This window comes from Leptinotarsa decemlineata, unplaced genomic scaffold (assembly GCF_025532065.1).
Source record: "Leptinotarsa decemlineata unplaced genomic scaffold, Ldec_3_MD MMD2_tig00002974_RagTag_RagTag, whole genome shotgun sequence".
In the NCBI taxonomy this organism is placed as follows: Eukaryota; Metazoa; Arthropoda; class Insecta; order Coleoptera; family Chrysomelidae; genus Leptinotarsa; species Leptinotarsa decemlineata.
The window spans coordinates 11,695,102-11,839,280 of NW_027412578.1; the positions used below are offsets into that span (position 1 = coordinate 11,695,102).

The 144,179-nt window shown below is 36.0% G+C and overlaps 2 protein-coding genes and 1 long non-coding RNA gene across 3 annotated transcripts in view; 2 read left to right on the forward strand and 1 right to left on the reverse strand.

The window, feature by feature from the left end:
- Positions 1-5,486: 5,486 nt before the first annotated feature.
- LOC111516175 (uncharacterized) lies at positions 5,487-72,357 on the forward strand. Its single transcript, XM_074177480.1, has 6 exons — positions 5,487-5,776; positions 19,267-19,475; positions 19,545-19,677; positions 67,255-67,388; positions 71,061-71,262; positions 72,141-72,357. Exons 1-6 carry the CDS (start codon positions 5,719-5,721, stop codon positions 72,230-72,232), a joined length of 828 nt encoding a protein of 275 aa, XP_074033581.1. The 5' UTR covers positions 5,487-5,718; the 3' UTR covers positions 72,233-72,357.
- Positions 72,358-115,605: 43,248 nt separating this feature from the next.
- On the forward strand, positions 115,606-136,922 carry LOC111512408 (luciferin 4-monooxygenase). Its single transcript, XM_074177481.1, has 5 exons — positions 115,606-115,823; positions 129,166-129,710; positions 129,788-130,099; positions 131,902-132,422; positions 136,678-136,922. Exons 1-5 carry the CDS (start codon positions 115,701-115,703, stop codon positions 136,818-136,820), a joined length of 1,644 nt encoding a protein of 547 aa, XP_074033582.1. The 5' UTR covers positions 115,606-115,700; the 3' UTR covers positions 136,821-136,922.
- A 6,668-nt stretch (positions 136,923-143,590) lies between these two features.
- Positions 143,591-144,179, reverse strand: part of LOC141483050 (uncharacterized) — a 2,037-nt gene continuing 1,448 nt past the window's right edge. Inside the window, exon 3 of the long non-coding RNA XR_012465878.1 lies at positions 143,591-144,179. This exon is cut by the window's right edge and continues 85 nt beyond it. This is a non-coding gene — a long non-coding RNA (uncharacterized lncRNA).

Genomic DNA, 144,179 nt, shown 5'->3' on the forward strand with positions numbered 1-144,179 from the left:
GATCTCTATTGCCTCCCGTACCATTTGGCTATGGTATCCCTGGTTGAGGGCAAATGGTTATGTATTTTCTGTGGTCTCTTCCACTAAGTGCGTGTTCTGCCACAGCTGACTCGTGCGTTTGGCCTAGTCTGCAGTTCCTTATATGCTCTTTTAGTCTTGTCCCCATGGATCGTTTGGTGGTTCCGATATATACCTTTCCACACGTGCACAGTATGCGATAGACCCCTGCTGCTGATAATGGGTCTCTTTTGTCTTTAGCCGACCTGAGGCTTTGTTGTATCTTCGTCGTGTTTGCCCAATAGTTTTCCGATTCTGTTCGTCACTCTAGGGATAAACGGTAGATATGCACGTGCAACTATATGATCCTTTCTCGCTTTCTGAACCGTGGTGCCCTTCAGTTCCATGGCTTTTCTGATCTCGGAGGAACTGTATCCATTCGATCTCAAGGTCTCTCCAAGGTATTTCAGTCCCTCTCCAGATGTTCTGGTTCACATATTTTCCAAGCCCGTTCCCTTACAGTTGAGATGACTCCTCTCTTTTGGGTAGGATTGTGGTTCGATAGTGCGTGCAAGTATCTATTTGTGTGTATGGGTTTTCGATACACTCTGTGGGTTAGTCTGGTACCACATCGTTTTTACTAGTACATCTAGGAAAGCTATCCGTTGGTCTTGCTCAATTTCCATGGTGAATTCTATGCTCGAGTGTTGAGCATTCGAGTGGTTTAGGAAACGGTTCAAGGCGTCTCTTCCATGTTTCCAGATGACGAAGGTGTCATCCACGTAACGTAGCCATAAGGTCGGCTTTAATTCAAAAGTGTCTATCGCCTTCCCTTCATGAAATAATTAGCTATCACTAGGCTACGTGGACTCCTTATCGCAATGCCATCTAGTTGCTCATAGAAGTTTCCCCCCATTGAAAGTAACTTCCTGTGAGACATGTTCTAAAAAGTTTGACTCATACCGTGCACTTGTGAAAAGGTATATATCGGAATCACCAAGCGATCCATGGGAACAAGACCAAAAGAGCATAAAAGGAACTGCAGACTAGACCAAACGGACAAGTCAGCTGTGGCAGAACATGCACTCAGTGAAGGAGACCACAGAATTTTGTTTGAAAACACAGAACCATTTGCCCCCAACCAGGGATACCATAGCCGACTGGTACGGGAGGCAATATAGATCCACAAACAGACGGAGACTTTCAACAGAGAAGAAGAAGAAGCGGTGAACCTCAATCGAATATGGAAACCCATTTCAAGGAATTCTAGAATAACGAACAGGACAACAGGCAGCAAGATTGTTAATGTTCCAGGTTCAAGTGTAGGTACGAGTACAGGTACAAATACAGGTACAAGTACAGGTACGAATACAAATACAAATACAAATACTGGTACACATTCAGGTACAAATACAAACGATTAAATGACAAGGCATGAATACGCTTTACAAAGCAAAAGAGGTGGTCATGCATGCAAGCCATGATGGTTAAACCTCTGAAGAAGCTAGCCTCTCGCGCCAGCGAAACGTCAGGAAGAAATTCAAATAATCCACGGCTTTCAAACTCGAAAAGCAATGACACTGATCTAAAACTATTGTCGGTGATGATAATCAATTCATCATCATGACTTTCTGTAAGACGAAACACAAGCACTACAGGAAAATCCTTAAGACGCCTTCAGAGCGGTGTCTGTGCGAAAGTAACGATACCCATCGAATTTGAATCGCTGGAGATTGAAACCATTTGGAAAAATGTATTAAGAAAGTTCATTCCATATAAACGCAGTTCTCCAGATGAAAGAGTTCTCAAACAGTGAAGTTTGAGGTGTACTGAGTTGAACTTTAAAACGATGAGCAGCCACAATCTGTCGCGTATTTCTGATGTGTACCGCTCTTGGTGGAATCGAATGTGCCAAGTCACTTGAAAACTTTCCGTGAAAGTATCTATAGAAGAGAGACAAATCTCCAACCTTACTTCAATGTTCCACGCTATCAAGGTTGCACGTGATCTTCGCGTCACCAATCAAGAGGATGGCTCTTTTCTGGATGGAATCCAGCAACTTCAAAGTATGTTTTGGGAGCAGAGCTCCATACATGCGGTGACTGAAAGGAATTGTTCAGCGGTTTTTCTGGTCACCTGAGGGAACAGGAAAACTCTGAAAATAGTAACACCGCCAGGAAAAAATGAAATATTTCATGGAAAAAAGTTCAGGATTGTACCAATAAAACCAAAATTCTCTGGAATATTATAAAAGAATCACATAAAAAAAATGAAATCAAATGTATAGTACTGAGTCATAATGAAAAAATAATCAGCCGTGAAGAAGAAGTTGTAGTAACATTCGGAGAGTATTTTTCAACAATAATTGACTAGAAAATCAGAACACATTTCCCAGGGAAAGATTCAGAAAGTTGTACTACAATGCCAAATACTAATGCAACCATGTTTTTCAACTAGTCACTACAAATGAAGAAAAAACAGTTATAGCCTTGATAGACAATAAGAAAAGCATAGGACACGATGGAGTATCCACAAGAATGATAAAAGAGTGCGTGCATATATTATCTGAAGTCATAGGATATATTTCAAACTTATGTTTACTGCTTAACCCTGCTTAACCCTGCGTCCGACATGTGGACTTTTGTAACATTTGTAGACACATGGGGTGTGTTACTCGAAGAAGTCTTTTGCACATAAAACGACTGAATACATATCAAATTGCTGTTTCAAACAGATGATAAAACATCATAAAATGGAAATTAAGAAAAATTATTGAAAATAATAAAAAGTTACAGGTCATCAACGTTTGCCATTTCTACGCAAGATTTGCAGTATATTTTTGCATGGTCCAGACATATGAATTCATTGCATTTGTTACAAATGTATTTTGTATTTCGATCACGGGCACGAAGGCAATCTTGAGACCTTCCTTGACCATTTCGTTTGAGTCTTTTGGATGGAGGTTCCACAGTTCCATCTTTGATCTTCGAAATCTGGATAGTTACTAACGATGCTAACATTATCGCTCGTTTCATCACCATCAGATTCGTCAATTTCATCATCAATTCCTCTTTAATCACATAGACTGAAGACGGGCCATTTCTTGCTCTAATCACCTATTTTTATCGAATAATTTGAAAAACTACTCGAAAAACTACACAATTTTGGAACGTATGTGGGGTTTCGTGCACCCCAGTCGCTTTATAACAGGTCTGATTCGTATATACGTCAAACGACAACTGATTTGAGATGTGAATATGAGAGTGGAGGCTTTATGCGGAAGCTACTAAATATATCCGACGCTGGGGTGACAATTTAGAAAAGTTATATGGAATGTTCTACGGCTGGGGTATGTCACACCCCAAGTGTCGGACGCAGGGTTGAAATTGCGGTCCTTTTTCCTATACTTAAAAATAGTAACAGTAAAAATATAGAGAATTATCGACCCACATATTCCCAAAAATTTTTGAAAAAATCATATCTGGCAGAATGAATGAACTAACATTCGATCTAATGACAAAGTGTCAACACGGGTTCAGGAAAAATCGCTAGATAGAAACTGCAACGTTCAGCTTTGTACAAGAAGTACATGATTTAATGGATAAAAAAACATTGTGGTGGGTTCATTTTTTTATTTGAGTAGAGCCTTCGATAACTTGAATATTAAATTCGTATCAGATGAGCTACTTAAGATTGGTATTCGAGGAAACATAAATCAGCTCATAATGTATTTCCTAACAAATAGATATTTCTAGGTCGAACAGAATGATATAATGTCCGATAAATTCCTTGTAACAAATGGAACATCTCAAGGCAGTGTACTCGGTAGTGTACAAGGCGTAGAGATACGTAACATATGGAAACCTCTAATCAAACAAAAAACGACCAACTCCTGCCAATCGGTCATCTCCCGCTAAAAACCAATGAAGCGGAATGAGAAAAGAGGGGATAGGTGAAAGCACTTGAATGGCCTATAAATGGTCGGATCTCGGAGAAATAAGTCCAGTTATCACCCGAAGAAATTGTGGATACTAACAATTGAAAGGCCGTGACATATAACTTGGTTTGAAACCTTTCAATTTTCATTTTCCATTTTTTGTCAATGATAATTTTTAATTTTCAACTTTTATTAATATTTCAATTTTTATTTTTTGGTTGTTGTTTGGTTTTATGTTATTTCTTTATAATTTCAGTTTTTTGTTCAAATAAACCTGTTATTTTCAGTTAATCTTATTAATACTTTTTCAAGAATCTCAAATCAATTTATATTATATTAGACAATGGAGTCCGAAATGATGAAATACAGAATAAGATGAATTGAGTAACAAAATTAGAAATTAAAAATAAGACAAAATTTTTTATTGTTCCACAGTTCTTTCAAAAGAAAGATAAAAATGATGCAGATAATGTCCACAAAGAAGATTATGATCTTCTCTTCTTCAATGAAACCGTTTAACATAAAAATATTTTCTTTAGTCATTTTATAACTGTTGAAATGAGGTTCTTTCATTTCTACCCTTTTCAAAAATGAGCATTTCATTACTGAACTGTAAAAAATGCAAATTATTTGAGAATAATTCATATTTACCTCTTACATTTTTCAAAGAAGCTACTGTTGATTTGACAGCTTTATATCTTCCGAAAAAGTAGACTAATTTTCAAATTCAAACTGTCAATGAAGTGAATTGGGGAATATTTATGTATTGAAGTGAACCTTGTAAAACTGAATGAACTGAACAGAATGAGAAGAATTGGGTAACAAAATTAGAAACTAAAAATAAGACAAAACTTTTTCATTGTTCAACAGTTTTAGTAAAAGAAAGATGAAAATGATGCAGATAATGTACGCAAAGAAGATTATCATCTTCTTTTCTTCAATGAAACCGTTCATCATAAAACATTTTCTTTAGTCATTTTATTACTATTGAAAAGAGGTTATTTCATTTCTACCCTCTTTGAAATTGAGCATTTCATTACTGAACTGTAAAAACTGCAAATTATTTGAGAATGATTCATATTTAACTCTAACATTTTTCAAAGAAGCTACTGTTGATTTGACAGCTTTATGTCTCCTGTTGAGTTGATTTTTCGGTAAAAACACGTCACCTTCACGAACAAACTCAAAAAATTTTTCCTTTCAGTTCTGCAGTAGAACGTGACTCTCCCTATATTCATATTCCAAGGATATCCTTGAAATATACCACAAGAGCCTTGAAATACCAAACCACCACCTAACCCTCATTATTTCCTGAAGGCAAATATAATTCTGAAAGAGCATTTCTCCTGTCTCGACACACACATACAAACATCCCTTCGAAACCCTCCCCATACTCACCCCCAACGGTTCCAAATCCGCACTAACACTCAATTAATGAATTATTGCGACCCTATTTTCCAAAATCCTTTCGGTCCCAACAAACGGGAGACGCGCGCACGGCCCGCGAATGATGAGCTCTTGAGGGTTGTTCCTTCATTTGTCTTTCGGGGTGCCGTCGATACGCACAGCGAGGCCGGTGGTTACGATCGGGGTCGTGAGGTGAAGGGTGTCTTACAGGGGTGAAGGGTGTCTCACACGCGTGACCGCTTCTAGACGACGCTTTGACGTTTAGCACATGGAGAAGTGATGTTTCCGGGCAGATGCACCCTGGGGAAAGGGAATGATTCTTTTGATCTCCCGTAGGGAGTTCAGTGATGTGAGCGAGCTGGTGGATAATCCGGAAGATGACGTTTACGTTGGCGATTGAGTTGTGGCTTTTACTCGTCCTTATTTCAGTGAGAGGTAATGAAACATGAGTTTTCATTGGACGGGATTTCTTTCTTTGAAAAAAACTTTTTTATTTTTCCATTTTCATTTCTCTGTTATTTCAACAAAAACGAAAAAAATGCCATAGTGGAAAAAGTAGGTCGAAATTCTGAACGAAAAACTTTATATTAAAATTTACTACTCATTATAAACTTTATTGGTTGGGTGGTTGTCTTTTTATGTTTCGTTTATAATTTTTTATTTCAGATATTTGCATATTTTCGTATCGTCGTATATCGTCGGGGAAACTGTTTGAAACACTTGCTATGGTTATTATCCCGTAAGATGTCATCATCCCATGATTTCTTTCAATTCTTCAACATCAACTTCATGCATGATAGGCGTAACTTAACGAGTGTTGAATTAGTAGTTTGGATGTCATTTTTATCTGGAAAAAATCAATTTATCAGTACTTCAGTCGTAGATAACAATTAAATCTCTATAATCCAACCAGTGGCAGTCACCACAAGTGAAAATTTTTTTATTACATCCAATATATCAACTTTTCTTTTCCTGATGAATTTCGTTAGTTTGAACTTCCATTCCATTGTCCAATATGATATGAAATTTCTGAAATAACAAATGAATATGAAAAAGAAACAATTATATTGGGCGAAAAACCCTAAGAAGAAATTATAATAAAATGAAAATTCGGCAAAAATTGAAAATCAAGCAATTGAAATGAAGTAGACAATGGAAGTCCCAACTAATGAAATTCACAATGAAGCATTTTCAACCGCCTTCAAATTTACCTTTTTCTCATTCGCGGCAGGTAAATCAAAAACTACAGTACCCGATACCATAATGTTTTGCTTAGTAACACTTTTTTGAAAGCAATATGATTTTAGTTTCGACTTTTGACCAGTTCTTACTCAAAAATGATAACTGGAAATTTCAATAAAATCTGTACACAACGTAAAAGTTGTTTACACATTTTCTGCCAAATTGGCGAAAACTGAGATTGTAATAATAACCATGAACAATTATAAAAGCAACCGTCATAATTCAAAGTCACCGTCAACTAGAGAAACACGCACTATGCGCCCTCGAATTTAATTTTTTGAGAAACATTTACTGCTTTACAAATACTTAACTACTCTTCAACAAACCGTAATAATTGAAGAATGTCATGTAATTAGGAAATAGACTGAAGATTACGATTTTCATACTATTTAGCGCAACTAAAATAAGTAATTTTCCTTTCATCCGGGACTATTCCTATTGACACAGTTTTGGCCCTTTCACTTGTAAAATTGATTTTTCTACCAACTTTAACGAATGAAAAATTTCGGAAACTGTGGAATAGACTTTTAATAACAATTTTCGATTTTTTCCTAAACTAACATTGGTAATTTTTACTTCATTGGGCCTAATATCAGATATATCCTATAAATGATGATCCGTCAGGTTTTTTAACTTGGAAGATATATATTTCTACCAACAATATTTTTGAATGAATTCAGTGAATATCAAAAAACTATAGAATAGACTCATAATTATAATTTTCCAAATAATACGGTCAACTGAAATTGGCACAAGTCGAATAATTCCGTCAGTATTGAAAATGTGTGTCAAGGATTCGGTGAACTCGATGAAGGCTGTTTAGCCTGGTCCTGGTTAACGAAAGTTCTACCGGTGAGAGAATCGTTAATAACTGTTGAAAGTGAATGTATTATTACTTTCATCAATGGATTTTCACCTCTAATAAGCAAACTTCTAAACATTTTCACCACTTTTCAATGAACTAATCAATTATGATATTAAATAGTAAGTTCATTCAGCTATGAAGCTACTGAATACAAATATCAAATAACACAATACAAATAGATCATTATAATAGTTGATAACATGAAAAAAAATTATATCATTTTCAGGTAAATTATGTATATAGTCCATATAATGAAAGGAAAAAAATATAATAAATATACTTCAATAAAGTTTTCAAATATTCACTCAGAAATCAGTGTTATTTTGTACGAAAAATTGAACACATTTTTCAAAATTCAACAAAATTTTGCATTTTTAATAAATTGAAGAATAATTGATTGTGTCCAAAACCTATGTAGTATCTCTTCAATTGAATATCGGTCGAATTTCTTGTATTATTTCGAAACTTGAAAACTTTGTTTCAATTTTGAGATACTCAGAAAACGTATCAGTCATGAATTCATATGAGAAAATTATCGTATTTAGTATATGTTCCGTCTTATACTCAAAATTTCAAGGGACACATACATCTACGTTACTTTAGGTACTCTATTTGAAATAACTCTGAAAACCTTATTTTGTAATCTCTGTAGAATTTCCATCTCATTCTCATTTAGTGGGAATGAAAACAAAATCGAGATATCCAAGATTCTTGAATTTTGTTCCATTGTTAATTTTTTTTCTGATCTTTTCTAGCAATGCCTTCTGAAATATATGTTACATTTGCTTGAAGGTGATTGACAATGTTTCATGATGAATTTCACTAGTTCGGACTTCCATTGTCTACTATATAAAATGATTTGAAATTCCTGAAACAACTAAAGAAGAAGAATTAAAGATGAGATAACTGAAAATAATAATTATATTAACCAAAATAAACCTGAAATGAAATAATAGTGGAATGAAATACAAGTAAAAATAGAACAATTAAATACATAAAAATAAATAAAGAAATGAAAAAAGAAAGGAGATAAAAATAAAAAGTGAAGAGATTCCAAGTCACGTTAGTTCACGACGTTTCGTTTGTTAGTATCTACAATCGCCTTCGGGTGATGGCTGGACTGATTCCTCCGAGAGATGACTATTTGTCTTGCTTGCACTTCCCTACATCGGAGGATTATCAGAGAAGATAAGAAGAATTGGTTCCAAGTACAACATCAGAACCTGCTTCAGATCCGGTAACACTATCCGTAGCAGCCTCACGAAAATCAGGCCACCAAACGCGGACTGCGATTCCAAGAATTGCATTTACCGGATACCCTGTGAGTGCGGAAAATCCTTTATTAGTGAAACTAAGAGGTCATTGAATGTTCGCATTGCCGAGCACAAGAAACACACACAGCGAAGGGAAACCAGCAAATCAGGAATAGCAGACCATGTTTGGACCCATCAACACAACATCGAGTGGTCCCAAGCTGAGATTTTGCACAGAGAGGAACATTGGTTTAGGAGAAAATTCAAGGAAGCCGCATACATGTTGTCCAACAACGTATTCAGCCAAGCCAGCGTAGAAATACGCAACATATGGAAACCCATCATCAAGCGAAAAATGGCCAACTCCCGCCAAAACGGTCATGTCCCGCGGAACCAGTGAAGCGGAAAATGGAAAGCGGGGATAAGTGAAAGTACTCGAACGACCTATAAATAGTCATCTCTCGGAGGAATCAGTCCAGTCATCACCCGAAGACGATTGTAGATGCTAACAATCGAAACGTCGTGAACTAACGTGACTTGGAATCTCTCCACTTTTTATTTTTATTTTCTTTCTTTTTTCATTTCATGATTTTTTTTTATTTATTCAATTGTTCTATTTTTACTTGTATTTTATTTCACTATTATTTCATTTCAGGTTTATTTCGGTTAACATAATTATTATTTTCAGCTATATCATCTTTAATTCTTCTTTTTCAGTTGTTTCAGGGATTTCAGATCATTTTATATAGTAGACAATGGAAGTCCGAACTAGCTATCTAAAAATACACTTACAACATTTAAATGTTGAAACAATTGAGAATTTTTTTCATTTCCAATAGAGAGACGTAAAATTGTGTATTTATTGATATGAAAGTAACATAAATTTTGATCTACTTGGATTAAGTTTTAGCTTTTCAAAATTCAAGCAGTTTTTCATGATTTTGATATCTCTTCAATGATAATCACTCTATTGTGCATGAATTACACACAAAAGGGTAGGGTTTAGCCTATGGCTATCTTTGTATAGAATAAATAATTTCGTCCACTGAAGTTCCTGTTGACATAAATCAATGTGTCACCTGAGAAAAGTTTTTTTACATTTTTTCATAATTGTAGTATATCATTCATATATAGAAATTCCAACCAACTCATTATTTTATCAGTGAGTCCCATTCTATAACATTGTTCTCAAATGATTTCTCTACTGACTGTTTTCAAAGCTCTTTCAAGATCTAAAAATAAACTACAACTACTTTCTTCAACCAATCGATAATTTCCAGTCATTGAATGAAGCTTGTATAGAAATTATCTTGCAGCAAATTACCCTTTACACCAATATTCCTGAGCCTTCTCAACAAGCTTTACAACTCTACGAGTACTTGAAAACTCGTAACAACTGCACTGTTTTGTGCTATTTTCCATAATAAAAACCGTTTCACTATTTTTTGGCACACCTAGTACCATTGTCACCGAAGCGTAATTACAAAACTCTCTTCAATCAACGCTGATGAATCATTAAACTTCCACAGAGTTTGAATTTCAATTAAAGGACTAAACTCCCATCGACGAATTCGAATTTGGTCTGACTTGGCAATTTAATTGTTCACCGTTAATCTACAAGCTTTATTACCTGTTTAACTTATCATTTTCGAATTTTATGAGCTCACAATTCGCCGACAGTTTCCTGGCAATGAAGCTCTATTTCATTTGAGGATTTCGCTAAGAGGCATATCCGTTGTTATTGGCATATTGAAGCCAGAGATATTGTTCATTCCGGTTATTCACTTGACGATTATTTGAGATTATCGGATTATTGAACTGGAAAGTTGTAATAGATTCACGATTAATAAAAAGAAAAGAGTTTGATATCATATGAATGTTGGGGCTTGGTGAGGGTGATAATAGAAACAGATCAAACCTTAATTCATGTGATATAAATGAGGAAATACAGCTACACATTCATATTGTTATAAATCATGCCCTAAAAAAATAACCGCGGCCGCCACTGTTAGCCATGAACTAATTGTTCTTCCTCTCTCCTTCGTTCATCTTTCTCTCTTTTGAGTTCATCTTCCTCTCTTCTGCGTTTTTCATTATCCGCTTGGCTCGCTTGCAAAGCTTCAAACATTTTCTCAAGCTTTTCCATTCCGTCCTAATCGACATTCCTTGTTTCCACCATAAAACAGTAAAATTTCAGTCAATAATCCCACTCCTGACACCAAATGTTACGTTTTTCCCCGTGGGTTGATGTATAATTGACTACATTGGACAATAATCGAACTTAATTTTTTTTCACTTCAAATACAACAAACACTTCAACTAAAACTTCAACTATAATTCGAATGTCTATCGCCTTATTAGATCGCTGCGACGCATTGTAACTTCCACTTGACTGTGTCGATATGCTCGTGACTAGAGTTTATACATATATCGTAATCGAATGCACTAGAAAATTTCGCCGAAGTTCCATCGAAATCGGTAACATTAATTTCACTGCTTCTAGAGCGGCAGCGAACAACGTACATTCGCGCGCTCTTAGATACCTCACGATTGGTTTATGTCTACCAGTGGCGGCCGACGTTATTTTCTTTAGGGGATGATTTACAACAATATTCATATAGAATGTCCATTAAAAAAAGCCCAGCATGGCTTACGGCTATGTATGTGTGAATAAAAAATCCTTGGACCAAACGTCAGTTTTAACAATTTCACTACTTTCACAAAACAATTCAAACAAGATTTCTATGACTGGTATCGAATCAAGTAAGCGAATATATGTCATCGATGACATTTGATATTTGCTGTTTTTTGCTGATCTCGAAACTCCGATATTTTCTTCGTTGGTTTGGAAACAATGTTATTTTTCCCCTTCTCCAGAATCCTCACGATTCTGTTGGTGACAGCTTCTATGTATGGCAGATAGACAGTACCTCGAGGTTGTTCTTTACTGGTGTTTCTCTTCTCCTCCGTTGGACGCGTAGCGCAGACTATGTCTTTTCTGTCGTAGTCGTCAGCTTGTAACACGGTGGTTGAGTATTTTATTTCGTCGTCGACGAACCCTTCTTCACATTATACCAAAGCTCTGGTCACCAGGGTGTTGATGATGGTTCGTTTCTGTTTTGGATGATGGTTGGATCCATTATGTAGGTATCGATCTGTGTATGTTTCCTTCCTGTACACCTTATGGCCCAGTTGATTACCTTCCTTGATGACTAAAACATCAAGGAATGGTTTCTTCTTTCACTTCAGTTATGATTAATTCAATGGAAATACTGAGCATTTCTACCAAACTTTTCATCTAACTGTTCTTCCTTCATCGCTTTCGTTTGCATCAATAAAGATAGATAGCTTCCCACCAGGGCCATCTTTAACCTATTGGATGCCCTGGGCATAATAGGATAATGGGGCTCCAATTTATTTTTATTAACAATCACATGAAACGAATAGATAAATGTAATATAGTCCATGAGAGTAACTTTTTTAAAATTTAGAGTTTAGTGCTTAAAAATCTATGTTATTTGAAGAGGACCCTTCTAGATTTCAGATGGGCAAAATCTATGCTTTTTAGCACATCAAATTCTAGTGACATCAGCGACAATCTGGTTAATCTCTCTTGAAGCATTGTACTTCTTAATTCATTTTCAATTATTTTTGATTTGGAGAAGGAGCATTTCCCACTGCAGTTAGTTGCCATCATGCTTAAAAAGATTGTCAATGCGATTTCTACATTTGGAAATGTGTCTTCATTTTTGTTTTCTTCCAAAAGTTGATATATTTTTAATATACAATCCTCATTTTCATTGTCAACAATTTTCAAGTATTCTGTTAAATGCAAACATACTATTTCTAACCCTTTCTCATTTACATCATTTTAATAAAATTCAGCAAATTCGTTGCAACTTTGTCACAACTCTTTAGAATTAGAATTCAGAGTTTTCAAGCGAAAAAATAAATCAAAACGTTCACTGATATTCTTATACGAACTTAATCGCTGTTTTAAATGAACGCTGAGGGTATCAATTATGGAAAGAAAGGTTCCTATTTTGAATTTCTCTCTTCCATTCAATTGGACTGACGGCGCAGAGCCATCAAAAAACTCTGGTGAGAACTTCTATGTTTTGTTCTTTGAGATAGGTCCTTGTAGTCAGATTCCGAAGTAATCGGAACGTTTCGAAGTAATCAAATTCATCCCTGAGATTGATAATAAAATTAACAAATGAAGTAAACAAATTAGTTGCAACGTCTAGAGTTATTGTTTCTTTCTGAAGATAATTACTTATTTTGTCTATTCTTTCCAATATACAGTTCCAAATTTCCGTCAGTTTAATATATTCGAATTTTTCAATTTTTCTGGACAAACTAAGGGCTTCGTCTCGAGTTTCTCGTGCCCGTTCTGTATCTTTTGCGATGGATATCAAAGCTTCTATAACTTGTTCATTACCTTCATGCAAGGCGCTTACTGCATCTGCTAGGGCTGACCATTTGGTTTGTGAAAGACTTTTAGCAACTTTTTTTCAACCTAAATGTTCTGTCAATATATTCTATAGACGAGTAGAGCCCAAAAAAAAGTTATACAGTTTCTGAACCATTTCAAAAAACTTTGTTGCCTCCGATACACTTCCAGCAGCATGTACACCTACTAATTCAAACTTGGAGCTTCATACTCTGCTTCGTTCGCTCAATTTAAATGGAGCGAGTCACACTAATGAGTGTACTACTGATAATTTTTCTTTAAAATGTGTATGTGCTCAGTATACCATTATTTACTTGAATTTATCTGGGCATGCTGAAGTCGGAAAGCCTAATTTTTGGCCAAGAGTAGAATAGCTTCGCGCATGTGAAAGCTAATGAGTTGGTATTTTAGTCAAGAATTTGGGTTCGATTTCTTCGAATTATACAGTGTGACCCATTTTTAATGGAAACACCCCCCTAAAATTTGAAGTTGTAAACCGATTTTAATATTTTTTTTTAAATGTCAAGTACTAAAAGGTCTACCTTGGGATAAAATTTGAAATGTTTATTAAAGTTTCAGGGCATACTACGATATTTTTTCTTAGTCGAAAATCGGGATTTTTTATTAGCGTCACAATATATCATTTTTTCATGATTTCAACAATAAAGTGCCGCCAGATGAAAAAAAAAACAAATAGCGTAAATATTTTTAATGAAAATAACGGAATTACATTCAAGTTTTCACGCAAATTAACTAAAACTAAGACCTAATATTTCAATTTAAATCTTAGTTGCCATGGATGGATGGTTTTCTAAAACAGATGGAAATGATATTACAGTTTGACACTTGTGAAATATTTAAGTGTACTATTGTCAACAATATTCACCTTACAGTTCTTTGAATTATTTTGTGTCATGGCTGCAAGATTGAGCGTAAGAGAGAAAATTGAAATTGTTCGCCTTTCGGGAGATGACGTTAGAAGTGCTAGAGAGGTTTGTAGAGTATTTAATGAGAGACATCCAGATCGTCCTCGTATTAACTGCGGTGCAGTAAATAAAATATTCAATGAAACTGGTGCAGTATCAAAAATGATGTTAAAAAGTAATCCTGTACAAAGACGAAACAGGAATTACAGGAATGATCAAATCATTTTAGATTATTTCGGAAATGATCCTAATGCCAGTATAAGGAATGCCACTTCAGATTTGAATATTCCACGAGAAACTATTCGGAGATGTCTCAAGGCGAAGAATATTAAACCTTTCAAACCAAAATTTTTACACACACTTCAAGAAGGCGACGAAGCAAGACGCCTGGAATATTGTTTATGGGCCCAAAGGGAATATTTAAACAATAGAAATTTACTAAAAAATATTTTATATACCGACGAAGCCACTTTCACTACAAATGGAGTAGTGTCATCACAGAATTGTCGCTATTGGGCAGCGGATAATCCTAACTGGTTAATAAACTGTAAAAGCCAGTATTCCCAAAAAATCAACGTCTGGTGTGGGATATTGAACTAACGAATTATTGGTACTTTTTTTCGAGAAAAACATTAATGCGCAGAGGTTTCTAGAATTTTTAAACACAGAGTTTTGGGATGCTATTCACGAGATGCCAATCAATGAACGATCAAATTTAATTGTCCAGTTAGATGGGTGTTCAGTTCATTATGCCAGAGTTGTGAGGCAATGGCTTAACGAACATTTTCCAAACCGATGGATAGGCCGTGGTAGTCCGTTTATAGAGGGTTTTGGACTTTTTTCTCTGGGGACTTCTCACACAAAAGGTTTACAAAAACCGCTCAAGAGAAAGAAACGAACTTTGTGTAAGAATTCGACAGGTATGTGCAGATATTAGCCCTCAAGAACTAAGGAACGTAATCAGAAACATACGTAAGCGCTACGACACATGTATCGAAATGCGTGGTGGATTAGTAAAGCTACTAGAATATGAGTTAGAATTAATTGTTGCACTGAATCGAAACATTTCAATCATTAGTTATTAGTTACGTTTATTAAAATTTGTTGCTTCATTGTTAGTTGAATTGTGTGAATGTAATTCCGTTATTTTCATTAAAATTATTTACGCTATTTGTTTTTTTTTCATCTGGCGGCACTTTATTGTTGAAATCATAAAAAAAAAGTATATATTGTGAATGTTAGCTGTGTGAGTTTTCAAATTTTTGAGTTGTCATAACTTTGGTAATAATGAATATTTTTTCATGAAATTTTGGTCACACCTATTTAGAGGCACTCTGAATCCAGTGGCATAGTGATTTTTTCAATAAAAAAATCGCTAATGAAAAATCCCGATTTTCGACTAAGAAAAAATACCGTAGTATGCCCTGAAACTTAATTGAACATTTCAAATTTTGTCCCAAGGTAGACCTTTTAGTACTTGACATTTAAAAAAAAATTTATGAAATCGATTTACAACTTCAAATTTTAGGGGGGTGTTTCCATTAAAAATGGGTCACACTGTATAAGTTTTTTGTTATCTAATAAATAGTGATTATCGTTTGGTGATCTGTCAGGAACTAGGGATTTTGTATTTGATCTGAGGGGGCCCCTATCGCGGGGCCCTGGGCACTTGCCCAAAATGCCCACTGGGAAAGAGGGGTCTGCTTCCCATACAATTTGAGGATAATTCTCCTGAAGAGCCAGTACAAATTACATTTTCCAGGGCCTTGAGCCGTTTTCAGTGAATATCATTCACTTAATTCTTCCGTTTAAATCGCTTTCTCAATGATAAAATCGTCCTATGAGATCCTCTCCCAGATCTGAAACCGAATTGATCTTTTTCGGCAGCTTCTTACTTTTTTTCATCAATTTGTCATCAATAAAATACAATAGCATTATTGACGTATGAAATAATGAAGTAGTGATCCCTCTCTTCTGGTTCAAGTTTCTCTGGAAATGCAAAGGAAGTAACTGAGAGTTTTTCTTTATTTTCAATCAAAGCGAAGTCATTTATTTCCATCATTGCATTTCTTGGGATGAATGTAGACGAAATGAGTTGTTCTCCTACTCAACGAAATATTGTTCATATAGCAAATTCCCACCAAGCTAAAGTTATCTGGCGGAAGTTTCCCAGTAGCGGTACACGACTTATTGTCGAATAACATCTCACCCTAGGACACAACAAAACAACCCTTGTCTGCTAACAAACATTCACTTTCGGACCACTTATCTCATCCCTTTGACCCTATTCACTCGCCATTGTTTATGCACGCTAAGCGTCAGGTTGTCAAATAAAATACGGAGAAAAAAACGAGATTGTTTTGTGTTTACAGACAATGGAAGACACCTTCCGGGGTTGAGTAGCTTTTTATCGCCGGATCGCAATCTTTCGACGTCAAGGAAAGATGAAATTTTGCCTACGGAATTTTGTTTCTTTCGCTGGTGAAGTGTATTGTGCCGATGTGCAATTTTTTCGAAAATTTTCAATTTGGAATGTGAAATTCACAGATTTTCTATTTCGTATTGATTTCAACATTTATAATTAGGAACGAGTAGACTTAATTTCATGATTCATCATTTGTGTGTCACACCTATTGGTGTGACACCCAAGTCAACTTGCCAAGTTTTTTATGTCAGTGTTGGTGGAAATTTGGGAAGCTAACCTGAAATGCCATCGGAAAACGAATCCACATGTTTCTAGAAATGATATGAAATCTAGAAAAGTTAATGCAGTCAAGCTGCTGGAAAATAATTCCATGAAAATCAAAAAATCAATAGATAAGTACTCTTTGATCATTCCCATATTGATTTCAATTTAAGAGCCACCGGTAGACAGCTGTTTCAGCCTATTGAGCATCGTCAGTACAGGGCAGGCGGTCCTCGATTGAAGACGAATAAGAAAATTGACAAATAATGAAACCGCTGGAGGAAATGAAACACCAGCAGAAATACCAAAGGTTGGAGGACTACAAAAAGTTCGACTCATTTTGTATGGTAGGAGAAAAAAATACCTTAAAAATTTTTCAGGTTGCCATACCGCTGTTTAATGCCATACCACTGTAGCATTTGAAAGTCTCTTCTTCGTAGTCTTCAACGATATTTTTGTCTTCAGGTCTCCCATGATTCATCAATTCCTTTATTTAGCATAAGCTAATATACAATATCGTCGCCTGAATGTCAGTATTAGGTAACTCCAAATTTTGCAATTTCTAGTTATCCACGATTGCATATAGTCGAGAACAAGCCGAATTTATTGTAATAAATAGGCAACTTGTCAAAGTAATGTAATGACATCTAGTAGACACTGTAAAAAGTTGATAAAATGAAATACGTGCTGGTTGTCATGTCATAAATGGGTAACTGAAGACATCTATTTTTTTCAGAACGCTCAGAAGATCGTTTATAGTGCAAAAAGTAGATAACTCAAGATAGCAGCTTACTGCACCAAACGAACCTTAAAAATATTCGTTGTCTTTTCTGTTGTCTGTTACATTTTTAATATCCTCGTAAGCAATTCTAATTCCTCTATTTTTAATTAGTCATAACCTGTTTTATTACTTAGTAGAAGACATTTCGTATTTTCACTATTCAGTTTGAGAGTGTTGAGATCGACTAACTCTGCAGAGCTAACTATTCAGAGTATCTACCAGCTCACTGTCATGGGACCAGTAATATATTAAGGTGTCATCTGCAAAAAAACTGATTTGAAACTCAGAGATCTCAGAAGCAAGGTCATTTATATACAGAAGGAAGAGTAAGGGCCCAAGGTACTACCCTGTGGCACTCCATTATCATCAATAATTTTGGAGGAGGTGATATTATTGACCGTTGTTACTTGTTTTCCATCACTCGAATAGTCTATGAACCATTTCAGTACTGTGCCGGTTATTCCATAGTATTGTAGATTTAAAAGTAATCTCTTTTTATCGACTGTCTCAAAGGCGCGTCGCAAATCTAAGAATACGGCTCCAATTGATTTGTTTTCGTCTATCCATATTTTCGATTTTTTGCGATCGGTTCTAGCAACAAAATTAATGTTCTTGCAACTAGTAATTAGCAACAAAAAAGCAACACTTTTTTTTTAGTTTTTATTCCAGTTAAATTCACACCTCCACTTTTCAGACCTTTGTTTTTATCAATTTTTCAAACGTATTTCATGTGTGTTTGTGTGTTTGTGTGATGAGTTAAAATGGCGTTAGTATAACCATTTTGGCAGTCTATTTCGACTTGAAAAATTTCTACATTTTGATATTTTCTAGATTCATCATACATTCTTATTTAATTCTAAAAGTTGATATTTGGTTAGTCCTAATGAGTTGGTTGCTTTCATTTTTTTTCTCTTACTATTCAATTCATTCTTCAATACTTGTTTTCATTTTAATTTTTTTTTAATTTTCGTTTTTCATTTCTTTCATGCTTTCTTGTTCTATGTGAGTTATCTGAGAATTTAAATATATACACATTTTAATATATTCCATTCTTATTTTTTCCTTTTTTTTCTTTCCTTTTGTTCTTCTTATCCTCACATTACACTTTACAAACGGATTTACATTCGTTTTGGACGTGACAGAACAACTTATTTCCTGTTAGCTGTAGTTATTTATTATCTCAAGGTGTTTAGATGTTTATATTCACCTCTCCAGAAAGTCAATGCTGTGATTTTTAATGAATTATAATTTTTTTATTTTATTTCAAATGAAAACCTTCAGTTGTGAAATTATAAAAGAACAATAAAAATTAATTGGCTCTCCGCGGCGACTTCATTGAGTCCAGGGGCGCATTTGCTTTTTCAGCTGTGGGAAAACCCAGAAAAACCTGCAGCACCACATCATCTGAAGATCTTTATCTGCCAATGTCCTCTCTCATAAATAATAATTTTGTTTCGATTGTATCCTTCCAATTAAAACACTTTTGTCATCAATATTCCAACCATTATTTCTATTTTCTATCTCATTTCTATATCTGTAAGTTTAAAAACTGTTTTTCCGTTAATCAACTCTGTTATATATTTATATTGATTCCCTATCGGAAAAATGCGAACTTTGCCTTATGTCTAATATAACGATAATATAACGATGTCTAATCTTTATCATCATCAATTGACGAATTTTGGCTTTTTTTCCCTGAACTTTTCTTCTATGTTCCAGACATGTTCTCCCTGAGGGAAGTCCTGCTGACAATCGACCCGAAAGTGGTACAACGCTTCAACTACTCTATTCTTCGATGTTCGTACGATCTCGAAGGCGACGAGCTCTATTCCGTCAAATGGTACAGGGGCAGACACGAGTTTTATCGGTACACACCCAGCGAGCAACCCAGCATAAAGACGTTCCCAGTCAAAGGCATTGATATCGATGTGAGTTTCCAGACGAGCAAACTTCAACTCGCTACTCCGGATCCATTGAAACATGTTTTCCTTTTGCAGGGACACAACTCCAACTCGACACAAGTTGCGTTGAGAGACATCGACTTCAAAATCGCAGGGAATTTCAGTTGCGAAGTAACCACCGATGCTCCCTTTTCTACGGGGGTAGATAGAAAGACTATGGTGGTTGTACGTGAGTAGAATATTGTAATGATAATACTTTTTATTCACTTTCAACAAGTGTATCTCTAGCAAACGAAAAATATAAAAAAAAATTATTTGATCCCGTTAGACTTTTTTTTGTTGGGTTCTCTTAAGTAGCAGGTGTATGCGAATAAGTCACAAACCACAGTGGTCCTCAAAACTAACATAACCCATGTCAACTGTCAAATTCAGGCCTGGTTCATGTGCCATACTCATGAAAAATTGGACGATTCGGATGTGCTCCACCCATATGAATGAAAATTTGGATGATATATCACAGGTACTTTGTTTCATTTAACCCCAAAGATCGAATACCTTATATATTGAATGCCTTCAGCTCAATAATGGCTATAGGTTTGGCATCTCTATCGCGTTTGAATGATACTTTTATACTTTCAGTATATTGATTCGTTTGTTGTACAATTATTCTCAATATCTCGTCATCTATAATGCAGCTTCAACATTCTAAAGGAGTGTTTGCCATTCTTGGAATACCTATTACACCTGGTAACTTGCGAATGAGAGTATGTGGTTTTGAACGAACTCTTTGTAATAGGACATTTTTATTCCATTTTGTTGTTGCTATAATCTTCTTTCCTTTATTTTTTCCCTCCCAAATAAAAATTGTTATCATCTAAGTTCGATACATTAGTATCATATTCATCGTCGTCACTATCTGCTCCGTATTTGAATCCCTTTCACGAGATTCGACAGCATATTTACCATCTGTACCATCGAAATCGTCCTGTAAGTCGGCTTCGTCATCTTCAAACATCATTCTTTGTAGCTCTTCAACATCTTTAGGATCCGTTAGATCATATTTTTTACTACAGCTTTCCATGATCAACGCATTCATTTCCAACCTAAAACACATATAATTATATTAGCAAATGAAAACTCTTCAATCGGGCGCAGTGTATCAATTTGATATTTATAGAGTACGTATGTGAAAAATATAATACGAAATATAAAACAATAGTAGTATAAATCGATAACACTTACCAAAATGATTGACAAAGTAACAAATTTGCAAAGTTTATATATATAGCTTATAAGGAGTATGATGAAACCTGCTAATACATGATGAAAATTCAAAATCACATATTCAAATAACACCTTTTTTATGAGATTTTTACAGTTTACGAAATAAAACGCGGAGAAACTTTTAATAATGTTTCGTATTTGTTATAATCTTATGTTGACCAATTTCAATTTCATTGAATTTCATCATCAACTTCTTTCTTTTCAATACGGAACTCTTTTGTTTTTAATCGACTTTTGTAGCCACTGTAATAACGGATTCAGCTACACTTCGATTATTTTAACTTTACTGATACGTCATCGTTGATGTGCATATGAAACAAATTGCGAAATTGTGGTCAAATGTAAGACGAAGTGGCTAATATCCCGATGAAAATTATAACGTGTAGGTAATGACAATAAATTAACATTTTCATATTTATGGAAATGTCGGATCCTAACAATCTCAAAAGTTACTTTTTATGTAGATGTGACAGTTAACGAAAAAGGTGGCATTGCAATGTTTCGAAAAACATTTGCAGACATTAATATTAACAAACGAGTTTCCATTAAATCATCCGTGCATGGGTGCAGCGACACTGTAAAACTGACGAAAACAGTACCTAATAACATAAAACAATGATACTGTCAACTATCAATATCATGTGTGGCAAATGTAGGTAAATTGTAAAACACTATCGGCTATCTGGTTATCTCTTTCCACTGTTATGAGTATTAATTGATCATCACTATAACATAAGTCTTTGATTAGAAGACAAATGTTAACGAATTGTCATCTGTTCATAGCGGTTGATAGAAAGAGATGTTACATAGGGGTGTGTGATTTCTATGATCATAAATTGATGACGCATCGGTGAAGTTAAAATAATCGAAGTGTATGTATTACAATTCAACGCTCAACTCGTTCAATTTTGAGACGGTGATTTGTAGAACGTGCTGACGGGCGTTGTCATGGAACAGTATCGGACCCCTTTTATTTTCCGATATGTCGGCTGCTGCAATTTTTGGTACATTTCGTCGATTTCATCACAATAGGCGCTGTGATGGTTTGGCCAGGATGTAGAAAGTTATTGTAAATCACACCAGCCGATGACCACCTTACAATAACCATGGTCTTTTATTGGTGGATTGTTACTATCGGGAAGTGTCTTGAAGGCTCATCGGTGTCCAACCACTGTTTTGAACGTCTCATGTTATCGTAGATGATCCACTTTTCATCACACGTGACAGTACGATTCGAAAACGAAGCACCAATTCTTTGAGCTTTACCCTTTCCAATACATTTTCAAACACCAAGGGAGCTGACGCACAGTTCTATGAATCGAACTCTTCTCGGGATCATCTTCGAAGCTAAAATAACCGAAACGAAATTTTGTAAACCGACTTTGGACATTTCATTTATTGCTGAATGACTGGTTAACTTTTAGGACTGTTCAAGCAACGCTTTGGTTCAATTTGAATTCGCAAAGAGAAATTGGCAGATAATTGCTCGATATAGTAATAAGCTTGAAATATGCAAAAAAATTGACAGTGGTTGGCATTTTAATTACAGTTCCTTACTAAAGATATGTGAGGAGTAAAAGGGTAGTAATGATTCAGCGGATGATTGAGGACAGGAATGATAGGAAGTACGTACCCAGATCACGTGGAAGAAGGAGCATGATGGTAACAATATAGGGAATACGAAGGTTCATGATGAAGCCAACAAAGGTGTGAATAAAACAGAGGTTACATGGAAAGTAAGAAAGAGGAGAGGGAAAGAAAAAAAAATATGAGGAGATTATGGCAGAGGGAATGGGAGAGATGCACGACTGGGCGGCTGTTCTACATATTCTGTAGAACAGTTTGATATGAATCAAACTGTTCTACAGAACGGAAAATTGCCCTGCTCACAGGGAATGGTAACTTTCCGGGATACCTGTCAAAATTTAACCTGGGTCCGGAGGTTTCCTACTCCTGTGAATATGAGGAGCCTGAAACAAACAGGCGTCGTAAGCCCGCTAACTATGAGGGGGGGTTATGGTCTCCCCAGTAATGGCTGAAAGCGGTACTTCTTGCTTGTAAATATATCCAATATGAGTATGTACAACTGGTATGTATGTACAATAATGAGTTTGTTTGAAGGTGATTGACAATGTTTCGTGATGAATTTCACTAGTTCGGACTTCCATTGTCTATTATATAAAATGATTTGAAATCCCTGAAACAAGTAAAAAAGGATGATTAAAAAAGGATAGTTGAAAATAACAATTATATTAAGCAACAATAAACCTGAAATGAAATGATAGTGAAATAACCTACAAGTAAAAATATAATAATTGAATAAATAAAAAAATAAAAATTAAAGGGATGCAAAAAAGAAATAATAAAAAATAAAAAAGTATAGAGATTCCAAGTCACGTTAGTTCACGACGTTTCGATTGTTGCTATCTACAATCGTCTTCGGGTGATGACTGTCATCACCCGAAGACGATTGTAGATTATTTTTTTATTTATTCAATTATTATATTTTTACTTGTAGGTTATTTCACTATCATTTCATTTCAGGTTTATTGTTGCTTAATATAATTGTTATTTTCAACTATCCTTTTTTAATCATTCTTTTTTACTTGTTTCAGGGATTTCAAATCATTTTATATAATAGACAATGGAAGTCCGAACTAGTGAAATACAATAATGAGTATGTACAACTGGGATACATGGGTTGGGTCAAGTATAAATGTGAATTTTTGTATCTTTGTTCAGTTATTATGTCTGATTATTTTGAAGGAGCCAGAATTCTTTTAAGTTTTAATTGATGTAATATGGAGTGAGGATTTATTTGTGATTTTTTTGGAAAAAAAAGGTCTTCTACCCCACCGATTTGTCTCTCCGTATGGCCGATGCCTTGCGCCGGTGGTACGGGTAGGGGTGAGTTCGGAGAAGTAGGGGTTCCCTTGGCAGCTGTGGCGTTGAATAGAGGGCTAGGGCTACGGAATCAAAGGCAATGGCGTTATCCATGTGAATATGTTGTTCAATTCAAAAGTCCTCACCTACTGAAACAAAACATTCCAAATAAGCTTTCAGAAAAAATGTAACATTGCCGTTTGAAATTTTTCTCAAGGCTCACTCAACTGATGATATTGTTCATACATTGAATACATCCTTAGCTTTGTAGTATTTGTTGTTAACTCTTTCTATATGTATCCTATATCTTTGGGAATTAATGATTATTGTTGTTTCCTTGATAACTATCAAACTCGGAAATGCCCAATAAATCCTACTTTTAGTCGGGATAAACTTTTAATGACTTTTCCTTTGACAAATTATCAGTAACTATCTGAAACATTTTGTTTTTTTATCTACAGGGTCGTATTTTCAATAAATAAAACCAAACTAATAAAAAGATGAACAAATCAATATAACATTCTCCCCCCGCTGGAGGAATTACTTTTCCTCTAGCTCCAATCTGCAAATTTTCGTGACTGGGCGCCTATATTCCGAAGTTGAGGTTTTTACGTCGACGACTCGAATTCTGCCATCAACTCCTGGATGAACAGCCGTTATTTTACCTAATTTCCACTTATAGCGTGGTGCTTGATCGTCGACCAGGATGACCATGTCATTGAGTGCTATGGGTTTGCAGTCATTAGTCCATTTACTTCGCTTCGACAAGGTTGGCAGATATTCTCTTGTCCAGCGAGTCCAAAACGAATTAATTAGCATTCGAGAAATTTTCCATTCTCTTCTCAGAGTATTCGCATCTGGATTGATTGGTACCAAATCACCTTCTCCGTTGGAAGAGCCAATCAAAAAATGATTAGGAGTGAGTGCTTCTGCGTCAGCTGAATCCATTGAAACTTTTGTCAATGGTCGAGAATTAACGATTTTCTCCGCTTCCGCAAAAAAGGTTTGTAAAGTTTCTTCTTTCAGGGACGAGTCGTAGAGTACTTTGCCGATGACACTTTTCACTGAACCTATTAACCTCTCCCATATTCCTCCCATGTGGGGAGCAGATGGTGGAATGAATTTGAAGCTAATACCTCTTGACGACAAAGAATCAATAATCGCTGTTCGATCTATTTCTTCCATGGCTTGGCGAATTTCGTGTGCAGCACCTCTCAGATTTGTTCCATTGTCGCAAAATATGACCTGAGGTTGTCCTCTTCTAGCCGACATTCTTAGTATGGCTTGAATCGTGGAATCGCTACTCAGACTATGTGCAATTTCTAGATGGATAGCTCTAACTGCCAAGCATGTGAATAGCACACCCCATCTTTTTTCGCATCTCCTACCAATCTTCACCATAATTGGGCCGAAATAGTCCATTCCAGTGTTAATAAAAGCTCTAACACCTCTCTTTAATCGTGCTTCAGGTAGTTGACCCATTAGAGGTGGTGAAGGTTTGCTTTTCTCAATCCTACATTTCAAACAGCTTGAGAATGCTGATTTGACTGCAGCTCGACAGTTTATCACCCAGTATTTCTGTCTGATTTCATTTATGACTAATTCTACTCCTCTATGATGAAATTTTTCGTGATAATTTTGTATCAACAATTTGGTGAATTCATGTTTTGGACTCAGAATGATGGGTTGTCGTGTGCTCTCCGCCATAAATTCTGTAAAATTCGTTCGTCCACTCAGTACCATAATTCCATCTTTCATTTCTGGGAATAAACAGGCTAGTTTGCTTTGACCACTCAGAGATTTCCCAGTTTTGAGTTTTTGTATTTCTTCTGGAAAACACTCCTGTTGAACATGTTTCAGCCATATCTTCTCAGCTTTCAGGATTTCCTCTACTGTTAGGTTTGGAGGAATTTTTTCTTTGTTTCTTACAATTTCGAAAAATCTCAAACACCATCCGGTAGTCCTGATCAGTCTATTCCACTTCGAAAATCGTCGTATGTCTGGGAGGCATTCTTCATATTTTTGAAAAATGACAAAACATGTTTTAATTTTCCGATTTCTCAGCTCTACGTCATTTTCATTCAAATAGGAAGGTCTTTTATTTTCGATTGGCCATGATTCTTCTGGATTTTTGAGAAAATAAGGACCAGAAAACCATTCATTTGAAATTACTCCGTTGATTTTTTTCCTGCGTGTAGCTTCATCCGCGATATTAAGTTCAGTTGGGACCCATCGCCATTCCGCTATACGTGTCAATTCTTGAATTTCACCGATTCGGTGTGATACGAACGGTTTGTAGTTTCTTCCGTCTCCTCGTATCCAATTCAAGACACATGATGAGTCGGACCAATAAAACATTTCATCTATGGGGAACTCGAGTTCATTCCTTATCACTTGAGCCAGCCGACTGGCCATCACTGCCGCCTGGAGTTCAAGCCTAGGGATGGAAAGAGGTTTCAGAGGAGAAACTCTCGTTTTCGCTGAGATAAGACAAACATCAGTTCTGTTTTCTCCAATGACGCGAAGAAAGCTAACTGCTGAGAATGCTTTCTCACTACTATCACAAAATGTGTGAATTTCGATTCGTAATGCTGATGGAATCAATAGACTATAGCATCTTGGAATTTTGATCAGTACAATTTTCTCCATGTCACTCAACCAATCTTTCCAAGCGATGAGAAGTTCTTCAGGTAACAAATCATCCCAATCGATTCCTACTCGCCAAATATCTTGCATCAGTATTTTACCTCTCACCGTGAAAGTAGAGATCAAACCTAGCGGGTCGTATACCGACATCAAAGCTTGCAAAACCTTCCTCTTCGTAGGTTGTTCCGCCACTAAGTTTTCTGAAGTCAGTCTGAAGGAAAACTCGTCGTTTCTGGGATCCCACCATAAGCCTAATATTCGATGTAAGGAAGTGTCATCGATATTTTTTGTAGCCGCCAGTAACATATCATCAGATAGCTTATCTCGAATCAGTTGGGAGTTTGTCATCCAGTTGACTACTTCAAATCCTGCAACCTTCTGGACTTTGCATACTTCTATTATCGTTTCTAGCGCTTCTTCTTCAGTGTCTTTTGAATCCAAATAGTCATCTACATAGAATTTTTTGATAATAGCTGTTCGGATGTCTGGATTCGTAGAAAATTCTTCAGCATTCGAGTTTTTTACGAATTGAGCACATACGGGCGAACAGGTTGCTCCAAAAGTCATGACCAACATTTCATAAATATCAGGAGGTCTGTCGCTTTCCAAATTTCGCCAAAGGAATCGTTGAGCACATCTATCTCGTTCTTGTATTCCTACTTCGAGTTGAAGAAGGTGTAAACTATCAGCTATTTCCTTCTTCTTCAACTCTCTACGGTTCTTTTCTTCTAGTTGTTGTTCTTCCAGTTCTAGCTCTCTGGATTTTCTTTGTAGCTCCCGTCTTTGTCTTTCTATTTTAAGAGCTATTCTTTTCTTTTTCAAATCCAAACTACTTCGTCGAGATAATCCGGTATCCCTTGAGGCTCTCGAATGAACAGACTGCTTTGAGTGAACCTCATGTATCAAGGAAGTTGACTCGCCGGATTTATCTTCAACGACTTTTTCAGGTAGTTTGTCTAGACTGGATTCTGGTTTCTCACGACTTCCAAATCCGTTTGGCCATACGTAGTCCGATGACAGACTTTGATTCAGACCTGCACCTTCTCGCTTGGACGTACGTTTCTCCATATCGTGATCACGTCGGGGTCACCAAATGTTGTTTCCTTGATAACTATCAAACTCGGAAATGCCCAATAAATCCTACTTTTAGTCGGGATAAACTTTTAATGACTTTTCCTTTGACAAATTATCAGTAACTATCTGAAACATTTTGTTTTTTTATCTACAGGGTCGTATTTTCAATAAATAAAACCAAACTAATAAAAAGATGAACAAATCAATATAACAATTATCTTTGTTCAATCCATAGAAACAGTTGGAAATAATTCAGCCATTCGTACCTACGACTGGATATAGGTATCGTCGTTTCTAATATCGTATACATGGAATCTTCCAAAAACCAACAGTTCAAATGTCTCCATTATAATTTTAAATTTTCAAACAGAAGCACTCAGAATCAACCCTCATATCCAATAAACTCAACTTTCTGAGGTATTTTGCTGGTTATTAATGCTGAGTTTCAAAGGCTCTTTTTCCCATGTAGAATACAAAAAGAGAAAACGCTGAATTTGATAGCATTCCGTGTAACATATTTACCTTCGGAATATTCCGGAACTTTTTATGGATGAACAAATTCTTTCGGGCTTCAGAAATATGACGCAACAACGAGTTCACGACGGAGACTTGTGTTTTAATTTGAGTATATATGATGCGTTTTAAGCATTCAGACTCACAAACTCATTTCAGTGTTGAGTGACTAGACTGACTAGAAGTTTGTTTCAGCTTTAAGGATCCACCGACTTGTGCTTCTGAAGTCACGGAAGTTATTCTATCACCAACGAATGCATACGAGAGTTGCCTTTTATATTTCGGAATTTGGCAACCCTGGTGTTGCCATTTTTGAGCTTATTATACGTACTCAAAACGTTTTGACATACGCGCGCTATTTGTGTTGTTTACAATTACAGTAACTCAAAAGATTCATCTCGGCCCAAAAATAAAATTAAATCGTGAACATTCTCATGCCATTATTTTTTACAACTTTCGACATGGATCAACTCAGCAACAGTGCATGGATGAACTTAATTTAATTGTGTGCGATGAAGCTCCATCAAGGACCAGTGTTTGTCGATGGTATGGTGAATTCAATCGTGGTCGTAGTTCACCCCAAGACGAATTTTGTCCAAAATCAGTTGTTGTTTCGAAAACCATTGATGCTGTGCGGGAACTGATATTGCAAGATCGTCATGTAACCTATCTTGAGATTGATTCAACCTTAGGCATTAGTGAGACCAGCATACATTCAATATTGCATGAACATTTGACAGTCAAAACAATTTGTTCGCGTTGGATACCACACAATTTGTCAATCGCTCAAAAAAAGGTTCGTGTCTATTGGTCGAAGGAAATGCTCAAAAAATACGAACGCGATGCTTCGACACACGTCTATGACATCGTGACAGGTGATGAATCGCGGATTTACGCGTATGAGCCCGAAAGTAAACAGCAGTCGACTGTGTGGGTGTTTCAAGATGAGCCAAATCCAACAAAAGTTGTTCGCACACGAAGTACTTCCAAGCAAATGGTCGCCTGTTTTTTCGGGAAAACTGTATATGTTGCAACCGTACCACAAGAACAACGCAAACAGTCAATTCTAAGTGATACACAACCATTTGTTTGCCAGTTGTTTTCCAAGAAATCAGGAAAACCAACCGCCGAAGACGGATCACTCTTCACCACAACAATGCGAGATATCTCACATCGGTTCAAACAACTGCATTTTTGCATCACTGTACATAACATATTCCAATCCCAAGGGGATCCACGCTCTTTGAATGACTCCGATACTCATTCTATCTGCATCGATTACGTCAAACGTTTCTCTCTCCCACTTTCCGAAACACACGTACCTCGAGTTGGGTGTTCCACAAGGTTCCGAGCGGATGTCATAAAAATTGCAAAAAGTTTAGCTCCATGAGAAAATACATGGGATTTTGAACTCGTACATACATTGTTCATCTACTGATTTGAATTTCCCGCTGTACGCTTCTGATTGGTCGACTGTATGACGGCAAAAGTGGAGGAGTAGGCTCTGAACGTTTAAGGCCCAATTCACACAAAATGGACGGCTGGCAGGGACGAGGCGCAGACCTGTGTCCCTTCCGTGTGAACTGGGCCTAAGGTCCAAAAATGGTCAGATTGGACCTGCTCAAATTTGCTCGTGTTTTTCCACAAGGAATGTCTCAGAACTCTTCTAGCTGTATTACTTCAGTTTCAATTAATTCATTATATATCAGACATATCAGCAGGAAGTACTTCATTAATTTTTTCAATAGCTTCCTCGTTTTTTGCATCATGTATCTGATGGATGTATCATCTTCAAATAAGAATCAATAGTCCGTGAACAGACTGATGACATTCGAATACAGAATGAATGAGTCGCTTGGAAAAATAATTTCAGTATTAGACAGCAGGGCTATAACACGCGAATAGAAAAGCAGTCTGATGAATTTTTCTAAGTGGGTTGAAAAAGGTATAATTTATTATCATATGTTTTCTTCTTTATAGTATCGTGAGATTTAAACCATTCATATTGTTCATAGTGATCAAGGAAACCATGAGGATATATCATTTCATTCTGAATTATTTACCGTAAAACTCTTTTTGTAAAGTGTCGATACCAAGTAATAAAACAACTAAAGTAAGGAAACCTTGAAGCATGAACATTACAACATCCACATGCTTAAATTCATAAATATTGATTGATGTAAACACTATAACATAATTGATTGCTGCAACATTATTCTGCATAATTTGTGGAAATAGCTGCAGGGTATTATTCACAGAACCCGTAATTAGAAATTATCCATTTCAATGGCTGAGCACTTTGTGTAGATATACATTCATGAAAGTATTCTGGATTGATTTAAACTCGCCATTTCCATGTGAATTGGAATTTTATTTGTTTTTTGTTACAGAAAATACTGAAGGAGTGATTACGAAATAATTTACTCATATAATAGTTCATTCGGATTTTTTTTGAAAATTATGTAGTTGTTGCAAATATAACAAAATGGCCAATTGAAATTTGCCATTCTTCAAGTCGGCCAAAACTTTGAATTCCTCTTCAAAAAAAATACTTTCGTTCAATAAAATATGAAATCAACTAATTCTTGAAGATTCAAAGTTATTTCATAAACTACACCTTACGATTTGATCTCCACAAACTTCATTTCCAAAAACTTCCAATGAAGTTTTCAAAATAAAGTTTGTGGAGTTCAAGTCGTGAGGTGTAATTTATGAAACTATATCTTTTCTTTTCTTAGATATTGAAAACAGCAACAAAAAAAGAGATTCCGAGAATTGAACCAAAATTTTATTATTAAATACAATCTCAAAGACAGGTGCAGAGATACATAGAAAGCGATTTTTCATTTGAAAATCGTTGTTGGAGATTGCTTTCATAACAATCACCACTGGGTTCTCTTTCCGTTTTCAAAAGTTTAAGTTTCCAATAAATGGCGTCCTTCTAAGGAAACTTGTCTCGCCATGAACACATTTGAATAATATAAAAACAATTATTCAGCAAAAAAAATTCAGTTTCGACTTCCAAGAAGTTTCGATTGAAAATTAAAAAAAAACAGAGCAAGCGCAATGAATATTCGAAAAATGTGTTTGAGTCACTGCACTTATGCCAACGTAGGTTAGGTTAGGTTAGTTCCGAAGTAAATGGATCTTTTCGACCCTCCACCGCAACCCGCGAGAATTTATTCTGGCTCACACATATTCACACTCGGCCAAATAAACCCAGCTTCTCAACGAATCCGATTAGTTTGTATGGTGAGTTGTCTTTCAGGTCAAATGGTAAGAGTACGGCTCTGCCGAACTCTGAAGACCTGATTCGGTCCCCAGCAGGGCAGGTACAAAGTATATGCTCTGTTAATAACGTTGGATAGTCAAGTTGCAATATTTCCGTCAGCTACACCTGACGATGTCTTAGATTCAGCCGTGCAGGGCTTTTCACTTGAGCGCAAACGTTTGCTGACCTGATCATGGGGGGTTCGTTCCTCCACCTGAGACAGATTCTGCGTACACTACAACTCTCGCTCCTGAACAAAATTTACCGGGAAGTCAATTGGAGTCGTGAACTCGACAATCATCTTCTCTGTAGACTCGCTCCTGAACTGAATTTACAGGGAGGTTCGTTGGAGTCGTAAACTCGACATCCGTCTCCTCTGTAAGCTCGCTCCTGATCTGAATTTACAGGGAGGTCAGTTGGAGTCGTAAACTCGACATCCATCTCCTCTGTAGACTCGCTCTAGAACTAAATTTACAAGGAGGTTATTTGGAGTCGCAGACTCGACATCCATATCCTCTGTAGACTCGCTCCTGAACTAAATTCACAGGGAGGTCCATTGGAGTTGTAAACTTGACATCCGCCTCCTCTGTAGACTCGCTCTTGAACTAAATTTACAGAAAGGTCAGTTGGAGTCGTAAACTCGACATCCATCTCCTCTGTAGACTCGCTCTAGAACTAAATTTACAAGGAGGATATTTGGAGTCGCAGACTCGACATCCATCTCCTCTGTAGACTCGCTCCTGAACTAAATTCACAGGGAGGTCCGTTGGAGTCGTAAGCTTGACATCCGCCTCCTCTGTAGACTCGGTCACGAACTAAATTTACAGAAAGGTCAGTTGGAGTCGTAAACTCGACATTCATCTCCTCTGTAGACTCGCTCCTGAACTAAATTTACAGGAAGGTCAGTTGGAGTCGTAAGCTCGACATCCATCTCCTTTCGGCTCGGCGTCGGAAAGAATTTTTGAGTTTACTCTGTCTATGAAAGTCCCACGAGTAGTTAGGAAAAGAAAGTCAATCACGGCAGAGCCCCGCATTCCCGTGACAAGGCGATGCTACGACGAGAGGGCGCCCGGTATCTCGAAGGTTCCGTAGAGACAGCTGATAGGCTCAGTGTCGTTCATTTTCTCGGCACAGATACACACACCTTTGGATTGAGCCATCGTTGGAATGCCATTCAGTTTGGGAATAACAGAACCACAAGTGATACTGTCATTCTCATTTCCAGCGGGGCTATGTGGAAGTAGGCATTCGATGGCTGGTTTGCTCGGTCCTGATTGGCGAAGGTTCTACCGATGAGAAAGTTCAACAAGATGGTGTTTGGTTGGCGAGAGACCTGGGAAATATTGTGAGTGAGGTAGAACTTTGACGGTCAGAAGGATAATACCTCTTCTATCGACCAGTGCTGCTGCTGACGCAATTTTTGGAAAGTTTTGTCAATTCCCGCACAATCGGACTCTGCTGTGATGATTTGGCTCGGTTGCTAAAAATTATAGAGAATCTCACCAGCCGCTGACTACCATATAGTATTCATGGTCTTTAATTGGTGAGTTCTCGCCTTTGGAAAGTGCCTGGATGCTAACCACTGTCCGGAACGTCACCTGTTGTCGTAGAGAATCTACTTCCCATCACACGTGACGATACCATCAAAAAAGGTAGTTTTGGTTGTGCAAAAGGAAAGAATGACATATTTCAAAACGTGACAATTTCTGTCGATCGTTCACTTTTCGAGCTTTTTGCCCTTTCCAATATGTTTTGAACCATCAAAAAATACATGGTAGCTGACGACCGGATATTTCTCCATCCCATGCACCTTTTGCGACGAGTCAGTCATCGAGTCCTTGAACCTTCGTTATGGATTACTGTAGGTCGATCTCTTCGGGGACCATCTTTGAGGCTCGGAAAGGAACAGTGCGTTGAATAACATCATCATTGTCGAATGACTGCTTGATTTTTCGGTCTCTTTCGGCAGAGCTTTGATTCAATTTGAATTCGTACAGAAAAATTGGCCAAAAGTCGCTTCAGATAAAATAAGCTGACAAGAGGCAAAAAATCAGAATTTAGAAAAAAAATTAAGTGTTAAATAATACTTTGGTGTTGGGATACTATTTATTTCACATTTTTGTTAATGATTGAGAAGTGGAAAGCCAAAAGATATTTCATTCATTTTACAAGTGTTGTTCATGACGAAGGATTTCAAGAACGAAGTTTTAATGATGAACGAGAACGGGAATGTTTCCTACTTATTCATCAAACTCAAATAACTGTTCATGCAGCTGCAGTTTCGTAAGAAGGTATCATCTTTCCCTCCAACCGATTTCCTGGAGTCTTTGAAGTTCACTAGATACTCGTTAGGACAACAAGAGGATTGTTTCGAATTCTTGGGGTTCTTGTTGAATACTCTTCGTGAGCAAAACAATAGCAAAATCAATACTCCTGACCGCTCTGGACTGAATGTTTCCATACAACCCATCTCGTCTTGTGTTTGTAAATCTTTTGCTAGAAAAATCCTCACTTGTTCACTTCGGAGTAAATGTTCAAGAGGTAGTGAAAACTTATGTGAATTTCTGGAACTTCATCTAGCTTTTCCTAATACGACTAATAACCAGTCCGTGCAAAGCTTATTGTTAAATCATCTAAAAATGGAATTTTTAACAAGTGATAATCGACTGTATTGTCAAACATGCGCCAAACTAACTGACTGTTATAAGGAAACATGTATAGCTGAGGCTCCAGTCAATCTAATAATAACACTGATGATTTTCAAACAAGACTCAACCTCTAACGGAAGCAAGAAACTCTTTGGAAAGTTCGAAATAGCAGACCACTAGCAGACCACTATTATAATATTCATGCAGTCATTGTTCACTGTGGTTCTGGCGTTGAATTTGATCATTATTATGCCTTGATCAAAGAAGAAACGGACTGGTATAAGTTTGGCGATAGTCGTGTCACGAAGTGTTCTGGCGATGCATTGAATTTATTGGAGCCTCTGGAGACACCCTACATTTTGTTTTATAAGAGAGAGGACATTGTTAGATCAAGATCTTCAGATGATGTGGTGCTGCAGGTTTTTCCGGGTTTTCCTGCAGCTGAAAAAGCAAATGCGCCACTGGAATCAATGAAGTCGCCCCGGAGCGCTAATAAATTTTCATTGTTGTTTATATTTTATTTTTATCGTTGGTTTAATTATATATTATTATTAAATTATTAATGAGTAAAAAAATTTCATAAATATTGATTTGACTTTTTGAAAAATTCTAAACGTAAAAAAATATATAATTCTTCATGGAGAGTAGCAAACAAAAACACACCAATCGATGAAATGAAACAGTAAGATACGTTGGAAGATAAAATTCAACATCAGAAACCATCGATTAGATGAGTTTTATATATGATTTTTGTGTTCAAAGATCATGTTTTTCTGAGAAAATAATGGAAAGAACTCAGTTTGCCAAAATCAGTGATTTCAACCGCTCACTTCGGAGCTGTTGTATTAATGGATTTTATTTTCACAACCTATTCTGTAGTGACAGAATGAAAAATTGATTTATTGATTAGGCAAATTGATGCTGAAGAGGCAATAAGACACCCGAAACATCGGGTGCTCGCCATTGAATATGACAGTGTTTCATGTAGGTGAAATTTCACCTCTTTCATATAATATACTATGTAGCAATCCTGTGACTGATATCTGATTCAATTCTATAATGGTTGGAGTATAAACTAAATAAGAAGAAGTGTGTTTTGTTCAATTCAATGCTCATATGAGAGTTTATATGAAAGTGGTTGTTTTAAGAGGGATTTTTCTTCCGGTTTGTGTCAGAAAGTTACTTATTTGTATGAACTACACATGTTTCTGAAGGGTTTATCTTATTTGGAAGATTTTCACATTTTTTTGGATGAAAATAGAGAAGTAGAAAGCCTTCTTTGAAAAAAAATCCATCCCTACCAAAAATATACACCTATTGGAATCCAGCTATTCTTTGTCTGCCTCTTTGCATCATCATCGTTAGATGTTTTTTCTCGCACTACACTGTTCTTGACATGCATCCAATGTTGTAATTACTTTTCACAAAAAATATATGTAATATATATATTTATTGTTTGAGCAAACTCGCAAAATTATACTTCCAAACATTGCAAGTCGTCTATGAATTATTAATAAAAAACCGGAATAATCTGCGAAATGCACAAAACATGAAATTGATAATCCGGAGCGAACTTGGCATTCTATCATGTCGTTTTGCGAACTCAAAGTAATTGCATGCGAAAATTAATATTTATAGTTCAACTGCAAAAGGACTCGACTTTCTGTTGATTACGTGTAATTGAAGGAGCAACTTGAGACAAGTGAACGTTTTGTTTCAGCGAATTGTAATGTCGCAAATGACTGCGTCTTCATTTCGTTGTTCCTTGAATAACATGACGAATTTGTTATTTGGAAGAATCGGAATTCGAAAAAACATTTCAACCTATAGAGCATATGAATTGTATTTCAATTATTTCACAGTGACCTTCGCATTTTTCGATTTCTATGATCGCTTGCTCCACCACCCCGTGTAAGATTATTTGAAGTAAATATTCATGAGAAAGAGAAATACATTATTGGCTCGTTTTGCAAAAGATGAGTGTCAATTTCGAACTCATGACACACCAGCATGGAATTTTTATTCAATATAGCCGCAAATGAAAAAATCAAGAGGAGTCAAATCTGGTGAACGAGCAAACCATTCCAATGGAGCGCGTCAACAAATTCACATGTTTGAGCGTGTTTGATCGGACCAATCTCTTACAGGACTGAAAAAATTTGGGACACACCATATTGTTAGAAAACAATTGAATGTTTCAATCCATCCCGATTGTTGGTCGCAATTTTTCGAATTCCTATGTGAATGAGGTTTTGACGAATTTCGAAAACTCACTCAGATTTTTCTCCAGATTAAGGGACCGTCAATATTATTCTTCAATATTCCTGTCCAGTCATTCATTTGTCAAGTGTTTGAGTGCATCTCTGGAAAAATTTGTGGGTTCAAGTCTGAGCAACTTCGCTCATGATAATGATTGACATTTCTATTCAAGAAAAAAGTGCTTTCTTCACTGAAATGGATGATTTATGAACAGTTTAGACTCTCAATCAAACGTCTTGCATTAACCAACAAAACTGCATTGAGACCAATTTAAACGAGATTGAAGGAAGATTGAAGAGCCTCACAGGGAAAAGAAGCAGTCACAATCAGTACTTGCCCTTCTCAACGTCCGAGAATTGTCGTAAAGGGTACGAAGAATTGGATTCAAGTACCACATCAAAACCTGCTTCAGATCCGGAAACACTATCCGTAGCAACCTCACAAAAACCAGGCCACCAAACGCGTATTGGGATTCTAAGAATTGCTGGTTCCAAAGGAAGTTCGAAGAAGCTGCATATATGTTGTCCAACGTCAAATTTAACTAAGCTGGCGTAGAGATACACAACGTATATAATTGTTATTTACAACTATTCATTTCAATTCTTGATTTTATTTGTTCTTTCAGAGATTTCAAATTATATTATATCTTATCAGACAATGTAAGTCCGAATTGGTAAAAGTCACCATGTGTATAATAAGTTCATATGGCATAAAATCCTCCTCAAATTTCTTTGCTCGTTCACAGCGAGATTTTCAAAGCCAGTAAAGAAACTACAAATAAATCGTAGCAATATTGCACGACATCGTGCATATAATCTTCCAGCCCAGATCAAACAAATCCAATTGGATTCAAATCCAGGTGATATGGTGGTAATCATACAACGTTATGCTCTGCTGCTAAAAAGAGCTGGTTTTTTGGGAAAGAAAGTTTTTGGCTTTCTACTACTCCATCTTGATACAAAAAAAGGGATGAAGGAATCTTCTAAAGAAAGGAAGGAAGTAATCAATTTGAAAATAAGTAACTCTATATATGGATGTGTAGATCATGCAAAGAAGTAACTTTAAAAAGTGACATTAAAAAATCGTAATTCATGAATGAAGTGTGTGTATTTTCTATAATGTTATCCAATTTGGTACTGAAGAGCCTTAGGGCAAGTGTCTTAAGGCGAAACATCAATGTATACCAGTGGTGATGACAGTGTTCCATGTAAGTGCAATTTATTACCATTCATTTAAAGTAGAACTCATGTGAATGATATTTGATTTTTTTTCCACAACGAATGTTTGAAATACAAACTGAGTAGAGAAAAGTATCTCCTTTATAATTCAGTGTTCATATAGAATTATTCGTTTCGGAAGAATTTTTTTCTTTCGTGTAATTCAATGTTTATTTGAAAGTAGCTGTTTCAGGAGGACTTTCTTTTAGTTCGTGTCTGAAAGGTACTTCTTTGCGTGATCTACACATCCATATATAGAGTTAATTATTTTCAAATTGATTACTTCCTTCCTTTCTTTGGAAGATTCCCTCGCCCCTTTTTTTTGTATCAAGATGGAGTAGTAGGAAGCCAAAAACTTTCTTTCTCAAAAAATTATTCACTCCCGAAAATATAACCCCTTCAATTCAAAGAGCTGGTCTATCGCTTGAATTTTGCATATTTTTTCCACATGAAATATTTCTCTCTGAAAACCATGATTGCATATCAGCTTTTCTTGGTTATAATTCTTAAAATTCATCTTGTTGTGGTAATTACCTGAATCACAATTTGATTAGACACAAATCCATCTCCACGACCTGCATGTATTATGATCAGACGATGGCCTTTCCTATGTTTCATACATATGAGAAATAGGTTGGCATTCTTCCCTATGAGTCCGCATTTTTTCCAAGAATTATATCCTAAGTGGTCAAAAATGCTGGCATTTCCTTCAATATTTTCCCGTTATTTCTCATCTTTCCCCATCGAAATTCAAGTTTATGAATTATATTCCGTAAAAACTCCCTGGTACCCCTTTTCGCAAAAACTCCCTGCCTCCCATTCTAGTCAATATTTCGGATGATATTTTTATGAATTTTCCTGAGCGTTGGAACTCGTTCCTCTTCAATATGGGAATTGATCATGCACCAAGAGAGGTACATATCAGAAATACGCGACGCACTATGGTTGCTAATCGTTTCGAAGTTCAACTCAGTACACCTAGAACACAGGAACCGCTCTATGAGTGCCTTAAGGATTTTCCTATAGTGCTTGTGCTTCGTCCTTTGAAAAAATGTCAATAAGCACATCATACATCACAGCTTTGACATTTTTCATTCAACTCTTTTCATTTGGAGTTTAAAATGTTTTTCTCATCATTTTCTACTTTTTTCGTCTCTGATTCGATTTTTCGTACAGTTTCGTACAATTTAACGTATTATAACTAATAATTCTCACCTTCGCTGAAGGAATTCTAATTTCACCTGCAGATGCTTCCGATAGTACAATTCTCAATACGTCGTTCATAATTTCAATGCTTTGTTCACTGAAAACTATGCTGTGCAGTAAACTGTTCGAAGGTATTTCTGAAGAAGAAAAATAACCCACATTTCACCACACAGAATATTTTCTCCACTTACTGTACTGCCACGATGATCACTACACGAGTTTATCGATGTTACTAAGCTCTCGTCCTACTCTAACGACTGACCTACTGCGCATCGAATATCCAGAGGCACAGCTAGATTTGTCAAGTTGTACTGAAAATGATTCTTTTACATCCAAATTTTGCCCGACTTCAATATCTGGTAATAGTAATAATAAATATGGAAGGCAGACATCGAATATTCCTGTTTTTCAGTACGACAGCTCATTATGCAAGTTCTGAACCACTTCAAAAGTGATATTCCGTAATGACAAGATTCGTAACGGTGATATTACTTCCGGAAATGAAGTAATGAAGGAGTCCATCTCAATAAAACCAGAAGTTCTCGCACAAGATAATGAATGATTTGAATAATGAGCAAAAGTAGTTTATGATTTCATGAACTCGAGTTCAGTTTTTGCAACAGTCTTTTGCGAAGTTTCTTAGAACTGGCGCGAATAACTTTTCCGTTAATGAAGTTGGACAATGAACATAACGTTGAATACTTAATCACTGTCATGATGAACTTTCTAAAGGTCTTGTAATTACTGACTACAGAACTATATCCATTATTTTCAGTATGATGTTAGCCAGGCAAAGAGAACATAGATGTGTCTGAATAACTCTAGTCCGTTTTGTGTTCGCGAAAAAAATATATCCAGAAAAAAGGGCAAAATGAGTAACAATTTTCGAAGATAAACTTGGAAAAGAGAGGGTAAAGAATAATTCAAAATCAAATAAAAAAGTGGCTTCTGAACTAATCGTATACTGTATGGTCAAGTCGAAAGACAGGAGATTGCGACAAAAGTATGTTGGTTCAACTAAGCGACCAATAGTGAAAAGCCTGTCAAAGAACATATTTGACATATTCGATTTCGTAAACTAGACAAAGCTACAATCTATCCATGTAACCATCAGAGTGCTACAAAACATCATCCCCCAGACAAGGCTGCTTGTACAGAGTCGCACTAAGGAACGTTCGGAATTTGTTCAGGTATAGGAATCTTTTTTAGGTTTAGTGAAGAGACACGAATCAACAGATTTTTCAGCTATATCAGTAGTCGATATTTTGGAAACTTCAACATACCGTCACAGGGGTTAGAACATAACTAACCACCGCGACACTGTAATAGTGAATTCCGCCAGCCGATTGCAGGTAAATTTGATTGGCCAACGTAAGGAGGCTTGCTCATTTCACCCAATAGATGCAACTGTGCGTGGTGACGCTTTGATCACGCATGTATCTTTGTTTGGGTTGCTTTGTTTGTTGGATAAAAAGGGAAAATGTTTGCAAATATTGAGACCAGTATATGAAAACAGGCTCCCAGGCGCTTTTGACAATTCAGAAATGAAAACATGTGAAAGAAGATTCATGACCAGCAATGGAGGTTCCATTTCAAATAGCACCATATCACCAGGTGAATATTGAGTACCTTGAAACGTTCCATTTTTTCCACATTGCAGTTCATACTATTTTTGAAACAAAAAACAAACTTTTTGCCACTTGAATTGTAAATGAAGAAAAATTATTAAGTTAATTTGTGAAATTATAAAACAACAATAAAAATTGATTGGCGCTTCGGGGCGACTTCATTGATTCCAGTGGCGCATTTGCTTTTTCAGCCGCAGGAAAACCCAAAAAAACCTGCAGCACCACACCGTCTGAAGATCTTTATCTGCCAATGTCCTCTCTCTCATAAAATAAAATTTAGAGTATCTCCAGAGGCGCCAATAGATTCAATACATCGCCAGACATGACCATCGTCAAACTTAAACCAGTCCGTTTCGTCTTTGACCAAGGCGTAATAATGACCAAATTCAACGCCAGAACCACAGTGAACCATGACTGCATAAATATTATGATAGTGGTGTGCTAGATTGGAATGTTCATCTATTTCGAACCTTCAAAAGAGTTTCTTGCTTCAGTCAGAGGTTGAGTCTTGTTTGAAATTCATCAGTATTATTATTATTATATTGACTGGTGCCTCAGCAGTGCTCAAAAGTGATGCAGGAATTCGAGAAATTTCTGTACATGGCTTTCGAACGAGACCATTCAAATTGGTTGCCGTGGTTCAATTTAGTTACATCGAAAACTGAGCTGCTTCCTTGCCTGCAAAGATCAATAGCTAGCCATTCCAACTGGGCACATGTACCGTTCTCTTGATTACGATCGGGGAACCAATAAGGTGCTGATTAACTCAGTCTGTAGAGCACGAGATTCTCAATTTTGGAGTTGTGGATTCGAGTCCCACGTTGGGCGCCGAATTATTCAACCGTTTCCCACTCGTTTCTTGATCTAGGACAAAAAAGTGGTAGGTACCTGTGTCTCGTTGTATTGACCAGCACTGAACCTCACAATCTTGATCAAAATCCGTTATTTAGAAATCATTAAGAAAACTCAAGGCAGTTGTTTTACACTCCTCCAATTAGAATCATCTGATTCTTGAAATCCGGGACTCCGGCAGTGTCTAGCGGTAGCTTCTCAGACCTATGCTTTATAGTTCAAGAAAGTTCAAGACGATCTCCTGGTTGTGTCCAGTTTATTTTTGTGTTTATACTACGTGGTTCTTGTATTTTGATATCCTTGTGCGTCTGTGCTTTTCATGCTTGGACGCTTCATATGCTTGGACGCTCCCAATGACAATCGGCATTGGTTGGTTCTTTGTGTTCAGATTGTCTCAGTAACAGTATGAAAAATGGAATGTTACAACCTAACAGGTAGTTACTGAAGATTATGTTTGTTTCGTGTGGTTTCCGAGTTTTGCCGTGATTTTCTTTGGTTATAATTTCCAAACTTTTCTACTGCAACTGCGACAGTAAGTGTGATCAAAGTACTCTTCTTGATATGCCAACTGAAACTGAAGCTCCCATTTCAGCCGTGGCATTTAGAGTGCTGATTTTTCGCGCCCTATTTGTAATAGCGGGTTCGCACGTACTTTTCAAGAGATTTGGTTGACATGACTTTGTTTTGACGCTTTTCAATGTTGTGTACCAGATCTTCAATGTTGTTTACAAGATCTTCAGTATATATGTTCCCTTTTCCTTTCTGTTAAAGTTCTCTTGGTATTTGTGTACTTCTATGGCTTCTAAATACATTTTTGTTGAATAATGATTCAACTCCAGCAACCCCGCTTGTGCTCGACTAGCCAGGTACCGATGTTCCTTTTCGTCTGACCGATATAGACTTTACCACAGTTTCATGGAATCCTATAGACTCCCGCTGATGTGGTGAGTGGATCTCCGCTGTCTTTAGCTGATCTCAGATTCTTCGATATTTTCTTCGTTGGTTTGAAGACGGTGTTGATTTTCCCTTTTTTTAGAATTTTTCTGATTTGGTTGAAGACATTTTTGTATGGCAGATAGACAGTGCCTTGGGTTCGATCTTCACTGGTGTTCCTTTTCTTATCCCTTGGACACGTAGCGCGGACTATGTGTTTTCTGTCATAGTCGTTCGCTTGTAACACAGTTGTTAGGTGTTTTATTTCATCGTCGACATACCTTTCTTCACATATAATAATAATCTTTATTCCATTTCCATAATACAAAGAAGTGTCTCACAATAAAATAAATTGAATAAAGCCGATGAGCGATAAGTGCTATGGCACTTGTTTCACCATACAATACCTAAAAATACGGATAACAGTAACATACATATACAAGTACTAAGCAATAGAAAATACATAGAAAATACATAGTATATGAAATAATAATAATAATCAGAGTAAATATGAAGTTCCTCCTTATTTATGTAAGTAATAATAACAAGTAACTCTAGTCAATAGTCATACAAAAGTGTTATCTCATGAAACATATGGATGAAGCTAATGAGCGATATATGTTGTTGCACTCGTTTCGCAGTAAAATGTGATAATGTTATAAAAGGAATGCGAGTGATATAATAGTTAAGCAGAAAGAATAAACAATGTAAAAGTAGAAACATAGTTTATAAAATAGTATTAATGAGGATGATAATAAAGTACTGAAAATGGGTACTGACAACTGGTGTTTGTGTAAAGTGATATTTCATGAGTGTCTGGTGTCCATGATTTTTGTTTTCAAGTACAGTTGATCTGAGTTGTATAGTTGATTTTTTGAGAAAATGAGCTTGAGAGAGAAACCGTTTTTAACTTATTTCTAGAAGATGTAGGTAGGTTTTCGCTGCAGCTCCCCATCCTAGTATTACATAGCGAAAATGACTTTCCACTAGTGCGTGGTATAGTATTTTTCAGTAGGTGGGTAATATGTTTTTTGAGATATTTGAATCTATATAGAATATTGTGTAATTTATCATCAATATATTTTATATGAGAATCCCACCTTGAGATCCCACCTTGAGTGTGAGTCGATTATGACTCCTAGAATTCAATTTCATTGAGTGGTGAGATATGACATGGCTTGTCATTTATGTTCACTGTTAAGTTATCGAATATGGGCAAACCACTTCTGTTACAGCTAAAAGGGAGGTAGTTTATTTTTTATGAGTTCACTGTGAGTAGTTGACTCAAAAATGTTTTCATTTCGCTAAAGTCATTTTGAGTTTTTTTTTGAGTACCTCTCAGGTATCAGCGGTATAAAGTATTGCTGTATCATCTGCGAAATCAAGAATAAATCCATCACTTTGAAGAGAGTATAGTTCGTTCATGTATATATTAGAAAGAATGGGTCTTAAGACAGTACCTTGTGGTATTCCGTTTTGAATTTTTCCCGTTTCACTGACAACTTGGTCGAGTTTCACTCGTTGATATATATTTGAGAGGTAATTTTCGAAGAACTTCAGGCTCTGACTTCTTACACCTAGTTTTCAAGCGATCTCAAAAGCAAACCGTGATGAACCATGTCGAATGCTTTGGAAAGGTCTATAAATACGCAATCATTACGTGCTGTGGTTATTTTAGACATTGAAGACATTATTGCGTCTTCGGTGGATATCTTTTCTTGAAAGTCAAATTGATGTTTAGAAATTATATTATATTTATTCAAGAATGAAGTTGAATGATTCTGGAAATGTGTGTTATAATAGAAATAGGTCGGTAGTTTGTGATTATGGTGTGGTCACTTTTTTTGTGTAAACGAATATTATGAGTGACTCTTTAAAGTCTAACGTAAGCTATGTTCTCTGGGGTGTTGATAACGGTACGTTTTTGTTTTGGATGATGGTTGGATCCACTTGAACCATTCATTGCTCAAAACCATGAATTCTACTTTTGGAAAATTTCACCATATATTAATTTCTGGCCCGAAAGATTCTGATGTGATTGAGTTTTCCAATCAAATATAAAACTTCTCGAACATCTGTCAGAGAATCAGCCTCAATTCTGAATTCGAGTAGACATTTTGTCCTCTTTTCCCAATTTGCGCTCTACAAACCCCGAGTCTCAATTATATATTCTTCGCATCCAAATCTCCTGTTCATTCAGATATTGCCCGGCAACCACTAATATATGTATGCAATGTATACATACCGATTCAATTCACAGAATATCTCCGGAAAGCTCATTTCGTTGCGTTCTAGAAATTTCCTTTGATCTAACCAAGTGCCGGGAGATGTCGCTTTTGCGACTCAACCGCTTCGAGTTTCTGGCAATTTGCTGATGTTGTGTGTTTATTCGGTTACAACTTGTTTATGTTTAGAGATGTAATTACGCCAAAGCGTTTACCGCATTCATACTATAATTGAATATAAATGTACACAGAGTTAACGCCGGAGTGGATTCAGGAAGGGCACTAAACTTGTATGACTTCAATTCGTGATATTTTTCTATCGCGGTGAATTCCAAAGTGGGTTGAAATATGATAAAGAAGAGACCAGCGAGAAATTATTTCTGTTGTTTTTGTGAAAAAGTTTTTTGTAAAGATATTAGGTTCAAAAATTTTGATGCTTTTAAAGCTCATATCAGACCTTGAAGCTACTGGATTCCATCCAGAAAAAAGTAATCCGCTTGATTGGAGACGCGAACATCACTTGCAATCTAGATAGTCTGGAACATCGAAGAAAGTTTGGAGATTTGTCTCTTTTCCATAGATACTTTCACGAGAAGTACTCAAATGACTTAGCATATTTGATTCCACCAAGAGAGGACATATCAGAAATACGGTCATCGTTTTGGGGCTCAACTCAGTACACCTCTAACTTCACTGTTCAAGAACTCTTCCATTTGGAGAACTGCGCTCGAGTGGAATACACTTCCTGAGAACGTTTTTCCAAATGGATTTAGTCTTCAGCGATTCGAATTCAATGTGAATCGCTACTTTTGAACAGATTCCGCTCTTAGAGTGCCTTAAGGATTTTTATGTAGTGCTTGTGTTGTGTCCTCGAAAAAAATACATTTTTTCCATGTTAGTGTACGAATTTTTCAGCTCTTTTGGTATCAATCAATCGGTAATTTTTCTTTATTTAAATTCTGATTGATATCATGTACATAATATATGTTATAATTTATTAATACTTGTTACGACTTTGTGGGGTTTAAGTAGAATCAGAATTCTACTCTGCAGGCCATGGATATCCTTCTAGATCTACTTCTTCTCCACATTTTTCTGGAGAGAGAGGCTAGATGGACTCCATACAGACTTATGCACATTGCCAATTGTACAAATCAATTTGGGGAAATTCATGCCCTTCTATTCAAATATTCAGGATGCATAAGAAGGCATTGAGAGTGCTGGCTAATATTGGATACAGGGATCACTGACAAGAATATTTAAAAAAACTCAGAATTATGCCATTGCCAACTTCATTTCTCTATTACGTTTTGATTGAAATCCATAAGAAGAAACCATCCTTGGCGAAACAATGTCATATCCACGAACATAACACACAAAAAGCTAACCACATTAGAATAATTCGAATTCGTCTTCACTTATCGCAAAAAAATTCCATAGCTTACTCTTTGAACAATATTTTGCCCCAAGATTTCAAAGAACTCAGTCTAAACACATACAAGAGAAGATTGAAAAATTATTTGTTGAGGTATTGTTTCTATCCTGTCGGTGACTTCAGAAAACATTTTTGTAGTAACATACAAGTCAATACTTCTTTTTACTTTTTTTACATACGTGATTGTTGTGTAAATTTTAACTTGTAAATGTCATGTAAATTTCAACTTGTGAATTTTAAATGTAAAGCCAAACATGACTGGCCATTATATATATATATATATTCAATATAATGGCTCATATTAAGAACAGCGTGAAGGAACGGCTATGGGTAACCCATTGTTTCCATTTATAGCGAACCTATTCATGGGTAGGTTCGAGACGGAAGCTGGGAAACAACTCAGTCACTTCCCTAGGGTCTGGATCAGGTGTGTTGAGGACATTTTCGCTGTAGTGGATACCAGCACTGAACAACAGGTGTAAGAGTATAAAATTCACATATGAAGTAGAAAAAGAACGAAAGTTGCCGTTTTTAGATGTATGGGTCATAAGGAACGAACAGAAAGAAATAGAAATTGACATTTACAGGAAAGACACGGGCACTTTCAGATACATTCCCAATGACTCGAATCATTGTCCACACAAAAAATGGCGGCACTGCAATTTCTGGTAAATGGTTAATAACTTTTCCTTTAAAGAAAGATAAGTACGACAATGAAAAGAGAGTGATTCGGTATGCAGCTGAAGCAAATGGTTTCAACCCAGATATAGTTGACAAGATAATTAGAAAATGTAAGTTTAGGGAAGCACTTCGTAAATGTCCAAAGTTTCAAAAAGAGGAGAGTAATAACAAGTTTATAATAATCCCATATGAACCCCAATACACGAGAGGGCTTCAACAGATATTCGATAAAGTAAATATGAAAGTTGCATATAAAACTTCTCATAAATTGCAACAGCTTCTGGGTAATCCAAAAGATAGACTAGAAAACACAGAAAAGTCGGGGATTTACGAAATCAGTTGTCAAGATTGCAACAGTAAATACATCGGCCAGAGCCGACGAGCGATTAAAACCCCCTTCAAGGAGCAATGTTCCCACATGAAATACGGAAGGATAGAAAAATCCAGTTTCCTCAACATGCTCTAGACAAAGACCACAGAATTGGTGAAAACAATCTGAAACTGATTGAGCATGTGCATGACACCAGGCTACTCGATGCATGTGAGAGTCTAGAAATAGCAAAATGTAAAAACAGCATGAATGGCGATGAGGGACCCATCCCGTTTAGCCCGCTTTTTAATCTTCTGTTAGGAAGAGAATAACTACTAAGAACTTGCAGGTAGTTAATTACCGAGAAATTCCATATTGGACTTCAGGTATACAACCTCAGGTAACAAATTTTAGTATATAAGGACTAACCAGACTAGACTAGGTATCAATTTTCTTCTCCTGAGGATGCTAACTTTGTTGGCGAAACGCGCGTCGAGTGCAGAAATATCAGTTTGGTGTTAGGGCAATTGATCTCGAAAAAAATTATTCAACTTTCACACCAAAGGTTCCAATCTCATCGTTATTTATGTATCGTAGTCAAATGAATATTATTATTATTATTATTATTATTAAATGCAGAATGCAACAGACTGTTGGTTGACACTGGAAGTTATAGCATTCTGGAAATGACCTCTGACTTTATGCCTCCAACTGTCAACTACGAACTGCCTTATGAAGTACTGTTCCCGATTAGAGAGGACTGGATCCTCCAGGAGAAGGAAATATTAAGATCAGGTAGTTGTTGGTTCCCAGATGGATCAAAAACACCTTTCGGTTCTGGTGCAGGTGTTTTCAGTCGCAGACCCAGGAGAGAGTTATCTACTTGCCTAGGAACTTATGCGACTGTATTTCAAGCGTGAATTAACGCTATTGAATTGTGTGCGGGAGATTGGATAAATCCAACCTCACTCACAAGTCAATAAAAATATTCTCGTGAAGCGGCGGTGAAAGCTCTTGGCTCCTACCAAGCAACGTCTAAATTGATAGCAAAGTGCTAAAAACGACTCTCTTCGATAGGAAGACTTAACAGGTTGTCTCTGGTCAGGATTCCTGGCCATACTGGCCTGAAAGGCAATAAAGCTGCTGACTCTCTTGCAGAGAAGGGTGCTCAAGCGGCTTCATTGGACCAGAACCTGTCAAAGGCATCGCTTTAGGCTTTGCCAAACAAACATTGAACACCTGGATGGCAAGAAGATTTATGGACTTCTAGCAGAATTTTCCAGGATTGGCTCACTCCAAGGCGTTTATTCACCCTTCGACGCTTGATACCAAACAGTTGTTGGACTTCAGTAGAGATGAACTACGAGGTCTATTTGTAAATTTGAAGTGGAATACATACGTTGATCAGGTGTGAAAAAGGCTCAATAGTAGATATTATGCAATTTTGCAGCTGAAAAAATATATTCACACTAGATCAAATAATAAATGTGTACCATGCTCTCTCATATTTACATATTTCTTATAATATTGTCCTATGGGGAAGTACGGCCAACGCTCGCAGAGTTTTCATCAGTCAAAAAAGACTAATCCGTCTAATCTTTGGCTTAGATTACCGAATGACGTGTAGGAATCATTTTTAAAAGTTTAAATTACTGACAGTATCATCCATCTACATTTATAAAACTTTAATATATGTTAAACTCAACATCAAGAGCTTCTCAAAAAATTCTGACTCTCATGACTATGCTACAAGGCATGTTGACTTATTTAGAAGTATAAAGCACCGTACATCACTTTACGAAAGCAGTCCTAAATATAATAGAATACGATTTTTCAATCATCTCCCAAGGGATATCAAAAACGAAAAAAATATTAATAAATTCAAAACAAGTTTGAAAAAATATTTAGTGGAGTCCTGCTTTTATGACATTAGTGAATATTTTGCTAATTCCTTTTATTTTATTTGTTGTTTGCTTGTTTGTATGGACGATATGTTTAAAGTAATATGTTTATCGGATGTATATGTATATATGTGTACTTATATATGTTTGTCTATATACATTTTATGACTTGTCCTATATCATGTGTATGATCTTAAAGAATGAATAGAGATTATTATTATTATTATTATTATCAACAGGCCTTCTTACAGGTCAGAGATTTGGACTGGAAGACAGTGTGTGTCGCCTCTGTTTGGAAAATGATGAAACGGCAGAGCATATACTTCGTGCCTGCCCCGCTGAGGACCGAATCAGGTGCTTAGAGTTTGTCAGATCCGTACTCTCACCATCCGACCTGAAAGACCACTCACCATACAAAATAACCGGCTTCGTTAAGAAGCTGGGTTTATATGGTCGAGTGTGAATAAGTGTGAGCCATAATAAACCCTTGCGGGTTGCGGTGGAGGGTCGAGTAGACCCACTCACTTTATACCTACCTACCTACCTACTCTGCAGGAAAAAAATTGAATGTACCCATGAGAAAGCTCCACAAATATGTGTTGTTCATGCATATAAGTTTCTTTAAAATTGTTATTCGATTCGTACGAAAGATATTCGCAATGGAACTGAAAAACATAATCCACAAGAATTTTACTCTAAGTACTGTATGAAAGTGAATTGCCATAAAAAGTTCTCTCACAAGATCAATTTTCTCTCTCTGGGTGATCTTGAAGGAGTTTCTGTCGTCAATTTTTCATCAAAACATTTTGATTTTGAAATTATCAAGTACAACTAGCTCCTGGGATAGCAATGGGAGTTAAAAATAAGAAACAAGCCAGATATCGTCATAACGACAGAATCCGAATAAGATTTCCAGAATGTATCATTTTCACTCCTATATATCCACAGCAAGATTATATGCTAATGAAGTTATACTATCGTAGATTTGTATGGCGAATAATTCTGCAAATCATGCCGGTGGTAAGTACCAGCCGCCTCAATGCGAATAGTTATAGTATTGTTATCACAGAACCCCTATAAAGCAAATTAATAGCCTTCATTATTTCCATGAACGTTTAATATTAGCTATCGTTACAATTATAACGCTTTACTAGATTGCGATCGGGCGAAAGCTCATTAAAATCTCACTCTACATGCGAGTTCACAAAATAGAGCTATCAAATCAGCGGGGTCGATAGATTTTGCAACACTCCTGGTTTTGTTAAACTCTGAAGGAAGTTTTGGGAATTTTATGATTATTCTTTCTATTTGTAACTATCCTGGGCACATTTTTAAACTTTTTTTTTATCACAGTGTACGTTTTTTCAATAAAGTTTGTTTGAAAGTGGTTAACAATGTTTCATGATGAATTTCATTAGTTTGGACTCACATTGTCTAATATGATTTTAAATCAAGTTACTTCACGACGTTTCGATTGTTAGTATCCAGTCATCACTCGAAGACGATTATGGAAACGACGTGAAGTAACTTGGTTTGAAATCCTCTTTGATTTTTTCTGTCTTTTGTAATCTTTTCGCTTATTTTCATCTTCATTCTTTTTATTTCTTTTTATTCTGTGGTAATTTTCACCTTCCACCTTGTGATATACTGTTTGGAACCTTTGGTGTAGTAATGAATATTACTGGAGTTTTTTCCAACACCAAATCGTTATTTTTACACCTCGACACGTGTTTCGATCACCAAGTGATCATCTTCAAGAGGAAGATGATCACTTGGTGATCGAAACACGTGTCGAGGTGTAAAAATAACGATTTGGTGTTGGAAAACAACTCCAGTAATACCTTTCACCTTGATTGGTTTCTTCGTTTCCTTGTATTTCCATTTCACGGTTTATTGCCTAATGTATTTGATAATTTAGCTATTTATTTGAATTTCATTTGTTTTTTTCATAGATTTTGAATCATATTAGAATCATGAATTTCATTAATCCAGACTTCCATCGTCTGTTGGAGGCCTGGTTTTCGTGAGACTGCTACAGATGGTGTTTCCGGATCTGAAGCAGGTTCTCATGCTGCACTTGTTTTACCAATTTTTCTCATCCTTTTCGATAATCCTCTGACGTGGGGAGTACAAGCACTGGTTGTGACAGTGTTTTTTCCTTGAAAGACTCTTTTTTGCTTATAGCTCTTCGACCATTACTTTGCAGTAACTATTTTGTTGAACATCTTTTTGATGATGCCTACTTCCTTCTCAAGACCTTTCTTCGTATTACAGAGCCCAAAATCACGATCTATCAGAGTCTTGATGACTCCCCTCTTGGTAGATTGATGATGGTTGGATTTATGATTCAGATACTGTCCCTTGTGAGTGGATTATCGGTATAAGTATAAAAATGGCAATTCGTTGTGAACTCCCTTCTTCATTGTGAAGGTGATGAAATGTCTTACGCTGTTGATATGTCACAGAAAGGTGTCTAGTTCTATAAATCCATGGTTCTATATATGAAGGTATCGTCAACTTATCTTAACCAGGACTTCATGTAGGCTTTAATTGCCAGAGTTTCAAACCACTCCCTATAATATATATTGACCATAACTGGTGAAAGTGGCCATTCCATTGGCAGTTCCTCAGTTGCGAGAAGATGTCGTCCTCCATTAGACAATGGGAGTCTGAACTAGTGAAAATTTCCAATAATATTCAGGTTAATTCGTGAAATCAACCGAGATGAATCAGTTTTATGTGAATTTCGGTTATAATAAATTTCAACGCCAACTCGAAATAATCAAATATCTATGGAAATATTATGAAATTAGAAAGTGTTCATCATCTGTTCTCAGAATTTTTGTCCCCACAGAATCCAACTCTCTCGATTCGACATTTTGGTTTGTATGGAGCAGGTAGTATAGATTATGATCAGTGTCAACTGATCCGAGCAATTGGCAATCAGACATTTGCTTAGTAGATGACCACAATCACGATTATTGGTATCACTAGTGAGGTCAAACTACATAAAAAAGTGATTGGTACACAATGAATTCCGGTAATAAACATTAGGGATAATTTGAAATTAGAAATTATTTGGTCCAACAGTAGGATAGAAACATTCACCAACAGCAGTGGGCAGAAATAAAATAACTTGGACTGTAAAAAGCACTGAAATGTACAGGATTTGGCGAAACGAAAACTTTGAATCATGACTTAACAAAATAGTTTCGAAGTCTCAACATACAAGCAACATACCCATCTGACTACCGTAAATATGCTATATTATGTTGTTTTTTCATGTTTTTAATGTTAATCCTTATGTTGCTCTACTTTTATCTTAAATTATATTTTATACTCATTCGATCTGAAATTACTTTTGCTGTGCGTAAGCATATGTAACAAATTTGTCATGACTTGCTACAAACATGTAAAGTGTAATGTGGTTAAATAAACTTCTATTCTATTAATATAATATAAATTGATTTGAAATCTCTGAAAAAAATGAGAAATTACCGGAATATAACAACTTTATTAAAACAAAAAACTGAAATTACAAGGAAATAACATACAAGCTATAACCAGAATATGAAAAATTTTAATATACCTTCAAACAAACCATACACAACCTGTTTCGATAAGAACTGAATTCATACGGTTCACTGTACTGCTGGTAAGTTTATCGGGATGTCTGTTATTGATATCTCTGGCAGCTTCTCTTGCCGAAGGAGCACTATCTCCGACAAGGCGCACAAGTTCAATTTTATCTCGCACACATGATAAATCACTAATTCCTACCGTTTCACAAAATATTTTCCTTACTAATCGGGCATAATCTAACGTTACCGTCTCAATACAGTTTGTGACAGCAGCAATAATAATCAACAATAGACTTTTGTTTCCAGTTCCAAATGAAAAGAGTACGATTTTACATATCCAGAAGGTGTTTCACGGCCAACTCACCAGGATTTAAAAACCATTTGAGAGGTGTGCAGTTAATATTCTCTCATGATATTTATTGATATTCAACATTTTCCAAATTATCAAAGAACAATTCATTCAGGCCAGTCTCAACTCCCTATACAGTAGGTTAATGGACTGACACCTATCAGAAAACAACTACTCCCCTGGCTAATACCACGAAGGACGTTGGATTATATCACAGAAGTTATTCCTGCATATGCTGTTGGCGATACAACTGCAGCAATAGATTTTCAATTATTGGAACACACTTGCAGACCGGTTTCGGGCTGTTTGGCCACTCGTCAGTGCAAGGTTGTGTATATCATCAACATAAAGTCGATGATTTCCGATAATTGAAAATCGAATTCCGTCAGAGTATCATTCCTCAAACTAAGCTGAAGCATACTGAAGTATGCTTCAACATTTTTTATGAAATTTGGTATACCACTATTTGAGAGGGTGCTCAAACCAATGGTGATTTTGAATTTTTACTTAAAAAAAATCGCTAATATGATTTCTTCTATTCAAACCTATAATAGTATTTGTAGCAGGACTTTGTTTTTGTAGAAAGAAAATGATGTTTGGTCCCAAAGTACAGTTTTTTGAGCTATACTATTCAAAATACAGTTCTTCGAAATCGGAGAAAAGATGCAAATTTGACGAAGGTGTTCTGCTTTCAAGTGGGTCACACTGTATACAGAGTGTCCCTGGACTTCCTCTTTTCCTCTCGGGAATGTATAGATGGGGTCAAAATATCACCAGTACTTCATATAACTTTTTTTCCTAAAATCCTTCGTTACCAAGTAACGGGCCCTCGAAGTTACAAAATGAAAAATGTTTTTCTTTGATAACTTTTCAAGTGAATATTCAAAATCATCCAAATTTTGGTAATTGACTGAACAAATGAATTCCTTCGATGAGCTTTTATGCAGGAGTCAGTTGTTTTGCTACAAAGTCAGGAACGGACTACCCCCGATGGTCCACACCCCAAAACTTTGAAATGACAGATATTTTTCAATATTTTTCAACAAATTAAGGTTAATTGGACAATTTTATGAATAAAAGTACTCGTGTGGAAAGTCGATCGGAGCAACGAGTCTTGATAAAAATGTAGTTTCACTCGACGACATCAAACCCGCTCGTCCACCATTATTTGAAATGAATAATTATCAAAGCAGAAATAATAATGATAACGTTAATTCAACAACATTTATCCTGAGATGTCTACCATTATTCGAAAATATTAGTTTTTAAGGAAAATGGAAATGATAGGTAAAATGTTCATAACGAATTTTTATAATGCAAACACGTTTAACTAACGAAACTCAAGAGCCTCAAGAGCAAACAGAAATGAAAAATCCGCTACAGAAACTGCTCGATATGACCACCTTCTCTCTCTATACATTTTCTTAGTCTGCGAAGACACCCTCTCTGTACTTGAAATAGCATTCCAGGGTCGTTTCGTATGGCTTCACAATGTAATGTTATTCTATTCAACAATGCATCTCTTGTGTGAATAGGTGTAGCGTAAACAAGGCTTTTTAGATGCCCCCAAAGAAAGAAATCCAATGGATTTAAATCCGGAGACCGCGATGGCCTTGAATATGGCCCACCTCTACCAATCCATCTATTGTGGAAAATATGGTTCAGATGGTCACGCACAATCAAACTAAAATGAGGAGGAGCGCCATCATGCATAAACCACATATCTCTTCGGGTTTGCAATGGAACATGTTCCAAAAGTCTATTCAAATCGTTCTGAATGAACTCCAAATAACGTTCTCCATTCAATCGGTCCTGTAGAACGAATGGTCCTATAAGATGGTTTCCTATGATACCAGCCCAAACATTCACGTTGAATTTCCGTTGGTGGATGGTTTGCAATATCCCATGGGGATTTTCTTCGGCCCATATATGGAGATTATGAGAGTTGATAACTCCATTTCTACTGAAACCTGCTTCATCAGTGAATAAAACTCGATTAATAAAAGTCATATCCTCTCGTTGCCTATCCATGAACCAATTGGCATATTCCAGTCGTGCTGGAAAATCTTGAGGTGTCATGGCATGTACCTTCTGGATGTGAAATGGGTGGAGCAGTTGTTCCCTAATTATTCTATGAATAGTGGACTTGGATGTATGGAACTGTTCTGATAGATTTCTGATGCTCATTGAAGGATCATCAGCGACGGCTTCCAAAATATTTTCCTCCAATACAACGGTACGTACAGTCCTAGGAGCGCCCTCACCACCTCGTTTTGGCAAAACTGTACCTACAATAATATCGAAATAAAACAACGTGCTCAAATTAATTATCAATTATTACATACCTGTCTCCCTCAAGCTGCGATCGAAACGCTCGAATGTTTCTCTTGACGGTACCGTTCGATTGGGAAAATGCTCGGAATACAGACGACGAGCTTCTGCAGCATTACAAAATGCTCGTCCATAAAATACATGCATACCTGCATATTCATTGAATGTAAACTGTTCGGCCATATCAAAAAAATTCAAAATATCCTATAGAATATTGACAATACAATGATAGTCATATGACAACGCACCACTCAACAAAACAAAATCGCATTCCAGTTTCTCATTTTTTATCAAAACTTTCTAAAAGGTTTTTTGTCAACATCTGTGAAAGAAATATTATTCCCTGGATATTTTTCACCTGATCATTTGCAGCCGTTTTTGTAGTTCATTCGTTTGCTTTTTATTAGTATAGTAAATATTTTTTCCGATGTGCGTTTTTCCAGCTAAATTTAGATTCGTGTTGAAGAATTTCTCCCATAAAATTATAATTATCAGTGAAACTCCTCAACAGTTTAGCTGTGAAGAAAAATTTGAAACATTCGAATGTTGAGTTTCATGAGATTCAGATAACTGATCAACACGAAACGTGATTATTCCACACGTATTATGTACATACAAAATATGGAATGAATTCGATATTTCATAGTAGAGTAGCTTGTTAGTTTAAAAACACCACGAATCTACAGAACTTGATATTTCTTTCGAAAAAATATCTGCTATCACAATTGTGACTTAAACTTCCATATAGGTACTGTACTTTTTGTTTACGACTTCATTTTAGCATACTTTGTATTATTCCTGTTATAAATGTTGTTGAATTAACGTTATCATTATTATTTCTGCTTTGATAATTATTCATTTCAAATAATGGTGGACGAGCGGGTTTGATGTCGTCGAGTAGACTATATTTTTATCAAGACTCGTTGCTTCGATCGACTTTCCACACGAGTACTTTTATTCATAAAATTGTCCAAGTAACCTTATTTTGTTGAAAAATATTGAAAAATATCTGTCATTTCAAAGTTTTGGGGTGTGGACCATCGGGGGTAGTCCGTTCCTGACTTTGTAGCAAAACAACTGACTCCTGCATGAAAGCTCATCGACGGAATTCATTTGTTTAGTCAATTACCAAAATTTGGATGATTTTGAATATTCACTTGAAAGGTTATCAGAGAAAAACATTTTTCATTTTGTAACTTCGAGGGCCCGTAACTTGGTTACGAAGACTTTTAGGAAAAAAAGTTATATGAAGTACTGGTGATATTTTGACACCATCTATACATTCCCGAGAGGAAAAGAGGAAGTCCAGGGACACCCTGTATAATAAGACCTCCAGGAGAGAATCACCTTGGGAAAGAACTGGAGAATTGATTTATAAGAACTTTTGGCTCAAAATATGTATAGGGTTACTATATAACACTATGAATTCAATTCAAGACGCCTTTCGCCATACGCTACCTCTGTCAGATGGACTGGTGCTGATGAAGCCACCTTGTAGCAAAACGTATCTCTATAGTGTGGAAATTGTACAATCTCCAAATGGAGTATTTCCAATCTAGGTGGAAAACATATAACAAATAACAACAAAGACAATTTTTCATCTGAATTATGATTTTCCTTGAATTCTAGCTCCTGGAAACTACTCGCATTCTCTCCCAGTATCCTCTGAGAGTGCATTTGAACGACTCTCAGGGTTGTGGGACGATTAATCAATCTTGAGCTTGGAGGCGTACTTAGGTTCACGTACTTCCATCATCCATCACACTTTAGCCAGTCTTAGGGAGTTTATATTCCTATAATTAAATGACCTAACTTGTCAACGAAGAACATCAATCAATAATTCGGAGACGCTTCGTTTCACACTTTTATTTCTCTGGGAATTGCTGCAGGAATATTTTGAGGAAAAGGTGTAACTGAATGACAACTCATTCCTTCTAGGTCAGTTCTTGGTTTATTTCCATTTCTACAAGGTGGAATTCCAAAACGTAAGAAAGCTGAGTATTAATATTTAATTCATCAATTTGTAAGAGAAATTCATGAATACAAGTTAGTGACTAATTGGACTTTCCAATAGTTTATATTAGGCAGTATGGAAGTAATATGTGGATTCTGTGATATTTTATTTTTAATTATGCTAAATTTCATTTTCACTGGAAAAATAATGAACGATCCAGGTGGCATATTCACTAGATACGTCTTCAGGATCTGTCCAAATCAGAAAGAATACAATTCTCATTGGAAAAGCCACTCTCAATGTAGAATTGAAATAATAGATTCCAATGTAATTGAAACGAGTACACTGAAGACTCACCTGGAACGCTCACTTGGAAAAAGTTTTACACAAAGCCAGACTGTCTCTATGGGCATGTCGAAGGATTTGTGGTAAAACTTGGGGTTTAGATCCCAAACAATTTCATTGGATTTATGTGATGATCGTCAGACCAATGATCACTTATGGTGCAATTGCCTGCTGGCCGAAGGCTTTATAGAAAACGGCCCAAGCGAAGCTCTCTGGCTTACAGAGACAGGCTTGTCTGGCTATCAGTAGTACCATCAGTACCACACCGTCAGCGACCATGGATATCCTTCTAGATCTACCCCCTCTCAATATTTTTTTTGAAGATAGAGGCTAGATGGACTGCTTACAGACTTGTGCACATTGCCAATTGCATAAATCAATTCAATGCAAAGTACAACAGACTGTTGACACTGAAAGTCACAGCATTCTATGTCTTCCGACTTTATGCCTCCAACTGTCAACTACGAACTGCCTTATAAAGTACTATTCCCAAGTAGATAGGACTGGATCCTCCGGGAGAAGGAAATATTAAGAGCAGATAGTTGTTGGTGGATCAAAAACACCTTCCGGTTCTGGTGCAGGAGTTTTCAGTCGCAGACTCAGGATAGAGATATCTACCTGACAAGGAACTTATGCAACAGCATTTCAAGCGGAAATTTACGCTATTGAATTGTGTGCGGAGAGATTGGATATTGGTAGCTCTTGGCTTCTACCGGGCAACGTCTAAATTGGTAGCAAATTGTCAAGAATGACTCTCCTCGATAGGAAGACAACAGAATGTCTCTGGCTCTGTACCCTACGGCAAGATTATCCAAAACAATGACCGCATATATAAATTTAACTGCAAACTTAATGAATATGCTAAGAAACTCAATCACTATGCAGAAGGCGATATATCATTTTTGGATATCAACAACAGTTCAGGTGAAATATTGAGTATTACTGCAATTGCTCAGAAAATATCAAGAGATAATATTCAGTCACAGAAAAAATGTTCAAATTTAAGATTTTTGACTGCGGAGAATGATTATTTTCGCACAAACCAGGAAATGCCGATGATAGAATAACACCCCAAAAAAGTGATTGTCAAAAAATTAAAAATAGGTCCATCACTTCAATTTTATTGAATATACAATCACTTCGTTACAAGACCAACGAACTATTTGCCCTTCTGGAAACCCTCAATTTCCCTGATCTAATTTTACTGACAGAACATTGGTGTAAGGAAGAGGAACCTATTCACATCCCGGAATACTCTGTGTCATCCAGGTACTCAAGAATTACCTCTGCGCATGGCGGAACTGCCATCCTAATAAAAAATACTGTTTCCAATACTTTTTCCTTCACCCATGTTGATAAGTTTAAAGATTTGTTAGAAGAAAAAAGTTTTGAATTCTCCTTATGTCATTGTAAGAAAAGTAATTTATATATCCTATGCTTATACCGATCCCCCTCTACAGACCCAAAGCTCTTTTTGAATAAGCTGGAACTAATATTATCGGACTTACCTGTGAATTGTTCCATAATATTAGCAGGGGATTTCAATATAAATTTCAGTAATCAAGTTTCACCAGCTACCGAAGACATGAAAAACCTACTGTCTACATTCAACTTGACTATGCACGTTGAATCAGACACGCGTGTTTCTCAGTACACCTCTACCCGCATTGATTATGTGTGTAGTAATTTTGAAGATCGAATGGTATCTTGCTCTGTCATTCCTTCAGGTTTGTCTGATCATGAGGCAGCCACCTGCAGCATACCATTTGATCACACAAAAAAGACTAAAGTTTGTAAATTTGGAAGACTTTATAGCAGAGCAAACTATAGTAAGTTCTTTCAGAATTGTCTTAATGTCAACTGGGAAAGTATCCTCTCTCATAAAGAACCATTTCACGCATTTCACATTGTGTTATGTGATGTCCTCAATAAATCTTTCCCCAAGCAAAAAATAAAAATAAAACAAAGAAACAAAAAACTCTGGCTGACGAAAGGGCTAAAAGTAGCGTCGAGAAACCTCCGCTCACTACATTACATACGGAAGTTCACAAATGAACAGTCATTTCATAATTACTTCAATCACTATCGAAGAATTTATAGATCTTTGATTAAAACTGCGAAAGAAGGATACTACCATAATAGACTTAGCGGCTCTGTTAGTAAGGTGAAAGAATCCTGGTCAATTATTAATGATATTAGGGGAAAAGCAAAGAAAAAAATCAAGGATATAGGGCTAAATCCCAATACAATTAATGATTTCTACTGTTCCATTGCACAAAACTTAAGTAACAAAATAACACCCACACATGATCCCTTAAAAAACTTGGAACAATACACAATTAGTGAAAGCCTTATCTTGTATGACACAAACATTCACGAACTGATAGAAATCTTAAAATATATCAAAAACAAGAAAACAGCAGGCTATGATGAAATTTCAATCAATATAATACAAAACCTTCCCTTATGTGCCCTCAATATACTAGTTTCACTAATAAATATCTCCCTCCGTAAAGGCGAATTTCCCTCCTTTTTGAAAAACTCTATTGTTATCTCCCTGCATAAAGGTGGAGATCTGGATAATCCCTCAAATCTTCGGCCTATTTCTCTTATTCCAACCATTGCCAAAATTATCGAAAAAATAGTCAAGAAGCGTCTGTTAGAATTTTTGAACTTACATAAAATAATTAGTGAAAATCAATTCGGTTTTCAGAATAAAAAAATACGAATGATGCAATCTTCTTACTCCTCTATGAAGTCTATTCTGAGATAAATGCTGGAGAGACAACAGCAGCAGTGTTTTGTGATCTAACAAAGGCATTTGACTGTGTTGATCACCAGATACTGCTAAGAAAACTTCAACTGTATGGATGCCGAGGTGTGTCTCTCACATGGTTCGATTCATATCTTTCAGGACGTTATGAGATTGTTTAAACAACAGAACTATCGAATAGGCGGGAAATAACGTCCGGAGTCTCCCAAGGATCTGTGCTCGGCCCCATTCTTTTCCTATTATATATCAACGACCTCACTAAAGTCAAGATATCTGGTAAATTCACTATAGGTATTTGCAGATGATACCACTATACTATGGAAAGGCAAGGAGACCAGGGAATTACATGATATAATATCTTCAGACTTGAACATTGTAAAAGAGTGGTGCGATGCGAACAAATTATCCCTCAACACAGATAAGACTCACCTATTATCCTTCAGATGCTCGATTAATGAACCTGCGTTTGGCAAATATGTAATAGGACAATAAATTATATTTATTATTATTATTATTATGGATTGTTGGCCATACTGACCTGGAAGGCAATGAAGCTGCTGACTCCCTCGCAAAGAAGGATGCAGCAAGCACCTTCATAGGACCAGAACCAGTCATTGGCATCGCCATAGGCTTTGCCAAAAAAAAACATTGAACGCTTGGATAACAAGAAGATTTGTGGTGTTCTCGCAGAATCTTTCAGGAACTACTGTCATTTGAATCATTATATGCATAGACTTGGACTGTCGAAAGACAGTGTGAGTCGCCTCTGTTTGGAAAATGATAAAACAGCAGAGCATATACTGGAGAGCGAATCAGGTTTTTAGAGTTCAGCAGAGCCGTACTCTTACCATCTAACCTGAAAGACCACTCACCATTTGGCCGAGTGTGAATAGGTATGAGCCACAATAAACCCTTGCGGGTTGCGGTGGAGGGTCGAATAGACCCACTCACTTTAGACCATACCTAAAGTAACAATGATGAAAAAAATCAAAGCGAGTTTTTTGTCTGTGTATTTTTGCACATTTCAGATGACTCATTATTGTCCTAATAATAAATGAAACCAGTAGCTTGAATGTCATTCAAATTGGAAATACTATAGTCTATTTCAAAAGAGTGTAGAGTAATAAATCATGAAGTGTCATAAAATTTGCCTGAATTTCGTTGTCGTCCATGGGCGTAGGCAAATCTTAGGATTATTATACTTAATAATTAAAGTAAATTAAAAATTACAGACATAGATAATAATAAAAGGCCATTTTTGGAAGTAATTTGGTCTTAAACTAAGTACCTACATGTATTTAGGTAAGTAAAATTTCTTAAAAAAAGATTAAGATTAATTTTAGTGGTTCTTGTAAACTTATTTAATATGCAATTTGGGTTCATATACTTGAGCATGATTTCTCAAAAAAGGGTTAACACTTAGTTCCGAGGTGCCATGTCATTATAATAATCCCTTTTTGACCCTGCCCACCAATCATGCAATACCTATTAAACCCAGGTAATTAAGAAAAAGGGTTTAAATATATTGTAATGGTGTCTTAAACATTCGAGTTATAATAGTAATTGTTACTACACCAATTAAACGTACAGTGATATTGTGATATAGAAATAGTGAAAAAGTTATAAAATGGGGACATTTACTCCAAAGAAAAGAAGTGTAAAATATTCTCCGCTATCTGTTTGCGAAAAAGTTATAATTTTAAATGTATATGATTGCATAAAACACGATCACCCTAGTTTGTCTGTGCAAGAAAGTGTTGAGCGATGTGCCCGAATGACTGGAATTGGACAGTCCACGATTTTTAAATTATTGCGAGAAAGAAAGATATCAGGCCAGGTAAGTCCATGCAAGAGAAAATCAGGAAGACCAATAAAAATCTTAGATGAAGACACCAAATGTGACATTCGAAGAAAAGTTCATTCGTTTTATTTTAAAAAGGAAATACCCACTCTTGAAAAAATATTTATCGAGATAAGCCAAGATAACGATATTCCTTTGATATCCAGAAAACTTTTATGGAAAACTTCAAAAAGTATGAATTTTGCCTGGGAAAAGCACAATCGAAAGGCACTATTACTGGAAAGTGATGAAATTGTTTGCTGGAGACGAAAATATTTGACAACTATAAAGCAGTACCGCAGAGAGCAAAAGAAAATTTTTTATCTTGATGAGACGTGGATAAACGAAGGTTATATAGTCAAAAAAATGTGGCAAGATAAAAATATAACAAGTTCTCGCCAAGCTTTCATAGAAGGCCTTTCGACGGGTATTAAAGTGCCTTCGGGAAAAGGGAAGAGGCTTATAATTGCTCACATTGGAAGCGAAGACGGATTTTTAAAAGAAGGTTTGTTAAGCTTTGAGTCGTGCCGGACGGGAGATTATCATGAGGACATGAATTCGGATGTCTTCGAAGACTACTTCGGGGAAATGTTAAAATTTCTTTCAGCTGATTCGGTCGTGGTTATGGATAATGCAAGCTACCATTCAAGGCGCTTAGAGAAGGTACCAACTTCAGCTTGGAGAAAGCAAGAAATTATTAACTGGCTGTCAAATAAAGGTATTCAGTTTGAGACGAATTCAGTAAAGAAGGAACTACTAGCCATAGTGAAACAACATAAATCTCGCTTCATGAAATATGCCGTAGAAGATGTAGCAGAAAAGTATAAAGTAACTGTGCTGCGCCTACCGCCATATCATTGCGAATTAAATCCTATAGAACTTATATGGGCACAAGTTAAAGGATATGTTGCAAGGCACAATACCACATTTAAAATGAAAGATGTCAAGGTATTGTTTGATCAAGCCATTATGGAAATCACATCAGAAAACTGGCAAAAAGCAATCCAGCATGTTTTAAAAGAGGAAGATAAAATGTGGGAACTGGACAACTTGGTCGATCAGGTGGTTGACCCTATAATTATAACACCAGGGGATGATGACAGTTCTTCGGATGAAGACTATACTGATGTAGAATAATTTAATTGAATTGTAAATATACTATAGCGGGATAAGCAATCTGGGCAGAGACCAGTGTATCAGTGACAGTGACACTTTTGCTTAGGTTAGGGTTTAGAATTAAGGGTAGTCTGAATAATTATTTTCTCGGAAGGTTCTCGAAAATTGTACCTAGTAATCTCTAGAACATTCAATTAGGGTATAAATAGAGTGTTGTTAAACGTTAAGGGAAGTTCACAGTTTTAGTATTGTTCAAGTGTCAAATTGTAATAACGTATCCAGTAAAGTTCTTGTCGTTTTTGTGAATAAATTGATTTAAAGTCCCCACAAGTGTTTCAATACGTAAAGTTCGTTCGTGTGTGTTTGTGAGTATTTCCCGATTTCGGTTCGTATATATTTTATTGTTACATTTTATATTTTTTTAATAACACTGTTCTGCTGTATTAAATTTTTATTTCCTTTAATATAATTTTAATGAATGCATATTCTTTTGGCAATTATCCCACTAGCGCGCCTCTGGCTCAGTATTTATCCGTCGATAACAATGGACAAATCCCTTAAAACAGGGTGATACCTACCTGCTCTTTAAGAAACGACATAATTTTGCAATGCGGACTAGGGAAGTGACAGAATTTATTGACGGATCACCCTGTAGCGCTTTTGAATACTTAATGAGATTTTATTACTCTACACTCTTTTGAAATAGACTATAGTTTCTGTTGAGTAAACCGTAACATCAGTATTCTCAATTCTGTAGATATGATCACCACAATAAATCTGAACATTTCGTAACACTTCAAATATTAAAAATATAACTTCATTCTATCAAGAAATATCTTTTGTCCCTTATCTTATGCGGCAGAACTGACTTGTCAATGAATTCTTTCATGATATTTGTAGCGACAAACCTGTACTAGAATAAAAAATATGAACGTCTTGAAGGGCACGATAGAAATAAAGGTAATTGCATTGCCGACTCTTTGGCCAAGGAAGCGGCTGGACTTAAGAATTTTAGAACCAAGTGGCACCTACGGCTTGATGACTTCGACAATTCCGGAACAAGCCAAATGTTACACCCTAAAGAGATTGGACAGAATCAAAGGATGTAATTTTGCCAGAATCACCTTGGGCTACCCTGGGAAGCTGGCGCCGGAGAAATATCTGACGATGACCAGAAAAAATTTACGTTCAACAGTAGGATTTTTGACTAGCCACTGTCAACTAAGGAAACACCTGCATGATATGGGGCTGGTGGACACACCAGCAGGAAGATGAGACTGTCAGGCATGTTCTATGTGAGTGCCCGGAGTTATCGTCGATAAGAGAGTGTGTGTTCGCCGAGTCTTGGCCTACACCTGCTGATATAAAGCAGCTATCTTCCAGTGATCTGTTCCCCTTCCTGGAAAGGACAAGATGGACTTACGTGTTTCTCAATTTGGATGTACATGCTTTCAAATTTTTTTCTGATAAGGAATCTGCTGTTGATTGTTTTTAAAAGAAATAAACGAAATGATACGCGGTGGAATGAATATAAATTCCATAATGGAGTTCAGTAATTAGTTATTACTGATAATTATATAACAGTACGCAGGCAATCAGTGATTAAAACTGAACAAATATATCCAAATGCATTCAGGCAATGAAACACATTCATCCGAATATTCAGCAATAATTAACATGGTTTCAATAAAATGAAGAGATCAATTTGCTATCTCTCTCAAGGGAGAAGTTTTGAATTTGGCTTTCAAATTGTATTTGAATTAATATTTTAGATTCCAGGACATCGGCTACGGAGGCACATCTTAACAGGCCGCAGAATTACAATTCAATTCAATTCAAATTCATTTTCAATTCGATATAACAAGATACTACATAAACAAACATTATTATAACAGTTATCCTTTATTATCCCAAGGGTTCTCCTAAGCACTCGAGGTGCTTGTTTTGTGCATCCCCTTGGAATAATTTAGGATTTTCATTAGGTAAATAAAATGAATGGTAATTATATTAAACAAATACATATATCAAAGAAAATATACATTCTATATAGTTAAATTATTGTAGGATACGATAAAATTCACACAATGAATAATTCTTCTTCCTTTGGGATTATTTTTTTAAAATTTTACCTTATTTTCTCTTCCTTGTTTCGCCTTCTTTAATTTATGATTCATGATCTGGTTAATTTTTTTTCTCTAATCTTACATTTCACTCTTCGGAGCGGTTGATGTGGCAAGGATCCATGTATTTATTCATATTTATGTGGTTCGTTCATATAAACTTATATACATACACAAATTACACACGTACAGACATATAATATGTCAATCTTCATCCATATACACAACTGACTTTTAATCAACCATATACAGCGTGACTCACGGTCGATGGTAGGTTAGACGTTTCTGGAAAACGCAAAGCATGACTTTTCTGAAAATTCCACCTCTCACATTTCCTTACTTGTTCTATCGATCTAAAATATTTTCAGCATTGCGGCGTTGCCACTTCCATCAAAAAGTCCTAGCAACTTAATTTTTTTTGATGGAACACCCCGTATATTAATACATTTTTGGAATTGCTCTGGTATTTTAATACTTTTTTGTAAATAATGTCCTATACCTATCTCTATCTGTTTTCGACATAAAAATGAATTGTGCTAAATATGGTCCAAAACATAGCCTTAATTGAAATTAAGTACATCAGTACTCTCAATTTATGAAAAGTTGATATTTTGATGATAGTTCGGACAAACTGAAAATATTCAAATAACACCAAGAAATCGACTCCATATCATACAGGGCGTGCTAAAATTACTATTATTTCCATTGTGCAAAAAAGTAGTTAAAAGTTCATTTTTTCAAATGAACCCCCTGTATATTACTCGGTTAATTGAAAGATGGTGAAAAATGCTTCAAGATGATATATCATGTCCATATACCTAAATCGTCAAGTTTTCTCAATAAAATCGCTTCTTCTAGAAACATTTTTTTTTAGAATTTGGATTTAGGTAGCAGTGGAATTATCAAGCTTATAGCAGTTCGGTTACTTTTATAAGTAATTTACATAGAGTTATGGACGGTGTTTCGAATCATCTTCCAAAGAAATGACTGATTTATGAGGTGCAGCAGTGGGTCTATGATGTTATTGCAAATATTTTTTATGATGTGAGTAGTGAAACCGTCCAAACCAGCCGACTTTTTATTTTTAAGATTGCTTATAACAGTTGCTAATTCATTTTTACTCAGTGGATGAAAAAATATGGAATTTATCCTATGTTCAGACAAAGTACAGGGCAGAGATAAGTTATATCCGAAATTTTCGGCGATATGATCAGGCACAACGCTAGAAAAATAGGAAGCAAAGCAATTTGACACTTCTTTCCCATCAGCAGTTAAATTGTTTTGAATATTCAGAGTAATATTTTTAAAACCAGTTTTTGACCTTCCAAGCTTCTTATTAACTAGAGCCCATGTCTCTTTGGATTTATTTTCAGCATTTGTTATTTCATTATTGTAATAATTCAATTTGGCAGATTTTATGTTCTTTCTATATATTTTTTTCCTTTCCATGTAAAGTAATTTATTTTCAGGACAGTTTTTTATTTCATTGTATATTTTACGAATCTCTTTACCTTCTACGATTAATGCGTTTGACAGCCAACCTTTGTCATTTTTGTAAGACTCTGGTTTTTTTTTTAGTTAATATTAGCGGACATGCAACATATAATGAAGAAATGTGTCTTATTGATTCGATATTCTACAAGGTTGCCAAAATAACAGTGTAATCAACCCTGACAGACTTCCATGCCTACTGCTCTACTTAGAATTTTGTCTACTCGTATATTCCGGACTTTGTACATGAATTGCAATTCTTTGAAGAACATTTCCAATATGACAGCATTCTAACAATAAATTAACCCACAAATAACTAAATAACGGTTATGTATGTTTGTGAAATATTAAATTTTTTGGCCAAAGTCTGTCCCAATAACTATTTAGTTGGTAATGTTTTCTTCATCGGTGATTGACTCAATCGTAATGATCCAACATTTGTTTTGAGGTTATGTCGATAGAAATGCATCAGTAATAGTATTTGATGTTCGAAAAATTGATCATTCATTTTACTTGAACTTGTTCGAGAATCCATTTTTCCGTATTTAACTTTTTCTGCTATCTATAAATTTCCAAGTACCACACTTTTTTCCGGAATTTGTATTTTTCAGTTTTCGTTTTACTATTTTATCTTGTTAGCGCAGAACCAGACCTTATTTCAATATAAAAATATTGAAATGACGACGAACTAATTCGAATATTCAATTTTTTCAGTTCACTCGGCAAATTCACTTCGATATTCCACTTCAAAATCTCGCAAACCGCTCCAGTTACTGTTCGGAATATTAAAATATGCGCAGACCCATTTCTCCGGTTCCGTAATTTTTTTGACAGTCTCGAAAACGAATGGGCAAAGTAAATAATGTAAATTCGAGATCATTTCCATGATTAACTTAACAAGCTTCTTTTGTAATCTCTTAATTAATCATTTTAATTCCAGAGTTGCCTGAATATCCTCCGACAATCAGCGTGGGAAGGGAGCCTCTAGACTACGGGGATACTTTGAGAGCCAACTGCTCGAGCTCCCCTTCTAGCCCCAAGGCCTTCTTGACGTTGCTGCTCAATAATTTAACGGTGGGTTTGGTTGTTATCTCAACAGATAACTGTGACTTATTTTTTGTTTTGTTTGATTTTATGATACAGTTTTATGCTGTTTGAAGGTGATTGACAATGTTTCATGATGAATTTAACTAGTTCGGACTTCCATTGTCTACTATATTTAGTGATTTGAAATCCCTGAAACAACTAAAAAAGAAGAATTAAAAATGAATATCTGAAAATAACAATTATATCAAGCAAAATAAACCTGAAATGAAATAATAGTGTATTTTATTTCACAATTATTTCTCTCCTGGGATTGGCGGGATGAAATAATTGGGACTGGGAATGAAATAATAGTGTATTTTATTTCACCATTATTCATCATCAAAAAGAAGTTTGAAAGCTCTACTTCTTCACAATGGAAACCAATATGCTTCTGTGCCTGTTGGACACTCAGTCCATTCGAAAGAATGTTACAAAAATCGAATTTCTTCTTAATGAACTCAGCTACTCTGATCATAAGTGGACCATTTGTGGAGACTTGAAAGTTATTTCAATGTTACTAGGTCAACAAAGTGGTTACACTAAGCTTTCATGTTTTCTATGTAAATTGTGAATGGGATAGCCATGACAGGAAACAACACTATGTCAAGCAGGTGTGGCCAATAAGAAAGGGTCCTATTAAAAGTGTTGAAAAACAAAGTTTAGTGGAACCTTAAAAAAATTTTACTTTCACCACTCCATATCAAATTGGGGCTAATGAAACAGTTTATGAAAGCATTAGACAAAGAAGGAGATTGTTTCAAGTTTCCTGGTCTATCCGATGCTGAACTGAAAGAATGATTCTTCATAGGGCCTGACTTAAGAAAACTTTCAAAAGATGAAAGCTTTGTCACTAAAATAAAAATGAAAGAAAAAATGCCTGGAATTCATTTAAACATGTTATAACGAGCTTTCTTGGGAACAAAAAAGATCCAAACTACAAAACTTTGGTTGCTGAATTGAAACAAAACTACAAAATGTTGTTGAGTGTGAAGGTCCATTGCTTTCACTCACATCTGAAGCAAATTCAAATCCAAGATAGAGTGGATGTAAACATTGACATGCCCTACGCACGTGACATTGAAAATCCCAAGAATTGGCCAGGGTCGTATTCAGAACCAACATCTTGTTGATCGCAAATGTTATATCATACTTAGGAAAACTTTTTTATAATAACGAGTGAAATGCACAAGTTTTGCAGTTTAACAGGAAAAATGCAGATAATAAGTATAATATAAAAAGTAAGATGATAAATGTAATTGGATTTTTCACAGCGCACTCAAGCTTTATATGAAAAGAGACGTAATTATTTCTTTATTGATAATTTTTACTTTATGTAAAATCAAAAGGAATATTATTCAAAATTATTCAACTGGATGAATTTGTCTCTACATCAGTAGTGTTATCCTCACCAATCTGAATTATCAGTGGCTCGATGTGTGCCTCTATTATGTTATCAAGCTTCCACATCTTTGTCTCGACTTCCGATATCACATGCCGAACACACTTCTCCCATTTCTCCGCTGTGACTCTTTTCGAAGCCTCATCAAAAATTACTTTGAGATCTGCAAATTTGAACGTAATGTTATGCTGAGCTACAATATTCTTCACATCCGCCCATATTAACTCGATGGGATTGAGGTCGCAGTGGTATGGAGGCAGGCGAAGGACAATTTTGTTTTGGCCTGCTGCCATCTCATCGACTATATATTTTTGGTATTGAAGCTTGCGCTCCTTGACAATTTTTAGTAGCTGTACTCTTAGCATTGAGTCTTCAAAGCTAATATTCTTTGATCGCAGCCAATTTTGAATTTCAACCTTCTTTGAAGACGTTGTCAGAATCTTCTCTAACCGTCGCGAATGATAATGTGCATTGTCCATTATAATCACAGCATTATCCTCCAGATGGGGTAGAACTTTGGAAAACCACTGTTCGAAAGATTCACCATTCATTTATTCGTGATAATCTCCAATTTTCTTCGACTCGAAACACCACAGCCCTTCAGCAACAAACCCATTCTCATTGCCGATGTGACAAATAATAAGCCGTTTTCATTTACATGAAATTATGACGAGGTATGTAAGTGAATAAAACAAATACGAGGGTTACTTTTCATATATTGAGATTGAGGCAGGTCTTAATATAAATATAAGTTTACCTGATGGATTTGTTAATCCGGTGGATAGTCCATCTAGAAAGGCCCTCCTAGATGAGGTCACTGTTTCATCGACCCATACTTTAGGGGTAGTATGAGCATCATTAACCAAGGTTTCATTCATATAATAAATTGTCCCTATAATATTTAATTTTGGTCAGATACTCTTTCATTCATAAAACAATTTCCTCTCTATCCTCTTTAAACTATTGCGCCACCGTTTTTTCCATACGAAATTCAAATGTTTCAATACTTTATGGAATGTTGACCGTTCAAAACTTGGAAATTGAACATCTTCATTTATTTCTGTGAGTACTTTGTCTATCGTGGGTATTTCATTTCTGAAAAAGTACTCATGCACTTTCCTCCTTATTGCTTGTTTATCAGCATCATCTATTGCTTTTATAATGGTTTGACGATTCTGATTTGTATTCGGAATTTTATCGGAAACTTTCGATACGACTTCGTCGACAGTCGATGTCTCAATTTCTTCCATCTCTTTCTTGAACACATTCAAAATCACTTCTTTCATCTCAACACTCAAATGTCTTTTTTTGGATCGTTTCCTGGCTGGACTCAGAGGATAGCTCATAGTGTCATCAGCAGTGTCTGTACTGGACATCTTGGAAAACAATTTTAAACAATATACTATAACGCACGCCACACAAACAAGCAAACGACTGATTACAACCCTGTGCTGGTACCGAACTCGTACCAAGAAGGCGAATTCACCAATGAACGTTGCCCTTTCCATCTGACACTGGGCGATCACATGAACATCACGCTTCGGTTTTGTTATGTTTTACTCTATCTTAGATTTGGATAGACTTTAGAATACTTTTCCGAAAATCTAGGGTCTGTAAGTGAGAAACAAGGAGAACGGTTCCATCAAGACATTAAGAAATGGAACGCAGATATCAAGGTCGGTGGAATGTTAACATGATGGCAGACTACTGTTGGATGTTGAAAAGGGAAAATTCACAAGAACACAGCCAAAAGAAGCTGGCAGAAAAAGAAAAGCTTTCATTAGAGACTTACAAGCACTTTGCAAACTCTTGTGTATCACTATTATGCTTAGTTTAGCTATGTAGCATTATTTTTTTTGCTTTGACTCCATGTTGAAATAATAAAAATGAATCCAAAATTCATCGTTTTTTTGTACTTTTTCAATTATTTGATCCTTATTTTATAGGCAAACCTTACGTAATAGATAAGAACAAATATAATTATTGAAATCAGTGCAAAAAACTACATAAAGATCAGTTAACGAAAACAAAACAACTTTTCAAAAAGTTTTTTTTGCAGACCCGTGTCATCAATATGACGCTCGACGGTAATACTTGTACCGTTTGTCTCACAGAAAACCAGTCCCGTTATTTTTCAGCCACATTTCGTTGAATCAATACATGAAATTTGTCACGAACCGCCTCATCTGTTCATTAAAATGAATTCAGACCGTTGAGTCTGAAGAAACAAAAAAAATGGAATCTTCTATTTCTGATTTCAGGTAGCCAAAAGTGAATTCAACGCATCCAAGAACTTCAACGAACCACCTTCTTGGAGTGACCTGGGACTACAAATGTTACTTTCAGAGTACCACTTTAGCGGAGGCCGTCTGATCCTACGCTGCGTTGCCGAAATCAGCGACATCTACCGCGAAGAGGCTGTGCTCAAACTAGGTAGTGTAAGAGATCCCGTCCCAGAGCGAGGTTAGTCAAATGATAATCATGAAGATTTTCTTGTCATGTTATTTGATTTGATGTCAATTTTTGTTCACTTTGATCTTCTACATAGATATTTGTGATGGCGATGATATCTCCTCCTACGAAAATGCCATCTATTGGTTCGACAGTAAGTTCCATTTAAATATGTTCTTCCGTTAATCAACTGTCGCCCCCATACGAACGACAACTCTCAGGAGTTGAGAAACTTGTGCGAGCTATGGACTAACGAGGTCTCACTTGTTAGATTAGATTAGATTAATATGGGGCTTCTGTGCTAAACAGACACTACACTGCGACCTTTGCAGGTCTATTGTGTGTGCCCTCATGTATGCTAGAGTTCCTTGTCTAGGCTCGTCCTTGTAACTAGACTCCATAGGCCAGACCTCAAGTTCCCCATATATTGAGAGGGTTGTGGTTTTTCCTCTCCTAATGTTGCAAACCATATCCTTGACAAACCTTCGCAATAGCATAGTATGTGTACGGAGGTTCCCTTATCCTCTTGGCGAAGCCTACATAGGGCTGTGTCTGCCAGTCCAATGTTCTTCATGTGTTTGTTGAGTCTACAGTGTCGCGTCAATAGCCCGACCAGAACTCTAGTTGATCGCCTATTCAGACTTAGTAAGTACTCCGTGACTTTTTGCGATGGCTCTTTAATGAACTTTTTGACCTGTCTCATACCCGGCGTCTTATTCCACCATTTTTGAGATTGTTTTTCCTTCCAGTTGCTGTTACAAGTTTTTCGCAGCGTTTTTGCTGTAACACAAAAGGGTTCTGGGCCAATGGGGGAGCATCGCGCTCCTTCTTGTGCTAGTGAATCAGCCTCTTCGTCAATCATGTTAACATCTTTCTTTTTTTTGTTTCAGTGAGCGCTTACAGTATTGGCTCCATCTGTGAATTTTCACGAATACCGCTGCAAATGTTATTTTTATTATTAACGTTGTCGATGTTGAGTTGAGGAATATTTTTGGAAAATGTCCATTGGATACATCATGAAGTTTTTGTGTTGTTTTGAATTTTATATCTAGGTAAGATACATGTATGGAATTTAATATCGATGGGTATAACTGTTATTTGTTATTTCTGCAATATATTTACATAAATATGAAGTGTTTTTTTCATATACACCATGATTCAAGACATGATGACTTCAGGAAATAGAAATGTATTTCACACGCCTCAAGGACAGTAACCAACTTCGAAGAGTCTATTTTTGCAAACAGAAGTGATGAATATTATATATTTTCTAGAATATTCATGAGAAAACGTATTTTTGTCACTAGAAACGTTATTGAACAGTCCGCAATATAAAAAAAGGAAATCTGTAGACAATTTTTTTTCTTGTGAAAAGAATTCAAAAAGGGCTGTGAATTGCAACAATATTCTTTATCAAATTGTTCATGTTTTCCATAATGATTTTGAGAATCAAGCAGATTGAACTTTTTTTTTCCTAACAGGAGTTTTCTCAATTCCAAATCAACCAATACTCTACCTCGATTTCCAGGCTGGAATATTGGGAAAATTACTCTAGATGATCATTTTCTATAATATATTTCGCACTACATTGAAAATTTCAACCATCACAAATTAATAGGATATTCAAAAATATATTTTCTATAAAGAATCATCATTAAAGGATGATGTTAATGATATTGGAAATTTGCTGTTCAATGCAGCGAGGTGAGTATAGAAATAGGGTGAGACTGAATTTACAGAAGGCCTGAATCTACAGAGCTGATTTCACAATTGCTATCTCGTAAAGGGTAAGACGTACAGGGTGAGTTAAATTGAACAAAAGTTCCCAACTTTGGGCAACTAGAATTTTTTTTCAGACCAAGGATATCAGTTGTTTTCGAAATATTCACCAAAAAGTAGAATTGCCTAATTTGGGTCTTCTGCCTCCATTTCGAATGATATAATAAAAAAGGCAAATGGACTTTCAATACTGTTTCATATTTGTTATTATCTATTGTAAACCAATATGTGAATTCTAAAAGTTAAATTCTTTCCCACATCACATTAAGCATCACTGCCTCGAAATTTTATTGTTCTGCAATAATCGAAAGATTATTGTTCTACAGGTGGTTGATTCATAAAATAGCAAACAATATCATATTTTCACCAAAAATGTATTCATGAAAGGGCGGATTTTTCACGAGATGCTGTCATGAGAGAAAGTCATTTTCAGCAATAGTTTTCGCTGAATGTTTGGTTCGGAATTATTGGTGTTTTGTAGAACAAAGAACCCGTTCTTGTAAGAGTCAAGATGTGGTTCATTCACGACTAGGCTACATTTCGGTGTTCTTGTTTTCAAGCACCTCTGTATTGCATATTCTGATCAATGGATTGGTAGTGCAGGCCCTCAAAACTGACCAGCTCTGAGTCCTGATATGAATCCTCTAGATTTCTATTGTAGACTCTTGTTTACGAAACTCACCTACTGGATATGAATGACTCGAGATATCACATAATTGATTATTGCAATTTCATTAGGAATACCACAGGTTTTGAACGTCTAAGCCTATCAACGACAAATGTATTGGAGGTGTGTAACTTATCAGAAGATGACCATTTTACGTATTCACTCCAACGTCGAAATTGTTTATTCTTCATTTTTTGTGTTTATTTTATGTTGGGCATGGATATTTTTTACAATGAGTTGGAATGACATTTTTTATTATAAGGAAGAGGATTTTGAAGGGAAAACAAGATACGAAAAAGTTGTATTTACAGTCATTCGATCTGAATAACTTGAAAAAACAACAACAAAAAATGGCAATGGTGTATTTTTTTCACAATATTATCTACTATGTTGTTCAGTGAGACCTAATAATTTCAATCTCACCAAGGCTAAATTCTTCATTACTTCAAAATGTATCGAATTTCACCCTAATCGGTACAAAGATATTCATGAAATTTCATAAATACCGTTGTTTTTTCGAAAACCTTCAACACCCTGATCTCAAAGGAACTTTTTTCTTAAAACAGTCCATCAAATCACTCTCTGAAATTTAGTACTTCAGTTAAGAAACATCTTGTTTATTATAGGTTCAATTTTTCGTTATTTCTTCCATGTTATGCGATTCCAATCTTGATCTCAATATATTTCCTTTTTCAAAAACTTTATCGTTGACAATCTTTTTTATATCTACTCATTTTCTGTCATAACTGAGAAGTTAGCTGCATTGGGAAAAGTGTTGAAATTCAGTACTTGTGTAGGGAATATTTTTGTCAAAACAGTCGTTGATTAACTATAGTACCAGCCAACACAAAGAAATACAAGTCACCGTATTCAAATCTAGCTAATCGATGGAGAAGTCGTTATAGTGGTATTTGAAATATACAGTGTGTAACAACAAAAACTTAACAGAGCCGTTTTTGAATATAAAAAGTAAGATTTTTTAAAAAAGCTCGAACACGTCGATTTGTAATTAAAGGGGGACACCTTTCAGACTAATCAGATTTTTTGTAGTACGCACATCCTCGTAGGGGTGCGTCCGACGACCCTTATTTAGATAGGGAAGTAGGTCGAGTTGCACCTTGTTTTAAATCTCTTTCGAATACCTTTACATCTCTGTTAAAAAAAATTTTGTAACGATTAGTTTTCGAGATAATTTGAAGATTCAGTGGTATTTTTATTGAGTTCAACTCTTTTTGAAATAAATCGAATTGTTTTTAAGAAGGTACAATTTACGTTCTGAACTTTCATAAAAAAAATTAATTTTTGCTTTTTATGACAACTTGCTAATACGTGTCCATTTGATATCGTAAAAAGTAAGAATTATTTGTATATTACGAGAAGATTTTTTCAGGGGATGGGGTTGGTTACCACCCTTACATTTTAGGTGAATTGAGTGGCACCTCCTTATGAAGGTTGCCTTTTGACGTGGATATTTCATGCTTCTGATAAAAAGTGAATCATACTAAAACTTACCTACACAACCAATACAACCTGCTGATTTCCTTGAATGCTGATGACACAGAAAAATTCGAAATACTGTTTTAGGGTTAATAAATGCCAATAATTGTTTTTAAAGCACACACAAAAAAAGTAACACCTAATAAGGGTCACTCACATAGGAACTTTAAAGTAAATGTTCAAAATTTGCGCCATTTTGCTCCATGCAACAATAAAGATTTTGTTCGAATTTTGCTCTTACATTATTCAACATCTCAGGAGTTATAGCTCGGCATTCATCAATAATTCTACGACGTAATTCATCCAAATTGGCTGGCTGTGTAGCATAAACTTTAGACTTCAAATATCCCCACAAAAAGTAGTCCATTGGTGTTAAATCTGGTGATCGTGCTGGCCATTCAATTGGACCTCTTCTGCCAATCCATTGTCCTTCACAATGATTATTTAAAAAAATTGAACCTGCTGGGCATACTGGGGTGGTGCACCGTCTTGTTGAAAATGGATGAATTCATCTTGACATCTTCGATCCTGTTCAATTATTTCAACTATACGTGGTTGTATTGCCTCTTCAAGAAGTTGTAAATGAGAATCACCGGTTACATTTCCGTCAATGAAAAATGGAGCTATAATATGATTGCCTAATATTATGGCACAGTCATTGAACTTTTGGGAATGTTGGGTATGTTTTTCTGCGTATTGTCTTGGGTTTTTATCCGGCCAATAACGGCAAATGTGACGGTTCACGCAACCATTTGAATAAAATGAGCTTTCGTCCGAAAAACAGATGTTATAAAGCAGCTCGGGATTTTTCATTATTCTCTCACTCATGCCCTTACAGAACTCCTGTCTTCGATCAAAATCATCCTCATTGAGTTCATGAACAAGTTTGATTTTGTAAGGATGGAATTTGTGGTTTTTAAAGATTCTCCATGCGCTCATATGACTTATTCTGGCCATTGCTGATAAACCTCTGGTACTTAACCTGGGATTCGCGATGACTTTACCAATCACTCCAATCGCATTATCGTCATCCACTACTCTTCTCTGAACATTTCTTTTCTTATTTAAAACCGAACCTGTTCCCCTGAATTTTGTGACCAAATCCAGAACGTGATTTCTGCTTAGGTGTTTACCAGGGTTTTGCTCGTTGAATTAAATTGATGTCCTATCAGCATTTCGGTCGTTGCCAAAAAATAAAGCAATAACTGAAACCCTTTCAGCAGTAGTGTAAGGCATTTTTAAACAAATAACAATACACGACCCGTTTAAACAAAACAATCGAACGATGTACTAATGAGAACTGGAAGAAGAGGAGTGGGTATTGATTTAGAAAAAGGGATTTCATTTAACAAAAAACTGATAAGAAGAACTGCTCGAATTCTTTTTTTATTTAGGCATACAAATTACCGAGTGGTCTGTCTAATGTATTATTAACATGGCAATTTTAACTTCAAATTATCTCGAAAACTAATCTTTACAAAAATTTTCTTTAAACAGAGTTGTAAAGGTATTCGAAAGACCTTTGAAACAAGGTGCCACTCTACCTACTTTCCCTCTCGGAGGGGAGCTTACTACAAAAAATCTGATTAGTCTGAAAGGTGTCCCCCTTTAATTATAAATCGACGTGTCCGAGCTTTTTTTGAAAAGCTCACTTTTTATATTCAAAAACGGCTCTGTTAAGTTTTCGTTGTTACACACTGTATAGTGACCAATACTGTTTTGTTGAATAATATGAAGCAGAACACGAGTTTGTAATTTTTGAGTCAAACATTATGAATTTATTTCTGTTGAAAAAATTTATGACCTGAAGGTATTCATATTTACCAATTTTGTCATTGTGATTTGACATTTTGACATGCACATATACATACATACATATAAAAATATGTTCAACTCATAAAAATTGAGTTGATGACGACGTGCTGATGAAAATTTTTCGAAAAGCAAAGTCAAATCGTAAAGTAAGATTGATTTCCTGAGTCTCTAAACAGGCAATGAATATGCATGCATCGCGATTGGACTGTCCCACGATGTTTCATGAATCTTCAATTCCTCGATCAGACCAGCCCTCAGCAAATCTGATACTTTCAAACAGCTTTCATTAAATCAACCCTTCTCCCATCCAAGTATTCGAAACTTCAAATAACACATCCCTTCCATTAGATCCTCGACATTTTTAGGTCCCTTTGAGAATCCAATTTCAAATTAAAAAAGTCAAGGCTTCGGAAAATCGGAAACATGTTCAATCATTTTTGGCAACGGATATATACAGAGATAGTCTGCTGTTATAGTCTGGTTCACAAGTTATCCAGTAATGTTAGGTCGATTTAGGCCTGTATTTCGGAAATATGACATACTCAGTAGTAGATTAATATAAACTTTGTATTTTGGCATCATAAAAGTATTCTCAAAATTCACATATGATTCGACAACTGCAACTTTTAAAATTGGGGGTCAAAAGTCGAAAAACCGACTTTTTGCAGGTTTTTTTCCAATATCTCGTTTCCAACGGGTTTTATGCTAATTGTATTGATTATCAATATTATAGAAAATTGAATTTTCTACAACTTTTGTTCCAAACATTTTTCCATACGTTGAATTGTTTTCAATATAGAGGGCAGCGCGAGTGCAGATTAAATATTATTTGAAATCAACTGGTTGTCCCGATCGAAATCAGCTCATTTGGGGTTTATAAAGTATTACTTAATGGATAATCATAAATAATTTTCATTTTTCCAGCATAAAATCCATTGAAAACGGGATATTGGCAAAAAACGTGCAAAAAGTCGTTTTTTTTTACCTTCAACCCCCAATTTCAGAAGTTGCGGCCGTCAAATCATATATGAATTTCGAAAATACTTTTACGATGCCAAAATACAAAGTTTATACAAATTTACAGCTGGGTATGTCCACTTTCCTAGGCAAACCCCCTAATATGACTGGACTAAAGTGCAATATCACATATGTTTATTTCGCTTTCATAGACAATTATGATTGATGTATAGGGTTTTTCATTAAACACTTTCTATCTTCATCCTATCCTATCTTAATTCAGATGGAACATCGACAGACCTATTGATACCATTATTTGTGGAATATAATATTGTCCAAATGTCTGTGACGGCTCCTCAGGGTAGAGCGCATCAGAAACGTCCGATTTTCCATTCTTTCCGACTCAAGCAAACCCCACAGGAAAAAGTCTAACGGGATCAAATCGTGCGATCTTGGTGGCCAGTTCACATCACCTCCTCGTGAAATGAGCATGCCCTCAAATCGTTCTTGGTAGTCCGTAGTCAAATTTGCAGATCTCGAAGTAATTTTGATGAGGCTTTGAAAAGAGTCACAGCGGAGAAATGGGAAAAGTGTGTTTGGCATGTGACATCGGAAGTCGGGACAAAGATGTGGAAGCTTGATAACATAATAGAGGCACAAATCAAGCCACTGATAATTCAGATCGGTGAGGATGACACTACTGATGAAGGGACAAATTCATCCAGTTTGATAATTTTGATTAATATTACTTTTGATTTTACATAAAATGAAAATTATCAATGAAGAAATAATTACGTCTCTTTCCATATAATGCTTGAGTGCGCTGTGAAAAATCCAATGAAAATATTTTTATATTACACATATCATCTGCATTTTTCCCGTTAAACTGCAAAACTTGTGCATTTCACCCGTTATTATAAAAAAGTTTTCCTAAGTATGATATAGCATTTGCGATCAACAAGATGTTGGTTCTGAATACGACCCTGGCCAATTCTTGGGATTTTCAATATCACGTGCGTAGGGCATGTCAATGTTCACATCCACTCTATCTTGGATTTGATTTTGCTTTATTTGTATACTACTTTTCCCGGTCGTCAGATTGGCCGTCAAAATCCTGTAGAATGGCCAGCCCGCTCGCCACCTTTGGACTTTTTTGTATGGGGCTATTTGAAGCAAAATGTGTACGAAACTGAACACATTGAACGGTAATTATTAAATGTTCCGCCATTTTGTAGTAGGTGAAGATATTGACTTCATATTCTAGGGTTTTGAAGTATTCGTCAGGAGCTTCAAAATGATGTATCACAAGACCCCCTTTCCCATTAGATTTTTTTCACAAATGGCGCTCAGTTGTCATCTTGGAAGTTTCATCTGTCAATTTCACTTCAAAATGAAGTATTCATGAATCAATTTCATTATCCTAAATTTCAATTTTTTTAGTTGACCTGTTCCAAAAATAAAAGGGGTGGGATATCAAAGAAATGCACTGTATATTAGTTTATTATTATTGAGGTATTATCACACACAAGTTTCAAGCTTCACTGATTCATCATGTTTATATTCTATTATATTTCTATCTATTGTTCTAATGCACTTGAATACACGAAATTGATCATTATAATGAAGTATGTAACAACACATCAACAACCCCAACACTTTTTTTTTGTCTCGATGTGACGAAACGCCTTCGAAAACAAAAGTGCGGAATCTGACGGCAACATTTTCATCATAGCGATCTCTACCCACAATTAGGAGCAAACGTGTCTTGAAAATCCCGATAACCTCGCGCTGCCTCCGCGATAGAGCAGTCACCAAAGCAACGCGAACTACACATTTGTCAAAGTTGACAGCGACGTGCTTCGAGGCAGCTTTCACCCTGAAGCATTTGAAGTATCCATTCTCAACTTGTTTCATAGTCTCCCTGCCTGAGACACATATGCGACCAGGAATATGTTACTCGTTATTTATGTGTGTGTCGGCGTAACGTTCATGGCTAAAGTAAATCTTTGAGGACGTTTCTGCTCTTTGCTCTGATTGTTACGGTTTGGCATGAGCGATTACTGCTGGTGGTAAATGTTAACAGGTTGCTGTGAAATATCTGAACACCGGTGTACTGACTCGGGCATGTTGAATTTCAACGCGAACCAGAAGACCATTATGATGTCACAATTCTTTGAGTTCGAATGCCACAGACTGGAGCCAAATATACCAATTGTTGGCAGGAACTCCAAAAAGGAAAACAAGCAATCGGAGTCAACACACGATTGTAAAGTTGAATAGTGTCTGCAGGCGAGATAATACGTATTGGAGCCCAGATCTAGCAGGCACTCTGTCCAACTTGATTTAATGTTAGCTATTTTTGCAACTGTGTAAGTTGTCAAACCATTGCGTTTCATGATGAATTTCACTAGTTCGGACTTCCATTGTCTACTATAAAAAATGATTTGAAATCCCTGAAACAACTAAAAAAGAAGAATCGAAAATGAATAGCTGAAAATAACAATTATATCAACCAAAATAAACCTGAAATGATGAAAATGAAGAGATGAAAAAAGAAAATAAAAATAAAAAGTGGAGGGATTCCAAGTCACGTTAGTTCACGACGTTTCGATTGTTAGTATCTACAATCGTCTTCGGGTGATGACATGGAGTGTTTATACACAGGTTAGTCTATTGAGTCATGATAATAATTTGTTTGATATGCAAGCAATTTTGAAAGTATTACCAAAATCACTAAGAGGATCAATTTCTTTAAATAATTCAAAGTTCAATTATGATTTCAGTTGTAATTAGAGCAAATCATGTTTCCAATTATCATTTCCGAATGATCTTTATAGCATGCAATCACATAATAACAAAAAAAATGGGCACGTATTTGCTCTATTTGAAGAAAATATCATTTAAAATCAACAATACCGATTGTCAGTTTGAGAAATATCGTTTTTGTTATTTCTAGGAGCAGGTTCCTCAGAAATATGTATAACTAGAAGGGAGTTATTCAATAAAATGAATGGTTCTGGTTATTCAAAATTAGAAGAGCGAGTGAACACCTTGAAAAATTCCGTTGAAATGCATACAAAGTGTCCGAAACAAGGTTTACCTGCACTTCATGAAAAAATTTCGTTCTTTGCCCTGGATTTCAAGAAAAGATGGCAGATATCTGATCGAATTCATGACAGAAGAATTGGTTCCAAGCACAACATCAGAACCTGCTTCAGATCCGGTAACACTATCCGTAGCAGCTTCATGAAAACCAGGCCACCAAACGCGGACTGCGATTCCAAGAATTGTATTTACTGGATACCCTGTGAGTGCGGAAAATCCTATATTGGTGAAACTAAGAGGCCATTGAATGTTCGCATTGCCGAGGACAAGAAACATACACAGCGAGGGTAAACCAGCAAATCAGGAATAGCACACCATGTTTGGACCCATCAACAAACATCGAGTGGTCCCAAGCTGAGATCTTGCACAGAGAGGAACAATGGTTTAGGAGAAAATTCAGGGAAGCCGCTTACATGTTGTCCAACAACGTATTCAGCCAAGCCAGCGTAGAAATACGCAACATATGGAAACCCATCATCAAGCGAAAAATGGGCAACTCCCGCCAAAACGGTCATCTCCCACGGAACCAGTGAAGCGGAAAATGGAAAGCGGGGATAAGTGAAAGTACTCGAACGACCTATAAATAGTCATCTCTCGGAGGAATCAGTCCAGTCATCACCCGAAGACAATTGTAGATACTAACAATCGAAACGTCGTGAACTAACAAGACTTATAATCTCCCTACTTTTTATTTTTATTTTCTTTTTTAATTTCTTCATTTTTATTTATCCAAATGTTCTATTTTTACTTGTATTTTATTTAACTATTATTTCATTTCACTTTTATTTTGGTTAATATAATTTTTATTTTCAGCTATTCATTTTCAATTCTTCTTTTTAGTTGTTTCAGGGATTATGTTACGTATAAAAAAACTAACACAAACCTCAACGACAACTGTCTTCATGTGTCTACCCGCGTTCGAATCGCGTTCTCGGCGATGTCGCTCCATTGCTTAGACCTCCGCGCATCGTCCCCGGCGTCTTACAGTAGACGTGACGCGTAATGGCTCACTGCGTTGCGCAAAGTAAATCTTATCGTAATAACTTTCAAACGATTCGTCCAAATTACTCAGTGTGAAAGACAAAGTTTGTCTATAACAAATACTTGAAACGACAATTGTGCCAATGTTTTGAAGATTTGACAGATATGTGCATTTCAAGTTATCCCCTAATGAATGTCGGAAAGTAAACCAATGCAATCGACAGAATGCCATTACTGAGATTTGAAGATAAGACCTTCGTCCTCGTAATCAATGTACCCATCACTGATGTTTGCTGCAGAAGCGGGCGAAACGTTTGAAATTTCAGTCAGGATTGTATTATTTTCAATGAAAAATTTTATGTTTTGAGCTTCGAGAGTTTCGAAGTAATGAGAGCTGCAGAGGAAGTCAGAAAGCGATTCCTTTTGCAGCGGTCAGTGTTGGAGCTCAACATTGTAACAGACCACCTTGACTTACGAATGAGGAGTTTCGAAATTATGTCCTATTTCGTCAATTATAGGAGTGTGACGAAAAAGGTCTGAAATTTAGGAATCCTTCCACATCTGACCGACTTCCATACCGTCATAAGGACCTCTTTGAACCGGTCTATTGTCCAACTCTCCTCGCAAACCACTCAAAGATACTTCTTGGCCCGCTATATAAATAATAAGTTCGTTTCGTCGAGAGATCGCAATAGGGTTAAGAGATAAATTACTTTTATAAGAGCGTTAAGAAGTTTGTTTTGTTAATTCTTTGCTGGAAAGTTTTCGTGATTCCCAGAGTCTAATGGCTTCTCAGTATTGCAGGACGACGTCGGTCGTTTTTTTATCAGCAACGTTTTGATAGAATTAGGATGATAACGGCTAGGAGCAGTGCAAAAGTTGAAAGTTGGACGTAAATGGGATTATTCTGGCGATGCAATCTCACTGAAAAGACCATACAGGAGTGTTGCACGAAATTCGATTAGATGTTGCTTTCGTACGGAAAACATGTTTCATTTCAAGCAGTGGCAGCTGGTAACAGTTTCAACGCAATTTTTTTAACCCCGCCCAGAAAGTTTGTATGCTTAACATTTTATTCACAACGAACAAATGAAAATAAGTCCTTATTTTCGTTCTCATGTTGTTTGTTATATACATATTTTAATGTTTTTTTTTTAACATGGATAAACTAATTTTTGAGCCCTGATGATGAATTTAATCGAGTCCGAAACGTTGAAAAAACGAAATCGTTTATCGACGGAGAATTGTTGGTCCCTTTCCCAACTGATAAGCATTTGAAAACCATTTTCATTGACATACAATTTTATCGGTGCTAAATTTCTTTCCAGTGAAAATTCTCTTGGGATCTGAGGAAAAAGTCGCTGGGGGCTAGATCTGGAGGATACGGTGGATGCAAAAACAATCCTGAGCACAATTCATGCAATTTTGCCATTGTTTTCATCAATTCGTGACGCGGTGCATTGTCTCGATGAAAAAACACTTTTTTTTTCCTTCATGTACACAGAAAATTCAAATCTCCCGCCTGTGTAGCTACGTGATGATGCAAAACCATGCACTCTGATTGGTTGCATCACTGAGTCGACGTCACCGCTTGGAGTATTTATTCAAATCCCCCGCCTGTGAAGCCGCGTGTTGTTCTGAGATGCAACAGCACTCCGATTGGTTGTTCGACGCGCAGGAAGGCTCTGTGACTAGCGCTATTCCTTGTTCTCTCTGGCGCGGGGGAAGGTGATGTGTCCGGTGTGCTGACGTCGCTGCTATATACACAAACAAATCTAAGATACTTAAGCATGCACTCTGATTGCCTCGTTGACAAACGAGCGGGCGCCTAATCCTGGTTGCTTTAATTATGTCAAATTCAAATCTCCCGCCTATAGTCCGTTCATAATTTGTCGATAGCACAAAATGAGGGCCCAAGTCATAAAGCGGTCGTAAAACTCGTGAAATCATAGGCGGAGGTTCCTGAGGTGTTTATTCAATAAATATAAAGCTTCAGTTTATATTCGAAACTTGCCTTGAAAGGGTGAAGTTGTTACGAACGAAAATAATTTTTGGTTTAGTACATTTTTTAATCGCATTTAATTTACGGCTCGTTGGTGTTTCGACGTCTACGGCAGTAATTAACGTCTCTAATATTTATTTTGCGAATTTTGTGCAGTGCGTGAGTAACTTTTTTTCATATTCCTACAAACATATACGTACCTTTCGTTCCTGCTTGTTTTGTTTGATTGCTTGCGATGACTTCGTCATCATCATCAACATCATCAAGTTTTACACTGTTGCGTACAGTCAGTAAGTCTGTCTATTCACCAAGAGAGAAGACTATTGTTTTGAACGTTCACGATGCTCTGGTTTCTCAGAATCCCACAAACACTGTTCAGAACATAATCAAGAGTTGTGCCAACATGACGGGCGTAGGGGAGTCAACAATATATAGGTTCCTATCAGAAAGACAAAAAAAGGTATAGCTAACCCAAATACAAACGAATACTTAAAGAGGGGGAGAAAACCTATTGAAATTGATGAATTTGCCAAAAATGGTATTCGAAGGAAAATTCACGAATTTTTTTACAAAAAAGAAATACCCAACTTAAACAAAATTTTACAAGAAGTTAGAGACGACCCGGATTTGCCTCATGTCGGACGAACCAAATTGTGGCAAGTTTTGAAAGAATTAAATTTCTGGTGGGAGAAATCAGACCGAAAATCACTTTTGATTGACCGGGAAGAGATAATATGTTGGAGAAGAAAGTATCTAAGATCTATACGAAAATTTCGGGCTGAAGGAAGGCCAATTTACTATCAGGACGAAACGTGGGTAAACGCAGGTCATACTCTCACAAAAATTTGGACAGATAAAAATATATCAAGCTCCAGGCAAGCCTTTATGGAAGGTTGGTCTACTGGTATTTCCCCACCCTCTGGTAAAGGCAGTAGATTAATAGTTTCTCACATTGGCAGTGAAAAAGGATTTGCTAAGCATGGTTTGTTGGAATTTGAATCCAAAAGCACAAAAGACTATCACGAGGAGATGACAGCTGATGTTTTCGAAGAGTATTTTGAGCAGATGATTGAACATATACCACCAAACTCAATTATAGTATTAGATAATGCACCTTATCATTCACGACTAGTTGAAAGACTTCCAACGACTGCGTGGAAGAAACAGGATATCATTGACTGGCTGCGAAATAAGTCCCTGCCTTACGAAGATGGAATGGTTAAAGCAGAACTTTTAAAAATTGCCCGGCAACACAAATCTTAGTTCAAGAAATACGTAGTTGACAAAATGGCGGAAAGACGAAACATCATAGTCCTTAGACTTCCACCCTACCACTGCGAATTAAATCCAATTGAACTCATTTGGACACAAATGAAAAGCTATGTGGCTAGAAAAAATTCGTCATATAAAATACAAGCTGTACGTGAATTGTTATATGAGTATTTACAACATATTACAGAACAAAATTGGCGAGATGCAGTAAGACATGCAATAGAAGAACAAAAAATGTGGGATCTTGACAATATAATTGATGCGACTGTAGAGACACAACCGCTAATTATTAACCTGCAAGACGACTCGGAATCCGAAGATGATCCTGTTTATTTTGAATTTGAATAGTTTTGTAAGTAATCGTAGTTTATATCATTTAAAAATAGGTATTAATTAAATAAATGTATCTTTTACAAATTGCAAGTAACTTATTATTTTTGAATAAAATAAAGAAATTTTTTAAAATAAAAATACAGTTTACAGTACCTACAGTTTAAGAATATCAATATATTTATTTATTTAAAGTAACTAATGTTTTAATCATATACTCTACGACACAGGTCACTCATTTCCACTCAAAATACCTACATAATCGGATTAAAAGTTTTATAGCTGTATTGTATTTCTTCAGATACAAGGTGGGTTAGTCGAAAACATCTTAAACTGCCAGTTTTAGTTTGGTTTTTGTTATTATATCATATTAGCTGTCCTCTCTGTATTTCAGTTCTCTAATGAGGGTCAAACTTGCAGTGAGCTATCAACAAATTATGAACGGACTATAAGTAGTACGATGCAGAAGCGTGCGCTCTGGTTAGTTGGAGTTCAAGGACACTACGTACACTCTGATTGGCTGCCTCACCACCTAGCTGGGTGACAGAAAACCACGTGACGGTGTACTCTGGTTGACTGGGTGGCTAGCTGAGAGGCAACCTCAGGTGGAGGTAGACCTAATATCTGTCTTCAGCCTCAAAATAGGCTTCAGTAGGCCTCAGGAGAATGCTACCTACTGTTTCCATTGTATATAAACAGGTGACAGTTAATATTTTGTGACTGATGAATAAAGGCTTGCAGTGATCTCTCGGCTTGGACTTTGTAAGGTATCTCAAAGACCTCTTCTGTAGCACAAATATCGTATTCTGTAAATGTGTATCACAATGGCCCCAGAAAGCTATTCCATAGAGAATATGAGATTCGATCAGTGCAAAGTAAGCCATTCTAGCTGTAGTGTACCCTAGTTCATTTGATATCACTCTAATAGCATAACATCCACTAGATACTTTTTTACTCAGATGGGATACATGTTTTTTTGAATTTAATTTATTGTCTATGTGAATGCCTAGAAATTTAGTGTGCTGTTTGTTTTCTATGCAGTGGTTATCCAAATCTTAATCGTCTAGTATACATTTGAAAGTAACTAGTTTTGTTTTGTTTAGGTTGAAGCACAAGGAGTTCGCGTTACAAAAGGCTTGAATTTGTTGAATATCTATTTTTATCATATTCGATAGCTGATTAATTTCTTTACTACTCCATATAATAGTGGTATCGTCGGCAAATACAGTAAATTTTCCTGCGATGTTGATGGTTATTAGGTCTTTTGAGTATATTAAAAACAACATTGGTCTCAAAACAGACCCCTAAGGTACTCCATGTTTTATGTCACTGAGATCAGACTTTCTATTTAATGTTTTCATCACCTGTCGTCGATGTTCTGTCAAATATGAACAAAATCAGGTCAAATTTGTTCATCTTATCTCATAATAGCTGAGCTTCTACAGCAGTGTCTTATGATCAACGCAATCGAAAGCTCTCGAGAACAACAGCTGCAACAGCCTTGCCATCATTCATGCTAGAGTATGCATTTTTTAGAAAGAAGAAAATGGCATCTGTGGTATTTTTCGAACTTTGAAAGCCGTTTTGCATTCACAATGAGCATTTATTGGTTTTCACAATTGGGAGAAAAAGTATATGTTTATTTTCTATAAAGCGTTGTTTTGAAACGATCTGTACATCAATAGTACATCGATGAATTGAAGTTGATTGCTTCCAAATTTTAATTCATTGAATTTCATAGTGAGTTCCCTGTTACTGATGAAAGCAAAAAAACTGTACTTTGAAATTATTTCAACAATTTGAACCTTTTAATGCGCGAATTCACATTGTCCGAAGTGGACCTAACCGCATGAATTGAAACTCCACAAAGCGGAGAGCAATCCTGTGAAATCAGAGAGTCACTATAAACCTGGGACGATAATAAAATTTGTGCAGTGCTAATGCGTTCGGTTCGGGCCGAACAGTTAGCAGTTTGGTAGTGCCGGGAAAAAGTTATCGTCTCATCTCAGAAATCGGGATAATCGCCGGTCCATTAGTGGAAGTACAGCTTGAAGCCCGGCTGCTACAATTCAGTTCGAGGCGAGATCCAACTTCGAAGGGATTATTTCGCACCAATGCGCCGAGGGGATTCGGTGTATAAACCTTCTGGAGACTTCCATCATCCATGAGTTTTAGCCCAGGAAGATTTGGCAAATTGGAAGAACCTATTTTCAAATTCACTATTGCTCAAAAACTAACTTCATCCCTTGTTCCCACTTCAAATACTATGGATTATTTAAATAATGTAAATATGCCCAACAATTTTCACTTTGAAGACACACATTTATTAGAGCTGAAAGAAATCTTGCAAGAAAACAAAAACAAAAATGCAACAGGAACTGATGGAATTTCAGTAAAACTTTTAAATAACCTTCCCGATTCCGCTTTGAATACACTAGTGATGGCTATAAATAAATCCTTTTCCCTTGGAAATGTCCCTCCGTGTCTGAAAACAGCTCTTGTTATTCCTATTTTCAAAGGTGGTAATGCAGAAGATCCAAATAACTTCAGACCTATCTCCATGCTCTCAACACTCTCAAAAATCATGGAAAAAATGGTGAAAAAAAGGGTATTAGCTTTTCTTTACAAACACAATTTATAAACAACTGTCAATTTGGCTTTCAGAAGGCAAAAGGCACAAATGATGCGATCTTTTCCTTTCTTGAACATGTCTACACACATCTAAACAATGGTGAGGTCGTAGCTGCAGTATTCTGCGATTTCTCCAAAGCTTTTGATTGTGTGAATCATGAACTTTTTTTGCAAAAGTTGAACTACTATGGCTTTAGAGGAGTGTATAATGACTAGTTCAGGTGTTACTTAAGTTATAGAAAACAGTTAGTAAGATCAAACAAAAAACTATCACACACTAAGGATATATTATGGGGCTTACCACAAGGATCAGTACTAGGCCCGATTCTTTTCCTTATTTATGTAAATGACCTGGTTACTCTCTCAATTCAAGGAATTTTTACCATCTTTGCGCTCCTTTGGCACGAAAAAAATACTTCTAATATGAAAGAAACTATCTCTAGTGATTTAGAAGCTGTGAAAAAATGGTGTAACGCAAACTACTTCTGCTTTAATATTAAAAAAACAAACCTACCCACCTTCAGCTCTAATATTAACAATTTATACTTGAATGGACAAATTCTCGAGAATAAAAAGCAATCCAAATCCCTGGGAATCTTCATGGATAACAAATTGAAATTTGATCAACATATTTCAGCTTTGAATAAAAAATTGACATCAGGATTTTTGTTTTGCAAAAGCGAGCGGTTAGATACTTATGCAAGGTGGGAGTGCGTGAGTTATGCAAGCCATTATTTTTGGGAGAAAAAATTCTCACCGTTACTTGTATTTTCATACTTGAAACTGTTTGCCTGATTTACAGAAAACATAATATGGTTGGAACTCCGGAAGCTACAAATTACATAACCCGGCAAGTAACTGAAAATAACTTGTTCCAAAAACAAGCCAGACAAAGTTTTCTTTGATTTATGAAAGTAAAAAGCTGTATAATGACATACCTCACGAAATTAGGAAGGAAAAAAGCTATAAAAAGTTCAGAAATCATGTTAAAGATGCCCTTGCAAGTAAAGCGTACTCCAATCTTAATGAATATTACAATGGAACATTGCTGTGATTTAATATAGGTGTGTTTTTTTGTTTATATTGACACCTATACTTTAAATTGTATTTTATACTGGGATAGATCTTATTTTATTGCCATGGCATGTGAACTTATGTTCAAATTGTATATATTTGTTATTAACATCTTTTGAAAGGGACTATACAAACTATTTTGTCTGCATTTTGTTAAATTTTTTTTTCTATTGTTATATTTTATCTATTAGATATGTGAACTAAGTTTTGCTCAAATTGTGTTTCTGTGTATTTGTATGTTTGAATTGTTTCTTTTCTTTTATTCTTTTAAGTGCTATATATACAAGATTCTTTAACAAGCTTTGTCAATAAGATTGTATTTTCTTGGACAATAAAGTATATGTCTATCTATCTATCTATATATCTTTCAATTCGATATGTGCACTTTTGAAAAATGGTACATACAGTATAGTAGTGAGATGTACGCTATAGCTGCATAAAAGTTTTCGATAGCTCAACGTCACATTATTCGCTGACGACACTTCCACCCGCAAGGGTTTAGTGTGGGCCACACTAAACCCTTGCGGGTGGGCTAAACTAAACCCAGACTCTTTCATTTATAATGGGTGGAAAATATTCAATCACCTTCCATCTCATCCGAAAGACGCATGCCATGACAGAAACTTAAGGGAAGTTTAAGATACTTTTTAATTAGACTCTCTGACTTTCTGACTCTCAATATATTTTAAGTAATGAATAAAGAAGATTTTTAAAAAACATTCTAATGGGCTATTTTTGTAAAGTGTTGTATCCTGCTGTGTAAATACAAACTGTTTCTCTATTGTTTTTTATTGTATATACAAATATTCAGTATTTTCTTGAAATAAGATATAAATCTTCAGACTTTGACTTTGACTTCAAAGTAATATATGAAAAGTTGCTCTTTCAGTTGACAAGAACAAAATTAATCTGGTGGAGGATTTCATAAACTGATATTCATGATCCACAGCAACTTACCATTCAATTGTCATTTCAATTATGTTCATAGAAAGATAGCAAAGAAGCTATCATACCATCATTTTACCCCAATTTGATTATTGTGTCATCCAGTTGTATCTGCAAAAAAATTCAGAACCCTGTTTGAAGACTGAAGGGGGGTAGTTGTTTTCTGACAGGCGCCACTTCATTCAGCCTACTGTGTAGGTATATCCAAGACTGGCTTGAACCTTTAAGGTTCATTTCTTTAGATTTGCTTACCGCCAGTCTCCAAGCATAGCCCACTGACTAATAAGAAAGTTTTTCTTCCTTATTCAGAGGAATCGGGAAAATTACGGATATGCAGTTGGTTAGTACCTCGTCCACTAGATGGAGTGACATTTTGTTGTTCACTCCAACTTAGGAAGATGAATGAAATACTCTGAAAGAATTCCGATTTTCAGTTATGGAATATCATTGACTTTAGGTCGATGATGGCCATTATCTTGCACTGATGAGTGGCTAATAAGCCCGAAACCGGTCTGCAAGCATGTCCGTTCCAAAATTGAGAGTCGACTCTTTCAGTTGTATTGCCAATTGCATATGCAGGAAATTTTTTGTGAAGATTCCTGCACCTACGTCTGTCGGATATAATCCAACGCCCTCTCGTGGTTTTAGCCAGAGAAGTAGTTATTTTCTGATAGATATCAGTCCATTCAACCTACTGTGTAGGTATATCCGGGACTGGCTTGGACATTTAAAGTTCATTTCTTTAGATTTGTTTACTGCCAGTCTTCAAACATAGCTCATTGACTAATAAGAATGTATGAAAAACGTTGAACAAAAGATTTAATAAAAAATACTTATACAATCAACAAACGAATAGCAAACACCACATTAAACATATAAACAATAACAAATAAAAGATATTTGAAAGTAAATGAGTACCTAGAAAGAAAAAAATATATAATTCCCCTAGAAGTGATGTTAAAAAATTGTTCTAACGAGTGAAAGCAATTTTGCACTAGAGAATCTTTCAGTTATTGTTTGACAATGAATATTAAACTGCTGTCATTTATGTTTTCTGTAATTGAATTGAATATTTTTGGAGCCCTGGGGCATTTTGAGTTATTTTGAGTTTTGTTAAAGGTACAATGAAGTTACCTTTGTGTCTAGTGTTAGTAATCCTAAGGGGAAGAATGTAACAATATCTTGCAGCATTATCTTCCGTTCGTGGTCCTATCAAATATTCAGTCAAATTTTGCTGGAGTATTCCAATAGGTTCCGCTAATTCAACATTATTCATTTCGTAGCGGATATCAGGATTTTTATTTTGCAGCAGATGATCGAATATTCTCTCCCCGCTTTGTGGTCGAGATTCTCTATTGAAGATTTTCATTTCCTTTGGCATTACGAAAAAGGGATTGGTAATTTTAATACTGAACTCGTACCGTACAATTTCTTTTATCGTTCTTTTAAAACATAGGATTCACTAATGGAACATTTTGTGTCACTGATTCTTCCTGCAATTCATAATTTGAAATATGAAGAATAGTTTAGAAAGTTTCTTTGAGAGTAAATTCGTTCGGAATTTGATTTTGGTATCGCTTCAACCATTCAAATGCTGAATAAACTCTATACTGGGGAGAAACGATGAAATTTTCAGTAAAGAAAATTAGGAAAAATGGCTGCAATCCATGACTTGGGATGTTATATGACAATTCAGAAATTAGTAAATTGTACAATAAGTGAGAGAAACGACATATTTCCCACGAGTGCAAATCAAGGTAGCGAGAAATATGTCATTTTCTCACGCATTGTACACTGTACTTTTTCTACGGTTGCGTTGTTTTCAAGTATTGAAAATTGAAATACATATATAATAATACTTGTAAGTCATTAACTCATTTTCATATTTTATACAAAATAGTAATTAACAGTTATATTTGAACAATTTTGTGAAGTTATTCTTGGTAGGTCGTTTTGTTTCAACATGTTTTTGGTAATTGAAATATTAGCTGCGGTCGAAGTTGAAGTTGATAGGAAAACGTACTGAGCTTCCACAGCATGGTTGTGTTCAGGTTATAATGGCGCTGGAGGCTGAATGAATTCTACTATACTTTTTGAAACTCTAATTTAGTTAGCTATGGAGTTGTCGATATAAGATTCAGCAACATTGGTGAATTTCCAACCCCCATGGCGTTTTAAAGTTGAAAGATCTACCCCTGCATTAACTGAAATAGTCGCAGATGACCTTCGGAAACAGTAGCCAGTATATAATTCAGGGTTCACTAATTGCAAGAATTCAGCTATTTCTGTCGCCAAGGTGCTAAAGTCATTTATCCACACAGACTGTTTCGTACATTTGCTATTTCTGTAATTGAAAAAAAAACCTATCGGGTAATTTTATTGAATGGGCCGAATTAAGATCTTCCATGTCATCAATTTTTAATTTTCAAAGTTCATCACAACGGCATGCCCCTGTAAGGCCAATAGCTAAAGCAGCCTGAAATCAAAAACAAACAATCATTTCTCGATAACAATTTAAAAATTTCCAATTCATACCTTTATCAGCAAATACTTTTCATTAGGTGCATCCAGCGCCGGCTCAACGAAACTTGGCGCCCTAGGCAAAACATTGGAACGACGCCCATAAAAAACACAACAAAAAAATACTAGGTACACCTATTAAAGAGTGACAAAACAAAACTCCGCACAAACAAAACTGCGAATTCTGTACTTTTGAATAACCCGGAAATAGCATATTCAAAGATAAAAAAACATTTTTACTAGGTACTGGCATTGGTTCAGGTAATTAAAGCAAAGCAGATTATAAGTGTATTTTTTAATCAAATAATTAGAGCATAGTCTTGTGACATGATTCTGTTGCTAGGCTGTAGACATTAATTTATGAAAAATGATTTTTTCTTGTCTTCATTCTTGCAAATGTAGAAATCATTTCTTTTAAATCAATTGTTTCAGCAATTTCTTGCTCTATAGATAGAGTCGATAACCCCACAAGCCTTTCTTGAGTCATTGTGGACCGTAGATATGTTTTAATCAGTTTAAGTTTAGAAAAACTGCGCTCTCCACTGGCCACAGACACGGGAAGTGTGAGCAATACCCTTATTGCTGTTACTAAATTAGGTACGCTATCTAGAAGCCCATTTGCACAAATATAATTTAAAACTTCTTGTGGCGCAGTGTTATTTGGTACTCTTCTTGCAATAGCTTGTAATTCACTGCATAACTCAGTTGCATCAACATCCTTAGAGTTTCCATCACTAAGAGATTCTTCCAACTTTATGCAGTGTTCCAGAACAACTTTGGAAGTTTTATTTGGCATCTCATGAACGTTGTAGAGAAATCCAAACACATGACTAATATTTTTTAGCTGATTAAATCTCTCATCAACTGAATTTACTGCGGTATCTAGCACAGCAAAATAAAAATTTATTTTGAACTGGTCTTTCGCATCACATATTGGCTCATCTTCCGCTTCATAGCTTAACTGTCTTTTCTTTTTTCTTAGGCGCACTGGCTTCGTTTCTGATGCGAATGATGCTTCAATATTCATTTCTTCTGATATTTCTTTAGCTTCTACTAGCATTTTTTCTAATCCCAAATCACTTCTGCAGCTTTCAAGAAATGTTTTCGTTTTTAGAAGAGCATTTGTAACGGTATTGAGGTTAGATTCCTGGGATTGAAGAACTTTGTTGGTCAAATTAATTTCGAACAAAATATTATACCACACGACAAGTGAAGCAACAAACTTAAAATCCGCAATTTTCTTAGCAATAGACTGAGCCTCAATTCGAGTTTGATTTCCAGATGCACCAATCAGAGTATGATCTTCATAAATGTCCACAAGTGCATCATGCACATCAGCTAATTGGTAACGTAATGGACGCAATGCATCAATCCTACTTTCCCATCTTGTATCGCTCAATGGTTTCAGTGTCAAACTAGGCACATGACGCAATAGGACTTCCCAACGATGGGTTGAGGCAGAAAAAAATTAGCGTGTGTGAACTGCAGGGTACAAAAAAAGCACGTGGATTTATATCTAAAATCCTTTTTTGAACACCACTGTGCTTACCTTTCATGTTACTTCCGTTGTCATACCCTTGCCCACGTAAATTTTCTAATGAGAGAGACATCTCATTTAACTGATCAAGAATTTTTTCAGTTAAGCCAGCACCGGTGGTGTCTGAAAGAGGGACAAATCCTAAAAAATATTCTTTGATTTCACATTTACGCTCATCAGTAATCAATTTGACAATTCGAACGATGATGGTCATTTGTTCAACATGACTAACGTCAGGTGTACAATCTAGAATTATTGAATAATATTTAGCTGAGTTAATATACGCCAGTATTTTCTCCTGGACAGCTTTAGCCAAAACACTGATCAGTTCATTTTGGATATTTTTTCCGAGGTAATGAACATGAATATCTTTGTTACTCGCTTTTCTAAGATGTTCATTCATTATAGGATCAAATAAAGCTAGATATTCAACCATTTTCAAAAAAATTCCATTGCCAGGAGTAAATAGTTTATCATGCGTTCCACGAAAAGGTAAGTTTTGACTTCCTAGAACTCTCACTAAAGCAATCAACCTTTCGAGAACCTGTTGCCAGTATTTTTCCTCGTCCCTTATCAAACGTAAATTTTCCTCATCCATTGTTTTATTAGTCCTCAACCGAAGCTCTAACTCTTTCCACTGTTGGTAGTTTGCTAAATGGCTACTACTTTTCTCGTGATTTAATAATATATATGAAATATTCTTCCAGTCATTCGCACCTTTGTTGCATAGAGCGGATTTTTCATCTGTAGAAAATAGCTTACAACAGAAACAGAACACAGAATCCTTTGAAGCTGAATATTGCAGCCATGAACGAGGCACACGTTCACCATTGACTAGTTTTCTCTTATAATGCACTGTAGAAAACTTTCTTCGCTGGTTATCTAATGGGAACTCGATATTTTTCACTTGATCTGGCCCGTGTTTGACGAGGATTTGCCGCAGATGATCAGTAGAGATATCCCATGTTGCAGGGTCACTGAAGTTTAAAATGAGACAACTTTCTGTGGGAGGATTATTAGTGTCTTCTCCCATATCATCATTTGTACTTTTGCATGGTTGTGGTTGTTTGGTTATTTCACGCTGTTGTGGAGTATTTTCTTTTGATGAAAATAAAGCGGGACCTTCTGTAGTACAGCTTCCTGTGGTGGGATTGGTTATGTCTTTTTTCATATTATCATTTGTATTGCTGCCTGATGGTTGCTGTTCTTGAAGATTTGGACGAAGATACTTCTTGAACGAGTCTGCTTGCTTTGCTAACGATAATTGTTTCTCTAATTTTCTCTAACGAAATTGTGCTCCAGACATTTTTTTTTGTCATCTGCCATGTCTCAAGAAATGACTGGAACAGAAAAAAAAGACATTTGTGTAATATCAGTTTCAACAATTATCCGTTATAGCGGATACATCTAAGCGCCATGAGCGCAAAGGCCGAGGTGTTCCGCCTACGCGTTATTCACCGTAGCGCGTATCCGAAACGCGCCGGCCATAACCAATCTGTGATTGGCTGAGAGATTGACGTAAGAGTAATGGAGAGTTTTGAAGTACCTACAGTTATGTTACTTGTGTTAAGCGAAAAATAAAATTTTTTACCGTGATACAAAAGCGCATTTAATTAAAAAAACCCACCCCGACTACACCGTCCGTTTCATTTAAGCACTGCACTTTTTGGAAGTGGTACGTGTGATATCGTGTGTAACCCATCTAAGTAGGTTCAATTTAAACTCTCTCCACTCAAGATGTAGGATCTGAAGATTTCATAATACTCGCTAAGCGAATACATCTTTCAGATGTCATTACAATCGAAAAATGCATGCCTACTGTATGGACATTAGACATAAATTATATTAATAAAAACTTAATTATTATTCTAAATAAAATAATACCTTCACGAATTACTTACTTGTAGCCTGTAGGTGATTGCAATTATTATTATTCACAATGAGAGTCCGAGGAATTCACTTAGCGCATAGAGTTGACGGAGAACACATGAGATAGTTAAGAGTGCGCGGCGGCGACTGGCGCCTGGCGGCGATGGCATGCGTGGAGGGCGGCGGTGGCGCGCTCCGCGAGTTGCGATGCGCGTCGCGCCGCACGTACGATTCGATTGATTGAACCATTTTTTTGATCCATCCGCGTGCTCAGTGAAGCCGCTCGCATTGCTATGCCGCCCCCCAAATACGAGCGCCCTAGGCAGTTGCCTAGTTTGCCTATAAGGGCGGGCCGGCCCTGGGTGCATCGTTTAAAAATTGTTGAATTTCTTCAGAAGTTAATGTTTTTGACTGTGATGGAGCTAATTTTTCAGATTTGCGTTATAAAAATGCACGTAGTTTTACGTATTTTGATATATCAACACAAAAGGAACTCCTCAGCATCGAGTACTGAGACCATATTGGTGATTTCGATCTTCTTGATAACTTCAAAATAAACTAACAAGGTATTTTCGGGACAAGAATTTACATTGCCTTTCATTTTCCAGTCCATAAAGTTTCTGTAAGCGATTTCATATTTTTCTCTTGATGTGCTTGGTAGCAAATTATTGCAAACATCTATTGCTTTCTGAACAATTTCTGGAGGTGTATTTTCCAACTCTAAATCTTAGTATTAAATTATATTCAATCATATATATATAAAAAAGGATGTTTGTTGGTTGGTTGGTTGGTTAGTGATAAATTTCTACATCGCCCAACCGATCGTGATGAAACTTGACATGTATGAGTAATTTTTCATAGAGAAGGTTTTTAAGCTATCAATTTTTCTGTAACTCGCCACTAGATGGCGCTGTAGGAATTTTTTTCGAAAGCAATGTTCTATAACGCTGCGCACGCCTAAGTTCGTTGATTCTGATTCTGTCAAAACAGTGGAACAGCTGCGATACGGCAACATAGTACTAGTATTCAATAAATCTGAACTGTTTATAATATAACAATCAACAATAAAACTATTTTCGTTGAGTAAGTTGACAGTAATAATTATGCAGTGCTTCGGTTTTGCTGTTATGGAAACGCTGACAATGGTCTACTTGGATATTGCACGCGAATCATCGGCGTAGCTTTGTCAACATGCATAACGTGTCATATCAATCTGACATGCAACAATTCATGATTGACTTGGGTTATCGTGATAACAGTGAGAAATTATTCCTCACTGTAATGGCGGATATTTCCCAATGCGTGAGAAATCTTTCGTTTTGAACATATGAAAGCGATGTGAGAAGTGGCACATTGTATAGCATCCGTAGAAAAAAGATATATGCCCTTCATTCATTGAATTTTTGGGATTCCTAGTACCTAAGCCCCCGATTATCCCGAAACCTAAATTTGCGAAAATATGTATCTACGCACGCCTAATTCCTATGCAAATGTCATGACCGAAATCTACTTGCTTCCTCTCACAATATCTTCATACCCATCAATTTTGGAATAAGACTTTTTTCTCTTATTATTTCACCATCAACTTGGAGGAGTGAACTGAAAATAAATTAAGGAACTTCGATCTACAAGAAGTGGCATTTTTTGTTTCATAATATTATATTAATTGGGGACGTACGTTGTTTCTGAGCAACTTCTCATTCCTCCATCAGTAGTTAACAAGAGCAGATGTCGGTTTCCTTTGCCACCCTTTCAGCTCCTCAATCAATACTGAATTTGTTGGTTTTGTTGGTAGGTGAGCTCTAGACAGTTTTCCTTAAAATAAATGTCCATGATTAGGATACAAAATTCCACCGGAACAGAACTTCCTCAATGTAATATTTCAAAAATCAAACATACATACAGGGTGTGTCTACTGACTGAGTTGTCAATAGGTTTTTTTTGTAGAATCTAGAGAAAAACGTTATAAATAGTTCTTCATTTTTCGAAACACTTTTCAATTTCAATGATCTCCATAGTTACAGAATAGACAACGTCATAAATATTTATTGATCCTCCGCAACTAACGATACCAATAAAAAGGACAAGTCAATGTTTGTCACAATTCAAAATGTTTTTGGAGAACAATGTAGGGTTCAATTGACGAACAAAAGCACAAGACGAAATGAAACAATGTGAAATTATTCCAATAATGATTGTCATGAATTGTGAGATACATCCATGTTATATCGATATTATGTTGAAAACATTTATAGAGAAGAACGGGCCTACAAAAATTGGAAAAAATGTAAAATATAAAAGAATAATGCTTATAAAAACTTTCTCGACTGAAGTGAATGCAAAATTAACAAAGACCCACATGGATTTTGGAATTTCATGCAGAACAAAAGTGGTTACCCAAAAATTTCCGGAGGATGAAATTTAAACTTACACCAAACCACAGGAAATTATGGATGCATTTACAAAACTCTTCAGAATATACTTATATACTAAGTGGCAAAGAAAGGTAAACACCCATTCATTTTGAAAATATTTCAATAATGTTTTGCATGTGTATTTATGTTGAGGCCAGTAAAAAGCCAGTTAAATTTTAGCCGTATCGGAAGCTATTCTGACCAGTTCTTCAACTGTTTTTTTTGTGTGAGCAATTACTATTTCTCCAATTTTCATTCTTATTCGTGCTTCAACTGTTAGAGAGTGCAAAGTGTTTCGTATTGTTAACACTATACCTCGAGTGCGAAGACTTCGTCGTATTCCTCAACTAGTGATTTCGAAAGAGGACAAATTGTTGGCTTACGCGAGGCAGGTTTTCCAGTAGGGGAAATTTCAAAAAGAACCAATCAATCTTTGCGTACCATTCTAAGATGTTATCAGGCATGAACCCAAGAAGGCCAAGAACACAGAGCTAGTGGGGCTGGTCGTCGTAGGGGAAAACAGCGCGTGAGGATCGCTGGTTAACAGCTCTTGGTGGTTGCTTCATTTCTACTGGGGCAATTTCGAATCACTGATTTGAAGAACACAAAAAAGTTGTTGGAATGCGGCAAATGGAAAGTTTCGGACATTTGTTTCATCATCCCCATTGGGTGTTGCCACTGACTCTCGAGCATCGATGCAACAATAAATTGTGATCAACAGTGGAACCGCGTAGTCTTCAGCGATAAATCTCGCTTATGTTTGGGTATGCACGATGGATGAGCAAGAGTAAAAAGAAGTCGTGGTGGAAGAGGAGATCCCCAGTTTGATCCTGAGCACGTTCACCAGACTGTTGGTTTAATGCTATGTGGTGCCATTGCATATGGTAGCAGGACACCTTTAGTCTTCATTGGAGGCAACATGACAGCTCTTCGTTACATTCACGAAGTATTGGAGCCTCATGGTTTTCCATATCTTGAGACCATCGAGAACTCCATATTTCAACAAGACAACGCTAGACCGCATGTGGATAGAGTAACTCTAGACACCATGGCCACTCAGATCACTCGATCTTTCACCGATTGAACATGTGTGGGATATTCTTGGTCACAGACTGCTGAATTCATAACAGCCCCCCCACAGATTAAATGATATAGATATAGAAATAAAATACTTTGTCTAATTTCCACTTACTTGATGTATTGATATTAATACAACCAAGGTTTCGGTTTTACACCATTCTCAAGTATTCTAACACTACTCTAGTAGTAGTGTTAGTGTTAGTAGTGTAGTGTTAGAATATTTGGTAATGGTGTAAAAACCGAAACCTTGGTGGTATTAATATCAATACATTAAGTAAGTGGAAATTAGACAAAGTATTTTATTTCTATATTCAAATCATTTAATTTAAGATGAATTTCCACAAAATAAATAAGTCATCAATATCACAAATTAGCCCCCACAGACTTTGGCAGCCCTGACATGAGTTAGAAGTAGGATAGAATGAGATGCTCCAACAGGATAGAGACCACCTCATCAGGACAATGCCTAGACGTATCCACGAGTGTATGAGACATCTAGGATCTCACTACTGAACTTCACTGGTTTCACGATCATCCAATTTCTCTGGAAACTTACTCGTTTGTTTGCTATTATCTATCAAATATCTAGGTGAAGAAAAATTGAAATTTTTTCAATATAAATGGGTGTTAACCTTTTTTTGTCACTTAGTATATCAGTTTATATCTGATATCTCTTTATGTGATGCACTGTATAACTGCAAAAATAATTTACCGACAGTAACTATCGATCAGGTGAATGAAGTATATGTTATCAAAGCTGCAAGGAAACTGAAAAATAAACTAATTGTTAGTCCTGACCATATACCGAGTTTCGTAGTTAAAGATTGCATCTACTCTTCACTGAGTCCCCCTACTTCATATATATACGTACTTAATCTTTCTTTGAAAACTTGTGAATTCCCTGACCTTTGGAGAAAAGCTCGAGTATGCCCAATTTTCAAGAAAGGTTATATTACATCAATAAAAAACTATAGAGCCATTTCAGTATCAAGCAATTCCTCTAGATTATTTGGAATAATTTTACACTCCAATATTCAGAGTCCAATACGAAATATTATATCAGATGATTAGTATGGGTTTGTAGAAAACAAGTCGTTCATAATCAATGTTGCATGTCTGTCACAATGTGTCTCTGAAGCTCTGGATAGAAAACTGCAGGTTGGCGTCATTTATACAGAATGCAAAAAGCTTTTCTTAGAAAACTGCAGGTTGACGTCATTTATACAGAAAGCAAAAAGCTTTTTTTTAAAAAAGATTTCTTCATTCTTCTCAAGCGTATATCAGAATTTGGTTTTTCAGCAAGTTTAGTTGAACTCATGTCAAACTATCTTCTTAATAGAAAACAGCATGTAGAGTATGGAGGCTTTGAATCTGCTTGATATATTCCCAATTCCGGAGTGCCCCAAGGCTCGAATTTAAGACCTTTTTTGTTTTCGATTGTCATTAATGTCATTAATCGTACCGGAGGTTCCACGAACTATCAAATTTAGCGTGATTTATGCGCTAGAGTCATGGAAACTTGGACCTTTCGGATGCTCTATGCCTATACCTTTCAAACAAATGGAATATTTTGATGACATCTCACACATACACTTTGTTCTATTCAAATTTATACAATGTTCTCAAAATTCAGTACATCTTTCCCCCTTATTATTCATTCAAACTCGAATATCGTCAAAGCCATCCTAACGCAAGCACTGTTATTGAGTCTGGCATAATCATCCGGTCCTTTCCGACCACATTAGTAGACAGATATTCAGGAGCACGGGCGCAAGATGAGTTACAACCGCAATTAGTGGACAGTTGCCGGCGATATCTTCAGAAAACGTTGACTCTCCCACAAAGAACCGTTATCGACTTGCTTGTCTGGGAGTATTTGCAGTCTTGGAGGCGGTGTATAATTCAGCTCGTTGTTATATAGAGTTTAATAGAACGGTTTTCAGAAGCAAGGGACAAAGTAAACGGGATTCAAAACTGAAATAGAGCGGCCATTCTAAGGAAAAAACTTTCAAAAGTGGATTGAATGGGCACATTATCAGTTTCGTTAACGATACTGCTATAGTTCATCTTGGAGAGACAGGCAAAAAAAGATTGGTTCAATTCAATTCAATTCAAATATACTTTATTGTCTGAAGAATAAATTCTTATTGACAAAGCCTTGTGCGAAATATAAATAACATACAAATGAAATCACAAAAGTAAAATCACTAAAAGTAAGTGATAACATGAATTGGAAAGAGACATATAAATAACAATAGTAAATAAACTGAGAGGGAATTGATACAGTTCATGAATAGACTGAAAAACACAAATGCATGCGGAATAGACCAATTATCAATCAGGTTGATTAAATGTTGCTCATCTGAACTGTGTACTGTACTCACCTTTCTAATGAATCTATCAACAGAAAAACGCATTTTCCCAAATAATCTGAAATTAGCCAGCGTGACGCCTATATATAAAAAGGGGGATAAAAATGATTTGAATAACTACAGAGCACTTAGTTATTCTTTCTAGCATTTCTAAACTGTATGAAATGAATCTAAAAGAGCAGTTGAATGGTTATTTTACTGCGATGAAATTATCATCACCATCACAACATGGTTTCACAATCAACAAAAGCATTGATACAGCTCTTTGCGATTTTCATAGTCGCATAATAACTGCCTTGGACACAAAAAAAATATGTGCTAGGATTGTTCACTGATTTTTCACGTGCGTTTGATTGTGTTAATCACAGCCTCTTGTTGGAGAAACTCTCGAGATATGGGGTGAGAGGACTGCCACTCAATTTATTGACCTCCCATCTTAAAAATAGGAGACAAATAGTGAAAATTGGGGAGAATATGAGTTATGAAAAACACAATGCTCATGGTGTGCCTCAGGGATTCATTTTGGGACCTTTTATGTATTTAGTATTTGCAAACGATCTATTAGTGTATCTAAATGGAAATTCTGCCACTCACTGTATATGTTATGCTGATGACACGAATATACTGGTCAGTTGGTGTGAAAAAAAACAACTTGGTAATGAATAAAACAAAAACTAGTATGTTGCAATTCACGGTACGACGACAACACCATGAGGTGAGTCTATACCAGAATACCGAATTACAGTTGGACCCCACAACAACAACTGAATTGTTAGGAGTTATCTCTGATAATAACTTGCAGTGGAAGCCACAAGTAGATCATCTGTGTAAGAAGCTCAGAAATTCTTGTTATTATCTCAGGTATCTCTCCACTCACTGCAGTCAAGAGATTCTACTCACGCTTTATAATGCAAATTTTAATTCTCACCTCAGGTATGGAATACTGAACTGGAGCACCAGCTCCTCTGTGGATCGAGTGTTCATGATACAGAAGTATGCAGTAAGGATCATTGCTAAGTTAGGATTTAGGGAGTCCTGTAGGGGAGCATTTTAGAATTTGAATGTATTAACAGTTGCAGGAATATACATACTTGAGGCATGTACATATGTATACTGCAATAAAAACAAATTGGCTGCCTACAGACCCTCACATACCCACTTGACACGAAATGGCAACTTACTTCTACCCAGCCTACATCGAACTGCTCTCTACCAAAAACATCGACATTCAAGGAATCACTTGCATATAATGGCATAATATTATTCAATACGTTGCCTCAAGATATTGAAGATTTGCATATTATACCATTTAAAAAACAAATAAAGGAGCTATTAACTAATAAGGGATATTATAGCGTAGAAGAATTCTTAGAACGGGATACACTGATATCATGATTATTGCTTTCAGTGCATTTGTTTCATCCTAGTTAGAGATAAATTTACTTAATGTGTATTTATGTATGTGTTTACATATATGTGTGTATGTATGTTTGTGTTATTTTTTATTTATGTATATCGTTTCAAGTGTCAGATCTATGTTATACTGTGGACCGTTATTATTGTTTTATATAACTTTCATACTTTCATTTATGACATGTCTTATATCATTTTATATGATCGAAAAGACGAATAAAGTTATTATTATTATTATTATTGAGTTTCGACTATCAGGGATGCACACTGTATAACAAACAATATGCCTTGCTGAGCTTAGGGCAGAAATTGGCCCTTGGAACAAACTGAAAAAACTCATTATGGCCCGAAGGCTTCAAAGTTTGGAGACCCCTGGTCTAAGGGGTCACCGGCTGCTTTTATATTTTTTGTCAAGTCCTCCGCAATAGAGCAATTGAAGTCATTAACTTCAGTAAGGAGAAAACGGAATGTGTACAAATTTTTTGTGTCTCTTGCCACTAAGTTCATTAATGGATTATAGACAACTCTTTCGCACACAGACAAGCACCTGAACAAAAACTCTAAGCACCAGCCAAAAAAGGAGAGAAAAGAGATCGTTGGTTGAGAGATCACCTGGTGAACCTGAGAGCATTCCTAAAGAAGTAAGGAATACCTTCGAAGAAAATAATTACACAAAAGTGAATTCGAGCGGGCCATACGATCCAGGAGAGAGGACGCCGAAGTAACCCCAGCTAGACTGGTCCCTATGTTCGAAATGTTATAGAATAGATTGGGAGAATCTTAAAGAAACACGACGTAAGCCAACAAAAACTATCAGATAACGTCTAAGGTCAGCTAAAGACGCAAGAGCCACACCCAGAGTTTACCAGATTCCTTGTAGCTGCGGATCGGTCTACATTGGAACAGCGAAAAGAAGTGCTGATACTCATCTCTCTGAACACAAGAGAAACTGTCGACTTGGACAAAGCAACAAATCAGCTGTAGTCGAACATGCTCTGAACCTACATTATCTCCTTCGGAGATGCGGTAATACTAGATAAAACTCAAAGTTACTATTCAAGAGTACATTTGTCGATCATCGAACCAGAACACGTGTATATCAAGAAGATTCATGGACTTCTGGCAGAATCTTCCAGGATTGGCTCACTCCAAAGCGTTTATCCACCCTTCGAAACTTGATACCAAACAGTTGTTGGACTACAGTGGAGATGAACTACGATGTCTACCAAGCCTTCCTACAGGTCACTGTCATTTGAATCATCATATCCACAGACTCGGACTGTCAGAAGACAGTGTGTGTAGCCTCTGTTTGGAAAATGATGAAACAGCAGAGCACATATTCTGTGCCTGACACTCACCATACAAACTAATCGGCTTCGTTGAGAAGCTGGGTTAATTTGGTCGAGTGTGGATAGGTGTGAGTCACAATGAATCCTTGCGGATTGCGGTGGGGGGCCAAATACGCCAACTCACTTTAGACCTAACCTAACCTAACAGCTGCCGGACTGAGTCATGGCCGGTGAAAAGTCCCTCCCTCAAGATGTGCAGTTGATGTGTAGAAATCTGTTATCAGTCTGTTAGATTATTAGAGCCGTAAATATTCAAATTCAAGACCGTATTCAGTTGATGATGGAGTTTATTACTTTTTTGTCATACACCGTCTCAAACTTTACGCAGATATGATTTTCCCCACCGGCCGTAACTCTCTCCGGTAGCTGGCTACCTGTCCTTAGAGGTACTGAAACAAGATCAGGTAATCCAATTGAAAGAAACAAAACCACGCCCTCTAATGATGTTATCAAACCAGTGTAGTAAATACAGCCCGAACATTGCGATCGTTGCCACATTGGCTTTGATAATATCAACCGCAGCTTTTGATGACACGTCATGCATAAAAACCTGCAAACCACTGCTGAATACCCTAGGAAATAGCTTTCACACAACTCTATGAATTTCAATAAAACTCGTTCCCTACCATTCGGAAACTACACATGTTTTCTGTCGATATATTTTCTGTTATTATCATTAGAATATTAAGGAATCTTTAAAAACAGGCGCATCTGTATATCTCAGAGAGTTATCAGAGTATATCTCAAGGAGTTCGTTCGTGACTCATATCACCCTGCGTCCATACAGCTATCGGCACGATTCCTCACACCTTAGCTTGGGTAGGCTGGTCCACGGTGGCATGTTTCGCAAAGGCTTTTGGGGAGTTTTAGTTCTCCTCACCCTACTTATTTCTGCCACTGACCAGGAGTCCAGCGACCCCGTCTGTAAGGCCACATTGGCTTCCCGGACAGGGCATCCAGTACCCTGGCCGTTCCTCTATCCACCACCTGGGGACGCGCCCGATAGGTACCCCAATCCACGGGATATTCAGGGGTTATAGCAGACTCACATTTGAGATGGGATTTCCACATGAATTATATAGTGAAAATATCAAGATGTTCTTCTTTTGAATTTTAAAAGATCAAGGATATACTTGATTCACTATTCACTGCTGAAAAGGGTGATGAATAATAGGTATATGGTTATGACTTTGAAACCAAAGTCCCAATGAAAGAGCCCACGAGAGCCAAGACCAGATTTGTCCCTCCGCGACTTTTTTCTGTTTTCAAGATTGAAGATATCTATGGAAGAACGGCGTTCTGCGAGGATCAAGGAGATAAAAACCAAATCACTGATGAATATTTTTGGAAAAAATTAAAATTCACCTCATGTTCTGAACAGACCTCATACAAACATTGTGTGTGTAAATGAAAATGTGTTGTTATTAATTGAATAGAACTGGCCAATACTTGATAGGAATCCATATTGAAACACCGCGACACGTGTTTCGCTATACAATAGCTTTCTCAAGAGTTCAGGCTTAAGGAAACTATTGTATAGGGAAACACGTGTCGCGGTTTGTGTAAAACCCTTTATAATGAAAATCATTCAATAAACTGTATTAATTTTTTCATTCATTATTCATCATCGCCATCGCCACTAACGTCGGAGATATTGGCTCGTACTAAGATTTTTCGGAAACCCGGCTCAATCCAGTCATGATCCCATATTTTTCTTTCACCTTTCAAGGATTGCGTTCATATTTTCCTTATCTCCTGAGCCTGTTTTTCCACCAAATTCGCTAGACAAGGACACGAACTCTATCAAAACATAGCCAGAGCGTTGCGTGTCTATTCAAACAACTTCAACTAAATTAGTAGGGTCATCGGTAGATTAAACAGACCCCTCATTAACCTGAACCCTTAAATTATTTTCCTGCAGGCCTCCAAAGACATTAAACGCTACATTCAACTTTTACTGCCGTCTCCCGTAGCATTTCAATCCACGAATGGGAATAGAACAAGAAGGGGTCGAAATAAAAGGTATCTGTCTCTTCAATAATATTTAATGTTTGTCTTTGTGCGTGTTTAGTCATGCCCAAAAGAGGATTAGGTTAACCCAGTTATATGGTATTCGCTTGCGCTTTGCGAAATATAACAGTTTTCTTAGAGATTATGCTTTGTGGAAAACAAAGCAGCAACGTTTCTAACGAGTACTGAATATTGTTTTCTTGGTGTGGCTTTGTTGTTTCAATATCAATAGTAGATTTGTGGGTTACAGGTTTGAAAATCAGCTAGTATTCAACTATTGTATCGAACTTAGGCATAATTCTCTTCGCAATATTGGGTGTTTTCTAACTATGATACAGAAATTCATAGAGTGATTTGTTGAGTCGTTTTAAGACAAAAGTTGCTATGAACATATGTACAGAGTTGCGCAGGAATGGTTCAAATTGTTAGAAACATGGTTTAAGTAACACTCACTGTCGATCAATCCCAAGAAGACTGAGATGATCCTTTTCACCAGGAAAAGAAGTTTATCGGGCTCAAAACCCCCGAAATCTCCAAAAGCAAACAAAACTTCTCTGAAGAGGTGAAATACCGTGGTACTATCCTCGACATCAAGCTAACATGGAACTCTCACCTACAGAGTAGAGCAAAAAAAGCATATGTGGCTTATGAGCCACATATGCTTTTTTTATATATAGAATACAAAAAAAAAAAGTTTATACAGTCAAAATTGATATTATATAAAGACTAGTTCATTCACCCAATAGATGACTCTTCAACTTTCTTTTGAATGATGCAAGAGTGCTACATTCTTTAATATTTTTGTTCAAACTATTAAAAGCTAACATTCCCGCATGGTAAATGGATTTCTCAGTACACTTTTTATTTTCAACTCCTACATATATGTTATCACACGTTCTTGTATTATAGTGATGATGATTCTCATTGTATTTAATATACCTACTCAGGTATGTCGGTGATAGGTGATTATTCATTTTATATATCATTATCATTGTATGGTAATATATGAGATCTGTCACAGTCATCCATTGCAATTCCTTCAGCATTGCTTTGATTAGTGTCTCTCTTGGTTTTCTTAATGTGATCCTCATGGCTCGGTTTTGCTGTTTTTGTAATCTTTCCATTTCATTTTTATTGGCAGTATATATTATCGATGCACAAAATGTAAAATGTGGTAATATAAGTATGTTATATATTATAATTTTTGTAGATTTTGTAAGTGTTGACGAAATCCTTCCTAGAAAGCTAACATTTCTTGAGATAGTTTTTATTACCTCTTGTACGTGTTCTTTGAATGTTAAGCCTCCATCAATTAAGACTCCAAGATATTTCGTCGCACTAACGGTTTCTATTTCTATATTATCAATATGGATATTTAAATGTCTGCTTTCAAGTTCATGATATCACGTTTTTTTTAGTAAATAACATGAATTTCGATTTATTATCATTTAATTTCAATATATTATAACTACACCACCGACTTATTTTTTGTAGTTCACTATTCATTGTATCTATCAAATGTTCCACATCATGTGCACAGTTATATACAAGTGTGTCATCAGCAAAGAGATGAATTTTACACTTGTCTACCTCATTATCAATATCATTTATATATATTAGGAATGAGAGTGGTCCTAGTGTACTGCCCTGAGGTACTCCGTTGTTATTGCTACGAATGCAATACACATATGTACAGACGGCTCAAAAACCAAAGAAGGCTCAGAATGTGGAGTGGACTCTAGATCACTAAGCCTAAGAATTAAGTGAGGAATGGGACCAGCGTGGTCCAAACAGAACTGGCTGGTATCTCAATCGCCACAGAAGAAATAACCAGGAAAGGAATTTATGGCAAAAACATAACAATCTCCACTGACAGCAGACAAGCCCTATTAGCCTTGAACAGACAACGTGTAACCTCAGGGCTAGTACTAGAATGTCACCATGATTCAGCCAAAGCCTCGGTAGATAATAACATTTTTCTGAGGTAGGTTAAAGGGTAACCGCATTGCCGACAATTCAGCTAAGGAAGCGGCTGGACTAAAAATTTTAGGACCCAAGGGCACCTGCGACCTGATGACTTTGGTGACTGCGGAACTAGCCAAATATAACACCCATGCTCAATCCCTAAAGAGATGGAATGGAATCAAAAGATGCAATCTTGCAAGGATCACCCTGGGCGAAACTGGGAAGCTGGCGCCGTAGAATTATCTGGCGATGACCAGGAAAAATCTAAGCTTAACAGTAGGATTTCTGACTGGCCACTGTCAAGTGAGGACACACCTCTATGATATGGGGCTAGTGGACACACCTGTATGCAGGATGTGTGAACAGAAAGAAGACACTGTCAGTCATGTCCTATGCGTGTGTCCGGAGTTATCGTCAATAAGAGAGTGTGTGGCGAGTCTTTGCCCACCACTGCCGATATGAAGGAGATGTCTCCCAGTAATCTGTCCACCTTCCTGGAAAGGACAGCATGGACGATGACCTAGAAGGGCAACTCCTCGGGAGGATGTTCAATGGGTCAAATGTGGCCTGATAACTGTGGGCTTACACTCACCTTCCCTACTCTACAGATACAGATATGACATCTAAATGAACAAAATTTGAAAGAATATAATGACCATACTGTTTTTTTATTTGAAGAAAAAAATCAAAGAATGGATGCTACCCAAAATGTATTTTATGTTTCCACGTTTATTACCATCTAAAAATAATTTCTACAACGTAAAAAAACCTTTCGTAATACTTTACGATAAGATACTCTTTACCACCTTTAGTCAGCCTTGAAGGTTATTATGGTTTCATGATGGAATTATGCTATTGAACACATTGCCAGATATCTCGGTAGGTCAGAGGGTCAACAGTAATTAGTCATTGATTATTTTTTTCATTCAGTTCGTTCATGATACCATACAATACCAAAGTTGTGATAAGTCTTTCACGGATGGAAAATATTACTATGCTTCTACAATCCGATCGAATTGTAATGAATATGAATGTATGTGTCAATCGGTTTTGTGTCATATCATCGAAAAGAACGATAAATACACAAATATTTACTCGTGTCTAGAAACTGAAATTATGATTATGGCAACACGCTTTGGAATAATATCGAACCTACTTTTCACTCCATGGAAATGATAGGAATATTCTCAATAATCGAAGTAATTTGCCAGGGAGTGATTCTTTTCCATATTTTATGTAGAAGAGTTGTTGGATACAAATGTAAGCCTAACAATTCACCTCTTCCAAGTATTCTGATATATCATTTAGTGAGAACTGTGAATTACACCATTAAAATTATCTGTAAGCAATACTGGTCCTGATGATGTATTATTCACAATATGTTAAAACAACGATAAATATAAAATAAATACAACAATAAAAATTAATTGGCGCTCCGGGGCGACTTCATTGATTCCAGTGGCGCATTTACTTTTTCAGCTGCAGGAAAACCCGTCACAATGTCTGCCGAACCATTGACTTGAAAATTATCTTGGTGATGAGTCGTTTTTTGCGTGAGGATTTCTTTCGTCCATTTGTGTGTATTATGGTGATTCGTAATGTCATCGGTAAATGACATATGATTGATGAAATTGATATTTTGAATGATTTTCGATGAAAACCAGTCGCGAAATCCAATTTTTCAAAAACAATTTCCATTTAGTAATTCTTGGACGGTTGTTAAAGCAGCTGTTCCTTCAATCTTTTCCAAAGCCATCATGTAACCAACTTCTAATTGAGCAGCTATTACATTTACACTACTTCCAGTGTTTTCTTCAACAGATTCCAAAATCTCCTCATCCAGTGTATCCATTTTGGACGTTCAATATTACCAGCAACTCACCCGTGTCCCGTAAGCGACGATCAATGGAAAGAAATGATTGTTCACCTGGTGTATTCCGATTGTGATATTTTTCCGCATAACGCCTTGCAGCTGTGATTACCAGAATTACAGATATTTATCTGAAACCTTGTTCTATCCTGACCAAATTTACTCAAAATTAAATGCCAATCTACCATTTCTTCAAACATTTATATCTTTGTAACAAAAAATTCAATTTTTCTCAACAGTCTCAAAATGTGTAACAATCAGAAGCTTGAACTGACAGTACGAAATTGTTGAAATAACTGTTTGTTCTTTATCCATAGGAACTAAATGTGTTGAACATTCGACTTATGAATTTTCGAAGGATGATGAAAAAAAGCCAACATCTCTATTTTTCGTTCCAAGGATGAAACAAAGGCACTATAGAGAAATCTTCTAGGCGCTCTAAGAGCGATGCCTGTGCGAAAGTAGGGAATCACGTTGGATTCGAATCGCTGGAGATTAAATCCATTTTGAAAATGGTCTCAGAAAGTTTATTCCACATATTCCAAATGAAAGAGTGAGTTGAACCTCAAGACGATGAGCAGCCTCAGTTCGTCGCATATTTCTGATATGTACCGCTCTTTCTGGAATCAAAAGTGCCAAGTCATTTGAATACTTTCCGTGGAAGTATCTATAGAAGAGAGACAAATCCCCAACCTTTATTCGATGTTCCAGACTATCATTTGGCCGCGGTGGTAGTGCGCCTGATTCACGATCGGAAGGCCGTGGGTTCGATTCCCGCCTCGACCAAATATTTTTCTCGGGAGAATTCATCTGGTTGAAGCTGGGATGATTCTGCAACCGTTTTAGGAATCACACGTTGAAAAAAATTGTTTAATGTCTAAACAGGAATAAATCCCAATAACAAGACATATTAATCTTATAACCAAGCATGTTACAGTTTTATATCTGCCTATATACACACAATACACATACATATATACATACATACATACACATATACATGAATACAATACTAATTTATCAACTAGAAACACCTGAAGCGAGTAAACAATAAACAAAATAAAATGAACATTTAGGAGAGTTAAGCAAATAATCAGGTGAAAAACTTGTGTGCAGCAAGCTAAGAGAGTAATTGAAAAAAAACCATAAGTCAGATATAGAGCTAACAAGTAAAAACATAGTTTAAGTGTATAACAAAAAAAAAACATAATTCAGCAGTAATACAGTAGTAGTAATAAACTCACATGGTAGAATAACTTTCAATTTGGGCTCATGTGTTTCGACTAGAGTCTGAAAGTTTCTTATCGTGGTTCTTAACTTGACCAATAGGTTTATAATAAATGTCGAGATTTTCACAGAGTTGATTGTAAAGTTTGCTCATTGCAACAACTGGTGACTTGAGTGATATGTTCGTTCTAGAATTTGGTAGATGAAAAGTCAGTTCATTTCTAGAATTAATTCGTGGAACATGAAAGTTGAAGTGGGAGAGTAGTTCGGGACAGTCAATCAGATTATTCACTAGTTTATAAATGAAAATTATAGAGTAGTAGGTCCTTCGGTTTTGAAGAGATAATAGATTGAATTTATTCAGTAGTATTCTGTTGTCGAAGCCTTGTTTAGGGTAAACTCCAAGCTTGTAAGTAATATATTTCATGAAGCCTCTTTGTATAGACTCGATTTTGTTTATGTGGACATTGTATATGGGTGACTATATAAGGGAGGCATATTCCTGCCGAGATTTGACATATGCATTGAACAGAGTTAAAAAACTGTCTCTGCTACGAAAGTTCTTACAGTTACGATAAATGAGCTCTAGCATCTGTTTAGCTGAGCATGTTATTGTGTCATAGTGAATGGAGAAACTCAGTTTAGGGTCAAATGTGACACCAAGATCCTTTTGATGAGTGCTTATTTGAAGAGGTATGCTATTTATGCAGTAATCATGAGAAATAATATTATGTTTAAGGGTGTATTTTGAGTATTTACATTTGTTTGTATTGAGGGGAAGATTATTTCCAGTTCACCAAATGTACAAAAAGTCAAGGTCTTTTTGTAAGATCAAGCAGATCACCTGTGATGTAATGGGCCAAAAGATTCTCAAATCATCTGCAAAGTGTGAGAAATTGCTAGAGAGATTATTTCCTATGTCGTTAATGAAGAGTGTGAATGAAAGACGTGCTGAATTGCTTCCTCGAGGGGCACCACTGTTTGCAATAAATTGGAACGACTTGTCACCCCTAGAATCTACGAATAGGATACTTTTAGTTTAGTATGAGCGGAAAAGGTTCAAGAGTTGGGAGTTAAAAGGTAAAACCTCGTTAGTCCTTAGCTCGCACAAGTTTCTCAACTTTTGAATAACGGAAAAACAGATTTTGAACATATTCAAACAGACAGATCAAGGTTGCAAGTGACGTTTGCGTCTTCAATCAGCAGGATGGCTCATTTCTGGATGAAATCCAGCAGCTTCAGGATATGCTTAGGAGCGGAGATCTATACATGTGTACAATACTTCAAAGGAGGTCTGATCTGAGCTGTATTAAGCATCGAAAGTTGCTGAGGTGAGTACAGTTTTCTGGTTCGGAACAGTGTTCTGAGCTTTTGAGAAGCAGACCTTGCAATTCCAGCGACATAATTGTGCCAAGACATATTGGTGTCCATTTCAACCCTCTACAAACTTATTGAAGCAGAAAATAGAATTGTCTGTCGTCGCATTATTATATCTGATCCAGATACTTTTATCTTTTCGGAGAAAATCGATGCCTGGGGTTTGTGGCATTTAATTGAACTTGGTTACTTTCACCCCATTTCGAAATCACTTTCAGATCCTCATTGAGATATGAAACCTCCTGCTGCTGAAGATGTGAATCCGTAGCTGATGTCTTGGAATCCAAATGGAATGAGAAGACAGGTGTGCTGTCGTCAGCATAACAATATATTGGGTTATTCGTATTTTCCAAAGAGTCGTAAAAGTATTCGAGAGATATCCATCAACGGCCATTTGCAAGGAACATTCTATGTGTTTAGCCAATGATGAACCAAGCACATAAATTATTTCACCACGGGCAGTTTTTGCTTAAGGCTACATAGGAGGTTTCTTATTATAAAAATAAAAAATAAGGAAGTGAAGTGATACATAGGAGATTTCGCTACAAGTTAGGTACCCTATATTGCCGTCAGGTGACAGCAAAACCTTGTTCTCATAAAAATATGCACTTAGAAGATTTTTCCACGGCAGTGACGGTTCATCAAACATTCAATTTACTGGTGAGTGTTTCAAGCATCTGTTTTTTTCACTCATTTCCAGTGTTTTTTTATTTTTTTTTATATGTCGTCATTTCATTGTGAAACTTTTGTTTCTTTATATTTTTGTAGCATCATGTAGATGAAGTCCATTGGTGAGCAATAAAAATATATTTTCATTGATTTTATTTGAACTATCCATGTATCTACAAGAAAATGAAACAAAAGGATCATGGGAATGAGACCTCTGTCGTTGTTTTCGGTTTCTGGAAACCTAGTGGCCTCATATAATGAACCTATTTCAACAGTTTAGGACCTATCCGGTCTACGGAATCGAATAAATGGAACATGATCCCTAAAACAAGTTATCATAGTCCTCTCGGTTTGACCAACATAGTTTCTGTCACTATCGTCGCAACTCATTTCATTGGTTTCAGTCTCTCTCATTTTCATCATCCTGTTGAAAAACATTTTACACTGCACATAAGTGATATTCACCTATTGAAAATTCGTTCGTCAGCTCAGTGAGTCAATAACAGGTGAAAGCTTCTAATGCACTGTTTGGAACACCAAACCTTTATTTTCAACTTCACAATACAAGTTTCAATCAACAAATGGAATATTATTCCTCTTGTAGAACAGTTACAAACGGTTTCAGTTTGTTAAACCATTTCCAAATGATTTGTTACAACTGGTTTCGGAAGATTATACTAATCAATTTTCCTCTAGAAGATGATCCCTTGGTAATTGAAACAGGTGTTGAGCTGTCGAAAAAAACGGTATGATAATGGGGTTAAACACCAGTAATATTCAACAGATCAGAGTCCCTCACTTATAAAGAGAAACAGTTTTTACTTGTTCGAATGATGACCTATTTATTTTGTAGAAATTCTCATCGAATGTCGGATACAGAAAATTCTTTTGTTTTGATTTCTACTGAGTTTATTATTTGTTACCACCGGTTTCGGGTTGTTAAACCATTGTCAAGTGATTTGTTATGACCGGTTTCGGTTTATTATACAATTCTCAAGTGATTTTCTACGACCGGTTTCGGTTTATTAGACCATCTTCAAGTGATTCATATCGACCGTTTTCGGTTTGTTAGACCATTCTCAAGTGATTTGTTACGACGGACCATCTTCAAGTGATTCATTTCGACCAGTTTTGGTTTGTTAGACCATTCCAAAGTGATTTGTTACGACCGGTTTCGGTTTGTTAGACAATTCCCAAGTGATTTTCTACGACCGGTTTCGGTTTATTAGACCATCTTCAAGTGATTCATTTCGACCGGTTTCGATTTGTTAGACCATTCTAAAGTGATTTGTTACGACCGGTTTCGGTTTATTCGGTTTGTTAGACCACTGTCAATTACTCGAGAATGGTCTGACAAACCGAAACCGGTCACAACAAGTGATGAACTTGATATAAATTAGACAAAATTATTTCCTCTATCCTATGTAGAAACAGTTTCCACTAAAAAATTATTTGATATTTCTTCTCCACCTTATGATTCTCCATGATGAGTACGTCAATCGCATCCTCATTTTCGTAGAGCAGTTTATTTTCAAAAACTGTGGGCGATAATTGGAGTAACACTTTGTCAAATTATATTTCGTAACTCGAGTAGATTTGAACTTGTTCGGACCCAATAAATATTCAAAATTACTGGCGAGATAACCTACGATAGCAGAATCTTTCCAACTTCTGCAGCCGGCGGTCGAGTTGACATTGATTGTGGTGGCAGTGAACTTGAAACATGCCTGAAGATAACGAGTTCGTGATTCAAGGACCTCAACCTTATGAGCCTTTGATCGATGAGACACTGGGGCAGATTTTCTGGAAGCATTTGATGGAAAATGCACCAGGACATCGTGATATGGTGAGTTGTCTTACTCTTCATCAGAAACTCCAAATTTTCTTATAGTCAGTGGGCTATGGTTGAAGACAGGCGGTAACTCTGAATGGTTTCTGAATTTTACCTTCTCCATTTCAGTATCACAGCAAAGATTTTTTCAATGAAGAAAAATGATTTATTTCTCATTCAGTTCCCTTCAAAGGCGATTTTTTTATTGTATAAGAGTATTCAACTGGTCCACCTACATTCTAATTTACTGTCTATCAAAAATTGTATCAAAATATATCAGAATATTCAGTCACTAGGAAGGTTTGCAATTCTCTTTCAAATGTAAAGATATTGAAAACGTTTCTTAAGAAATCAGAAAAAAAAAAGAATATCAGAAATGAATCCAGTTACTTTTTTTATACACGAATGGAACTGAAAGGTAATTTCTGAAATTATAAATTCATGCCTAATAAATATACTTCTGCATGAGAATTTTTGCAATAAAAATAGTATACTTTTCTCAATGATAATAGTGAACTCATATTATTCAACAAGCGTGTAATGACCATTTCTGGTGAGTTGAATACTATACTTTTTCAATGACTTATATTCTGTTGGAACCAATTTTTTCACATCAGCACAAAATACTGAGACAGTAAACAAAAATACTGTCTCGTTTTTTGTTGTGTTCTGTGAAAATACATTTATTTCACATCAGGGATTCTCAATTCAGCCCATCAAAATGAGGTGCATTCGTAACAAAATGAGAGTAATATCATTAAATTTCATGACGACAAGCAACCTGTACAAAAAGCATCCTAAAACATTCTCTATTTTCGTTATTTTTTGAAGTTCAAATTGTTTTGGAATCGAGTGAATGAAAAATGATTAGTGAAATTTCAGTCAGTATGATTCAAACAAGCGATCATTGTTTTACAAAATCTCGAGTTCTATCAGTGAAGCCGATTACAATGAGTATGAAATTTGTTTAAAATCTGTTTTTCCGTTAATCAGCTGTCGCCCTATACGAACGACAACTCTCAGACGTTGAGAAACTTATGCGAGCTAAGGACTAACGAGGTCTTACCTTTTAACGTGTGATTCCTGAATTGAACTACTCATTTCAATAGTGAGACAAACCTATTATATTTCAGAAAGAGCTGTCAATGACATGTTTGAGCCAAAGCTTACTAGTGGATGGTAATCATTCAATATAAATATAACTGTGAAGTAGTTAATATGATCATCTGTGATGTAATGTGATATATAACGTGTTCCCTGAAACGAGTCCACCCGGTTTGACCAACGTACTTCTTATCGCAATTCTCGAAGTATATTTTGTGAGTTCTGAATTTCTTCATTTATATTTTTTCAAAATAATGAAGTCATGAATCCATACATTTTATGTGTGAGAAATATGTATAACTTCTATTTGTATTTGGTGAATAAGCATTACATTACATTACATTTGTGATTGGCCTCGCAGGAAGTGAGTTATATAAGTTCTGTTGGGAAAATAAGGTTAATTTTCATTTTCCCCAAAAATATTCATTCATTCATCAATTTCTATTTTGTCTCCTCCAAATTAGTCCTCTTCAGATATGATACAGCTGTTCCAGCGTTTTTTCCAATCCACGAATCGGTTATAATATGCACTTTTTGGTATGTCCTTGAGCTCTCTTAACGATTCAATTTTTATCTTGTCATTTGACGCAAAACGCAGTCCTTTCCTTGGTCTCCCCAATCTTAGGAACAGAAAGAAAAAGTCAATGGGGACCAAATCTGGTGAATACCGTGGCTGAGACATGATAACGGTGTTGTTTTCGGCCAAAGACACTCCTTATCGACCGTACAACCATGTGACAAGAACTATTGATGGATTACGTACGCCACAGTAGTCGAAGAAAATAGTGAGCAAGAACTCCTGATGCACTTCGCTAGGATATGTAAAGAAAACGGTGGTGAGCAAACCTTCTATATCTGATCGAACTTGTCGTTTTTTTTGGTTTTAACTCTCCTGGACTCTTCCATTGGGACGATTGGACTTTGGTTTCGATGTCATAATTATATACCCATTATTCCAGTTATAACCCTTTTAAGCAAATCTGGATCGCTGTTGACGTCATTCAACAATTCCTGAGCGAAGCTCATGCGATGGTTTTTTGGACAGAATCCAGCAATTTTGCACGATCTGCCACACGACTCATGCCCAAAATATCTGAAAAAATCCCATAGTTGGAGCCAATCCATACGCCAGCATCCTCCGATAGTGATTCGATCAATTCCTAACTTTCTCAAAATTTTCATTGATTGTTTATGTGCTGGGGTGCCCAGGGCAAGCGATGTTATTCGCTGTTGAGCTTTCCAAAGAAAGTCTTCTCGACTTTCTTTGGAAAGCTCAACAAGGTTACATAGGCTAGTATTAAAACATTGTTGATGACTTTTTGTCTCTGTGTAAAGAACCTAATAGAAGTTTTGCATAAAGGAAAGGCTACACTGCCTATCTTCCAAACTCCTGAGGTGACTTCATTACACAGAATGTTACACTTTTATTGTAGTCACCTCCATATTTCAGTCAGTGGAAATGCAATTCCGACTAACTTAAAAAATTTGATATAACTGCTATTATACTACAATTTCTCAACATTTTGATTGGTTGTTGATGCTGTGGCGTCCAGGAAAAGCTTCATCATTCACAGCTTCACAGCTTCTTGACCTTCTTTGAAAAGCCACTTGTGAACATTTTTCTGACTCAGTGTACCGAGTTTTGAATTTTGAGGCTTGCCATTAGTTTAGGAACGACTTCTCTTTGTTGAAAAAACTTATTTTCACAAAATTTTGTGGAAACCCCTACAAATAATTTCAATAATGTTTCTGAAGAATAATGTAACGTACTTGAGACAAAATATGTTCAATTCGATAGGCAAATCATTCTAATTTTCATCAAGAATGGAAAATTTCAAATAGTAGAAAGAATTGGCTGATAATAATCAAATATGTTTGAAAAAACGGATACCAAAACAAATTTCATTATTGAGAGAAAATATACATAAAATCATATGGAACGCCGTTTTACTTTTTATTGTCACAAATATTCATTCCTCAATTTATTCAACTAACAATTTATTTGTTTGAATTTAATTGACTCATGCATTTTTTCGACAACGATTGTTCGCAAAATTTGTTCTTTTTCAAATGACACTTGATTTAAAATGTTACATGAATAAAATTGTTATTTGAATAAAAAAGAGTAATGAAATAACTTGAAGCTTTTATTGATTCCGAAGAAAAATATTGTTTCAGAGTATTGGAAAATGGAACGCCAATTTATTATATATTATGCTGAAAAATAATCTATATACATATAGTTCAACTCAGCAATAAACCAACATTTTAATTCAACAATCAATGGAATGTATTATTCGGGTAAATTCAACAAACTTTTCAATTCCGCGTATAATTTTGACCTTTCAATAAAATGTTAGTTATTTATATGACTGTTGAATTACAATGAAACTTTAAATCCACTTTCTAAAAGTAAGTTTGGGAATAAAATTTCAATGAATATATTTGAATGACTGTCAAAGTTTTTCCATGAAACATTGTTGGTAATGAAAATAGACTTTCGTTTGTCTGAAAATATAGCAAATTAACTTTCCATACTAAATATTTTTCAATGAATAATAAAGATTGTTATATTTCAATTTTATTGAAAGTGTTCAATATTTGCAACATTCACTTTAAAGCATTCAATTTAAAATTTGGTTACAACTTTTGTGCAAAACATTATCAAGCAAGTATCATTTTATTTCATCAGTCTTTTTAAAAAGCTAATTTCTGACAAAAAAATTAAATTTTTTGATTATTTAAAAAGTTTCTTGTATTTGAAAAATACATTTAAAACGATTGTTGATAATTTTAATTCGGCGCTGGTATCGAGCGGATTTATCAAGAACTTCAATTGTTACATATGGCAACATGCTAGTTCATTTATAGTACGACAACACGCCGTTCAACCGTGGCGTCGAATAAAAATTATCAACAATCAATTTAATTCATGTATCACTGAAATTCAACAAACAAAATAATTCAGATCATTTCAAAGGAATATTAATAAAAAGTAAAACGGCGTGGCACGCCGTTTTACTTTCTATTGGTATTTTGTGAAAATGAATTGTTTTGACTGTTGCATTTAGGTGATACATGAATTAAATTGATTGTTGATAATTTTTATTCCTAGCTGCGGTCTGACGGATTATTACCGTACTATGACCAACGCCATACATATATACAGTTGAGTAGTTCCATAAAAATACGCCCGACGACAGCGCCGAATAAAAATTATCAACAATCAATTTAATTCATGTATCACTGAAATTCGACAAACAAAATAATTCAGCTCATTTCAAATGAATATTAATAAAAAGCAAAACGGCGTGCCACGCCGTTTTACTTTTTATTATTATTCCTTTGGAAAGAATAAAATTAATTTGTTTGTTGCATTTCAGTGATACATGAATTAAATTGTTTGTTGATAATTTTTATTCTGCGCTGACGTCGGGCGTATTTTTGCGGAACTACATAACTGCATATAATATGTATGTCATTGGTCATAGTACGGTAATAATCCGTTCGACTGCAGCGCCGAATAAAAATTATCAACAAACAATTTAATTCATGTATCACTGAAATTCAACAAACAAAATAATTCAGATCATTTCAAAGGAATATTAAAAAAAGTAAAACGGCGTGGCACGCCGTTTTACTTTCTCTTGGTATTTTGTAAAAATGAATTGTTTTGATTGTTGCTTTTAGGTGATACATGAATTAAATTGATTTTTGATGATTTTTATTCGGCGCTGCGGTCGGACGGAATATTGTGTTACTATCACTAAACTATCATGTTGCCAGATTCAAAAATTCAGCTTCTGCAAGAATCCGTTCGACGCTAGCGCCGAATTAAAATTATCAACAATCGTTTTAATTCATGTAACTATAATTATGAACAAACCATATTCATGTTTCACAGAAATTGTAGTAAATTATTCGATAGTTACAAAAAAAGTATATATGACAAACATTTACTTCCAAAAATTTTAAACAATGAATCTATATTATAACTGTTCGCAACTTTTCATCAAACAAATCAATTCATATAACATTTTAAATCAAGTGTCATTTTAATGTGTCGAACAAATGCATGAATCAATTAAATTCAAACAAATACATTGTTAGTTGAATAAATTGAGGAATGAATATTTGTGAAACGGCGTTCCATAAAATCATCTCTTTGTTTCTCAAATAATGTATCAAATATTACTCATGTGTTGAGGAGAGAAATAATATTTTTCTTCATTTTGTTAGATCTCTTGAAATTGAACGGAACAATAGTTCTTATATCAACTCAAGTGTGTCTCTCGCTCAATTCACTTCACCTATTTCTGTCATTTTATAGTCATACAGGGAAAAGCCTTTATTATTTCAATTCGATAGGTAATTTCCACCGTGAACAGTTCAATTATCAGAATATTCTTTTCTGTTCTTTTACCAAAAATATCTCACACTTCATACAGTGTAAGTTATGGAACTTAAGATTTCATAGCAGTCCAACTACGAAATAAGCTATCACTTTTTTGAATTACAAGTTATAACAAAAACCTAGATAAAGATTATTCAAACATGTTCCTTATTGATTTTCATCCCATCGTGAAAGTGTAAGTTCATGTCATTTGAGCTACTAAGCAGGTGAGTTTAATTTCTCATTGAAAGTAATTCGCTACAGCAATTATATTTGACTATATTTCATTTTCACCCAAAATCTCATCTTAACATAAATGTCTTCATACCATTTAAAATTTTGGCTGTACTTCGGTTATTGGGACCACGCGGCATAACAATCGAAAGGGGGTGATGAAAGGAACAGAATGGAAGGGTTTTCAGAGCGAGAAAATAACTATTGAAAAAGCAACCCAACCTAACGTAACCCTAACCTAACCCTTAACTGACTCATCCTGAACATAACCTAATATTTTCCTTTCTTTGTGAGGGAAGAAAGGCATTCGAATACAAACGAACCGGATTTGCGTGCATGTGATATTGCCACTGAAACTATTTCCTCCTCACTATGATTGATGCATGCGAAATTATCTATAAGATTTGCATCACAGGCATCAGGAAACTTTTTTCTTTCTCATTTCCTCACCCTCTGTTCATCGCATTAGTTGCTCTAGTTCATTCACAATTTTTAACCCATGATTTTATCTATAGATCTCTCCTAAGTGTTAATAATAAATGAAGTAATGAACAGTATGTTACGATAAGATGAAACACAAAACAATATAATTCAATAAAATACTTTAAGTTCATTCATTAACAATATTCAAAAATACATATTATAGCATTCATTGACACTTTTGAATCAGAACAAACAAAGAATTTGTTTATCAAAATATCAAATATTTATGAAAGAAATTGTTATCTTCATATAGCAATAATTCATAATGAACAGAAAAAAATACTCATGAGAGTTTTAAATTTTTACCATATCTTGAGGTGAGAGATTATAGTTCAGGAGACATTACACAGGTCAGATATTTCATGAGATTCAGTCGTGTGGATGCAGATAAGTAATATTCCAGACTTCTCATTCAATCATTTGAATAATTTCTTGTGAAACAAACAACAACATTGAGATTGTGTGTAGCAACTATAATCAAGGTAACTCGTGGAAGATTTGGCAGTTTTAGAATGGGACTTTGTTTTCTGTTGTGAAATAAAAAGGAGTCCTGAAAGTCTGCCAGTCCAAAAAAATTGTGATTTTCAATTCACGTAGAATAACAAATGAATGAGACACACTTCTGTTTGATTTTTTTTTTTTGTAGAACAAAATTTCGAACATTTCAATTCTCATTTGTATTGAAAATTAATATTCAATCAAAAGATCAATATGAAAATTCGAGCAATTTCTGATATTGGAGGGATTCCATCCATATCGAAGGTTTGATATATTTGAATGCCTTCTGTTGAAGTCAGAACAGAACAGAACATTGGTTGTTTCCATCAATGGATTTTTGAAAGGTTCTGGTTTCGATATCGTTTAGGTTCAAAACCAAAAGTTTGTGTTCTTGTACAAATTGAATATTATTTGAGATTCTTAAACTTCTAATTTCAAAAACTCTTCTCCCTTTGTAAAGAACCTAAGAAAAGTTTCGCATCAAGGAAAGGTTCCACTGCCTGAATTCTGAACTCCACTGCTCAAAATTTTGTTTTTTTATTGCAGTCACCTCCATATTTCAGTTGTTGGAAATTCAATTCCAACCAACTTTTAACATTTGATGTACCTGTGAATATACTACAATTTGATTCATAAACAATACCGGCAAACTAAAACGGGGTGTAACGAGACTTTACATTAGGCGTTTCCTAACTGCGGTGGAGAAATACAGGGTGTAAAACATTCAAGGAAGTGATTCCTCAACGAAAAAAAGATAGGATCTTTTATATAAAGAAATTTCAATGGAGCATGCCTTGTTAAGATACAGCCCCTGGGGGTAGGACATAAAATTTGTATAACAATTTTTTTCACAAGCACTAAAAAAGTTACAATATTGAAATCGACCTGACGTTTTTTACTACCAAAAAAACACTTAGCCAGCAATTCATTCGGTTTACCCCATGGCTATAAGGGGTGGAAAACGCAACCCCTAAAATTTATTTCCTATGTAACTTTTCGTTTTATCATTTGTTTACCATTCAAAAATTCATTTCCTAAAGCCTGTTTCATTCTAAATAAAAAATGTTTCTTGGGTTTTTTGCACAAAATGAACCAGTTCGCAGCAAAATATTATTTTACGAACAACTACAGAGATACATCGTCATCGAAAATACGAAACTAATCTATCTAGTAGGTCGCTATTAGCGATAGTGACAATTAAATTGGTATGACGCTGTAAGTTTGTGAATTTTAGAAATTGAATTAATACTAATTGTGTGTTGTTGTTCTGATCTTAATTTGTTACTTTAATAATTCACTTGTTATTAAAATGGCATACACAACTGAGGAAATGACTGATATGCAGTACGTTTACGGTCTGTCGCAGGGGAATGGGTTAGAAGCTTCTGGAAGATATGCTGAAATGTATCCTCAAAGGCAGCATCCTTCACAAAGAATATTTGCTCGAATTCAACAACGATTAAGAGAATATGGATCATTCGACAAAAGAACGCAAGATTGTGGTCGCCATCGAGAAGTACGAACACCACAGCTTGAGGAAGCAGTACTTAATTTGATTGAAGAACAACCTACTACCAGTACTAGAAGGTTTGCTTTCCAGCTAAATGTTGATCATATGACGGTATTTCGAATTTTAATGGAACAACTTGTCACCTCACAAACCACAAGAGGAGACTAAATCATCTGTCGGTAACAAATAAGACAGATGGGTATCCGCGGCTAAGCTAAACAGTGGAGACGGGAGTGGGTTAAACAACTTAGCAAATTTCAAATAGATCTTAATGGGCGCCAGGTAAATTTAATCCTCCAGATACCCTAAGTAACTCACAATATCAATAACTTACCAATTAACATTGGAAATAAAAGATAAAGATCCCCAATATGATTTATTCAGTAATCCTAACTTACATGGATTAACCAACAACGCTTCTAAGACAACAATGTAATATTCACACTACTACGCGATGTTCAAATGTCAATACACGAGCGCGGTGTATATAACCACGAATTCAATCAGCCATAAATTACGGTAGTAACGACGCTCAAAAAAAACTACAATACGTCGAGTAAAACTACCACGAAAATTGAGTAGGTGAAATCGTAAATACTAGTATCGGATGGTATGACAAACTCGTTTGCGTCGCGTGAGCTCAGGCGTAGGCGCATCGGTGTCAATCAGCAATCGTGAAAGGAAGAAAATACCTCAATTTCCGTTTCACAAATGCATCACTATATCAATCAGGTATAAATAACAAACACTATATCAAACAGGTATCAATAAACAGAAGGGCAACAATTATTCAAATAACTCAGTATAGCACAAATATTCAAATAAATCAATTATAACTTGCGTGCTCCTTTTGGGCCACCCGGTATATGGTGTTAGGCTACCCCGTAGTTCGACGGAGATGGATCACCCTGTAGCACCGGTGGATCACCCTGTAGTACGGCCTAGATGGATCACCCTGTAGCACCACCAAGATAGATCACCCTGTAGGGCACGACAAGCTGGACCAGTAATGGATCACCAAATAAGATCCAGAAAGATAAAAAAAAACTTAAAGAAGAAGGAAAAAAAGGAAAGGAGAAGAAAAAAAAAACCCTACGGAAGAAAATTCTCAATCAGAATCAGATAAAAACAAGGTGAGATTCAACCCCCATTCAATAGGACTATTTGACTAATCAATACCCCTGGTATATTTTCATTAAGCAAAGTAGCAAGATAACAAGAGTATATTTTTGGGTGCCCTGTATAACCATATGACCCGTAAAAATCAAGACAATTGAATGAGTGTTGAAACCTCTCTTCAATACTAATATTCAGTTGAGATATAACGATGGAATCAGAAATTACTAAAATCATTTAAAACACATTTAATGGTAAAATTCTTACCCTGGCCAAGGGGTTTTCTATACGATTCTTCGTGTGCGGTGCTCTGCACGGAAGTCCTGCTGGGACTTGATGAGTGACTGAGGGCCTTCTGTTTCTTATGAATCTAGAGACGAGAAACGAAGGTTGTAGAATTGAAGAGGTGATATCATAGCTAAGACCACATGAGAGATGCGACAGTGATTCAGACATACCTAATTTCGGAAATCCTTCCACCTGGCACGAGTTCGGTAACCACCACAAATCCTCAAAAGAGCTTAAGTTTCAGACTGCAAATATCCACACCAAAATGACCAATCAGTCTTCCACTATATAATCCTGACTTGTAGAAATAATCCCCGTGAAGGATGGCACAAATACAACCAAATATATCCTACAATCAGTCTGATGGTACGCTTTGAACTCCGAACCAGACTCATCGAAAGCCAACTTCCGAATACTAAGGAGACTGCCACATCTGACAGCTAACCAGTTGTTGCCACAGTGCGTCCAATCTACACTACAAGCACCAAGGGGGCGCTGTGCACAACATCATATATCTATCAATTCCTCCACAGCCACTTGAGACATCATCAACAAGTCCATGACCCATCAAAACTCCTTCTCAAAGCAATGCAACCCTAAAACAACCCTTGACAACTTGAGTAACCGATCAATCCTCACCCGTGAACAACTGTAGAACTAGTTCGGTGTAAGTCGACGGAACGACACTACGAAAGTTCGGCAGATGTCAACCAACAGCTGTCTCTTAACCTTGTTTACAAATGTTTCCAAAAATATTGTTCCAACCAATTTTCAACTATTTACCAATCCTTATTCATGCGATGGAGTAGGAACATATAAGGTAAGTCGCCATAACCTTCCCTTTCAGTACGAATATTTAAACATTCATCTTATGCAGAATATTTACCGAAAATATCAAACAGTATTCAGAAACCAGAGCTAACTAATATTGTTTTTCAGGCGATATGGCTCTAATATGTCAGTAATCCTTCTGGAAGTAATGAATAACGATCTATGCAAGAAATATTCTTGGAAAGGTATAGGGAATAAGGCAGACAACGGCAAAAAAATGATAGGTGAAGAAAACGAGAAACAAACAATAACAACTATTTCAACCTAGCGAGGAATTTCGGATCTCCAACGTCGATTGGCAAAAGGAGAATGCGTAAGTACTGGTCAAAGCAGTTAGTCAGGGAGCATACATTTATTCTTGTACATTTCAGGTATGGTTTTCTTTGGAACGGAAGATTCCCATTACTATGATATTAAATGAATAAAATCTACTTGTAACTTAATTACATTGTTAATATCCGTTGAATAAAGATCTTAAAAGGTAAAGTAGTGTTTTGAAAGGTCACATAAGAGCAGTTTGATCTAGTGCTAAATTGAAACGTAACAAACTCTTATACCCCTACCATCTGCAACGAGTACAGGCACTGTTCCGCGAGACTTTCCGAACCGTCTTGAATTTTGCAATTGGATGCTGGAAATGATTAGAAGAAATTGTGACTTTCTGAAGACGACAGAATTCACAGACGAATGTAGTTTTTCACGGGACAAGATTATTAATTTTCATAATTACCACATATGGGCTGAAGAAAACCCTCACGCTATTGTCGAAATTAACCATAAAGAACAGTTTTCTCTCAACGTGTGGCTCGGAGTTTTTGGGGATGATTTATTTGGGCCTCATTTTCTACCTCCTCGATTAAATGGTGAGGCATAAGTTCAATTTTTAGGAGAAGTGCATCCAGTACTGCTGGAGGAAGTTTCTTTGGGCGTCAGAAGGGATATGTTTTTTATGCATAATGGGGCTCCCACCCATTTTAATCAAGTAGCATGTCAGCATTCAACTGAAACATATGCAAATCAGTGGATAGGTCGAGGAGGACCACAGAACTGGCCCGCCCGATCCCCGGATGTCAATCCTCTCGATTTCTCCATTTGGGACCATTTACAGCATTTGATCTATCGTACTCCTATTCGCGATATAGATGACTTAAGAAACTCCAGGAATATTTGAGCGAATACGTGGCTCAATGCGCATGCGTAATGTCTGAAGGTAGACATATTGAACATTTACTATGATTCCTACATGTTGTGTGTTTTGTTATTGATAAATTAGTTCTGTTTATTACCCTTCAATCGTTCAATGCAGGTTCTAACTACCAAATAACAATAAATCCAATTTATGACGATGTATCTCTGTAGTTGTTCGTAAAATAATTTTTTGCTGCGAACTGGTTCATTTTGGGCAAAAAACCCAAGAGACATTCTTCATTTAGAATGAAACAGGCTATCGGAAATGAAGTTTTAAATAGTGAACAAATTATAAGACAAAAAAATACATTGGAAATAAATTTTAGGGGTTGCGTTTTCCACCCCTTACAACCATGAGATAAACCAAATAAATTACTGGCTGAGTGTCTTTTTGGTAATACAAAACGTCAGGTCAATTGGTCAATTTCAATATTGTAACTTTTTCAGTGCTTGTGAAAAAAATTGTTATACAAATTTTACCCCCTTTAAGGGGCTGTATCTTAACAAGGGATGCTCCAATGAAATTTCTTTATATGAAAGATCATATCTTCCTTTCGATGAGGAATCACCTCTCTAAATGTTTTACACTCATTCAGTTACACCCTGTATATGGAATTGCTGATTCAAAGGAAAAAGTTACATGAACATAGATCTGGATATGTTGAAACGGGATGTTAGGCTCTTCTGAAAAGCTTCTTTTGCGTCTCAATATGATGAATATAACTCAACCGATTTTGGTAAGATTTGGCAATGTTATTTTCAGTGAGGAGAGGTTCATTTACCTTCAGTTAAATACAAATTACAAGAACGCTGCGCCAGTTGACACGTCAGTTGACGAAAATTTTGAATCGGCGTTCATATCATTCAACAATTCCCGAGCAATGCTTATGAGACAGGTTTTTGCAAAAAATTTAGCAATTTTTGAACGAACTTCGTTGACACACGCTCCATGACCAAAATTTTCGAAAAAATTGCATGCCTTGAGCCAATCGATATGCCAACATCCTCAGCATATTCTCTAGTAGTATTTCTACGATTTTTCGTAATAATTTTCTTCACTTACTCAGCCTTTCTATTGCTTGCTTGTTGATGTGATGTGGCGTCCAGGACGAGCGTCATCGTTCACATTCTATTGACCTTCTGTAGAAATCTTGTACCACTTTTAAACATTTTTTCGATTCAGAGTACAATCATCATATGCCACTGTCAACATTTCAAGTGTTTTGGAGCACTCAGATCCATTTCTTACCAAAAAATTCATGCAAATTCGTTGATTTATTTTCTCGATAGCAGAAAATCGCCAAACAAGCAAAATACTTTTATCTATGATGCCTATCACCAACAAACTAAACAAACTGAACAGCTGAAACTGTGAATATATATTTGAGACGAGTGTACCAACGTTAAAAAATGAATAAATCGCTAATCGAATGTACCTATTCAGCGAAATTTGAACATTCACCTCATTTTTTGAACAGTCTAATACACTGATTCTTTGAGCTTACGCCTCACTTGAGTAAAGCTCACTTTCAATCATTCACATCTTTGACCATTCGATTCGATGTTCACCGTCCCATTTCAAAATGTGTTCTGTCAATTTTGATCCTCCTAATCCAATAAATCAATCTGATTCTCCTCATACCGAACAACTGCAAACTCTTCAGAGGAATTGTTTATTGTAACAAATAATTTACATTCACCTTCTCTTACAGGTTGATGCACATACTGGTAGGAGCCTGTCGACAAAAACCCTTCTGGAAAAATCATGCAGTCTGGCTGAAGCCCTTCGTGCTTATGGATGCACCAAAGAAACTACCATCGGTATTGGCAGTGAGAACAACCTAGAGTTTTTCGAAATCGTTTTGGCGTCCCTTTTTGCTGGTACCATCCTGGTACCGGTGAGTGTGAACTACACCACTCTAGAGCTCAATCACACTCTAAACATCACACAACCACGTTTAGTATTTTGCTCTAAGAGAGCTACTTCAAAGTATTTAACTTTAAAGAAGAAAATGAACTTCATAGAAGAGGTGATTGTCATAGACAGCGATGAAGATGTTGGGGGAGCAGTTTGTTTGAGAAATTTCGTATCCAATCAGTTGAAGGGTAGAACAATATCTCCATTCAATTTCTTGCCCTTCGACGGCGATCCCAAGAAGAGCATTGCTTTCATTTTGTGTTCATCCGGAACCACTGGCATGCCAAAAGGTGTTATGCTCTCACACAGCAACGTTGTGACACGGTTACTACAATCAAGGTGGGTATGAAACTGTAACAAGAGATTTTCCTGGATAGTATTTATCGTCAAGTATGAAAAAACCCATGTTTTTTCAGGGATCCTGCCTATCTATCGAAATATACAAGAGTCCTTGGTCTGATGCCGTTTTTCCACTCGTATGGGCTCATTTTTGGCCTCACTTCAATTTTCAATAGACACCTAACTGTGATGATGGATAAATTCCAAGAAGACTTTTTCCTCAAATCCATACAAGATTACAAAATTGAAGTTGTGAGAGTGACACCTCCATTGGCAATCTTCTTGTCCAAAACTCCCAAAATACAAGACTATGACCTATCCAGTATTGCAGAAATATTCTGTGCTGCTGCACCACTGAGCGGGGAAACTGAAGTTCTATTGAAGGAGAGGTGAGACAAACAAAACTTATGAAGACACTATTTTCAGTACATAGAATATGACAGAGAAGTCTAGTAATCTCTGTAGCTCTTATTCTTCTGAGCAGCTCATTTCTCAAATTGGCGTTCTTCCATATTATTGGGTTCTTCTGATGCCTCAAGTATGAATCAATTCAAAATTGAATAATTTTTCATTCACATAACTTCCTTTCAGCCTAAGTTTGTGAAAATCGAATTGGTGTGCCTGGAAAATAATAGAAATAATTACATTTTTGCAGATCATATAAAAATTTAAACCAATAATATGATATAATTCACCATTTGGTGAAATGAAACTATGAAGACGAATTTCTATAGTCTATAACATTCAAATCAGATGTTAACATCATCATGATAGACAATCGAATATTATGGAGTGACCAAGAAATACTATTGATTTTTATGATCTTGATGGGCAGTTGTCTCATCTATGAAATTCCTAGAGGGAATTCAATATCAAAACCCTAATTGCAATCATTTGCGAAAACATTCTCATCTGAAATATTATACTAGAAACAACTTTGCTACAAGATAATTGAAGATATGTCAAAGATCTTCATCGATGTACCCAATAAATACAGTAGTATCACTGATTCAATTCGAATCTTCGCAAAATGCAGGTACTTCTCTCAAATATCGAATTTGACATGTAGTACGAAACCAAATAGTGATGTTTCGATCACTCTTCGTTGATGACAAAAAGTTGAATGAAAAATACAATGTACTTCAAATACACTTCAAATTCAAAACAATTTTAACACTACATAGTGATATAATACATTGAAAAAACTGCGATCATGTTGTTCTGTAATATTTTCCAACTTGAGGAAAGAATGAAAGAACAAATAATCAATTTCTCTTTCATGATCATCAACAGATCAAATTAATATAGAAGATAAGTCATAAACGACCAAATTTACTGAACTCGAAGATGAGAAACAGCTACGAGGAACTCGATACTAGCAAATATATTTCATTGCATCGTTGGTCGAACTAGATTCGTTATCTGTTCTTCTTAGGAGCCCAACACTCCAAAGCAAATAGAGCCCGAAAACATCATTTCAAGAATCCAATACTATATACTGCGTTCACCTTTAGTGAAATGTCATCGCCTTCTTTCCCTCAGGTTTGTTCTTCAAGGAGAACTGGGTCCACTAGACTAGCACCACCGATGAGACCCATGAGCATCGAAACGATGCTGCCCAATGAAGAAAACGGTGCTATCTGGTGTAGTAATACGAATGTCGTAATTTCAGATCTTGGTTACAAGTCGGCTTGCAGTGGAAACTAGTCCCGCAGGCGATGAAAAAGCTTGAACTTTCATCTCACTGCATAAGGGAAGCCTTGAGATTGATATTGTTGATTTTTGAGTTAAACGGTAGCTTGGTGGGACCTCGTTAGTCATTAGCTCGTACAAGTTTCGACTTGTTATAAGTGTCGTTCGTAGGGGAGTAACAGCTAGTTAACGAAAATACAGATTTCAATAGTCTCTTGTCAATCCCACAGATGACATTTTTGTAAAGAGAGATTGCATTGCCTTTTCCACTAAGACTTGTCCCTTAGAGAAACTTGACGACTACAGTGTATTTTCGATTCAGCCTAGCGCCATTGATGTGACCTTGACGGGTAGATACACCGTTGTTCGTTGTTGGATCACGAGTGCTTTATTAATAGATTCTGGTTTCAATAACCTGAGAGATGATGTATGGGAAGTCAATCTATATCTAACATAAAAAAACTCACTGCAGGCTAATAAATTTTGTTTTGTTTTGCAGGTTGAACGTGAAAATCATCACCCAAGCGTACGGCTGCACAGAAGGTACCCTAGCTCTAACGATAATGAACAAATCAGTATACAGACCAGGCTCTTGTGGCCAAGTCATCACATACATGACCTGCAAAGTGCGAAATCCAGACACAGGCAAATGTCTTGGTCCCTACATCGTTGGCGAGCTCTGCTTCAAAGGACCTTCCGTAATGCAAGGATACTACAAGAACCCTAAAGCAACCGCGGCTTCTTTCACATCAGATGGTTGGCTGAGAACAGGTGATTTAGGCTACTATGACAGCGATAATTACTTCTATATCGTTGACAGGCTCAAGGAACTCATCAAGTACAACGGGTATCAAGTTGCACCTGCGGAACTTGAGGCTATTTTGGTCAACCATCCACATGTCCTTGAAGCAGGGGTGGTCGGACTTCCTGACGAGCGAGCTGGAGAGTTGCCACTTGCTTTTGTGGTCAGGAAAAATGGTGATGATGTTACCGAGAAGGAGCTGCAAGAGTATGTTGCAGGTATGTAGGTATCAGAAGGTCATTAACAGTGTGTTGTTATGACCTCTAAGCGTGTTGTTATGACCTCTAGGGTTTGACAGGGTTGTGCTCTTAGCCCACTTTTGAACTCATTATACATTACTCAACATTTGTATTTCTTACATATGGACCAACGAATTGGTCTGAATTTTCGAAAAACTGAATATGAAATTGTCTTTTAGAACTGGTCGTGCACTTCAATAAAGCAACTCGATAAACAAAATAGTGAGGAAACAAGATGTGAGGATTGTTATGAAATGTATGTCGGTCAAATCAAAATGGCTATCATAACTCACTACTAGAAACAAGTTTCACATATTTGGTATCATGAAGAGTCTACTGAGGCTCATTAAGTCTCAGAATAAACGAAGAATATTTGAAATTCTTGAGACCAATACATGACAATAGATTCAAAGAAACCTTAGGTAGTTTATGAATACATAATTGTGAAATAAGATCTATGAGTTGCATTCAAGGTCTCATTCCAAACAGTTTGCCGTTAAATTTTTCCCTTTTTCACATATTTGTTACAAGTAAAAACTTGATATCAGATAACTATTGCAATGATTAGTTTGATGACTGTAGCTAAGAAAGTCGTGTTCATAGCGCAGGTCCTTTAGAAGAGCTTGATTGGCTGAATCCTGAGAAAAAGAGACCATTACAAACCTATAGGGGAGACTGGGGCAAGATGAGATAGCTAAGACAAAACTCGTTATACAAGGAAAATTAAACTCTTTAATAACATTTTTTGACAAAAGAGGTTTCCATTATACATTTATCTCTCATAATTAAACGTTGTAGCATGCAAAATCACAGAACTTTTTTTGGCAAAAAATGAAAAAATAAACTCGGCAAATTTCCCGTTTTGCCCCATAACTGGGGTAAGATGGGAAACGCTGTGGGGCAAAACGAGTACGCTTTTTAATCGGGTAGACAGCGTTCACAAATGTGTGCCTCTTCATCTTCCTCATCTACTTCGGCACATGAATTATGCGCCCAACCGTGGCACACGCCGCAGATGACTCAACCTTCGGTTGAATCTGAGTATAAGTACCCACAATAGATGCAAGCACAGTCATCACCCTCTTCTTGGGATGAACTATCTTCCGATTCAGTTTCTCATTTGCACCTTTTGGTTTGACGCTTTTTCTGCAGGTTTTTATTTATTTATTTATCGGTCAAGTACAGTACAGAATTATTATAAAATCCCAAATGGTACATCAAGAAAGTTTCAATTGTTGGAACCAGTCAAGCATTAGAGTTCAGTTATGAACCCAACAAGTAAAATCCTTAATATCACTATTATAATTGCTTGAAAATAAATAAACCTATTAATTTTTCATCAGTCCTATACACCACAAACTATTATTAAAATACCAAATGGAACATAAAAAAAATATTAAAAAGACAAAAATAAGCTTAAAGACATTCCTTGTCAGTTGTCTTTTTAATCTTCTTTGCAGTTTTTTTCCAGGTTTCTTTATTTGTTTTCTACTTGAATTGAAGGGGTTATATTTTTTAGGAGTGATTAATTTTTGGGATAGAAAGTTTTTGGCTTTCTACTACTCCATCTTGATTTTTTTTTTCAGTCACTTGATTATCAGTACATAAAAAATGTTTTTTTAATCACAAGGGTGGGGCAGAACGGGACAGTATCCCATTATGCCCCGATCATCTTGCCCCGATCCATACGTAGGTGAGAAAGATGACGCAATTCTAACTTCAAACTTTACCGACGAAAAAATCTGGTTTGAATTTAATGTTTTGGACTACTATAATAAGATCGGGATTGAAATAATACATTAACACAGGTACTTACATGTCTGTACATCAGTTTCGAATCAAATAACGCGTAAAAACACTTGCAATATCACTTTTTTCTCTCTACAATGCAAAAACGAGTTCTAACCTGTTCGCTCTGCTTGGACACACTAGCGGAGAGTGAAGTTCGTGCAAATGGCGCTGTCGTCGCTCCGAACACGATTACTATTCACGCACACAAGCTTACTTCCCGTGCTGCCCCGAACTCCATCTTGCCCCGGTCTCCCCTACTTTGTTCCACAAAAATTACGAAACCACACCAACTGCAATATCAGTACAATAAAAGTTTTCACGGGCAATGCCTATGTTTTTATAATAGGTTGTCATTCCATAATTTCATATGTATAAGTTATTTTTAGTACAATCAAGCTGAAATTGACATTTTTCTTGTTTTTTTCAAAGGTTGAGTGGGAGAGAGTATTTGTCAGTCTCCTGTGGTACCGACAAAAGTCAACTCTGGCCTTCAGTAGACCTCCTTCATCTGTTCTTTCATTTATCGTATGTTACTCATCCTTTTTCTATCAATAAAAACGTTCATCATTATACTTTTTTCCCATCGTAGTATGCGCTGGTCAGGCCCTATCCCCCGAAGCCCCGATACATTCGGGAGGGCGCGCCAGCATTATCAATCAACGACCACTCCTCACGCTGTGGGGTAAGTGATCATTGGGTCCGAGAATCATGTGCCCTGAGCAAGCGCAGTGACAGTGCATCTGTCCGGCTGAGATTTCTGCCTTACTGCGGCAAGCCGGTATGATTTTAAGATTTGAGAGTGGAGAGGGCATCATTCCACCAAGGACTCCAATAATCGGAAAAACCATCTTGACACAGTGGTCTGGAGAAAATCTGCGGAGTTTGAAGACAAAATCTCGATATTTCATCCGTTTCTCCTCCTATTTTCAGACGATATTCGTCTCGTCAGGAGCTGAAAACTCCATGACAAATATTGGCTTGCTCTCGTGGTCGAGAAGGACTACATCAAGCTTTTCAGCTTCTATGAGCCTGAGGGTGGGAAACGAATTGTTCCAATGAATTAGGTACTTCTCGTTTCCCACAACAGATTCAATATCTCCGGAGCGTAGGGCAACACCGGTGTTTCGCCAATACCGTTAGAGTACCGTAGATTGTAATACATCACTCTTAGGACCACGTTATGTCGATATACATAGACCGAGACCACATATACTGGACATGCTGTTTGCAAGTGCATTAGGGTCTCGGACGCCTCGCGGCAGGCCCTGCACCTTGCGTCTGCAACCTCTATACCCATCATGCAACTGCGGTAGACTAAGGTGTTGAAGACACCATCCTGGCAAGCTATGATGAACTCCTCAGTTTCCGACTTTAGCCCACTCGACCTGAGAAAAGAGAACGTCAGGTTCTTTGATAAGCCAAGGTCTCCAATGTTATTGAAGAAGACGTAATACATTCGCTTATCCTTGTGTTTCCGCAGAAGTGAGGTGATCTCTGCGGCTTTTATCTGAGGTTTTTGCTGAAAGGCCTCCAATTCAATGACAGAGTTGTGGTCACCTCGTTCACTGTCGAAAACTATACAGAGTTCATCAGCTGCTCGGGCAGCTGCCCTCAAGAGAAATGCTCCAATTCCGGCTCTTTCATGGTCACGGACCAAGCAATACAATAACCAACATTGAAAATTCATCAATGATCCTCAACTGATTACCTTGTTTGATGCCTCTCCTCACCAAGAAAATGTTTTTCCCGGATGCATGTTTTCAATAGATTCATTCAACTCCAAATATTCCATTTATACCAATCAGGTAGTATTAGTTTTTTTCTGAAGAAAATAAAATTGGCAGCACCGAACATGATAATGGCACCATCAACTTGATAAGAGAAAATAATGAACTCTAATTTAATTTTGAAGTAGAAAGTTGTACGGATCCCAGCAACTTTGAATATTTCACAAAGATCAAAGTGGACCTTTTCTGGAATATAGCTCATATATATAGAGCTTCGCTTCCTCATACCTCAACGCTACCAAATCTCATTCATAAAAGATCCATTTTCCTGATTGATAACTGAATTATCATTAACATTTGTCCGAAATATAGAAGAGAGTTTGACCTCTTTGATTACCCCCAAGATTTTTGTAAAATACTTCTTCATTCATATTGATGGAAATGAACGAGATGAAAAAACATAATGAAAAAAAGACGTTAAATATATATAGTCAAGTTCTCTTTCAACTATGTTTTCACCAACTTCACCAAAAATCACTATCGAGGTGTGATTTTGAAAAATGTACTTGCAAATGTAGAAGCGTCTCCTTGATGAAAAATGTCATTCAATACCCTTTTCTAATCTCACTGTGTCATTGAAATATGGTTTAATTTTCAAAATATCCAGAAAATTTCTCTGAATTTATATTTGATTTCATTGATATTTTTCATTTCAGGTAAAGTTTCGCCACAGAAAAAACTCCGAGGGGGTATAATATTTGTATCGTCTATTCCTAAAAATCCAAGTGGAAAAATTCTGAGGAAGGAACTGAAGAAACAACTCAAGCAATATAGAAAACTTCAGCTATCAAAGCTCTGATTCATTTATTGCTGAGACGTTCATTTGATTTGAAAGGTCTCTTTCAAAAACTGCAGAGTTATTTATTGTTGATATTATTTTTTAATAAAAGTTGGAAATAGATATTGTGTTTTTACGAATGAATTTTGATACTTCATATTTTTTATATGAATTCCTTTCAAATCGACAGTAGGAAAAATCAAAGTCACCATTGATGTCATCATCAAATCTATTGATGCCATTGGCTTGACTGATTCAAATTCAACTCAATGAACCGAATCAAAGGAGGAAAGGAATTGAATTCCATCTCCGTAAAACACTTGTTCCTGAAATCAATTTCCATGGCTGAGATTGAAGCAGAACATGATTTCAGCGATGCAAATATCAGATACTTTCGAATTGCTGTGAATGTATTTGAAATCAACTCGCGACGTTTTCAGTTCAGAATGTCATGAGGATGCCTTTTAAATAAATTTGAATCTACTACAAACATGCTTGTCTTACATGATCTCCACAATTTTCTCAAGTGAGTGGTAACACGTTTGGATATCAGCCTCCGTTTTCACATGCTTTATATTAGCTTCACCTATTTATATGTATCTTTGTTTGTAACTCTCAAGCCCGGGATCTGTATCTGACAGAATTATTGAAATTATTGCTTGATCTATCAGCGAGCAGACTGCGCTATACGTAATCTCCTTGATATAATTCAAACTCACTTTACATGTATTTTTTCATTTGAAAAAAGTATTTTTTTCATCAACACGCGCACCTGCTGCCTTATTTGTAACCCTCCTTTGCGCGCCTGCTGCTTTGAGCTTGATAGCTGATTTTCAAGGCTTCCTCTCCGGAATCAGAGAATATCAATGGTCAATTTTCTGAACAATATACGGCTGACTGAACCCAAAGTTTAGATGAAATAAATATAGTTCAAAAAGACTAAAAAACACGCTTTTATAGCATACAAAACTAAAAAATGAAAAATAAATATAGTTTCAAAAACTAAAAAACACACTTTTAAAGAACATCGAACTAAACATAGGTCAAAACATAGATATAATCAATCTGTTTATCTGAACACTGGGTTCAAAGTTCTGATATGACTCAACTATCATTTCTCAACTCACAGGTGGGAAATGATTATTATGATTATTTTGCTCGACAAGTTCCATATGGAGGAACTCTTAATTTAACTCGTGAACAGGTAATATGCAGGTCAATAGAATATATTGAAAATATCTCGTACAGTTGCATGTTGAATTAAGTGCAGTCACTTTAGTGGATAGTTTTAAATATAAAACAGCTATCTGTTGCATTTATAGACCTCCTTTGGGTGATTTTATGATATTCATTGAAAAATTGGAGCAGACTTGTATTTACTTGAAGGAAAATTTTAATTATTTCATTGTCTGCAGTGATCTAAACGTTAACAGTCTGGATATCACTAATAGCAAAACGAAAATAGTGAATGACTGCTTTGAATCTTTTCATCTTATCAAAACAACAAATGAGCCAACACATATCCTAAAAAATAAACATTACCATGTGAGTGCAACAGCAATTGACTACCTTGTCACAAATATTTCAAAAGAAAACTTCAGTGTATTCTTATACGATACTTTATTAGCCAAACATCTTGCCCATATTTTCTCAAGCAATCTCACCAACTCTTCAGCGAATGATTCTCTGGCTACAACTACCTACTTCAACAGATGAGAACTTACAAGAACTCAGGACACGACTAAGTTATATTGATAGAACTTGTGTAAGTGGACTTACTACAAATAATGCATTTGAGGCCTTTATGAAGGAATTGACTTGGTGTCTTGACGTGTCATGTCCAAAAAATAGGATAAATGTAAAACAAAAACAGAAAGTAAAAAAAAGTTGGGTAACGAGAGAAGTAAAGAATGAAAGCAGTCAGTTGAGAGAATTGCACAAAAGAATGATAGATGAAGAAGTGAGTGACGAGATTAACAGAAGGGAAAAAAGATAGTATACAAATAGATTAAATAAGTTAAGGATATTACGTAAATCAAATAGAAACAGCTGAAAACAAAGAGAAAGCTACATTGGATATTGTAAATAGTTTTAGAGGGTACACCAAAATTGACAATAAAAGGGAGATTCATCTTGAAGCAAATGGTATCCGGATCAATGATGGAACAGAAATTGCCGATAATTTTGCTCGCCACTTTGCCAGAGCAGCCTCGGTAGCACTGTTAAGACATGTAGGTCAGAACATGTCACTACCACATAACGGTCTCGGAATTTAACGAAAACTCAATGTTTTTTGAAGAAGTGCTAGAACCTGAACTAGTTTCAACAATAACCGAACTTAAAAATAAAAAATCGAGTGCCTAGACGATAAAACAATAAAAGTTCTAAAATATGTTATTCCATCTATATCTGAAATTCTATTTAATCTTATGAATCACTCTATAATGGAAGGCGTGTTTCCGAGTGTCTTCAAAACAGCCAAAGTTATTCCTACCTATTCATAAAAAGGGTTCACATGAAGATATTGATAACTATCGCCAAATATCATTATTGAGTAGGTAAAGTTATTGAAAAAATAGTAGCAAATAAAATTATTGCGTTTCTCGAAAAATACAAGATTCTAACCGATCATCAACATGGTTTTAGAAAATCTAGATCAGTTGAGACTGCTATTGCTAGAAAATTCGAGTTTATTTACAATGAAATCGATAAGCGAAAGTACGTAATTTCAATATTATTTGACTTGGCTAAGGCGTTTGATTCAGTAAATAGTGACATAATGGTTAGTAAGTTATATAACATTAGCATTAGAGGGTTCCTTCTGGAATGGATAAAATCTTTTATGGAAGATAGGAAAATGGCAGGGGCTGTGAATAATGCAGTATCTGATATTCAAGATATTATCCTTGGGGTACCACAGGGGTCCATTTTAGGGCCACTTCTTTTCTCCATCTATATAAATGATCTTCCGAAGTATATAAAACAAGGTTTTATCATCCTATTCGCAGATGACACTACCAAAACAGTTTCCGGAAACTCTGTGGAGGAGCTAGAAAACAACATTAATTCTGTCATGGATGACATGATTTCTTGGTGTGATAGAAATCTACTAAAACTGAACGAAAGTAAAACAGTACATTTAAGCTTCACGTTAAAGAAAACAGTGAAACTCAACAGCATCCAACTTTCGGAAACAGCCAAACTCCTTGGTATGTTTATAGATAAAACCTTGTCTTGGGAACCCCATATCGATTATGTCTGCAAAAAATTGAATCAAGCGTTATTTGCAATACGACAGATCAAAGACGTGCTTAGTTTAGATGGTATCAGGACTGTTCACTATTCATTGGCGTACTCACATATGACTCAAAATGTATTAATGTGGGGTTCTTCTGTGGGGGCAAAACGTGTTTTTATTGTTCAAAAGAGAATAATTAGAACTATCTTCAATATTGCACTCAGGGATAGCTGTAGATCTGCTTTCTGCAAAAACAAGATGCTAACGTTACCTTGTATCTATATATATATAAAGCTCTGCTCCATGTGAAAAATAATGTACCCAATCCGAGAGATGAATCAATAGTTCATAACTATGCAACACGAAACAGACATTTATTAACTATCCCAAAACATAAAACATCGACATTCAAGGAATCACTTGCATATAATGGCATAACATTATTCAATACGTTGCCTCAAGATATTAAAGATTTGCATATTATACCATTTAAAAAACAAATGAAGAAGATATTAACTAATAAGGGATATTATAGCGTAGAAGAATTCTTAGAACGGGATACACTGTTATCATGATTATTGCTTTCACTGCATTTCTTTCATCCTAGTTAAAGATAAATTTACTTAATGTATATTTATGTATGTGTAATATGTTTTTGTGTTATTTTTTATTTATGTATATAGTTAAGTACCTGTTTCAAGTGTCAGATCTATGTTATACTGTGGACCGTTATTATTGTTTTATATAATTTTCATATTTTTATTTATGACATGTCTTATATCATGTATATGATCGATAAGACGAATAAAGTTATTATTATTATTATTAAAGAGTTGAAAAATTTTTTTTAATAAGCTTTGAACAATAACGAACGAAAAATACCAGTTTTATTGTGAATAAAGCGTGGACGCTTTATTCACAACTTTTCAGATCTATGTTCTTTATAGCGTGTTTTTCAGTTTTTTGAACTATATACATTTCACATTATTGTAGAGGAGATTATTGCATAGAAACTTTTACTTATGATCATACCAGTTTTCAAATCTGCAGGATTGCCAAATACTTGAAAAATAAAAATAGTCAATGATGACCTCATTTTGCCAGTTCTGGGAAGATAATAAGCTAGTTATATTCGAGTGAACATGAACATTTATTTTCAATTCAGGAGAGTCCGGCAACATTGTATTCTTTGGCTGACCAGAGAGTGGGAAAACAATTCAATAAGAGATTATACTATCATCAATGCACATCGGGTGTACAATTTTCGATGGTTTTCTTTATTTTTTATGAGTTATTGCAAAAGTTCGACAACTGTGCTAGGTTCGACTAGCTGGTCCTTTCGATTTAAAGAAATTGTAGAATTGCTCATATTTCCTTATCCAAACTTTCCACAGTCCACAGTTGGACCGACAAGCCAAGGAAAAGTATCAACAACCAAATCTCAATCTTCGTTTGGAGGTGGTTGACAATATTTCGTGGTGTATTCCATCGATCGGACTTCCATTGTCTTCCATTGAAGACAATCGAAGTCCGAACCGATGAAATACAAATCTCAATCTGTGAGTATGATTTCCAATTTCACAAATTTCCAACTGAGCTAAGAGGGAACATTTGGTCCTTCGAGCCGGATTATCAGTGAAAAAAGAGTCAATTCATTGAATATTTATCGGCTTTTGTTTTCTTATCTCATCTAGGTGACCTTTTCCTAAAAAAAAAAAAACTGAAAACATCGATCGGTCGGTGAACAGTTTTTTGTTGAGGTTGTCGCGTGGAGAGTGCACGTTTGTCAGAAATACGGGGTCTTATTTATTGGTTCACGCTGACTAGGAAAACGGTTTTCAATCGATTTGAAGTAATATTGTGTTTCCTTCAGTTAGCGGATATAATTGTATATTATCTTTAAAATGACTACCTCAGAAAGGGAGTTGAAAAAAATTATAGCCAAAAAAGAAAATTTGTTTGCTATTTTACAAAAGTTGTACGATTTGAGTGAAAGTTTGTCAACGGAATCAATGAAACGGAAGTTTCAGACTTTAATGATAACTTACGAGGAAACAAAGAGTAACATTTATTCGATGTTGGATCAAATCAATGATGTCCAATTTGAAATAAACGAAGACTACACTCCAGATTACAAGGCGGTTCAAACAAATAATGAAGTTTGTTCTTACATTGAAATGGCAGCACTAAGTATAAAATTGCCTACTAATATTTCATCAAGTAGTGCAGGTTCTGGTGCTAGTGACGGCAGTGGTGTACCTTCTTTACGTAGTTCTTTAAAAATCCCACATCCAAATTTACTAGAATTTCATGGAGAAATTCGTCACTGGGAAACATTTCATGCTGTTTATAAGAGTATAGTTCATTTGAATCCAAATTTGACAAATCTTGATAGGGTACACCTTCTTGTCGGTTGCCTAAAGAGCCCTGCGCAAAACGTGTTTGCGAGAATTGCGATTGTTCCGGATAATTATGACATAATATATGAAAGAAAGTACATATTCCTAAATTAGAAAATATATTCTTGGGGAAGGATGTTTTTGGGAAAGAAAGGTCTTGGGCTCTCTTTCTTTCTTTGGAAGATTCCCACTTTTTTGGTATGAAGATGGAGGAGTAGAAAACCGAAACCTTCCTTTCCCAGACATATACACTTGGACTGAAAAGCCCAGGGCCTGAAGAATAAAACGCGTTGTTTTTGTTCGAAATTGGCTTTATCCATCAACGTAAGCTCCATTAAGAGACACACAATCATTTCAGAGCTGCTGTAGCATTTCAATACCTCTTTTGTAGAACGATTCACCTTTGCTTCAAAATTGGCCTCAGTTTCAACAATAACCTCTTCATTCGAGCAAAATTCCTCACTGGTAAGCATTGTTCGAGGTCTGCCAAAAGCGAGTAGTCGCTGGGAGCTAAGTCTGGTGGATATGGTGGATGTGGGAGCAATTCAAAGTTCAATTCATGTAATTTTGCCATTTTTCTGATTTACTTGTGACACGGTGCTCTGTGCAAAATTGTTTTCTTTGCCATATGCTCCAATAACGCTTTATACTACTGTTGATAGTATTTTTCTTCTCAAGATAGTCTATCACGCACATCCCAAAATACCACTTGTTCAACTGATTGTTGTGCTTTTAGGAGCTTTGAAAGGGGATCACCAGTTGCTCTCCACTCAGATGACAATCGTTTTGGTTTCAGAGTGAGGTGATGGATCTATGTTTCATCCATCATTACATATCGACGCAAACATGTCTGTTCTTGTTTTTGGTCAACAGTGAGCTCGCGCGGCATCCACTTTGAACAGAGCTTTCTCATACCCACATAGCAATAGATATTCCAGGTATATTTCATGAATATACATTTAAGGATATTGTATTATGCTATGAATATGCCATGGATATATATATCTTCTGGAGAATATTCCCTGGAAGTGCTCCTGGCGAACCTTTGATATATTTTAAGAATATTCTTTGGGAATATTCTTGGAATATCTTATAATATTCTTAGAATATGTAAGGTATATTCTATTAAGAATATTCCAGGACTAGAACCCGAGGAATATTCATAAAATATTCAGGATATTCTTAGTTTATTGTAGGAATATACAATAGGGAAACACCATAGAATATTCTTTAAATATATTTTATGAATATTCTAGGAATATTTGGAATATTCCAAGAATGTGACGAGTAAACGCTATTAGGCATGTATATATTGCATTTTGATGCAAGATTCACACAAGTAATAAAACACATAATATTCATAAACAAATATATTTTTAAAACAATATACACTGAAATATTTGACGTTTCAACCAATATTAAAAATAAAAAATCTAATTCAAAATATTTATTCACTGAATAGAATATTCCTGAATACTGTCATATTACAAATATTAGAAATGTATTCAAATTAGGATGTTCCTACTCTCAAACAAATGTATACTAAAAAATATACTAAAATAACAACTCTGTGAATTCATCAGCACTAATTAAAAAATAATAAATATATCATTTCATTGAAAAAGAAAAAATGTATTACATCAAGAAATAGGTTAGGTTAGGTTTCTCACTTATTTAAATAAACCCACGAATGAAATATTTAAAATGAGTGGTATGATGGGTTCTTCAATGAATTTCACTTAC

Bases quoted from the DNA above. Each gene is read 5' to 3' on its own strand.
- LOC111512408 (XM_074177481.1), top strand. From the start codon at position 115,701: ATGCCTGAAGATAACGAGTTCGTGATTCAAGGACCTCAACCTTATGAG. The intron at 130,100-131,901 runs GTGAGACAAACA...TTTGTTTTGCAG, and splicing joins GAAGTTCTATTGAAGGAGAG to GTTGAACGTGAAAATCATCA. The intron at 132,423-136,677 runs GTATGTAGGTAT...TTTTCATTTCAG, and splicing joins GCTGCAAGAGTATGTTGCAG to GTAAAGTTTCGCCACAGAAA.
- LOC111516175 (XM_074177480.1), top strand. From the start codon at position 5,719: ATGACGTTTACGTTGGCGATTGAGTTGTGGCTTTTACTCGTCCTTATT. The intron at 19,476-19,544 runs GTGAGTTTCCAG...TTCCTTTTGCAG, and splicing joins TCAAAGGCATTGATATCGAT to GGACACAACTCCAACTCGAC. The intron at 67,389-71,060 runs GTGGGTTTGGTT...TTCTGATTTCAG, and splicing joins TGCTGCTCAATAATTTAACG to GTAGCCAAAAGTGAATTCAA.